General features: G+C 42.3%; 7 protein-coding genes and 1 pseudogene across 9 annotated transcripts; 6 read left to right on the top strand and 2 right to left on the bottom strand.

Moving 5' to 3' along the window:
* The first annotated feature begins 4,283 nt into the window (after window positions 1-4,283).
* Window positions 4,284-6,116, top strand: LOC308283456 (heat shock 70 kDa protein-like; annotated as a pseudogene). Its single transcript has one exon. The product of its transcript is annotated as a heat shock 70 kDa protein-like (transcript).
* A 6,844-nt stretch (window positions 6,117-12,960) lies between these two features.
* arl6ip1 (ARL6 interacting reticulophagy regulator 1) lies at window positions 12,961-26,873 on the top strand. Its single transcript, XM_080724925.1, has 6 exons — window positions 12,961-13,462; window positions 15,079-15,212; window positions 16,507-16,626; window positions 18,988-19,105; window positions 20,342-20,426; window positions 24,318-26,873. The coding sequence occupies exons 1-6, from the start codon at window positions 13,418-13,420 to the stop codon at window positions 24,434-24,436; spliced, it is 621 nt and encodes a 206-aa protein (XP_080581051.1). The 5' UTR covers window positions 12,961-13,417; the 3' UTR covers window positions 24,437-26,873.
* On the bottom strand, window positions 25,456-56,220 carry LOC308284337 (alpha-1-antitrypsin-like protein GS55-MS). 2 transcript variants are annotated; one of them, XM_080724922.1, is made up of 9 exons: window positions 56,144-56,220; window positions 50,681-50,768; window positions 49,547-50,095; window positions 48,194-48,258; window positions 46,938-47,134; window positions 31,127-31,370; window positions 30,409-30,570; window positions 28,581-28,785; window positions 25,456-27,618 (listed from the first exon to the last, which is right to left on the bottom strand). In XM_080724922.1, exons 1-9 carry the CDS (start codon window positions 56,216-56,218, stop codon window positions 27,503-27,505), a joined length of 1,701 nt encoding a protein of 566 aa, XP_080581048.1. In that variant the 5' UTR covers window positions 56,219-56,220; the 3' UTR covers window positions 25,456-27,502. The 2 variants fall into 2 exon arrangements, with proteins under 2 accessions (XP_080581048.1, XP_080581049.1); XM_080724923.1 differs by lacking the exons at window positions 25,456-27,618; window positions 28,581-28,785; window positions 30,409-30,570; window positions 31,127-31,370 and adding exons at window positions 43,644-43,909; window positions 45,110-45,251.
* A 2,838-nt stretch (window positions 56,221-59,058) lies between these two features.
* On the top strand, window positions 59,059-66,312 carry rnf25 (ring finger protein 25). Its single transcript, XM_080723832.1, has 10 exons — window positions 59,059-59,077; window positions 60,064-60,135; window positions 60,550-60,646; window positions 62,204-62,271; window positions 62,539-62,608; window positions 63,080-63,151; window positions 63,705-63,851; window positions 64,524-64,613; window positions 65,128-65,265; window positions 65,370-66,312. Exons 1-10 carry the CDS (start codon window positions 59,061-59,063, stop codon window positions 66,093-66,095), a joined length of 1,497 nt encoding a protein of 498 aa, XP_080579958.1. The 5' UTR covers window positions 59,059-59,060; the 3' UTR covers window positions 66,096-66,312.
* A 1,959-nt stretch (window positions 66,313-68,271) lies between these two features.
* On the bottom strand, window positions 68,272-70,188 carry LOC308284005 (heat shock 70 kDa protein 1; the record flags this gene model as incomplete). Its single annotated transcript, XM_080724527.1, has 1 exon — window positions 68,272-70,188. One exon carries the CDS (start codon window positions 70,186-70,188, stop codon window positions 68,272-68,274), a length of 1,917 nt encoding a protein of 638 aa, XP_080580653.1.
* A 2,449-nt stretch (window positions 70,189-72,637) lies between these two features.
* kat8 (K(lysine) acetyltransferase 8) lies at window positions 72,638-79,797 on the top strand. The gene is made up of 11 exons (XM_080724395.1): window positions 72,638-73,018; window positions 73,414-73,488; window positions 73,735-73,913; window positions 74,815-74,868; window positions 75,373-75,537; window positions 76,044-76,133; window positions 76,614-76,754; window positions 76,918-77,011; window positions 78,265-78,415; window positions 79,035-79,189; window positions 79,341-79,797. Exons 1-11 carry the CDS (start codon window positions 72,742-72,744, stop codon window positions 79,403-79,405), a joined length of 1,446 nt encoding a protein of 481 aa, XP_080580521.1. The 5' UTR covers window positions 72,638-72,741; the 3' UTR covers window positions 79,406-79,797.
* A 1,357-nt stretch (window positions 79,798-81,154) lies between these two features.
* On the top strand, window positions 81,155-89,637 carry LOC308282737 (serine protease 27; the record flags this gene model as incomplete). The annotated part of the gene is made up of 6 exons (XM_080723127.1): window positions 81,155-81,191; window positions 81,978-82,143; window positions 82,475-82,746; window positions 83,774-83,940; window positions 85,428-85,624; window positions 89,568-89,637. The coding sequence occupies 6 exons, from the start codon at window positions 81,155-81,157 to the stop codon at window positions 89,635-89,637; spliced, it is 909 nt and encodes a 302-aa protein (XP_080579253.1).
* Window positions 89,638-89,666: 29 nt separating this feature from the next.
* Window positions 89,667-123,844, top strand: fus (FUS RNA binding protein; the record flags this gene model as incomplete). The annotated part of the gene is made up of 15 exons (XM_080723126.1): window positions 89,667-89,679; window positions 90,407-90,431; window positions 91,011-91,204; window positions 93,606-93,783; window positions 94,360-94,574; window positions 95,888-96,083; window positions 106,433-106,464; window positions 114,911-114,952; window positions 115,922-116,031; window positions 116,907-117,036; window positions 117,476-117,577; window positions 119,345-119,483; window positions 120,340-120,440; window positions 122,860-123,022; window positions 123,421-123,844. The coding sequence occupies 15 exons, from the start codon at window positions 89,667-89,669 to the stop codon at window positions 123,458-123,460; spliced, it is 1,680 nt and encodes a 559-aa protein (XP_080579252.1). The 3' UTR covers window positions 123,461-123,844.
* Window positions 123,845-132,183: the final 8,339 nt, after the last annotated feature.

The raw sequence follows: 132,183 nt of genomic DNA, 5'->3' as shown, positions 1-132,183 counted from the left end.
TTTATGATGTATCTACTATCTATTCTGCATCTAGCATGAGGCTTATCTATTCTGCATCTAGCATGAGGCAACATGTTTAACCAGCTGTGTGTGTGTGTGTGTGTGTGTGTGTGTGTGTGTGTGTGTGTGTGTGTGTGTGTGTGCGTGTGTGTGTGTGTGTGTGTGTGCGTGCGTGCGTGCGTGCGCGTGCGTGCGTGCGCAGGCAGGGGGGTTGTCTGGCCCTGTTACAGATGTTGTCCAAAAATCATGCAGATCGGTACACAGTATCTCTGTAGCCATTAAACGAAACGGGTATTTCTTACATTGATGCTCCTACATATTATCATGTAAGCACCAGTTAAAGTTACTTTCCATCCCTCATATACTGAGTGCACAGTGCACACCCCATAACCCACACACTGCACATCATTTCAGAGCTCATATCTTTGAACGGGTAAGGACTAGTTTCCTAAATGTATAGGCCAGCTTGCTAGCTTAATGTATGTTTTGTAATGATAATCAAAATCTACAAAGTAACTGAAGTGTTCAAATAATTGTAGTGGAGTAAAAGTACAATATTTGCCTCTGAGATGTAGTGGAGTAGGAGTAAAAGTAGGCTATTGGAAATACTCAAGTAAAGTACAAATACCTCAAAATGTTACTTAAGTACAGTAGGCCTATTAAGTAAATGTACTTGGTTACACCCCTTGAGGGTCCTGTCATCATTGGCGTTTCTCTCAAATATTATGAACTGCAACTGCAATACAATAATGCTGACATCAGAATTTGCAGGCTGCCATGATTTAAAACGTTTTAAACTACAAATAAAAGAAGCAAGTGAAATGGGAAATATTTTATAATATGTTATAATATATATAATAGGTTATATTCTATTATACTGGTGTTAATTTATAGTATAACATTTCCTGGATGACAATTGACTTGTAGACCTACTAATGTTCTATTTTAAATTAATAAATGAACTGACCAAATACTGTACATATCTCAAAGGGCCCAAAAATACCCAATTAAACAGATTTAACACATCCATCAGAAGAGTGTACAACCCTGAGTGTAAACTGCACTTTCTTATACTGTAGTAGCCTACAGTATATCTCGCCTATTACATTATATGTTACTTATATTATTATTTCTTATATTACATGCCTACAGTATCTTTCCATAATTGTCTCCTTGGGTGAAGAAGGACTACACATTCAGTAATTTAACCCACTGTCCCATTAAAACTGGGAGAGCATCTTTGTCATTTTAGATTTTTGCGTTTTGCGAAAACATTTTAAAAATACAGTATATATTTTTGAAAAACCTTGAGAGTGCGAGATCCACTGATTTAGAAGGCGTTTGTAGAATCGGCCTCAGGTCTTGGTTAACCTCAGGTAGCTGAAAAAGTTTGGAATGTGGCCCAAGATCCTATGGGCCTACAAAGGCAACACTGCAGAGTCATCTTTATTGTCCCATCACAGGTTTACAGTTGTAAAACAGTGGGTGAATGGGCTACTGTCTACCTTCAACTGCAAAGTGCAGCAGAGGCTGCGTTCAGCTCAGAGTATCAGTGGATGTGAGCTGGTGGCTTCCCACCATCCAGGATATTATAGTCGGTGTGACAGTAAAGCCTGTAGGATTATCAGGAACCTATCACGACTGTTTCTGCTACTGGCTGGCAAGCGGTTCCACAGTTTCAAGGGCTGAACCACTAATAGACTCCTTGACAGCTACTTCGTCCAGACAATCAGGTTTAACAATAATTGACAATAAAGGCTGCCCACCACCACCATCGCCACTACTACTACTACAACTAGGCTACTACTATCACACACACACACACACACACACACACACACACACACACACACACACACACACACACACACACACACACACACACACACACACACACAATGTATATTTTTAGGGATATGTCCATTATTTTCCAAAATAGTGAAGATAGCTAGAACTGCTATTTTGCATTTGTGTGTATGCATCGCAAGTTTTTTGAGTAATGCAATTTATAAAAACTCCCTTATTTTATTCAGTGCAGTGCAAAAGAATAGCTGAGTCATGATTTGAGCAGGGAGAGGCCTTGAACCAGTTCATGGACAATGAACAATGTTTATCTCTATTTGAAATTAGGGAGTATGTCTCCTTTTCCTGTACTAAGTGGGTGCTCGTCCTGGTCCACGTCTCGAGAACGACCCCACCATGGCCCCAGCCCCACAAACCTTCCTCATTCGAGACAAGTAGGTCTACATATGTGCAGATGGCTTGTGTTGTGTAACTTGTGTGTGTGTGTGTGTGTGTAATTGAATTGAAAGAGAGGCTGTGAAAGACCAAAGGATGAAATGGTGAGGTACCATAATGTTACCATGTGTACCTTCTTTTCTCCAGGCGTCCTGCCGTCCCTGAGGTGACACTGCTGGAGACGAGAGCGGCTCTTCCCTCCGGGTTCGTTACTCTGTCCTGTGGAGCTCAGAGCTGTCCCCGACACCATTCCGTGACCACTTCTTGGTCAAGTACTGTGACCCAACTGTTCTCCTGTAAGTTACACACTGGCAACACAGTGAAAAACTGAATGGGCCTAGATGTTGCATAGATGTTTTAAAGGTCTGTAGTGATTCCTGTTCTCCCATGTGCTCACTCCATTCAAAGGTTTGCCCAAAGCGGACACATACGCCACGTGAGTATGCCTATCTATTTTTTTAACTTAATTTTTATTTTGTCACATGTGCATATATTTACAGGGTCAACATTTTACATCATTTTCATCATCATATATCATCATAATAATATAATAATATCATATTACAGTCCATATCAATCCTCCGTGGTGTCATTCTCCCGGGTTGTGAATTCAGTCCATTTCTCCCATCTTTCCTGTATCCTGAGTCTATGTGTAAATCTCTCCATTACATACATTTCCTCCACAATGCACAGCCAAGTTGGGGAGTCACTTCTATACCACAATTTCGTAATTGCTTTTTTGCTGGCTGCTAGTAGCACCTTGACCAGATCCATGTCGTCTCCATGTGTGTTTTCCTGCGTCAAGTTAGGCCTATCTATTTTAACAATGTGCAAATACAAGGATTTGAAACACTGACATCTGAGAAAAACGTTAGAGGGAACTAAAACGTGTTTTCTCGTGCTGGGCTGCTGGGTGTTCAGGGCCCAAAAAAAGAGCTGTAGAGGGGCTGCACTCCTGCCTGCGTGCGTGGTGGAGAGGGACATGATGAAGTCACCACTATCACTAACCAGATGGTCCCAAATGGACAAGAAGAAGACTTTGTAGTGGTGTTTCAGGTGATAGCATCATTACTATGGCAAACTGTTTTATCATTTAATCGATTCACCCTTCTATCTGTACTATATGTTTTAGATATCCAAAATCACGTTTCTAGTCAAAACTCCAATCTCACTAGTCATAATTAAAGCTATCCATAATTAAATCCCTCGTAGTCAAACCCCATTTCTGATATGTTTTAAAATCCTTAAAAATATAAGTGCCCATTTTAACATTTAATAGCTGACTGGATATGTGTAGGCTACTATAATTCAGTTCCTATAAAGTAAATGTAAATTTTGCACACAATCTCCTCTTGTCTTGTATTGTCCCCTCCCGCCCTTTGTACTGTCATGAAACTGTACTTTTTCCTATGCAAACCTCTAATAAATTCTTCTTCAATCATCCTTGGCTGCACCGTTATGTTTGCAGTTTGCACAGTACTTTGTTTTCCACCAGGTGTCAGACTATTTTACACAGACACTTCTAATCCCAGCACAGTAACTACAGCACAGCTATTTCTGACACTTTTACATTATCAGGCTATTGAAGGAATACGGTTGTAATTTTAATTTGAATAATAATAACCTCGAGGCTACAATAGTACATGCATACCGGGAAAGTAATAATTTGATTTAATTTACAGCATTGTGATAAACATATCAGTTCATTTCATATCAGTTATTCATTATGAATGAAATTCCAGGAAGCCATTTATGAGTAATAGAACTTTAGAATGGTAAAATACCAAGTTAGAATCACTTAATTGTACAATCAACTTTAATACTTACGTATATTGAAATGTATATCATTTGATTTAAAATCATAGAGATGATAAGCCTATGTTGTTCTGTACTGTAATATTTTTATATCAATCAATATAAGTTGGTCGGGAGTGGAATATAACTCATGTATTACATAATACATAATAAAGACAATAATGTATACATTGTTTGAATGGTTTCATGTTTCTAATATTCCCTTCGTTCTTTTCTAGGTATTATTCAAAATGTCTGCAAAAGGTGTTGCTATTGGCATTGACCTGGGAACCACCTACTCCTGTGTGGGGGTTTACCAGCATGGCAAAGTAGAAATCATTGCCAATGACCAGGGCAACAGGACCACCCCCAGCTATGTGGCTTTCACAGACACTGAGAGACTCATTGGAGACGCAGTCAAGAACCAGGTGGCTATGAACCCCTCCAACACTGTGTTTGATGCCAAGAGACTGGTTGGCAGAAAGTTTGATGATGCAGTGGTGCAGTCAGACATGAAGCACTGGACATTTAAGGTGGTGAGTGATGGAGGAAAGCCCAAAGTTCAGGTGGAATACAAGGGGGAGAACAAATACTTCAACCCAGAGGAGATCTCCTCCATGGTCCTGAAGATGAAAGAGACTGCTGAGGCCTACCTGGGCCAGAAGGTGAACAATGCTGTCATCACAGTCCCAGCTTACTTCAACGACTCACAGAGGCATGCTACAAAGGATGCTGGAACCATTGCAGGGCTGAATATACTGAGAATAATCAACGAGCCGAATGCAGCCGCCATCGCTTACGGACTAGACAAAGGCAAGTCAGCTGAACACAACGTCCTAATCTTTGACCTGGGTGGGGGCACCTTCGACGTATCCATCCTGGCGATCGAGGACGGCATCTTTGGGGTGAAGGCTACAGCTGGAGACACTCACCTGGGTGGGGAGGACTTTGACAATCGCATGGTCAACCACTTTGTGGAGGAGTTCAAGAGGAAATACAAGAAGGACATCAGCCAAAACAAGAGAGCTCTGAGGAGGTTGCGCACAGCTTGTGAGAGGGCTAAGAGAACCCTGTCCTCCAGCTCTCAGGCTAGCATTGAGATTGACTCTCTTTTTGAGGGCACTGACTTCTACACCTCCATCACCAGGGCTCGCTTTGAGGAGATGTGCTCTGACCTTTTCAGGGGAACATTAGAGCCTGTGGAAAAAGCCCTTAGAGATGCCAAAATGGACAAGGCACAAATTAATGACATTGTCTTGGTTGGAGGCTCCACCAGAATCCCCAAAATCCAGAAACTCATGCAGGATTTCTTCAACGGCAGGGAGCTGAACAAGAGTATCAACCCAGATGAGGCGGTGGCTTATGGAGCTGCCGTCCAGGCTGCCATTCTGTCAGGCGATACATCAGGAAACGTTCAAGACCTGTTGCTGCTGGATGTGGCACCTCTGTCCCTGGGCCTTGAGACAGCTGGAGGAGTCATGACAGCCCTTATTAAACGAAACACCACCATCCCCAGGAAAGAGAGCCATGACCAAGGACAACAATCTTCTGAGCAAGTTTGAGCTGTCAGGAATCCCACCTGCTCCTAGAGGGGTTCCTCAGATCGAGTTCACCTTTTACATCGATGCCAATGCATCTTGAAAGTGTCTGCAGTGGATAAAAGTACAGGCAAAGAGAACAAAATCGCCATTACCAACGATAAGGGCCGGCTCAGCAAAGAAGAGATCGAGAAGATGGTGCAGGATGCTGACAAATACAAAGTTGAAGACGACCTTCAGAGGGAAAAGATTGCTGCTAAGAACTCCCTGGAATCCTACACCTTCAACATGAAGAGCAGTGTGCAGGATGACAACGTGAAGGGGAAGATCAGTGAAGAAGACCAGAAGAAGGTCATTGAGCAGTGTGATCAGGCCATAGCCTGGCTGGAGAACAACCAGTTGGCTGAAAAAGAGGAATACCAGCATCATCAGAAAGAGCTGGAGAAAGTGTGTAGCCCCATCATCAGCAAGTTGTATCAGGGAGGAATGCCAGCAGGCAGCTGCAGACAGCAGTCCCAGGGCCCAACCATTGAGGAGGTTGACTAAAATGGACTTAGAAACAGAAGAAAAGAAAAAAGACGATAATGCTTACTGTACTTACACTCAATATCTGTGACTATAAGTGGTTGCCCATGGTGTATTTGTGTTTTATTGATCATGGACATTCACTGTCTATTAATTATATACACATGTATATGTTTGCCAGACCCATGAAATGGGTAGGCCTACATAAGCAAATGTCGGTCTGTCCGGGTTTTCTATATAAAGGGTATATATGATGATGACATGATGATGACATGCCTACAAAAGGCATGATGTCATAAATGATGATGACAGACAGGGGGTCTGGCACAACCAGGTTGACCTGGTCTAGTTTTATTTACAGTATGCATTGCTGGTCATTGCATTAAAATGTGAAATTGAATATTTCTGGTGGTCTTTTGAATAAAAAAATATATATTTTTATCATTTATAATAATCATTTTGTCACATTTTCATTTAGTTAAAATCACCAGAAAGCTTTAGAACGACAAGAGATGTGAATAAAGCTTTTGTTTTATTAGCTCTAGTTAGAAGATTTTCTTGATATCTATCTGAAACCCAACCAAAGGAGTTCGTAGAGTAACTCAACAATTTCAGTCACCATCTGAAATTGATGAGCACAAGATGAAGAGTGACTCAAACAGACTTGGATCTATCATCAAACATATACTGTACCATAAAAGCTCTGACAGAAACTCTGTTAAAACATAAACATCCTATTCCTTTCAAGAGGAGTCAAATATCCCAATTTATTCACATCAAGCCTCATTTGTATTTCTGATTTCCAAGCTCAGGCTCTGATCTAGATACATGTTATAAACAAACTGATGGAAAACTACAACTGGTTGGCACTCTTACAACAGTGATGCGATATTTCTAGTTCAGAAATGGCACCTACAGGTAGGGAGAGAAAAAGGGACTTATCAATGTTTCACATTAACAACTCAATTTAATGTATTGAATTACACAATGTGTTCGATTCGATCATGCTAGGCTAGGCTGATGTTGACCCACAACAATTAAATTATAATGTACAAGACCCTATACTGTACATACATACCATGTCTTCATTGATTAACAATGATTTAGGAAAACAATCTACAGTACTCGATAACATTACTAAAGTCATTCAGGCCGTGAATAGTTAAAGGTAGCTTTAATAATGAACATAATAATCGTCATCATGATTATACAGACTCTATTTTTATTGTCTTAAGTACCATATCTTATGCCTTAACTTAAAGGCCTGTCCATACTGTCTCCGACATACCGAACATTTGGTCGGAGAGTTCAGACTTTACGACGTGCAGCTTTCCGAACTCTAATTCGGCTTAATGCTTTTCAGAAGATGAGAGTGACCACATATTGTAGTTGAACCGGACCTTTCCGACAAAAGGTTTGTTGGTCAGAGACAGTATGGACAGGCCTTTAAGCTGGTACATAAGACAATCAAAATACAGCCCTCACAGAGTTAAATTGACACAAGGATTTACTTGGTTTGGCAACCTGAGTTTATGTACTGTAAGAGACTAGGGAGACTAAACCGTTTTAATGTGTCCATTTATATATACTCTCAGAGTTAAATGAACTAAGGATTCTCTAGTGAAAGTAGTCATAAATATGATATCACACAAGTGTCAGTTAATGCCACTTGTGTTTCATGTGCCAGTTTCACTAGGTGCATGAAAGGTTAGTCAACCTAACAAACAAGTTACTAGTGATTCAACAGTATAGGCTACATTATTAATATGACAGATACAAAAATTACAAAATTAAACAATGAAAATATAGGAGGGAGGCCATTGGAGACAAAACAACACTGTTAAGTTAACCCATGCATGCCCCTATATGTGGACGGACGTGTTTGAAATCTGTCAGTTCTCTTGCTTTAAGTTTAGACAATATTGTATGCACACAGCAGCACCTAGTGCAGCATTTGCATGTAGCCTACAAAAGGTGTGAAGGCCAACAGCAGGAAGTTATGTAAACTCTTGTAAAGTTTTATGGAACACTGGTATCCAAATAACCCGTAGCACACCCACACTTAGTTTACAGTAGTTAGTTTGAAACAAAAAAAGAACCAACAACCCTGGTCTTAATATTCAAGAAAGAACTGTCTGCAATAATAAAGCACATGTATGTCATGGACCAAATAAATGAAGGGGATAAAGCAAGGGAAATCTCTCACCACCAACAAACACATTCATTGGTCATTGAAATACACACACAGAGGAAGAATTAATTATGTATTATATGTACAGTATAGGACAGCGTAGTAAGCATATTGACCATTAGTTTCACAGCAAATGGTGCATTTTTATCCAAAGCACTTTTCACAGATTGTGCATTACATTCACCCTTTCACACACACAAATATCACCGATGGCGGAGGAAACCATGCAAGGTACGTACCAACCTGTACATCGGGAGCAATTAGGCGTTCAGAGTCTTGCTCAAGGACACTTCGACACTAACTCTGGGCGATCCGGGATCGAACTGGTAACCTTACATTACCCACCAAGCTGCTCTACTGGCCCTGAGCCATTGCCGCCACAGTGTTCAAATATTGAAGTCTGCACACTTGATTATGCACCACAAGAGATTCTGTTATCTTGATGGTACAGTAACTGGTAATCCATTAGCATCATTTAAGGGGCATGATCCAGTACGTGGAATCTTTTAGGCCATCAGCACATGGGATTTTTACAGTTTTGGATCAGCGTACTTTGTTGTATAAACCAAAACTCTATCAGATGCCAATGACTTCTTATGACGTTTTTCTTCGCAAAAGTCCAGTGTGCCAATGATTATTATCAATATCAGTATTATCAATATCAACTCAAGGAGATAACCTCCCTGTGTTTTTACTGAATCAATAAATCTACTGTTGGCAGCAGTGAAACAGGATGAATAGTGAATAAGTACAAATAAAAAATAAAGCTTGTTCCAAAAGAAAGAAGAAGCACAATGTATCTAGTTTCTCTTCACTGGTTGTCAGTTTGTGGAACAATCCTAATCCTCCCGTTCAACGTAAAATCAGTCAAGCCCTGCTCTTCCAATAGAGCTTCAAGCTGAAATGAAGTAAGAAAACACAGACACATGGATTTTATATACAGAATATAGTCTACAGTATGTCCTAGTACATATTCAGTGTGTGTGCGTGCGTGCGTGCGTGTGTGTGTGTGCATGCGTGTGTGTCACTGCCATTCTTTACCTGTTGTAAGACTTGCTGTTGGATGGTAGAATTCAGCAGATCAACATTAGTTAGCAGCTTCATCGTCACCATAGTCCTCTTCTTCTTCTCATCTGCAAAACATTTATAGCTACAGTATGTCTAACAACTTCATACCTTCATGCCATTTCCCCTCAAATGATAGATATCTCTTGTTGATGGATTGATAGATTGGTTGTGGTAGATTGATTGATCGATTGATAATAAAAAAATACTTTGTACTAATTCTATCACACTAAATACCAAAATGTTGAATGTGGAAAGAAACTTTTCAATTGAACCCATTATTTTGGATCGTGAGGTAATAGCCCCCTTCCTCTGTTTTTATTTAATTATTATCATTATTATTATTATAACAAATATATATATCTACAAGTTGTGAGCTTATAGATCTGCTATTTTCAGTATCCCGGGGAGACCACAAATGTCTCTTTCGGGTATCGAGCGAATATGTTTTGGAGCCACTGACTCAGTTATTCTTCACTAGCAAAATTAAGCAGAATGCCCTTTATCTCACCACCATGACAGAAGAAAGGCAGTGTGGTGTCACAAGGCAGGTCCTGCCACTGGCCATTAGTCATAGCACCAACGCAGTTTTGACCGCTGGGCTGCCCTGATCCCCAGAGTCGGAAAGACGAGGAACCTCTTGGGTCGGACCACCTCCATGCGTCCCTGAACATGCCGATCCATAAAGTCTCATGGTTGCCGAAAAACTCCCCCACTGCATGCCATACTGTCGACCCGAACTTTTCCTGCACGACCTTGTTCTGAGCGTCATTCAGCACAATGGCCAGGTCTCTGTAGTCCGCTCTACAGTGTAACTGAGCGCTGCGCCATGACCTAGGACAGAGGTTGTCAAACATTTCAGGCCGTGACCCCCCAAAAGAATCATATTTCACATGGTGTGTGAACCACACCCTGACAAATACTTGGAATTGTACGAGTTGAGGCATTATACATTTCATTTGACTCTAAGGTTTTTCTAAGGTAATAACAAGTCCTTAAATTATAACTTAATAAATGTGCAGATACCCTGTATAGGCCTACACTTAGTTTACTCTATGTTGGTTTGTTTACTGTTGAGTGAAAATACAAGCAAATTATTTGGGGACCCGACCCACAGTTTGGGAACCACTGACCTAGGAGTCTGCACCACGGTGTACCTGAGATCATCATAGCTTTCTCCTGTAAATCAAATCAGTGACAAGAAGATGTGTATAAAATGTCTTCATATGTTCAATATAGTTACATATTTTGTCAAAATGTAATAGGGCAATAGGCACATCATACTGTACTTTTTTCAGCAAAGAGATTTGGTCTAGAGGGAAAAAGGAGGGAGCCAAGTAGACCCCTGGGGGTCACGGTTAATGAAGTTTAATACAGTTTAAGTGTTTAAAGCAAAAAATAATGTATGCATTATACGGTACAATGTATTTTCTGACATATAACAACTTACAAGTACAACCCTCAATACTTAGTAATCTTCACCATTGGCTCTATACTTATTTTGCTCTTTGTTTCCCTCTACAGTAAGCCTCATCACAGAAGTGGTTCATGAAAAATACAATTATATTAATAAAAAATTATCATTTGGGGACGTCAAAGCAGAATAGGGCACCTACCCCTTACACAGACATAGTTATTTTCCTTCCAACAGAGGTCATCGTTCCATGTGCCATCCTTGTTCATTATCACACAGTAATCCGGGCCCAGACTGGGCTCTCCCGCCCGCCAGTTGGTGTAGCCGGTCTGACCCAGTCCAGGATCTGCCAGAGACCAGTGCCACTTCATGGTGCCCCGTCTCTCCAGTCCGATCCAGGCAGTTTGGGTGAACTCTCTAGAGGCAACGATGAGGCTGTCCACCTCGGTCATGTTGTCCACGCTGGCCAGGTCAGTGTGTTTGACTCTGCAGTAGTTCTGGGCCTCAGTCCACGCTCTCCTCAGGTTAATCAAGTGGTACTGGCGGTGAGTGAGTTCTGTTGGTTATAAGGGATATGAAATGGTTCTGCTGAGGTCGAGGACTTAGTTATGTTGGTTATACTGTTCAGAAATACAGCTTGGTAGGAAGCAAATAACCAACACACCAACATAACCAGCGCAAAATGTGGGAAAAAATAATGTGACAATAATTATTCTTACCTTTCTGGTGGGTGACTTGTAGAGTTATTAAAATAGCCCCTATGAATAGAAATTATATAAAAATGAAATAATTACACACAGCTGCATTTATGCACAGCCACACACACAAACACACACATGATTGCATAGGTATGTGCAAAGGTATTGTATAGACATGACATCATAATGCTCACCATAGAAAAGTATGTGTTTTTTCATGCTGTCCATGGTTTCCGATATCCAATGCTAAGAGAGAAAAATATTTGACAAGATCTAATGTCTCAAAATACAGCGGTGTAGCACCAAATTATGGGCCCTGGGACAATGATTCACTGTGGCTGCTGTTCTGCCTGGAATGCTTTTCACTCTTATTTAATTATTATTAATAATATATTATATAATACATCCAGGCTTTTCAAGGCTCCCCCCACCTCCCACTTTCCCCCCCTTGCTATGCCAACTGTAGTTATAGGCTACTACCATACAGACTGGACAAAATGTCATTTTATTACTTAATAAAGTACTGTTTCCATCACTGATTGTTGTTTATTAATAAAACATTTTCAGAATATAGCCTTGTACAGATTAGTCAATAGTGAAATGCAATAAAAAAGAAAGAAAGAAAAAGAAAAGATCTGTACCTGAAAGTTATCTGTTGTCTTATAGTGATGTTTCGCTCTCTCTCAGTCAGTCAGTCAGTCTGTCTGTCTGTCTGTCTTTGGATAACCAGTAAACAAACAACAACCACCACATCTCCTGTAGTTCCTGTGTTTCACTGCTTACTTTGGTTATCCAACAGTCCATGACTCCTGAGTCCAGTGGCGTGCATGTGTGTGTGTGTGTGTGTGTGTGTGTGTGTGTGTGTGTGTGCGCGCGCGCGCGCGTGTGTGTGTGCGCGTGTGCGTGTGCGTGCGTGTGAGTGTGCGTGAATGTGCGTGCGTGTGAAGATGACCTTCAGCGAGACAAGAACTCAGAACTCCCTGGAATCCTACACCTTCAACATGAAAAGCGGAAGATCAGTGAAGAAGACCAGAAGAAAGTCATTGAGCGGCGATCAGCCTGGCTGGAGAACAACCATAAAGAGGAATATCAACATCAGCAGAAAGAGCTGGAGAAAGTGTGTAGCCCCATCATCATGAGCAAGTTATTTTGTATCTCCATTGCTTTAATGAAAACTATTGGATCAGTCACATATTAAAGGAGTAGTTCACCCCCAAAATGACTTTTTTTTTCCCCTATTGATTACTCGTGCCATGGGGAGTAGAGTTCAATAATATGTTTTGGTTTTTGTCAAATTCCTAAGACAAAAATGTGATTCGAGTAAATTTACCCCCATTGATTCCGGATGGGGAGTCTTGGGGACCCGTTTCGAAACGGTTCCCCATCCGGAACGAATGGGGGTACATTTATTGTTATCACATTTTTGTGATCACAGTGTGTCTGTGAATGTGAATATGTGATGTGTAAATGCAGTCCATTTACCAGTGTAAAAAAAAGAGTAATTCTCAGTGCCAACACTAGATGGAGGGATAGATCTGTGAGAAGAGTTCTTGAGCTGTGCTGTGCTGAGCATTTTTGCTGAACTCACATAGGCTACACAATGAACTTGAACTTGAATGAATTAACACCATCTAATTTCAAATACCTTTATGACTCAGCTGTGTGTGTCCTAATCAGTCCTGACTCCTGAGTCCTTATGAATTAAACCAGCTGGTGTGACTGATTAGTTGAGTCACAGAGGGGAACTGGGCCTACACTTCCCAGAATTCCGTCTGGCAGTTTTGACGTAAATTTTGAGATAAAAAAAAACACACCCGACCGTTAGTGACGCCGAAGGAAAGGAAGGAAGAGGGAGGTGTGTGTGGCTGCTGCTGCGGTAGTGTTCTGGGTCGTTTCTTAATTTAAATAATAACAATATTCTGAATAGATACAAGCAACAAACAGCGTTCTAATTATGGCCGAGACAGTTATGGTGGACAACAAAAGCTCCAATCTACTCGTGAGTATATTTATACTTATTTCTCTTGCCGGATAACAGGTGAACTTTAACGTTAGCATGTTAGCTCTCGAGTCTTGTCGACTCCTCGGCCCTAATGAGGATTAAAGCCTCCTTTATATCCAGTAGGCTAGTAGTACGAATCGACGATGTTGCTTTAGAACAGAACGGATCTACAAGCCATGCGACGCGTTGTTGGCTTGTGGATCAGTCTTTTCGGCAAGTGACACCTTTTTTATGCGATCTATTCATACTAGCGCTGGCTATTATGTAGCTGATCGCTCTCAATAGTCTGATCATTGTGGTTAAAACTAACGGACCCTGGGTGAGCAGTGAGCACATTACATTGGCCTACTATATTGGCCTAAGTATTACTGTTAATGTTCTGGGTGTTGCATTTTATTTTATTATTAAGCACAGTAGCAACACTGGTAAAACATTGGTTGGTCAACATAATGACAGGTGTATGCGTGACAATTAGACATAGGTGGTGGGGGGGAAATAACATGGGGTAGAAAAAACGTGCAGGCAGGCATTAAAAGGAAACGCCTCCACGTGAAGGGAGGAAAGAATAGGAAAAATAATTTAAAAATTAAATAAGTAAGTAGAGAGGTCAGCTGCTAACCCTAACCCTGATTTGCTGATCAGATCTTGCAAATAATACAGTCCTGTTGTGTTCTGCAGGTTCACAAGTTATTTCTGTTGTTCTACATCGGTGGATCTCAAACCTTTCCATGTCAGGGACCCCCAAATTCATATTTGAAAACGTTAAGATTTAATTTATCTTTTTTACGTAGCATAGTGAACACTTTGCATCGCAATACGTTGTGGACTTGTAGATCGACTATTCTAAAATAGCAGAAGTATCTAGTGGAAGAGGTTAGTCTCGTTGTGATGCTATATTAACTAATTTTGCTGGGGGACCCACTGCAACCTCCTCTAGGACCCCTGGGAGTCCCTGGGCCCCACTTTGATGACTGGCCTACATAAAGCCATCATACTGCACACCTGAGCTTAACTCTTCATTTAGCTTGAGCCACAATTATTTGCATGAATGACATAGTTTTGTGGCTGCTTATCAGATGTAATCTAACAAGGCTACCATTGTAGTATTGTATAGTACATTATTTTCTTTACGAGGAGTCAAGTGCAGCCCTGTCCACCTGCCTCTCTTATGAGTTTGTCCTGTGTGTTAGGGACGGGGTTGGAACGATAATCGTTATTATCGTTTATCGTGATAAAAAACACTCCCATCATGCACTGACTCACTGGGATCAATTCACCTTTTATTTGCCGAGCTGCATATATCCTGTAGACCGGTACCATATTGAATAATTGGTAAAACTGACCTGGAAATAATGTACTTGATACAGGCTCTTTTTTTCACTCTCTACCAATCTCTTTGCCAAAAAATAGCAGATCTACAAGCTCACAAAGCAACGCATTGCGACTTGTGAGCTTGTCGATCTGCTATTTTTTGGCAACGTTCCGCCCCAGGATAATGGATGTTGGGGTTGGGGATATTTTGATTATCGCGATAATATCATAAATCGCAATTTCTTTATTCACAATAATGGTGTTCATATGGTCCCATCATACTGTGTGTGTCGGGTGTCCAGGCACAGGAAACGGCCCAGCTGGAAGAGCAGCTGCAGGGATGGGGAGAGGTGATCCTGGCTGGGGACCAGGTGTTGCGCTGGGAGAGGCCCTGGTTCCCTGGGGCGTTGATGGGCGCCACCACTCTGCTCTTCATGTGAGTGTCTCTTTTTTATTCTTCTTCCTGTTGTTTATTCTGTCTGTTTTTAAACTTGGATGATGATGATGATGATGGATGGATGCTTTATTTGTTGCCTGGGGACACACTGAGGGGAGGACCCTACATTACAGTGGTGCCAAGTTAACTGTAAATGCAAGGGGACCCATGTTTAGTCTGTCAATGTTTAGTCACATCACTAGTAGGCACATATTTGGCATAGCCCTCATCAGCTGCCATGTGGTCAGGTCTGCATGTAGTGCACTGGACACAGATGATAAAAGTGATTATTATCAAAGTAACTATCTAACTCTATTTCAAAGACTGACAAGAAGTTTAAATGAATCTCCGAATGATTGAAAATATGATGCAATTTTACATTTAAATTGCCAGAGCGTTTACAAGTCCTTGTGGTGTAAAGTATTACAGTGTTAAGTGGAGTGTACCATTTCTGTCATTGATGGTGGGACATTTTCATTTGCAATGTTTTTTATTAATTATTCGTATAGTATTGCTCAGCGCTTTGTCTGGGCCAGGACCAGGGTAGTCATACCCTCTGAGAATTGAGAGGAGTTTCCCACTGGCTTTTCCACTGCATATTAATGGCTCGCCTTGACTCATTTCACTTTTGTATTTTTGAGCGGTGGTCACAACGCTCCTATACGTGGCCGTGTGTGTGGGTCTGTCTGTCTGTCTGTCTGCGTCCGTCCGTGTCTGTAGCCTACAGTACCTTTTTTGACCACACATGTTAAGGGAGGGGCGCTGTTGTTCAGGCCACACACACACACACACACACACACACACACACACACATACTCTTGCTGTTGCGCAGCCTCCACGACCACCGCTCAGTTCACACGGGTGTGATTTTTTTTTCTCCCTTTTGGCAAGTTGATATCCGGTACTTGGTCAGAGAATCCTCACTATTGTCGTGTCACAACTCACTCCAGGATACTGCATGGAAGCTCCCGAATACCGTTGTCACACAGCCATTTCGATGTGAAATGAATCCATAATGAGCAACTGCAATGGTCCGTTTCTGGCCTAAAATTATATCAGAAGCTGTTTTGTTGGACTGTACAGTTGCTATAAAGATTTGTTTCCAGACAAAATTGCATTGTTCTTTAGCGCCCTCCTATGCAGAGGGTTAGCCCACTCCCCAGCGAAATGATTGAGGGTTAGGAACGAAAATATGTTAAATTAACACAGGGGTCCCAGAGATAAAATGTCTGTGGCAAAAAAGGTTGAGAATCACATAGTGGATTGTTAAACTTGTCTCTCTCTGTCCCGACAGGATGATTTACTACCTGGATCCCTCTGTGCTGACTGGCCTCTCCTGCACAGTCATGCTGCTGTGTCTGGCTGACTACCTGGTGCCCACACTTGCCCCACGGGTCTTTGGCGCTAACAAGTGGTGAGAGGCAGTCTCCTAAATAAAGAATGGAATTGCTGTCAAGTCTAGAGTCCAACCCATCGCTTTGTCCGATTTATCGGTCATTATTTGTCCACATCGGTATTGAGAATTGTATAACCATTGTATAACCATTGTATAACCAATGTGTCAGATTCTTTCTTTTTTTTTTAAACACTTTCAACCATCCCTATTTTTGGCATGTCACTATAAGCAAACATTTTCAATAATCTTCAAAAATAGCATGCCGGTATCTACAAGCTCCCAATGTGTCGCGATGAGATGGTATATCAGGATTTGGCACCATTTAGTACCATAGTTATACGGTAATCGTGTCACTGATGGTACAAAATGCAACTATATGCAATTTTTAATGGATTTTTATCAAACATTTGTTAATGGGTATTTCTAAAGATTTGTTTTTTTGGGCCTTTATTTGATAGGATAGTAGACTGACAGGAAATGGGGAATGACATGTGGCAAAGGTCGTCCGGATCGGGAATCGAACCGGCGACGCCAGCAGGCATCACAGTCTGATATGTGGTATGCACCTTGACCACCAGGCCAGCGGGCGCCCCTGTTAATGGATATTTCTGACAATTACTAAAGTCGACACCGCGGGCCAGCCCTACATGTCCAGTCGGTGTACATACTACACACAGCCATAAGGTGTTCCAGGCAGCTCTCGTGTTGCCTCTTGTAGAATGTCTCTTGGGACATGAGGGGCAGGATTGAGTGACAGTCTCCAGGTGCTGCGTGTTGGGTGTCTGGCCCTGACTGACACCTCAGAGCTGACTGTGTAACTTTAACACCAGCAGAGCGTGACTCATCTGCTTTTTCTTTCTTTGTCCTGATCGCAGCACCCTCCATAAGTTTGTCTTCCTCCGCAAGAATACCGTTTTGTGAATTGCAGCGGGAGTGACTTAACAGCAAATGCAGCCGTGTAGTGAAAATAGTTGGTGATGGTCACTCAGGATTTGTATAGATATTGCTGTGTCATGGCATGGGAAGGTGTCGATTCAGTTGTTAAAAATGAAATGGGCTCTGGGTGGATGGACATTGTGGACAAGACAATGTAGTCCTGCCTGTATGTGCCAAGATTGCACAGGGCATTTGAACAGGGCAAGTCTATTCTTAGTTGAGCCAGGAAGGGTGTGGCAGGCTATTGATCCATGCAGTCTGCTCGCAACGCAGATCTGTCCTGCAGAAAGGCCCAGGGCCATATCATGGCTGGCTGGTTACTCGCTTAACCTGGATCCTCACAAGGCCAGCGATGGCAGATGGGAGGAAAGTCAAAGCAGTCCCCACATTGGCCTGTTGTGCTATTTGGGTATCTGGTCTTGATGTCCTTTCAGGGCCGCTAATGGGAACAAGTCCCATGGCCTGAAATAGGGGTGATGGCTAAGCAGAAGAGAACAGCACGTTCTGAAAGAGATTCCCCTACTCCCACCCCCTGCCCCCGCTTCTGAAACGGTTTGCTTTACTCCCCGTCAGCACTGTATAGCACCATTTCAATGTATATGGGTGTTGGGTGTGTATGGTAATCATGAGGCATGGAGGCAAAGGCGCTGTTCAGAATTATTTTCTCTTAAAAGGACAATTTTTTTTTTTTTTTTAATTTTACAAGGGTTCATATTTTAGATTGGAATTGGTGAAAAGAAAATATGAGTGTTAAATGTTTTCATTTACTGCTTTTAATTTTAGCATTTTGATTTCAGTTGGTGGGGGCATGCGTACAAGTGGCTAAATATGTATTTTTAGACACAATAAGCCAGCAATTTCTTTGTTACTATTTACACCAGCCCCCATAAGTCACATCTGCCCATGAAAGAATGCGGTGCATTTTGGGAATGGGCTTATTGTGTTACATATTGAGCCACTTGCATGCATGCTCCCAACCTGAGGGCATGCATGCAAATCAAAATCGTTAAAATCACTAAAACGATAGAAGTAAATGAGAACATTTTAACACTGACATCTCTTCTTTTCTCTGGTGACTTGTTGTAAAAAAACAAAAGTTGTCTTGGACAATGAAATATATAATCTTGGCTCCTGTATCGATGCACAACTGGTTTGCTTATTAATCATGAGTCAGTGGCTTAGTTTGTCTTCACTTGTGGCAGTTTGTCAACACAAAAGATGACTAATACCCATTTCCTGTGGAAAACGTACAGGCGTGAGAGCAGACGGTATACTAACTGTTAAAGGGGCAAAGCACCAATCGGGATTGGTTTGTTTGGGTGCAACATTACAAATCCCTAAAACTTTGTGTGGAGTTTGTTGCTTTCCAGCTTACTTGCTGTTCTCCGTGCTCCTGGTTAAAGCAATCAATGTACCAATTGTTATAATTTTTCTCCCCTCCAGGACCACAGAGCAACAGCAACGCTTCCATGAGATCTGTGGCAACCTCGTGAAGACCCAGCGCCGTGTGCTTGGCTGGTGGACGCGTCTTTTTACCCTCAAGGAGGAGAAACCTAAGATGGTATTCTATTTTTGTGTTTTTTAAATAATTTGTATAGATGACTCGCCCACAAATCATCACCTTTACACCACTGCCAAAAATAAACAATACACACTACTACTTGAGGTCACTGGTAGCGCCAGCGGCCGCTCATTATATCCGTGTCATGAGGAGAGTTGACTGCTTCATTTGCTATTGGTGCCTTTTTATAAATGCAGTCTTTCTCTAGGCTACAGACGCATGTGTCCCCTGTCAGCTGATATGATTCTTCTGCCCCACTTAGTAGGCCATAAACCTGGCTTCGTGCCGCATAACGGCACATGAAGGCCCTTGTAGGCTTGCCTCTAATGATGTTAGACACGCACAGAATCAATTAGCACGCTCAATGAGGGCTTTGTCAGACGTTTGACAAGGACACATGTATGGACTCCTCTCATGTAGGAGTTAAAGCTGCAATCCGGAACTTATTTTAATGACTAAAATCTTTAGTGGTTGCAGGTGGTCTCCTTGATCTTCCATTGAGAGTAGGATATCTACCTACTGGTTGACAAGTAGTCCTGCCTGAAGTTTATAAGCCAAATATCTCAGTGGTAGTTGCTCTTGCATGAGAGGTAACAGTAGACCCCTGTCTGGATGGTCTTGGGTAGGACTTAAAAGTTGCGGACTGCAGCTATAGTTCATGTATCAAGGGGATGTTTTTGCACTTGTGTGTTAATGAGCTTCATACAAAGGCACAATGGGACGATAGAAAATTTCATGTCACGATAATTGCGACCGAAAACGGATTTACGATATTATCGCGTTAATCAAAATATCCCCAACATCCATAATGCTGGGGCGGAACATTTGCCAAAAAATAGCAGATCTACAAGCTCACAACGCGCTTTGTGATATTGTAGATCGGCAATTTTTTGGTAAAGAGATTTGGTCGAGAGTGAGAAAAAAAAAAGTTGTGTTTTACCAATTATAGAGGTTTTAAATGGTACCGGATATGCAGCTCGGCAAATAAAAAGTGAATTCTAGAGTGTGACAGAGGACACTTTAACGATGAATTTAAATCTCCACGATACGATTATCATGAGTGTTTATTTTTTTTTATTTTTTTTTATCGCGATAAACAATAACAATTATCGTCCCATCCCTAGAACATGGCAGGTTTTACTGCAGTGTGTAGTGTGGAACAGTTTGTACTGTGAAGGTCCTTATCAGTGCTGTCTCTTGGGGTCCCTCCCTGTCCTGTCCTGTCCTTTTCTGCAGTACTTTGCCTCAGTGATCAGCAGTCTGCTGGCAGTGGCCTGGATTGGACAGCAGGTCCACAACCTGTTCCTTTTCTACCTGATTGGTGAGTACAACACACACCATTAAGAACTGGAATTATTGTATACTTTAGCAATTGAAAAATGGCAGATAAACAAGCTCACAGCGCGGCACGAGTACTGCGCTGCAAGCTTGTAGATCTGCTATATACAGTCATGTCTTTTAATCGTGATACTTTTTCGAACATTTGCAACTCAATATTTGCTTCTGGGGGGTCCCTGGAACATGTTTTGAGACTGGGGTCAGCGGCCAAATACATATAATTCTAGGGATCCTTGACATGGAAAAAGTGTGTGAACCACTGACACAGAAACGTGTTTTTAAAAAAAACCTTAGAAGGATTTAGAAGACACTTATAGAATCGGGTCAAAATATTCAAAGACTTGTCTTGCACACATTTTCATGATTTTTCAAAAATGGCAGATATACAAGCTCGCAGCACGGTATTCGGTGCCTCGCTGTGAGCTTGTATATCTGCTATTTTTCACTATTTAAAGCATAAAATAATGGTTAAAGTAACAATGCGTAATGATGCGTTCCCGGTCTAAATGGGTTAATTAATCATTAGTGGTACTTGTCTATCCTCTGCTTGTCCCAGGCTATCATAGTGAAGATCAAATTACATGTCTATGATTAACTCATTGAATGCCATTTCAAGATGGCCCCCAAGTACCAGACTGCCACTATCCTAGATTTCTAGTGCACGGATCAATTTTTAGTGCACGGATCGTGCACGCCCATGCACCATTTATGCATCATATGTGTAGTACTTTTTAACAGCTTTCAAACAAAAAAATCCGCTTGGAAATCCGTTCAGGCATTCATGAGATAGAAGCCTTCAAAGTCAGACAAAACAAACACTGCCACCTTCCAAATTTCTAGTGCACGGATCAATTTTTAGTGCACGGATCGTGCACGCCCATGCCTAGATCATGCACCATATGTGTAGTACTTTTTAACAGCTTTCAAACAAAAAAATCCGCTTGGAAATCCGTTCAGGCATTCATGAGATACAAGCCTTCAAAGTCAGACAAAACAGCCATTTTTGACATTTTGAAAGATGTGTTTGTTATGGGGCTAAACATGCAATTGCGCAATTGCGATCATGCCTAATACATTTGAGGCATTTTTAGAATTTTTTTTATAAAAAAAAATTTTGAGAATTTTTTTTTTTTTTTTTTTTTTTTTTTTTTCAAAATGGCTTCCAACTCGGGAAACTCGGGCTGTGGCAGCCTGGGAGTACTGTAATAACTCGTGAAACTCGTGCCTTGGCAGTCAATGAGTTAAGAAGCTAGGAAACAGGAAATGTTGTCTGTTCATCTTAAACGCCAGCTTCCTGTTTAGAAACACGCCTGTTGTGGCCCTAGATCAGGCTGGCCAAATTATCAGCCCCACAGGCTGCATCTGGCCCAGGAGCAACCTTCAAGTGGCCTTGTGATTTAATTTAAATTGCCATTAAGTTACAGGTCCTTTTCAATAAAATACAATGTTATTACGTAGCCGAGCATGGTCTAAAATCTGTAAGCTGGAGCATCTTGTGATTGAGAAACCGATTCTGCCAATCACACTGTACAATCCTCAGTGTTAATTTAACTTGGAGAGTGTGCAGATGAACAAAAAGGACCTTTTACAAGCAGACGTGGTCAGAGTTGAATGGCATGGGGGATTTTGTACACTTAAAGTGAGTTAAATTGGCGCCCAGGATTTCTCTTGGGTGGTGAGGTTCTGACCATGCTGTAAGGCAGCGGTCATTGTCCTCAGTATAGTTGGATCAACATACATGTATTATACTGTATAACTATAAACACAAAAGCTTGATCCACAAGATCAGTTGCCCCCCGTCTCTGATGACAGACATATTTTTCTGTCTTGTGTGTTTCACAGCCAGGTTTGTTTGTTGCATCAGAGCAGAATATAACCGCACCAATCATTTACTATCCGTAGCTCTGTGGCATTCACACGTTACTTCCTGTCTGATTCAGCACTACAGTAGAAGTGATGTGGACCAATAACTGTTTCCTTATAGCAGCAAAGCACGCACACTGGAGCAACACCAAAACTATCTACTGCTGGAGTAAAATAAATGTAAAAGTTGGTGGTATGTAATGTTTTTGTCCTATAAATTGGGCTTGAACAATGAATTGCAGTAGAACCATACATGGACAAAGTGACAAAAATCTTAGACACACACACACACACACACACACACACACACACACACACACACACACACACACACACAGACACAGACAGTATCAGTCCTATAGATGACGTATAATTATCCCTTAGGGAGTGTGTTAGTAATCAGCGTTCTGGGAAGATGACTTGTCAACAGGGAGAGGCTGACATGTATGTTCCCATCCCTCGCGTCACCTCTTCCCCACAGCAATGGATGACGAAACGTATACACTTTGTTCTGATGCATTCAGTGAAATGTGCCTTTTCATGAATTTCTGTTTTGGCCTCCAGGAATGTTATGAAGCGGTCGAGATCAAACCATATTAAGCTAAATTATTTTTAAATGTTTGGTCATCGAATGGATGGTCTCATCTCATCAAATGCTGATCTACAAGCTCACAATGCATTGTATGTGTGTGACGCGTTGAGTTGTAGATCTGCTCTTTTCTGAGAAAAAGTGCCATCGTGTTAGGCTATGGGACGAGTGGTGGAAAGGGACGCTTGATGGTGCTGTTCGCTAGCTTATGGATCACCAATTATTTCCGGTTACTTGGTGATTACCTGACATGATGACGTAATCGGAACAAAACCACCCTTTCACTTTTGTTTTGGAAAGAAGAGGAGCTATGGGACGAGTGGTAGAAACAAGGTGGACGAGGAAACAGATATCTTTTGAATGGATTGTCACAAGTGGGCACTGATTATTATCTTTTCCAAGCAATGTGGAATAAAGTCGGATAACTATGTTGGCATTAAATGAGTACTTAAGCTTAGGTTTACCATTAAATATATTTCCGCCATCATGCACAGTGCAATACTCATTGTTAAGGGAAACATTTCCGTACTCTCCGATGTGAAACGGCGCATCATCGTTTGTTTGGCAATGTAAACATTTAGTGGAAAATGCACAGAACATAAGGTATTTCTTTTGCCATGTGATATTATTGATCTTCTCTTATAAGAACAACAGGATTTGGGTTGGAAAATGCAACCTCTCCCCTTGCTTAATCTATCCATTTGTTACGTATAGGCTAGACATAATTATGTAACCAAAGTCACAGGAACATTTGGTTCTATTTGTAAATTGTCAGGAGTAAATTAACACTTTTGGAACCAGGGGCGTCACAAAGGGGGCGAAAGTGGGATTGAGTTACTAATGCCCAAGGTGGAGGGGCCTTAATTATTGTATACTTTAGCTATTGAAAAATAGCAGATATACCAACTTGTAGATCTGCTATTTTTGAAAAGTCGTAAAAATGTGTGTAACTGTAAATCTTTGAATATGTGTATTTTTTAAGCGAACATTTGTGACTCAAACTTTGCTTCTGGGGGGTCTCTGCAACTACATATTTTGAGATGGGGGTCCGTGGCCAAATATGTTTTGGGGGTCCTTCACATGAAAAAGTTTGAGCACCACTGACATAAAAACGTAGGTTCTTCAACAAAAACGATATTGAAATATTCAGACTTGCACAAATATTAACGAGTTTTCAAAAATAGATCTACAAGCTCGCAGCGCGACACTTGGTGCCATGCTGTGAGCTTGTATATCTGGTATTTTTCAATAGTTAAAGCACAAAATAATGCGTTCCCAGTCTAAATGGGTTAAACCCACTCCCCCTATGAGGAGCATTCATGGGGGCCCGCAGTGAATCCTTGTACGCAGGGCCCAGATTTTGGTGTGACACCCCTGTATGGAACCAACTAATGTCCTGTTTTCTTTTCCTGCCCCCTGCAGTGAGCTTCCTGCTGCTGCTCCCCGGCCTCAACCAGCATGGCATCATCACCAAGTACGCCGGCATGGCCAAGAGGGAGATCAACAAACTGCTGAAACAGAAGGAGAAGAAGAATGAGTAGGCTTGGAAAGCACTACACGGTACAATCCTCAGTGTTAAATTGACTCGGGAGAGCGTGCAACCAAATGGACCCTTACTGGTCCATTTGGTTCCATTGGCGCACTCTCAGAGTTAAATTAACACTGGGGATTTGACTTTGTGGCGAGGGGGAAAATCTCTGAAAGGCGGACTGCGGAACAAAGTCGAAGATGGAAATCCATTTACAAGAGAAGAAACCAGTTGAGGGAACGAGAAGAGAGAGAGATAGAAGAAAAGCTCCCTTAATCTCTCTCTGTCACAGAGCGAAGACCAATTTGTCACACGTGGAAGAACGTGTCACCTCTCCTCCCCTCCCGAACGCCCCTTTTGACATTTCAGGCCCAGTCAAAGGGTGGGATTATTATTATATATATATTTTTTAATGTCTTGTTTGTTATTCATTTCAATCCATGCAGTTACCACATGGATTCTGATTGTTGCTTTTCCTCACCAGGTCATTAAGTCATGTTCATTCAACCCATTCAGGCCGGGAACACATTTTGCTGTTTGGGAGGGGCTTACAGTACATGTACAGTATGTAGCAACATATTTGTTTTGTAGGCTAATTTCTGATTTAGCCCTATTCTATAGGTTAGGCCTAAATGGGTTAACCACTTCTCCAAAAATAGCAGATGTACAGGCTGAGAATAAGTATGGGCGTAAGTGGTTAAACATGTTCTGTGCACTGAAATGTTCATCACTATAATTCACTCATAAACACAAACGCACTCTTGAGATTTCCTATTGTTTCTTAGTTTAACGAAAACAATTAAGATGCCAGTAAAGCTTTTTAAAGCCATTCCCTATTTATTTTTCACAGACTCGGCGACTACGGAGTGGTGGTGTTTTTTTCTCTGGCATTGTAGCACCAATTCTTTCAGCCACACATAGATCGCTCACAGGCAGTATGTCACAGAAGAAGAAATTGTTTACCTTTTTATCGTTTAGTCACTACTTTTTGCTTTAGATGTATTTAAATAAGAGTACTGAATGAAACTGGAGTCATACACAGAAAAATCCCTTTAATTTAACTCTGAGGATCACTTGACACTGGGAGTGTACAAATGGAACCAGATACTTATACTTAATCTGGTTTCTATTTGTACACTCTCTGGGTTAAATTAACACAGGATTTTGACGGTGTACGCTGTGCTGTGTATGTGTGTACACACACGTTTGGAAAGACAACAGAGCCGTCTCTGAGACGCAAGCCCGCTGCTGCTAGGCTGAGCATCGCCGGTCCCCGTAGCTCTCGCTCCTACCCCCACAATACACTTTTTGTTCATGGTCTGGGGTGCCTGTCTGTAAATAGGCCTGTCCCTTATATCTGTCTACTCTGCTGTCTAGCTGTCTCCATCTATGTGATGTCCTTTTATTCTGTCCCCTCTTTAGTCTGCTGTTTGACCCCTGTCATGAATTTCACCTGTTGTTGCCCCCCCCCCCCCTCCCAGATGGAGATCTGTAAAAAGAACAAATAAAAGTCTGATTTAAATTAAATTAAGTTGAACAGCTTTGGGTATTTTTTGTAATACTTTTTTTTATATAAAAGTATATATAATTGTTTGCAAGATTCATATGGTCATGTTATGCCTTTTATAATATTTTGTTAGAGCAACATTCATACTTGGTTACACGGGGGGTGTCGTATCGAAAATAGACGATCCAAGTATGACTGAAGCTATAAATAGTCAGTCTGCAAGCTTGTAGGTTGGCTTTTTTCATTGTGCGATGGCACGCAACTAATTAAATCAGGCAATGCTGAGTCATGAGCCAGCCAACTTGGCAAACTTTGATGTTGTAATTTAGCACCTTAGGGCACATGTTAGCTTTCTGAGCCTTTGTGACTGCTCAGCCATGCTGCACATGTAAAATATAGGAACATTTTGTTTCCCATACTTGGGAGCTCTAGAATCTCTTGCACTCCCTCTGAGGTATGTCAAGTATGAAGCCCATATCTCCAGCACGGTTCATAGCACACATGGCTGACCAACCATTTGCCTGCAGGGTACCTCTCCAGATTTATTTGATGCCGTCAATGAAAGTTGTCTGTAACATACCATGCATTCCCTGTTCTGAGCTGTGACCTGGCAGATGGCTCCACCTTTTAACCATTTCAAACTTGCGGCACTATTCTGAGCATGTCATCAGTTGAACATTTGAAACTTTCTTCTTTTTTTAAATGGGTAGCAGATCAACTTTTTTGCAGTTTTTCATACGACAGAAGTACATGGGGCTTTTATGCCGTTTATGGCAGTGGTTCTCAAAGTGTGGAGAACCCCAGTGGTCCCTGAAGGGATACCAGGGGGTCCCCAGCTAACTGAGTTAATATGGAATAAAAATAGGTTTAACCATGTTAAGGCCCATTCCCACTGGGCCAGATAAAATATATCTGGAGATATTTCTCCATGCAAAGTGGATGGTAGATACAGATAAAAAAATGTTTTGCCACAGATAAAAGTATCTGTGGCAAATATCTGTGGTATATATATTTTTTATCTGTATCTACCATCCACTTTGAATGGAAAAATATCTGGAGAAATATCTCCAGATATCTTTTATCTGGCCCAGTGGGAATGGGCCTTTAACCTTATATACAGTACAGTACATCTACAAGCTCTCACTAGTCACTACATTATTATGATGCGATGCGTTGTGAGCTTTTAGATTTGCGAAGAAAATCTTGAAAAGAATCATTTCAGAACCCCAAGTATATATCAATTTGAGGGTCCTTGAGATGAAAAGGTTTGAGAACCACTGATTGACTGAAGGCTATGTTGTGTACCAGGGGTCATCGCCATATTGGCTTGCGGACATTTTTTGTCATAGAACTTAACTATCTTAGAGTTTTGGTGGTCCTTTCAAATAAAACGTTTGAGAACCACTAGTATTAGTACATCAGTGTCATATCCTGAAGAAAACCTGGAGACTGACATTCAGTAATTGGGTCTAATGATTAAAATAAGATGTGTATAGAACTGAATATCTAAAATTGCCACAGAATCTTTCTTTTCTTCCATGTACGGACATTGATGACCCTGTGTGTTGCTAGCTAGTACAGTCTGAGAGCACAGCATTCAGTCTCCCTGCGTCGTGCGGCCCACAGCACTCTGTCCCCCGACTGCCTCCTTGGATCCTGTGGACCACCTGCATGGGTGTTCTGCTCACCTGTTGCACACAACACACACACACACAAAATTACACACACGAGACTTTGAGGTCTGAGGAAGAGCCGTCAGGCTCGAAACGTTACCACAGCAAAACTTGAAACTGGGAGCAGCATATTTGGTGTGCGGACTATTTTTCTTATTTATTGCATACTGTTTTTAGTCCGGCACCCATCCTACATGGCCTTGGATGTGCATGCCCTTTCTGGCTGTTTCTCAGCCTCTATTTCCACATAAATCATGATATAGGCCTAAATCGTGATATATTTGAGGGACCAAGTCATCCAGTGGGCTTTAGCCCCTATTCAGTGCCTGCAGCTGAGAAATTCTGCCCTGATGCTGAATGTAGGGTTACTCCAGTCCAGACAATATACAGTACAGTCAAATGGTTCAAACATCCAGCCAGGGTCATGCTGGGCCCTTGATTCAGCCCGGGAAAAAGAGTTGGAGAGGCCCTCATTGCGCGCTATAGCGCTGCTACTACTCAAAGATTTGTGACAAAGTGACAAGCCAGTGGGCCAATTAGATGACTTATATTTTGTCGTTGTCGGGTGGAAACCTTGTATGTCCAAAACCGTTTGTTTCGTATTTATCATTTTAAAAATGATTTAAACTAGTGAAAACAGCCGATCTACACGCACACAATGCCTCGCAGAGGCGTTGTGTGCTTGTAGATCTGCTGTTTTCACTACTATTGTACGACGGCCTTGTATGATGAAGCAGAGCTTTGCTTTGCGAAAAATTTTACTAATTTGAAACTTGGAGATACAAGGTTTCTGCCCGACAGTGACGATTTACTTTGTTGGCCGCCCAGCCCCCAAAATGGAACAAAGGCCGACATTTTATTTTTATTTTTTTCCTAATGGCCGGCCTGGACCGGCCGGGAATGAACCGGCCGTTCGGGAGATATCCCGCTTTTCCCAATGGCCAGCACGTCCCTGCATCCAGCTGTATGGGGTCTACCTGTGAGAATGTTGTGCTGGTGCCACTGTGTGGGTCTGCCACTGGGGCAGGGTGCTGCTGAGCAGGCAGCCACCGGTGGTTTGTGCTCTCTCTGATAGGTTGTCCAGCATGGGGTCATTGGGGTGAGCTCCTGCGGGTTCAGGACCTCTTGCAGCGCCTGGCCCCCGCTGTAGCGTTCCCAGTTTTCCCGACTCATGTCAGCTCTCTGGAGAAAATACAGAGATGGAAGAAGAGAGGATGGCTCTTCTTGGCTGCCTCAATCAATGTGTTTTAAACAGTATTTTGAGAGGAGGCTGGTGAGAACTGGTGCTTTTTGAACCATAGTGTCTGATTCCTCTGAAAATGGAGCTACAGTGCCATCTATTGTGGATATAGAGTACTGTAGACAGCTGGGAAAGCTACAGAGCTTTCCAAAATCCAAATTCATGTGTACCCTTGTCTTTTTATTTGTGGTAACACTGTCTATGAAGCCCATGTATATAATACATGATACACATACTTATGTGTTTTGCTTATTTAACTGTATTATTATAGTTAAGCAATCAGACACAATCAATGTATTTTCCCAAATGTCTAGAATGCATTATAAGCATACTTACAATTAATAATACGTGTATAACACTATATCCTACTAATAAAGGAGCAAACTCACGCTCTAACGCTCACGCTTATCTACGTTTATCTATTCACTCGCTTCAGCAACTGATCCCAAAGTTCACATGGTATTGGCCATTAGCATTATACCAACGGTGACGGAGCCCGAATTTCATTTCTCCCAAATTAAAGCTGTTTATTAGCGTTTTCTTAACCACTTCTGTTGAACTCTGCTGTCTGTTGCCAGGGTTACTGTCCGTTCCTCCAGGCCATGGGATCTGTAGCCCCACACACACACACACACCCCTTTCTCTCACAGTTAGGAATGTTTCTCTCTCTCTCTCTCTCTCTCACACACTTTCACCGGGTGCGTTTGACATATTTTGGAGCACATATCTTCGAACGGGTAAGGTCTAGTCATTATAAATGGTAAATGGTGCATTACATTTATACAGCCTAGTCCCTTTATCTAAGGCCGCTTTACAGAGATTATGCATTACATTCACCCATTCACACACACACACCGGCGGAGGAAACAATCCAAGCCATCGTGAGCGTTTAGGGGTTCAGTGTTCAGTGTCTTGCTCAAGGACAATTCGACAGGAACTCTGGGGGAGCTCGGGATCGAACTGGAAATCTTCCGTTGCCATGCGGCCTCTACCTACCCCTGAGCCACTGCCGCTTCCAATAATCATACAATTCCAAAGTATTTTATTATAACATATAAGGTTATCATATCATAATACTTAATAATAGCTGATCAAGACTTTTTCTATTGGCCAGGATCATAGTACATGATAATACATTAGTAGTAGTATAATCACTGATATAATGGATCATAGTGTGATAGTGAAGTGATAAACGTCTTTAAAAGAGGGGAAAACATTACATCTGTGAAAGAATAACATAAAAGGTTTGTGCCTTACACCTCCAGGAATATCCTTATTTTGCTTAAATTACCAAATCACCCACTGTATTGAATTGTAATCACACTATAATTAATTATAACAGTGATTATAAGGCATTATTACATTATTATAATGCATTACAAATATGAGAATGCACTATGATCTTGACCAAAAGGATAAGTCTGTGAGACCAGCAATTATGGGGTATTATGATACTTGACCTCAAGTCATTATAAAATCCACTATGGAGATGGAGTGTGCTCACAATACAATGCTAGAACTATCTCATCACATTCTAGACATGGATCAAGGTTGCGTTGACTTACTGGGGTGATATCTTTGGGGCCGTGCACCTCTTTGGTGTGTGACTGGAACAGGCAAGGTGCACCATTACTCAGATCCAACTGGCTGAGATGCTGGGACTGGAAACTGAGATTTGGGAGGTGAAACATGAGCGGCTGTCCATTGGCCAGCCTGTCGGAATAACTCTGCAATGCATTGATAGGGAGAAGAGGATAACCAGTAAGACAATCGTAGCCAATCAGGAGGGAATATGGGAAATGGGACAGATCCATGTTGATGACATGACTTTAGAGATACTGGGTACCGCTTTGTGTGATTTTAGGCCAAAATCTGTAGGAGCAATGTCCAAAAATGTGTTTTGCAAAAATCTGCCTGATGGTGGCGCTTAGAAGAGGGCCATGTGAAAAATCTGAGGTTGTGATTTGCCATCCAAGGAGTGTGTGTGCAAAGTTCGGCATCAATAGGGGCAACGGTGGCAGAGATAAGAGTATAGGACAAAAGTGTGACTTGACGTGGCGTGATGTGACAGACAGACAAACAGACAGACAGACAGACAGACAGATTGAGGGACAGCTGGTGGAGCTTTTCATAGTAACTTGCGACCTGACGGTCGCAATGAAGGGACGGTTGAAAAAGAGAGCACCATGTAATGCCTTATTTATACTCAGATGCATGCTGGTGTCACACATCCCAAATAGCAGATCTACAGTACAAGCTCACAATGCGTATAATAAGGCCAACCTGGGTGTGCGTGGTTCTGTAGCAGTCCATGGAGCTCTGATCCCCGAGGGTCAGCGTACTCCGGTGCATTGGACGTACCGGCCTTGAAGCCTGGGGCTTGCCTTGTCCTTGCTGCCCACACTGGTCCTCTCTGGTCTGGACACTTCTGCTGCCACTGGCTACTGACCTACTGCTCATCTGGCTAGCAGGCTCCAAGGTCAAAGGTTCTCCAACAGGCAGCATGGTTGTGTCTATAGCCATGCACCTAGTCACAAACAACAAAGAAACAATATAATTCAATAGGTTTGTCAAATAAATGTAAGTCTAAAGGGCCATTCCCACCGGGCACGATCGATAACTATAAAGATAACTAGAACTATATCGTTCCAGTGTTAATTTCTTCGACTAAAACCATGACGAAAAATGTTCGTCGACTTATTTTTTCCCAGACGAAACAAAATGAAGTCGAAATAAAAGCAAAGCTATGATGACTAAAAATAAGACTAAATATATTGACAATTTCATCAACAAATCAAAACTAGTTTGAAAATAGCAGCTCTACAAGCTCACACAACATGTCACGTGTCGACACGTTCTGAGCTTGTAGATCGGCTATTTTCAGCCCCAACCCTACCCTCCCCTGCCCCTTCTTTGTATATACTGTTTGTTTAAGAATTACTGTCTTTGTTTTGTTTTGTTTTTCTTTACATATCTACTGCATAGTACTGTGTTCTATCTGTCTGTCATTCAATGTTATATGAGATACTTAAATGGTTTCCAGTGGAAATAAGCTTAGTCTTTTCATGGATCTCCTTTTAGTAGACCTTGTACCAGTGAACTGTACCGTCATGAAACTGTACCTTTTCCTATGCAAACTTCTAATAAAGTCTTCAATCAATCAATCAATGTAACCAAGTGTAAAATCACACATTACGAGCTACGACACCATCAAGTTACAAGTTGAAATAATCGACTGTAGATTTAGTCAACTAAAATCGTATTATATTTAGTTAACTAAAACTAGACTAAAACGAGATTTCACATCACACAATATGACACAATATGACTAAACCCAAAGGGAATTTTATTCAAAAGAATTTGCTGTCAAAATCAACACTGTATCATTCACCATTGTATTTTTTGTTGTCGGTGCGAACACGATTTTTAAAACTATAGCCTACTTAATAAAACCTCACTGTTGTGTTTCACGTTCACAGAATATTTACAACTTGACATTGTGTAAATAAATGATGTGTAAATATAATATAAAGCATAAAAGGGATTTAAACAAGGTGTTCATGTAAAAATGGTAGCCAGACATAATAAGCTTCAGCCTAAACCTGTTCGGTCGTGATTCATTTAATTATTTATTTTATGTGTTATTTCTTTTCGAGTGTATTCTGAGTTGTACATATTGAACAAAAGAAACAGAAGAACAGAAGGAAGACCTACACTAAACTAAACTAAAAACGAATTTAAATAAGTTGCAAGTATACCAGACAGTCAAAGCTGTAGTGTAACTACTTACCCAAGCTAAAGCCAGACATGAAAGACAGAGTGCAGTCTAATCCATTGCTGAGCACGTGTTGTTATGGTAACAAGCAAACAATCACAGTTGTACAGGATAATGTAGAATTACAAAATGTATATTGTAAGGAGCTGTCTCAGCAAAACTATAAATCAGTCACATAAAATCAGTATAATTATGTATACCATGAAATACAATACAAATGCTTAGAGATCATTAACTTTTAGGGTTTTAGACAAAAATGTGATAACAATGTACCCCCATTCGTTCCGGATGGGGACCCAAATCCATTCGGGTCCCCATCCGGAATCAATAGGGGTAAATTTACTCTAATCAAATTTGTGTCTTAGGAATGCAACAAAAACCCAAAAATATTATTGAACTCAAGTCTCCATGACATGACTAATCAATAGAAAAAAAGTCATTTTGGGGGTGATCAACTACTCCTTTAAGGTAAGAAAATCAAATGTAAAAGTTTGGGGGAAATGAATGGAATTCTATATGGAGAACATGTTGCTTTTGGAACCAGAACAGCGCAACTAGCGGACAATCATAGGAACTTTTAGTTCTGCGTTTGCTTCATTTTAAATCCAGACAACTGTACCCCTGTTTTGACTGATGCTATCTGGTTCTGTGGGTTGTATTGCCGGACACCCTGGAATATCGGCCTGTCTAATTGGACAATATAATGTCCAATCAGAGTGGAGTGACATCACAATATTTAATATAATATAAATGTCAAGAGAGAATTAATAAAGAACAGAACTTTCTAGTATTAATAAACCATTAGTTACAATCACATTATGTAATATGAATGGCAAAGAACAGGGCCTATCCACAAGTTTCCGCGGGAGTTTACTGGAGACTATCGGGACCAAACTTCCGGGTTTAACAGCAGACATACAAGCTCACGTCGCGTCGCAGATGCAACCTGTTGTGAGCTTGTAAATCGGCGTCGGAAGCTCGGTGCAGACGTCTGCGCAATGCACTATGGGGCGTTGGAAACTCGTGGATAGCAACCACCGAATACAATGGTGTGTTGCCTATAGTATAGGCAACACACTATTGTATTTGGTCTGAGAGTGATGTTATCCGGGTTGTAAGGCTGAAAAGCACAGACTTTGTAATGTCCAATGTCATGTCCAGTCATACACGATTGGTCATGCTTTGCTTCACAATATATCATTTGTTGTAAAACGTTTTCTGATCTCTGAATAGACAACGTGTCCAATTACACAAGAGCGATATCACAATAGGCAATATAAATACAAGACAGAATTCAAGACGGGAGCTTTCTATTAAACCCAAACCCAATGATGACCAGTGTGCAAATGGAGAGTATAATGTGCTTGGACCTCCTGAGAAGCGCTCTCGAGGAACCTACATGTTTGCATCAGAAGAATCTCTCTGAAGAAGCAAGTAAAACTAAAGCACTTTTTCAGGAAGACATAAAAAATGGACCAACTTGTTTATGCACAACCTGTCATCGAGCTAGAGACAGGGACCCGGATGCCATTTCCCTTTTCTGATTGGATAATACAATGGATTTGAGGATTGGTAAAGCTACACATGACATGACATCACGTATAGTAGCCTATGAATTGGTAACCACACTTGCAATATCCCAGAATTGCACCTTTCTAGTTGTTCAGGCAACATTCAGGCTTCAAGAAAGTGTCAGTGTCACATGTTCTACAAACAAGATATAATACAACTAGAAATTTGCGGCCGCTGACGCGGCCGCTCATATCTAGAAATCGCGCCCTAGCGGGCGCTCACATTTGATCATAGTCATTGAAGACACAGAACTGTTTTAAAGAAGCAGTGTCTCTGGCAATATCAGCAAAAAGACAAACGAACAGACAGACAGACAGAGGAAATGTAATAGTGTGTTGTTACTTTGCTCTCTCTCTCTCTCTCTCTCTCCTCCCCCCTCCCTCTCGCTGTGTTTTCTGAAGGAGGTGTAATTGGAGTGTCTCTCTCTCTCTCTCTCTTGCGCTGTTTGTTAACCCCCCCCCCCCCCCCTCCTCCCTGTCTGTCTCTCTCTCTCTCTCTCTCTCTCTCTCTGTACACGCGCGCAGAGGATGTGCCTGGGGGAGTGTTGGAATGTTGCTGCAGGCCCCATAGCCTGGGGGGGATGTTTGTTAACGCCCCCCCCCCCCTCCCTGTCTCTCTCTCTCTCTCTCTCTCTCTGTACACGCGCGCAGAGGATGTGCCTGGGGGAGTGTTGGAATGTTGCTGCAGGCCCCATAGCCTGGGGGGATGGGTGAACGAGCCAATGAAGGGCGGTCACCATGGCGACGGCTCGCGAATCAGCGGACGGCATAGGGTTATGGGCGGTATTAGAGTTCTACCGACATACATCTGATCTAGCTATACATCTGATCTAGCTAGAGTTGAAGTCGATGTGAAGTGGGCGTGAATGGGCTTGGAAGTGGGATGCGGCTCTAGGAGGAATGTAATAATAGATAGATAGATGGCCAATGGGTAATACAAGTAAAAACCTAGCAGCAGCAATAATAGAGCAATAAAGTGGAGTGTATCAAGTATGTAAAGTGAGTAAGGAATGTAAAATACTGTTATGCCAAAACAAAAATATCATTTTTGTGGGAACGCCTACTGAGTGTCAAAAAATGACTTTCTGGCCTTGACAGCCCAGACATCCAAACAGAAAAGTCCTACTGTATCTGATTGCATTAAACAACATTAAACTCACTTTGCCACTCGATGTGCCATTCACTTCATGCATTCGCACAACCTCTATAGGAACCAGAATAGAATGTGTGGAAGTCTAACATCTTAAACACTAGACCAAAGGGACATCCCTATGGATCAGAGGAGATACTAGACTTTTGAGGCCATCAGGCTGAGGCAGTGAGTCACTTTGCTACACTCACCCCCCTTTTGACCTCCTCCCATGGGGAAACCCGATCCGGATCACGGCACCATTGTAACGCCGGGATTCTAACCCAGGTCTCCCACGTGGAAGTCTAACATCTTAACCACTAGATAGACTATACTGTACCACATGAATATGTCCAGAGGTATAAAAAAAATGTTATTATAGTTGAAGATTAAACTTGACCTGGCAGTCATTGTTCAGGGCTTTGATAGCCTGAGGTAAAAAAAAAGCGCTCCTTGTGGCTCTGTTGAGACTTGACATCACAGGCGTTTGCATAACCTTAGCAGCACAAACAGTCCATTGCTGGAAGGGTGAGATTATGTAATTCCTTTAGCCAACTGAAATACTGCAGTCCTGCAGGAAAGGGGGGTCCCCATGCATGCATGGTATGTTTGGCTGAGTGCACCATCCTCTGCAAGCGTTCATTGTTGGCGATAGCCCGTCAAAATCTGAATAGCTGAGCAGTAGGAGTCCAGGACCTTCCGTGAGGTATTTGAAACTGCTGACCCCTCCACTGGTGTCTACACTGGGTGGGTGGGGGGACGAAAATGTGTTGAAAAATAAAATCGGTGGATGGTTAGTGTAGCGACCTAATGGTCTTAACGTCTCCTGTTTGATTCAAGCTGTTTAACATGTCTTAAACTCTCTGTCCTCAGTTTCCTCTAGCTAAACTCTCCTGTGTCCAAATAAAGAAAAACTACTGTGGACATCTGGGTGGTGATGAGGTAAAGCAGTCACAAACCACTAGAGTTCCAACTGGAAAAGTGTAGTTCGGTAGAGTGCAATTGAATGGGATTTCTGGTCCTTGATTGGTGGTTGAAATTGCATAGAACAGTGACCACTTGAAGCAGACTTAAGTAGGTCACCAATTTGTCATAACTAGCAAAACAGCAACCTTAACTGACTACTTAGGTCTGGAGTCACAGACCTGAGTAGATAACCTATTTCAGTGAAACTAGCAACCAATACAACACTGGAAATTGGTTGCATACGTGTAACAGAGTAGGCCTAGACACTATGAACTAACAACTTCAATTGAGACTAAATTGGATAACAGAAAACCAACAAAAACCCCAACAAAAACCCGTAAAAATACTAGGCTATCACATCTTCATGTTGATTGCAACCTTCTGGCTCCCATGTGGTCCTCAGACTTCATGTAGCCTGTGATTTCAGTCACATACAGTATGAATCAAAATCTGAACAAGGTTTAGCTCGATCCGGCCCGCTGACTTCTATATTATAAAATTAAAGTAAAATATTTAAAAAAACGTGTGAAAAACAGTCATTCTTTGGTCTTCGTAGCATGTGCACTAGATGGCTTATGCTGATTGGACCAGCAGTTTCAGATTATTTCTGGACAGACACACACACAGACCAGTAGATGGCAAGCCTCCGTAAAAAAACACTGGTCTTGGTCATCTTCATGCAGTTTTCATCCATAGTACCTAGCCTAAAATCAGCTAAAATGCTGCAATCAAAGAAGCATTCAAACCATGCTGCTTTCTTTGCAGCATTGACGATAACAATGGCAGCCGATTCTTTCGATTTCCTTTTCCCCATTGACTCTTCTCATATGTCTTGCCTGAGGCTCCAGCAGTGTCTGCATTGGATTCTGATGCATATTTCAGTTCCATGGCTGCAGCCTTAATGCCTGGTCTCCGCCGAGCGGTATCTGGGACTGGCCTCTCTATATCTGTCTTTTACTGTCTTTCTGATAAGGCGCTCCTCAAGATTTTTCCTCTCCTTGGCCCAAATACGCTCTTGCTCTCTCCATTCTCTCTTGTGGCCATCGAGCTGTTTGTGGAGGTCATGAATCTGGTATAGTAGGTTTTTGTTCTGGTATTGGAGGTCTTTGATCTCAGTGAACTGCTCCACTCTCTGTCTCAAGAAGTTTTCAATCATGTTCATCTGCTCTCTCAAGTCTTTCTCTCCTTCAGACGTCACAGCCTTAGCCCTCGGTAGATAGAGGAGACTCTGTCTGAAGCCGTCATTTTTGAATCTCATTTGTGGCTTTATCTTTTCCTCCATGTCTATAATCTTATGCTGTGCAGACTGGAGCTTTCCGTTCAAAGCCTCCTTTTCTTCAAGAAGTTTGTTCATCTTTTTTCTGTCCTCTTCCACGGTCTCCTCCAGTCTCCGGGTCCACACCTGCTCTAGCAAATCCATCTTCTCTTTCCAGGCATTCTCTCTCTCGTTCATAAACTTCTCCACGCATTCTGCCTCATGGAAGATTCTTTCTCGCAGTGCAGTGTGTGCCTCTGCTTTATATCCTTTCTCTTCCAGCAGCCGTTCTGTAAGGAAATTCACTTCATTCATATAATTACGGACCTTGGCCTTTAACCTCTCAATCTCCTGCTTGTTCATGTTCATCGTGGGTTCCATTTGCTGGAGATATAAGGAGGTATGGTGATCCTTGTGGCTGAGTTTGTTGTTCTCCACTCTCAGGCTGGCCTTCTCAGCCTCTAATTGCGTTACTGTCAGAAAGACCTGTCTCAGACCTGTGCTTAACTGCTCCATGTCTGTGAACTTCTGCTGGTCAACGACCTGCTTGAGCCTGGAGACTAACTCTTCCTCTGTCTCTGGTCCTTCGCGAATATCGCGTCCTTCGCTGTCCTTCGCTTTCCTGCTAAAGACACCCCTTCTATTTCTGTTGCTGAGGCGCTCCTCCAAAGCATACCTCTCTTTGGCCCAAAGAATTTCTTTGTTGGTCCAAATAGCCACTTGGTCTTTCCATTCTCTGTTGATGCGTTTCAGCTTGAGTTGGAGGTCACTATTCTGGAATTGGAGATCTTTCACTTGATCCTCCAATAACTCTCGTCTGCTACCTTCTTCATACATGGTTTAGTTGACCTTGTACCAGTAGAAACTTCTAATAAAGTCTTCAATCAATCAATCAAAATTCAAATTTTCTTAACTCCAGTGGGCTAACACAGGTTTATATAGGCACATTTGTACGTCATAGCTGCGTGTCATAGCTGCCCACTGATTGGACAGTATTTTGACATTATCACGGTTGCTATTGTAAGAAGGATGAGGGAGGTACGTACCAGTATGTTGTTAGAATGTTAATGATGTATAAGTAAATCCACAGGGCTGGGCAACATTGGCACTATACTAGAACAAATAGAATCACTCATATAGGAATAGCAATCTAAAATACTGGTTCTTTATGTTGGGTTTGGAGACCACCAAAGGTCCCTGAACAAATGGAACCAAAATGTGTTTTCTTTATTTGATGGGCCCCCCAGTTTAATATACAGTACGGTACATTAGGCCACAGACCCCCATTTGACCCTGATCTACATTACACTGTAAATCCACAATGTTAATTTAACTCAAAGTGTGTTCAAATGGAAACCTCACAAGTCCATTTGTATACTCTCCGAGTTACAGATCCGTAAGGGTCCGTTTTGGCCACTGGTGGTCCCCCAGATCCAAAGGAACGTATAATCTAATAATGCATCCTTCTTACCAACAACTATTTCCCACAATAATGTTTTAATTCCTGTTTTATTTTGTAGAGTAATTTGTCTTTAGTTCTTATACCTGTCTTGTCGTTTCAGTTCTCTCATGCTTTATGCTTTATGCTTTATGATTATATTCTCATTGCATTTAGTAGCCCTGCATGTCTAAGTCCAACACAATGCAGAAGTTCCAGCTAAAGATAATTCTAACCATGCAAGCGATGACTCACCCAGCCATGCTGCAGGCAGTGACCATGATGATATAGCATCAGAATTTCCCATCAATGACCACTTTGACAAGTTGTAACAAACCCTGCTGATGGTAGTGAACTGTCAAAAGGATCTGAATGTACACAGATCCAAAAGGACCTGTTGAAGATGGAATATCAACATAATGTGCTGCTGGAGCAAGACAACATAAGCTGCTTGGAAAAAGCATTCTCCAGCGTTAAGAAAACAATGGAATCTTTGTATCCATTCTTTCATCCTCAGTAAGTGCAACAACTTTAAGGTCAGAGTTGGTGACCATGTAGGTATGTGATCACAGTATAAAGAGGTAACCTATTTGGGTTGTATTTTGGATAACAAACGTTCTGATGAAAAAAATTGCAAAAGCGATTATGAAAGTCAACCAAATATCAAGATTATTGGGCAGGATCAGAGGATCAGTGCCCGGTCACACTTCTACAAACCTCTAACTTCTAGAGTGAGCCTTTGGGCATAACACCAGAAGGAGATCAACTGACCTCGTTTCCCCAGAAATTCAGCTCAAACTAGGGGGGAATAATGTGGAACTACCAAAACCTTGATTGACTCCCTACCCCAACTCAAAACTAAACTAAAAGATGGCTGACCTCAAAATACCCCTCTCTTCTTTGTAAATCATACCTGTTGATGCTAGATACAGACTGACAGGAAATTCACAATACTGAGAAAGGGATTAAAATATTGAATTTAAATATTTCAGACAGCGCAAGGTGACTGAGCATATTGGCCAACTGACCACCGGCCAACAAAACAGTGGAGGTTAACAACTACTGTACAAAGACTACAGTACAAAATTGATGAACTGACATTAATTCAACTGAGACTAAATGGAAAATAACAAAAACTCCAACAAAAGCAAACAAAAAAACAATAGACTAGGTCAGCTTCATGCAGATTGCAAAATCTTACTTGCGCAATCATAGACATGGACATCCGGTACGATTGCCACCTGTCAACTGCTGCACCTGCAATCTGCTGTTGTGATTTACAGCTTATACGGTACATTTCAGGAAATATGTGTGTATCTTTTCTGTCTGTCTGTCTGTCTGTCTGTCTGGCTGCGACTCTAGCAGGATGTCCACGTCCATGGTGGAGGATTTAAGCCAGAAGGTTGCAATCTGCAACATTCTGCAACCAATCTGAAACCTTCTCTGCCTCTGTCTAGGGTTTATTTATGTATCTGTTTATCTCTCAGGGCCCGTGTATATTAATAAACATTACTGTAAAAAAATACCAGACGTAGCTCATATCTGAAGTTCCTGGCCAGGTAGGAATCAGGCAGCCTAAAATCTGCCAACACCTATAAGAAATCCAAAAGTCCAAACACAGCAAGCAACTCAACACAAATAGCAATTGGTAAATTATTTCTTTCCAAGTACTTTCCATCTCAAATTATATTTCCAGAAGGTAGTAATCAGCTCCTCCTTTGGCTCGCACAAGGGTGCATGTCTGCTTCTAATTCCAATTCCAATTCCAGAGACATGATTCTTGCCTCAATGCCCTTATCTCCTAATGCGTTCCCTGGTATTGGAGATCTTCATTCTGGTATTTGAGGTCTTTAATCTCCATGAACTGCTCCATTCTCTATATCATGTTCATCTGCTCTCTCCAGTATTCTCTCTTCCTCAGAATACATCCCTCTTGTGATTGGAAGAGTGTCTCTTTCTTCTTTTTTGTCTTCATCCTTTTCTTCATGTCTGTGAGCTTTTCACCCAAATCCTTCTTTCTTCAACTCCTATGTCCTTTTCCACTGCTCTAGTCTCTTATTACTAATATGTAGGAGGTCAGGCTTTCTCTCGGACACGAACCGCTCTGTGTTTTCTGACTCAAGGCAGATTATCTCTCAGGATGGTGTTTATCTGCATGTCTTCTCTTTCTGCAGCCTTTCTTGGAAGAAAAGCAGGCTCTTTTGGGTTTGGGTTCAAGTGCCTGGGGGAGTTGATGCGATCCTTGTTGGTAAGTTTGGCGCCTCTTCCCTCTGAGCATTCTTCTCAGCATCTACCTGCGCTGCTATCAGACAGACCTTGTCTCAGATCTATGCCGTTGAGCTTAGGTCTGAGACATATAGGTATTTGTTGGTCTCTTGCTCTCTCCAGTCTCTTGCTTTCTCATGCTAGGGATTATTCATTCCTTTGTTTATTTCTGTAAAATATGCTGGATTTGGCCTGATGGCTAGTTTTCATCTGATATCCCGGGCAGGTGTAAAGCTGGCAGCCAAAAAACAGCCAAAATCTTAAAATACTCCAAACAACAAACCGAGCAAACCAACACAAACAGCAATGGCAGTAGATTCTTTCCATCTCGCCAACCATGCTTTCCCGACACAACTCTTCACCTTCTCCCATAACGCCAACTTCTGACTTTCCTCCTGCATGGCCTAACAAACTAAACTACACTTTACAGTGCGGACAGAATTTATATCCCCAAACTCAATGTGTACACGTCACAACTGCATGTTGACTATTTATTAGTGCGGTTGCTGTAAGCAACACATTATAGTTCTAGCCCAGCTTACTTAATGTTCTGGATAACACTTAGCCAATCAGGACGCAGCATTAATGTTCTGGATAACACTTAGCCAATCAGGAAGCAACATTCTCGGTGCTAGCTTGAGGATTGGTCGAGCTTCACATGACTGATAGCTTGCTGCAGAATATAGTCATGGCAACCACACTTGCAATTTCCAATTGCATCTTTCTAGTTTATATTTTTATGACGTCAGAATTAGTACTTGTCAGTCTTTATTCATCCATCTTCCCCATCCTAGATAAACGTTTTTTGTTTTGTTGGCACGCACTTGGACCATAATTATGTCAAATTGACCGGCTTCATCGGGAATCAATTCCTTGCATTTTGCTGTTACATAGTTTAATTTATATAAATCTATGTGTGAATTAATTGCACCATTTTGACTTTAATTGTGGGCTCGCTGAAAGCGAGCACACGTATGTTATCTTCATTATTTGTCTATCAGTCAAGTTCTCCTCAAAATGACGTAATCTATCAGTCAAGTTCTCCTCAAAATGACGTAAGACACTGCTTTTGTACCGACAGTACAAAGGCAGGGCCTTTGAGGTGCAGCCAAAGAGTAGATCTTTGTGCCCATACATACATGGTGTTACATGCGAGCCCACACTGTTTCGTAGGAACAGTATTTCTAGTTTAAAATTAAACCTTTTCCAAATATGGAGATAACTATATAGATGTATTGTATGACATCATAGACCACATGAGACTGACACAATATGTCCATATATGGGCATTCCAAGATATGGGCTTAATATTGATGACATCAGGGATCTCCATTATGGGCATAAAAGGGACAAGAAGGACGGATTGATTAGCACCGCTCAAATAGGGACACGGATTGACAGATTCAGAGATATTTGCAAGTCCGACTCATGTCACGGCAACCACACTTGCAAGTTCCACTTGCATCTTTCTAGTTATAATAATTATAATAATTGTAAGACGGAATTCAGTTCCCAGTGGATTCCACAAGGCCACTAAACTGCTCCACAAGGCCCCAAGCGCGAGCTACTATATGAGGTTTTGCACATAGTCGGGGGATATCTTAAAAAGTCCTGGAATAAATTCCTTACCAAAAACTTTATTCACCAATTTGTTTGTAAAGGTCTCTAGTAACACATTTCACAAAGACTGAAATTCAGTTTCCCTAGGAGAATCCGTTACAGCTGATGAAAGTTGGGGTCCCATTAACTTAACTATACAGGAAAAAACACACCAAAATAAATATGCTTTAAGTAGCATGTGATTGTGAGGGCTCAAACTAGGGTTTTTTCATGATTCTGAATCCATTGCAAGCATTTGTTTTGCACGAAAAACATTCCTTGGGGTAAAGGCGGCTCGCACAAAACTGCATGTGAAAAGTGATGACTCATCACTAACCCATAGTTTTGTCGGGCCGTTTTTTGGCCAAGAAATGTTTTTTTGTGAAAAACAAATGCTTGCAATGGATTCAGAATCATGAAGAACCCCTAGTTTGACCCCTCACATGCTACTTAAAGCATATTTATTTTGTTGTGTTTTTTCCTGTATAGTTAATTTAATGGGACCCCAGCTTTCATCAGCTGTCAAGGATTCTCCTAGGGAAGAGATGTGTTACTAGACACCTTTACAAACACATTGGTGAATAATTATTTTGGTAAGGAATTTATTTCAGGATATGACACTATTTCTGAAGATATCCCCCGACTGATAGAAAGTGTCTTTGAAGCGGGTGGTCGAGGCACGGATTGATCTGGTATGGAGAAGGGCTTTCATCGCTTAAAAACGTACAAATTTGAAACACAGAGATACCGGTACACGGTTTCTCCCTTGTACCGTACCACTCATACAAGAGACCAGGAGAAGCAGGTTTTGAGAGGATTTAATGTGTTGACAGGTCATCATCTGTATTTGAATGCTTGAAGGTGAGCAGACCCTCGTCCTCAGAGGTTGGGGTTGAGGATCTTCCCCATGAACAGGATGTTATCAGAGTCGGCGATGAGGACCATGAAGGGCCGGTTGAACGTGATCTCGGGGACGATGCGGAGAGAAATCGCTACGATGCCCACGCCCGTGGCTCCGGTGGCGGTGGCTCCGCTCTCGTCGATGTCCAGTGTGGATTGATGGACCACCTGAAGATGAACCCAGCAGGGAGGATTAGAAGATCAGTGATCATCACACTTCTTCATTTGGAGGACAGTTTACAGTTTACAGTTTAGGCATTTAGCAGACGCTTTTAATCCATTTACAATAAGCAGATAATCACAATAATAAGCAAGATAATATGTCAGTACATTAACAATACAACAAATCCATAAGAATATCAATCTATTTAAAAAAGAAACATAAAAATGCTAACTAGCTTCATGTATGGTCATTGAGTGTTACAGTAGTGCTATGGGTTTAGGTGGAGTCTGAAGAATAGGTGAGTCTTCAGTCCACGGTGGAAGCTAGGGAGTGAGTCTGTAGTTCTAATGGAAGCTAGGGAGTGAGTCTGTAGTTCTAAGTGCGACAGGGAGTTTATTCCACAGTTTGGGGGCCAGGAGGGCAAATTGTCTAGGACGAGTGGAGGACCCCCAGGTTCTTGGTATGCATGATCTAGACCACGGACCCCCATAACTATCATTTAGCTTGGGACCCCTGGAAACCCCTCAAGAACAGAGTTTGAGAACCACTGGATTAGATAAGATATTCTTTAATGATACGCATGGGGAAATGCAGGGGACATAGCATATTTAGCTATTTATTTATAGCTAACTTCTAGACCAATCTTACCTTTGGGGTCCCTGGCACAAAACCTTTTCAAATGGGGGTCCAGTTCACAGCCAAATACATCATCAATTTGGGGGTCCCTGACATGAAGATGTTTGAGAATCAGTGCTGTAGTGCAGTGCACATCCCAGTGGTCCATGTGTGAATGTGTCAGAGTGAAACATGAGTCAGTAATCCAAGAATAGAACACAACATATGAGGGTCAGGCTTGGTTGAGGAGCCTGATATGATACTGTATACTGATATGTGTACGTATTTTGGTAAAGCAAAGCCCTGCTTCATCAAACAAGACTGTCGCACAAAACTAGTGAAAACAGCTGATCTACAAGCACACAACGCCTCGCAACGCGAGGTGTACATTTTATAGATGATAAATACAAAACTAACGGTTTTGGACATACAAGGTTTCAACGATATGCTATAAATATAAGGTGCTGGGAGTGAAAATTATAATGTAGGGGTGCCTCGGATTAAAAGAATATTCATGTGCCCAGAGACAAAAATGTTTGGGAACCCCTGAAATAGACAGTCAGACCCTCATCCTCTGTGACGGCTCTTACCTCTGACACGGCCACGTTCTCTGCAATGCCACTGAGATCGGCGGCAGCACCAAACATGTCCGTTATCCCCATCTGACCCAGCACATCTTTCAGGTTCATCTCGGTCTTGATGGAAAACTTGGGAACAAATACATTGTACTCCCTGAAAGGGAAATACTAACTTTAAAATGTGAAAGTAATGTAAAAGTCATAACTTGGCACAGAAAGTAATATTATAACATACAGTACCATACCAAAGTGCCATTGGTAACCTTGAACAATGTTACAGTATATAGTGCAATATAGTGTTATATTATTAATTAGCTTCAATTTAAAGTAACATGTAATGTACAAAGTTTCTTATTAACTTAAAAAAAACACAACCGCTTAACCTGACGTTCCTATTTTGCGCATGTCACGTTTTCTTGACAAAATAGCCACTAATCTACAAGTTCACAACACACGCTAGGGGTGGGCGATATGGTGATAAATATCGTTGAGAGAGACGATACAATGTTTCCACGATATGACTTTTCAGAGATAACGTGTATATATATATATCGTGATATAATGAGGGAGCATTATAAAAAATCCTGTTGAATTGTTAATACAGAGATTCATTTAAACCTGCATTTTGGTCTAAATCAGTAGTTCTCAAACTTTAAAATGTCAAGGTCTCCCTTTAACTCTAAAATTTAGACCTCCCTAAAGGAACCCATAGAGTCCCTGGACCCCACTTTGAGGACCACTGGTCTAAATGATCTGTTACTCCTTTTTCTTTTAGTTTTTGTTACCTTGTAAGTGGTTGTACTGTTAAGTAACTATACAATTACCATAAAAACCAACATGAAAAAGAATCGTGATAATATTGTGTATCGTGATACAGCTTGGGAAAATATTGTTGCGACCGTCAGGTCGCATTTACTACCAAAACCTCCACCGGCTGTCCGGCTGTCTGTCAGTCAGTCAGTCTGTCAGTCTGTCCGTCGTGTCACACTTTTCCCCAACTCATATCTCCGCCACCGTTGCCCCAATCCATGCCAAACTTTGCACACACACTCCTTGCCTGCCAATCCACAACCTCCACCCCACCAGGGACCCCCGGAGCTCCAGGGACCCCCAGGGGGTCTTCTGCCACCACCAAAAAGTGCAAAAATGACCAAATGACCACCCAAACGGGGCTGTTCACGTGGAATTCCCAGGGACCACCGACTCCTGGTGCTCCATGGAGGACCCCCGCCACTGCAGCGCACATAAAATGCTGTAACTTGGGCTAGGAGCGACCGGGAGAGCCGGGGCCGGTACCCACGCGTCCGCCTCGGCGGCGCCAAGAGAGCCGTCAACATGAATCTGTCCCATATAGCGCCACCATCAGGCCCATTTTTTCAAACACATCTTTGGACACTGCTCCTACACATTTTGCCCTAAAATCACGCAAATCGGTACACAGTATGTCTACACTCATGTCATCAACATGGATCTGTCCCATATAGCGCCACCATCAGGCCGATTTTTTCAAAAACATTTTTGGACACTGCTCCTACAGATTATGCCCTAAAATCATGCAAATCGGTACACAGTATGTCTACACTCATGTCATCAACATGGATCTGTCCCATATAGCGCCACCATCTGGCCAATTTTTTCAAAGACATTTTTGGACACTGCTCCTACACATTTTGCCCTAAAATCACGCTGCGACCTGACGGTCGCTTATCTCCCGATTAGGGAGTCTTACTGGTGATATTGTATTTTTCCATATCGCCCACCCCTACAACACGCCACGACATGAGCTTGCAGATAGGCAATTTTCGAAAACCTTCTTTGCAACAATGTCATCATCTCAAACCTTTTCTTCATCCACTTGAGCCACTTGGCGACGTGCATGGGGCAGATGTGCTCCTCCAGCTCGGTCAGACCTGCGTCAGGGAGCATCAGCAGCATGGAGTAGGAGTTGTTGAAGGGCAGACGGAGGATAGTGGTGGAGATCGTCTGGTCAATGTAGACGTCGAAATCGGCCTCCACGTTCATCATCTGGACTGGAACCTGCAACAACCAGGGCCGTCACAATGGGGGGGGGGGACAGCAAATTTTGATTTAGTTTTAGTTATAGTCTTTTGAATAAAATGTCATTTAGTTTTAGTCATAATTTAGTCACCTGTGAAGTTTTAGTCAAATTTTAGTCGACTAAATATCATAGGATTTTAGGCGACTAAATCTACTGTTGATTTAGTCAACTAGCATGGTAATGACAGATTTTACACTTGGTTGTGTGCTAAAAATAGCGGATCTACAAGCTCACAACGCGTTGCAGTGTCACGTGTTGTGAGCTTGTAGATGTGCTATTTTCAACAGGCAACACCTGAGAGCAACCAAACATAAAATGAGTCTTTTCCTCTAGTCCCTCATAAAGTTTTAGTCTAGTTCTTATTTTGTTGACGAAATTGTCAATATATTTAGTCTTAGTTTTAGTCATCACATCTTACTTTTTATTTCGTTTTTATTTCGTTTTCGTCAGTGGAAAAAACGCAGTCGACGAACATTTTTCGTCATAGTTTTGGTCGACGAAATCAACACTGACTATAGGGCCCAAGGTGGAGGGCCCTTAATTATTTTATACTTTAGCTATTGAAAAATAGCAGATATAAAAGCTCTGTGGTTATTATCTTATACTTGAAAAAGACCTCAAGGTTCAAAACATTGTATCTGCTGCCATTTGCTGTATAAAACAAAACAAAAAAAAACAATTCTGTTTTTTGCAGTTGCAGCACCAAGAAACCCAGGATGTACGTTATTTCTTCTTTGAATATTATCTTCATGAACAGTGAAAATCAAAGCATAACTATAGTAAAATATAAGGTACTGTACAATACAAATAGGTGCCAGAGGTGTCAATTGGGTATGACAAGGTATGGCAGCTGCCATACCTTGGCTACAGGGGAAACAAATAAAATGTAAAACTAAATTCATCATGCCTGTTGCTAAGGTATGGCAACATGACTGATGTCTTGCACGCACGCCTTCACTGAACTGACACCACTGAAATGTTGGTGCAATCAGTGGTCACCAAACAAACACATAAAAGACGGTGGTGTGTGCTGGTACCTGTGTTTGCTCATCCACATGGAACACATCCTCCCTGGTGACTTCAAACGGAGTCTGCCATTTCCCTGAAAACAACAGAATGTATGACAATGTAGACACAACAATGGAAATATTGAGACGTCATTGAAATGAGAGAAGAAGAATAAAGAAGAAAAGGACATTAAATGGGTTCTAGACTTATGTTATCAAATGGGGATTAAACTATTAAAGTTGAATAACTGAACTAATGAGCGTCACGATTGGTAGCCATTCTTGGCAATGCTTTAAGATGCTATGAATCATCGCCAAACTAAAATAAATATATTGCTCATTTTATATCAACAATACATTTTATCCATTCATGAGCTGTCCTGACTCAAAAGTGATCAAATGGAGGTCCATGGCCTAATCTAATGTATATATTACATGGGGTCTTTGAAAAAGGTTGAGAATCACTGACCCTAACCATGGTAAGGTTAATAACTATTTGCAACCGTACTACTGTATGAAAACCGGCACATCCTGTCTGTCCCTTCCATAACGCCTCAATGTCTATAGCTGACCTGTTGTGACATCACATTGTTGTTACATCACATTGTTGACCATTATTTGGGAATGCCCATATATGGATGCTCCCAGATGATGCCCTGTTAGGGGAACCACACTAACAGAATCTATTTTATGCCCATATATGGAGATCCCTGATGTCATCAATATTAAGCCCATATCTGGAAATGCCCGTATATATATTTACATTATTGTGTCAGTTTAACCACACTTGCAAATGAATTCCGTCCTTGACCATTGTATTTGCCTGGCTCCAGCCCATAGACCCGCCCACTCTCTGATCGGACTGGTTCTCTTGGTCTGGTGTTGTCATATGACCCTTAAGGTATCTTGGCGTACCAGCCAATGAAATCAATGCAAGACGGAGGAGGGGGTGGGTCTAACTTTTGAAAATCAACAGAAAGAGTGGAGGGAGGGGGAGCTCAGCCAAAGCTCTTAATTGCTCCCTTTGAACTTCAAAGGGGGGTTGTGCACACCTCGTTAGCATCAAAGACAACGACCTGTTTGATGCCTGTCATAGGGGGGAGGGGGTAATGATTTTGTGTACACACAAGTCAAAAATAACCCCTCCCACCAGATCTCTTGTGATTGGGAATTTCAAATTTCAAATCCCCTCCCCTTTGAAATCTCTTGAACATATTTTATCCACATTTTGTGGATAAAACAACCAACCGCAACTCGAATCACACTGAATTCCTTCCTGCTTTTCGCACATAGGGCGTCTTACTGGCTGTAGTTATTTTAATGTATTTCTGGCGTATGAAAATGATATTAAAAAAATGCAGACAATAGACAGACATCTCTTACCTTTGTAGTAAATGTAACTAATGAGATACATGACTGTAGCAGGATCCAGGTCTTCCACCAGTTTGTCTATCTTGCCGTGGGTCTTCTCGCCCACATACTTGTTGATGGTAGCAGCGCTCTCCGTGGGATTGGTAAAGTCCACACTCTTCCCGTCCGCCTGGTAGGACTGGCTCAGGGCCTGCAGGAACTCCGGCTGTGGCTTGAACTTATTGTCCACAAACACGGCGGTTCCTGCGTTAATGTCCTTGGACAACGTCTTGCTGGCTGCGGTCAGAAGTCCATGGAAGGCCTGGTCTACGTCAGCCTGGGTCAGCAAGGAGCTGTTGAAGCCCAGACCACTGAAGAGCTGCTGGTGGGTTTGGCCCCGGGCCCCTACAGACAAAGCTGCCAGGGCCAGGCTGACACTGGAGGGTGAGAAGAAGATGTTCTTGCCCTGGTTGGCCGTCTGAGCTGCCAGTTTCCTGTACAGGCTGAAGGCGAAACCTTTGTTTGCCGACTTCACCGCGGAGAGGCTGGCTGCGGCGCGGTCTGCGCTGTTATCTGCATGATCTGAAGGTGATGAGATAGATTTGTTAAACACTTAAACACTTTACTTCTCCCTCGTACAAATAGCAAACATACGGCTGACATTGGGTGGCATTTCTTCCTCTGCCTATAGTGGGAATGTGCGTGCAAAGTTTCACAGCAATGTGTTCAGGATTTGGGGCATTTTGTTCAAAGTGAAACACCCCTGGTTCGCTGGTTCCCTTGCCAATTTTAGCCAATCAGGATGGAATATGAGAAATCGAACAGAACCGTCTTGATCTTGTGTCCATGTGTTTAGACAAAATATGTACGAGTAATATAAAAACAAAACGCTGTGAAAGGCCCATGTGAAAAAAGAGAGGTTTTTCCATGGCCTCTCTGGAGTATGCGTGCAAAGTTTGATGCAGATCGGTCCAATTATGGGTAAGCAGGAACTAAATATCTTTTAGATGGGTATTTTGGGGGTCCTTCACATGAAAAGGTTTGATCATCACAAACATAGAACCTTCAAAAAACCTTAGATTTGAAATATTCAAAGACTTTTCACGATTTTTCAAAAATAGCAGATCTACAAGCTTGTATATGATGATGACCTGAACCCAGACATACCTTCATGTCCTGCATGATGATGTGCTGAACCCAGACACACCAGCACTGATAGAACCAACACCCCCACGGCTCCTTGCATCATGGGGACCTGAGGTTCAAAAGTTTCCATCGGTCAAACAGACCTTTCACTCTAGGCTAGCGCTTCTCAACATGTGGCCCGGGGTCCACTTGTGGGCCTGGAGGATATTGCAAGTACACCACCAAATAAATTTAACAAAACACTACGATTTTAAAGGTTGGGTCAAGTGATGTTTTTTTTTAATTAAGAGCTTAAAGTTCTAATAGCACTCTATAGTGTTTGTTCAGCAAGAGGGGTCTCCTCAGCGTGGTCTACCTATGTTTTTGTTTTTCTAGATTGATATTCCTATGCATTTGTTGTATTGCTGTTATTCTATAGCAATGAGTACTATCACAATATAGAGCTATTTATTTAACAAAAAAACAACAACAAAAAACACTTACCCTTCATTTAATGATAAAATAACATTAATATTTTAAACAAACAAAATAAATGTCATAGTTTTTCTTTCTTTAAAACCTTGTAAAGACAACTCCATTGTGATATGGATAAATATGAAGCCGCGACGGCCAGTTGATAGCTGCTGTCTTAAGTGGCAACCAGGCACCGCGGGTGCCGGGTGATGACTGGCACACTGGCATTAGGTGTGAGAGAGAGGATTTTTCTCTTAAAATCTAAATATTCAAAAAGGTTTTGGTCAGTTAAATTAAGTCACCTCACATCTATATACGAATTACATCCTGCACATAATTCTTCATTCATTCATTCTCCTAACTCTGACTGATGAGGGATCAGCTCAGATCAGCCAACACAGGGATGCAGACAGAACCCTTGCTAAAAAAAACAGGACAATAATCCACTCGTCCTCCTGGCCCCACCACACATGAAGCTATTAGTACGGAGGATTGAGGTCAGATTTGAGGTGAATCGTTCACTTTTTCATAAAAGCATGAAATTTGGTACACTTGTACAGTTTGGGCCCCTGAACATTTTCAGATATGGAGCCATCGCAAAAACGCCCCCTGGTGGCCATGGTGGCCATTTTAATTTCCACCATTACCATTGAATGTATTTTTCATCATAACTCCTGAACCGAACAAGATAATACAGAATATGTGACGTCTACACCTATGTTTTGATGGTCAAGGATTCCATTGATATCATGTATAACATCATAACATGTTCAGGTGAATAGTTAATAGTCAATTCAATGATGTTGTGAGGTAGTCCCGTGGTTTTGTCCAATTCTTTTTCACTTTTTTATAAAATTATGAAACTTGGTACACTTGAACAGTTTGGGGCCCTGAACATTTTCAGATATGGAGCCATTGCAAAAACGCCCCCTGGTGGCCATGGCAGCCATTTTAATTTCCGCCATTGCTAATTAATGTATTTTGCATCACAACTCCTGAACCAAGCATGATAATACAGAATATGTGATGTCTACACCTATGTTTTGATGGTCAAGGATTTCATTGATATCATGTAAAATGTCATAAACTGTTCAGGTGAATAATTATATTGTCAATTCAGTGAGGTTGTGAGGTAGTCCCGGGGTTTTCTCCAAACATTTTTAACTTTTTCATAAAAGCGTGAAATTTGGTACACTTGTACAGTTTGGGGCCCTGAACATTTTCAGATATAGAGCCATCGCAAAAACGCCCCCTGGTGGCCAATTGGGCCATTTTAATTTCCACCATTACCAATTAACGTATTTTGCATCATAACTCCTGAACCTAACATGATAATACAGAATAGGTAATGTCTACACCTATGTTTTGATGGCCAAGGATTCCATTGAAAATGTGTACAACATCATAAACTATTCATTTGAATAGTTAATAGTCAATTCAGTGAGGATTGCATGAAATAGATGAGATTATTTGGAATGAAATTTCAAGCATATTTCATGCCATCCCGCTAGCTGGGGCCTAATTTACTGTTATGTTACTTATTAGTGTCCACTTTTTTCTTTTTCTTCTTTCTTTTGGTTGAAGCTTTCAGAAAGGACTCTGTAACTCGCTATTTTCGCTTGGACCATGGCTTCCATCCAACCACTACCTTCTAGCCCGTCCCCCAGTATCTTGAGAGCCACCATCTCAATATGCAGTCCTCCTAAGACAATCACAAAATGATCTTCCCCTTCTCCATGTGAAAGGGGCCAATTCCACTGTATTTGTTTGGCTAAATTGTGCAGAGGTCCAAAGTCACAACAGGTACTGTACTTGTCCTGGATGTACCCTCTGCTTGATTGATGCCATTCATTGCATGATGAATCATGGCCACTGATTTTGAGTCATCAGGGAATAGGGGAAGGAGAGCTGAGATGGCAGGGGTGAGTTCTTTTGGTTGCAGCTTAGGAGATGTGTTCTGCCAGTTCTGCTGGTTGATTTTCCAGGACAGGTAGTCACTGACCATAACCCTAACCCTATTCTTTAAATGTGTGGAGTTAACCCTTGATGTCTGTTCCTCAGGCACGTGCACACATAGACATCAAAGGGGGCTTGAGCCCCTGCCGTTTTGTTTGTCTGTAAAAAGTGCCCTCTCCAGACCAGGAATGCAGTTTTTACTATGGAGAAATGCAAAATTAATGCCCTCTTTCCATGCCATACCTGAAGGCAGCATTCAAGAGAATTGTCTTGTCCAAACTCTCCTGAACTTGAATGCAGCATCTTAATGTTGAAAGAATTTCCCTCTCTGTGTAGAAATCTATGCCGTTACACCACTATTGACTTGATTAGTTCAGTGTGGTATCAAGCACCGAAAATAGCCGAGCGGTATGTCGGCTATTTTCAATATTTCCACCAAAAGGGCCATTTCAGCCCCTGCCTCTCTAACATTCTCTGCACATCCCTGCTGTTCCTGGCTCAGTTGATCTAGGTAGCAGGAGAATAGTTTATTTAAAACTAAAGACAGACTTCATTTCTTCTTTTGCACAGACATTCTCAATATAGTAAACCAGCTCAGCAAAGGCTATGCTATGTGTGTACCAGGTGCACCATCATGGTAACATGCATTTTTTGTGCAGTTTGGCAGGAAAGTACTTGCTTCATGAAGGGGTTCAGCAGATGACAGATCTTCACAAAAAAGCACTGAGATGAGTCAACCAAAAATAAATACTTAATTTGGACACCATCGTAACAGTAAATCAGGATGTCGGATGACATGAATTATGCTTGAAATTTAATTCTCTCATCTATTTCATTGCAATCCTCACTATATCACTGAATTGACTAATAAATAACCATTCACCTGAACAGTTTATGATGTTGTACACGTTATCAATGGAATACTTGACCAACACAACATAGGTGTAGACATCACATATTCTGTATTATCATGTATGGTTTAGGAAATTAGACGCAAAATACATTATTTAGTTATATTTTAAAATTTTTGCAACCCATCTTTTCACCCTGTGCCAATTGCCTAAGCTGTAATCCTGGGCTCTGCTCTCCCTCTGCCACGCCTGGGGAGAGCCCCAAACTGAGCTCATGCTTCCTTCAGTGCATGAGGAGTGAACAGGCCGCTTCTTTTCAGCTGACAGGGGGGACGTAGCGCATGGGAGGAACACGTTATTCCAACCAGTTCCTTTTCCCCTCCATCAGGCTGGTCAGGGGGAGGCATTATAGATACCAGGATTACTGCATGTTTTTGTGAGGGTATCTACCGTAGGAGAGACAGGGAGAACATGCAAACTGCACACAGAAAGGCCCTTTTGCCAAACCGACTGTGCCACCATGCCCCCATTATTTGGTTATGGCGGATATTAAAATAGCCGCCATTGCGGATATTAGAATGGCCACCATGGCCACCAGTGGGCGATTTATGGGCTCCATATCTGCCAATGTTCAGTGTCCCAAACTGTACAAGTGTACCAAATTTCATACTTTTATGAAAAAGTGAAAATAAATTGGACAAAACCATATCGGACTACCTTACAACATCACTGAATTGGCAATTAACTATTCACCTGGACATGATATCAATGGAATCCTTGACCATCAAAACATAGGTGTAGACATCACATATTCTGTATTATCATGCTTGGTTCAGGAGTTATGATGCAAAATACATTAATTAGCAATGGCGGAAATTAAAATGGTTGCCATGGCCACCAGGGGGCGTTTTTGCAATGGCTCCATATCTGAAAATGTTCAGGGCCCCAAACTGTTCAAGTGTACCAAGTTTCATAATTTTATAAAAAAGTGAAAAAGAATTGGACAAAACCATGGGACTACCTCACAACATCATTGAATTGACTATTAACTATTCACCTGAACATGTTATGATGTTATACATGATATCAATGGAATCCTTGACCATCAAAACATAGGTGTAGACGTCACATATTCTGTATTATCTTGTTCGGTTCAGGAGTTATGATGAAAAATACATTCAATGGTAATGGTGGAAATTAAAATGGCCACCATGGCCACCAGGGGGCGTTTTTGTGATGGCTCCATATCTGAAAATGTTCAGGGGCCCAAACTGTACAAGTGTACCAAATTTCATGCTTTTATGAAAAAGTGAACGATTCACCTCAAATCTGACCTCAATCCTCCGTACTATATAGCATTTTTAGGTTTTAGAAACGTTTTTTACTGCTTAGGTGTGTGGTCTACCTATTGTTTTTGCTAGATTGATATTCGTGTGCATTTGTGGTATTGTTGTTGATGTACTGACATATTATCTAGCTTATTATATTGATGTATTACCTGCTTATTGTAAATTGCTTTGGATTAAAAACGTCTGCTAAATGCCTAAATTGTAAATTGTAGGGAGTCTGGGAGATACTGTAGGTGATGTTATTGCTGAATGATTTTAATGATCAATACATCCTGATGTGAAAGAAAAGATTTCTAAAGAATACAAAATATATAGAGAAATCAAGGTTGTTGTATACCTATGGACAATCAAAATGAAAAAATACATTTTGATTTGGTGTCATACTTTAACTTAATTTTAATATGGCAACACTGACTATCAAGAAAATGACCATGTGAAAAAGGTTGTCTCTGGATTAGAGATTTTCAAGCGGGCCCTGATATGGAAAAGGTTGAGAACCACTGTTGTAGTCCATTCCCAAGTCAAATATGAAGTAAAGAGCCTGCATATAAAATTGTGTTTTCATTGGGCCATTTCACTTTCCCATTTTAAATGGACAGAAGCGCTCTACGATTCTCTAATATTCAGAAGAGAAACTTGAAATGAAAATAGCAACGTCAATGCTGGCAAGACCTCAATAACCAAGTATCATAAAAGGCAAAGCTGAAACAGGTACTAAATGATAATGTTGGCAGGGTAACTCAAAGAAAATGCATTATTTTTCAAGTGAATGTGATTTAATAAAGAAGAAGATACAGTATATATTTCTTTCGGTAAGCAATACATTATAAATTAGCTCAAAGACATCATTGGAAGTACAGCAGTACATTACTCACCTTCCTAATGTGCAGACACCTCACCAGGCACAGGCTGCTGAGAGACAGACAGAGACATCCACTGCACTTTGACATGTTTGTTTGACAGTATGTCCTTCTCCTATTTGCTCTGCATGGCCTCTGTATTTATTCTGTGTAATGATTACTGTTAAGCAATCGCAATCAAGCATGGAATCATGTCTGAAAATACAACAGGAATAGTCAGGTAGCCATAGTCATCGGCTTAGGAGGCTATTGTAAGTTCTAAACATTATAAATACTAGTCCTTACCCGTTCAAAGATATGAGCTCTGAAATGATGTGCAGTGTGTGGGTTATGGGATGTGCACTGTGCACACAGTATATGAGGGATGGAAAGTAACTTTAACTGGTGCTTGCATGATAATATGTAGGAGCATCAATGTAAAAAATACCCGTTTCGTTTAATGGCTACAGAGATACTGTGTACCGATCTGCATGATTTTTGGACAAAATCTGTAACAGGGCCAGACGACAGACTTGGATTTATATCAATTTCAGATCAACCACTTGTCTTGAACCGTCAATACTTGATAAACTTGACCTTTCACTCTGTACTTAGTCTGCTCTTTTTCCCCTCTACACCAAACCTCTTTGCCGAAAATAGCCGATCTACAAGCTCACAAGCGCGAGGCGTTGTGAGCTTGTAGATCTGCAGTTTTTGGCTAAAGTTCTCGAAATATGGAGGCCAGGGTTCAAGTGGTTGATATAAAAAAAAGAGAGAAAAAAATGTTTCTATCACAGCACACAAAGATTTGGAGGACCCCCTGTAGTAACTCTGAGGACCCCCAAGGGGTCCCTGTCCCTGACTCCCTGTTGAAGACCCCTGCTCTAGGAGGCTATTCTAAACATTATAACATAGCCTTTTCAATTTAACCTGGATGAAGACAGCTGGTTGTAACCGAGAGACAGGGGGAAAAAAATAAACTTTCTAAAACCCTCCACCCTGTTTATTTACATGCATGATGCATCTGAGCTGACTACCATATTAATAAAATCAGGGTTAGGCCTCCGACTAAACAGCTCATTCATAGTTAGCAAATCACAAACATGTGTGATGCACAGAAAATTCATGAATCTCACTAATGTGCTTGGCAGAGACCAAAGCAAGAATGCAGTTTTTAAGGACATTAAAAGAACTTTAGCTCTACCTGCTTCATATAGGCTCAAAATGGCAGGCAGGAAAGAACATCAAATACCAAAGCAAGGTCCCATGCCATGAGGGAGACAAGCATTTGCAAACTGGCAGCTTGCACCATGCCCCTTGCATAAACCAGTGCCATCAAAGGATGCTGGCCTATTGTTTTTCTCAAACGAGCTCACAAACTGATCTTGTTGATCGACATGATCTAATGTTTGCCTATAATGACATTCCCAAAATAGGGATGGTTAATTGGATGCCAGCTTGAAAGTGGTGGTTGCAGTGGAAATCAGATTAATCTGGGATGAAATAATATGTCTCACTATTCCTGCAATAGCAGGATCTGTGCAGACTCTCAGTCTCAGACCAGCTGGAGCAGCTCCTGACTTACTTACATGAGCACAGGATGTGTGGGTCATTTAAAATATGAAACCATTTCACACTTAATATTATACATACAATGTATATGAATTTAAAAAAGAATAATACAGTATTAGATGCTCTTGCCCAACTAGTCGGGGAAGCCAGGCATATTTTGGTTCAGATTCTCGCAAATTCGCCAAATTTGGCACAGATGTTGTCCATAACATACTTAATCATTTTAAGATGGGTGCCAAGATGGGCACCCCATGGTACTGCCGTATTGCGCAATCCAATTGGGCTCCCATTGACTTTCTATACAGGAGGAAAATACCCAGAAAAATATTTTTTTTCTGGGTATTTAAGGAGGATCTGAGGGGTCTAACTAGGGGTTTGTCATGATGCTGAATCCATTGCAGGCATTTGTTTTGCACAAAAAACATTCCGTGGGCTAGAAATGGTCTCAGAAAACAATACACGTATGGGTGAGTATTCATGTTAGTCGGAGGCCTTAGGGTTTTTTTTTCTCGTGCTAATCAGTCTAAAAGTTCAAAATTTTGCACAGATGTAGCTCAGGGCATGCTCTAATGATTTAGCTAGGGCGCCCGAGTCTGCGACATTCGGGGTCGCCACAGCGGCCAAATCAAGTTGGGCTCCCATCGACTTTAGTGATGAAAAGTGATGAGTCATCACTTTTCAGAGTTTTTTGGGTAACCCCGAGTGTCGCAGACTGGGGCGCTTTTTCTGGGTATTTTCCTCCTGTATAGAAAGTCAATGGGAGCCCAATTGGATTGCGCAATACGGCAGTACCATGGGGTGCCCATCTTGGCACCCATCTTAAAATGATTAAGTATGTTATCTGTGCCAAATTTGGCGAATTTGCGAGAATCTGAACCAAACGGTCCTTGTATTGCCCTGGGGGCCCATTCGTGCTGAAAGGAGTAGTTCACCCCCAAACACGCCATATTGTTGCATTCCTAAAACAAAATTTTATTCCAATAAATTTACCCCCATTGATTTCGGAGTAAATTTACTATAATCCAATTTTTGTCTTAGGAATGTGACAAAAAACTCAAAATATTACACACACACACACACACACACGCACACACGCACGGACACACGCACGCGCGCACACACACACACACACACACACACACACACACACACACACACACACAGCACACACACACACACACACACACACACACACACACAGCAGAGCAATGGAATAATAATACTAATACATTTAATAATAATAGGTCCAAAATTTAATAATAATAAAATAATAGTAAATACCCTATGCCTTTACGCCCATTCACGCTGTGTCTGGCTATGTCTGTGTCAGTGTTTAGGGGTTAAAAAGTACCCTATGTACCTCAGTGCTGTGTTGGACATCATGGCTGCGGAGTGCGAGTGAGTTTGTTGACAGCGTGTGAAATCATTGAAATGTTGGGATTTTCTATACATCTCTGAATGACACGTCTCACCCATTTGTTGTACAGCTTTACACAAACGGTGGCTATGTTGTTTTGAGCAGATCATACTGATCAATGCTTTGGTTTGCGTATAGCAATAACAGCTCTCTGCTAAGCTAACGGTTGCTAACACCGATAGTCAGATGGCTGAGATGTGTGATTTTTTTCTGATCTAAAGGGTGTCATATTGTGAGCTTGTATATCGACTGTTTTCGGTAGGACACCAATGCACTAAGGATCATACTGAGTACAGTATTGTAATAGCGGACAAATATGAATCACATTTAATTCAAGGTTGGCTGCTTGTATCTATAATTGGCCTTCAGTGGTGTAATTTACTCAAGTACTGTTAGTAGCATACTAACAACTGAGGAAATCCAGTACTTCTACTCCACTACATCTCAGAGGCCAATATTGTACTTTTACTCCACTACAATAATTTAAAAACTTTAGTTTTCACTTCAGCCCTATACATTTCGGCCATTTAAAATATCCGATCATCTGCTTTTTTCCCCCAAATATATTTTATATGAAAACCTGTGAAATGGGACATTCTGCATATAATGAGTACTCTACTTTTGTACTTTTGAGTACAGATTGATACAAATACTTGTACTTTTACTCAAGTACATTTTGAATTCCAGACTGTTGTAACAGAGAATTTCTTTTCTGCCTTGCAGTTTTGATACTTTTACTTAAGTAAAACAAAATGTAGTACTTTTCCCACCACTGCTGGCCTTACTTGTACAGTACGTTGTCACTGTCTTGACTGTCTGACCCCACTCATCAATGACGTCAGTATAATTATGTGTCAGGCATCTCCATATTTGTTCAAAAAAGCGATGACTGGCACAGTCAGATTCCGGATGGATGGTTAAGTTGAATGAGCACATGGCACCTTTCTATTTCTACCCCTCTCTGCAGTGTGATGTGTGAAATTGAGGTGCTCCAGTCCATCTACCTGGATGAGCTGCATGTCACCAGGACAGGTGACAGGTAAGAGACCACCGTGAAGCCATAATTGAACTCCCAAGAGTGTAAAAGGTTCCTATTTGTACACTCTTGGAAGTCGATAGCTTTAGACTAAAGGTTGTCTGTTTGCAAAAAAATATCAGTATACAAATGTGTCATGAAATAATGTTTCAATAGGTTTTCGATTCTTTCCAGCGATTCCGACAGTCTTGGAGACTTCCCCAATTAGTTTTTGGAATTCCGTGCTCAATGCCCTTATTTCTCCATACATGTACAAATTCAAAATATAAAGTGCCTAAAGCCACGGATGTTACCCGGCCAATACCAGCTCTTTGTCTTCCGTTATATTCTGCATTGTTGTTGCATTGCAATTTCATTATATTGCAAAATCACAAAGAATTGATATGATAGATCAGTTTGTGTTTTACCTCTCTCCAGGGGCTGGGAGGTGAGCCTGGTGCTGTATCCCTCTACGGCGGAGGACTCCGTCTCCCAGTTTGTCCGACTTACCCTGACGATGACCCTTGACCTGGAGGTAGGCCCACTCAGGCTGGATTTAGACTGCAGTCAAATCTAGCCAAATCTGATTTATTTCCCAAATATGATCTTTTGGCCCGACTGTTCACACTGCATTGCCAAGTGACCAGATCTGATCTGTGTGTTCAAACTGATTTTAACAATGTCAACCCAAAGCTGCCCTGCGTTGAAATATCTGCGTTGGTTACCATGGTAACACCGTAGGCATTATGACTTTTCTTTGTTTTTTCAATTTTAAAAATGTCATCTGATGTTGCAGATAGGACCTTGTGTCTTCATATATTGCCATAATTGTTCCTTTACATTTTTCATGTACTGAGGCATCCCACCAAAGTGCTAGGATACGTTACATATCTCCCTCTGTCCACTGAATACTGCTCTGTATTTCTTCTGCAGGGTAAAACTTATCCTGAACTACTGTTTTAACCACATCAGTGGTGCTCGGGTTAAGCTGAAAGTGACATTTTGGACAGTTTCATGTGTGACTTGGCTTGTTATATCAGGTTACTGCGTTCAGACTGTGACACATCTTTAGAAATCAGATTTGAAACCACCTCTGGATATGTCTGGTAAAAATCAGATTTCATGTGACCTGCATGTGACCTGTCTGCATTTAGACTAATTTAAGCAAATCAGATTCCAATCTTGATGTGACACAGATCTGATTCAGGCTGGATTTGGCTGGCAGTGTAAATCCAGCCTCAGTGTCTTATCCTACTGTACAGTATCTGCTGTTGGTCTGTAGTAAAACTCAGTCCATAGGTTTCTTGTCATCATACACGGCCGGAATTTGAACTCTGGTCCCCACATGGGACACCAATCTTCTACCATTCTTCCGACGTCGGAATAACTGCATGGGGAAATATTGTGCATAATGCGTATGCACAGCTTCAGACTCTATTACTTGATGTCAACCTGTGCTCTACCTGATACAAGGGTCTAAAATAAAAGTTTAAATGGAAGAGCAGGGAGACCACCTGCAACCACTGCACGATTTGCTAGGTCTACTCAAGTCTCAAACTCTACCATGAAGATTGTGTAAAAAATATTTTATAATTCCATAAGTTCCATATTGCAGCTTTAAAGTGTCACAGGTTAAAGCTAGCCTAACCGCAGCCTCATGCAAGTCAAATTATGGGTGTTGTCGCTCCTGGGCAAAGCTTTTATTTCACTGCAGAATACAATAATTTGGCAGTGACTGCCAAGTCTCAATGGTATTACTATCTTGTATTTTTTTTTGTGTAATATTTGATAAATTACTGTAGAGGGCCTCAATATGAATATAGAGGGCTCTCACTAAGATAAGTTGAATAGGTAATGACTTTACTCAAGTGATGCAAAACTAGGGGTGCAACAGTTAATCAAACTAATACATCTAATCAATTATATAAAAACTAAATTGTAGCAAAACAAAATAAGTTTTCAAAAGTAGCAGATCAATTGCAGCGTGTTGTGAGCTTGTAGATATAGGTAACGTTTGAGTGGCACCAGTGTATGACAACGTTTAACTGGGGCTGGTGCAAGGAGTAATAATGTTTCTCTGTCCCTCTCACAGTACCCATTCTCTCCTCCCACCATCTCTATTCATAACCCCAGAGGACTTTCTGATGATAAGCTCAACAGGTGAGGAGTTTGAGTCCTTGTTGTTGGACCCATTTGTCTTAGTTTAAGCACTTGAGCCCTATTTAAAAAATAAAAATAAAAAAAATAGACGTTTTAAGTTTGAAGGGATGACAACTTGTTATATAATGCGGGGGGTGTCGGGTGTCAGTATAAATGTCTCATAACCTGATACTGCTGTTTTCAGTTTCCACTGTACACTTACTACTTTGAATTTCAAACATAATTATAGTCCAAATGAGGTCTCTCTTTCTCTCTGCTCTCATCAAGTGTTAAGAGGTGTCTGCAAACCGAGGCAGAGGCCAGTCTTGGTTCACCAGTCTTATATCAGCTCATCGAGGTCTGTTATCACTCCAGCATAATACTGATCTTCTTTTAATACACAATTGTGTACGATGTGTAATAGTTTTGCTATCCGATTATTTGGTGCCTCCTCTTTAAAGCTGCACTCATGGCCTTTCTGGGATTTGAAGTTGACCTGAGTCCCCCATGGAATTAAATGCTGTCATTTTTTACCACTGAGCCAATAGAGCACGCCTGTTTGATTAGGAGAGAGTTTTCTTTTTTTTTTCTTTTTTTTTTCTTTTTTCATTTTGACCTTCAGGCAGTACCACTTGTCAACCAGTAGTGGTCAGACCCTACCTACCACAGGATCTAGATGTCTTAAGAGAAGAGCATGCAGACCAATACAGCCCCTTCAGTTGTGTTTGTTGCATTGTATTACTTTACATGCAAAATGTATTCAAGTTACATAGTGTAGCTTTAAACTTCTACTCCTCTGTCTCACTTTTCACTGTGTCTCCTTCCTCAGAAAGCCAAAGAGATGCTGACAGAGAGCAATATTCCCCATGGGAACTGTGTTATTTGCCTTTATGACTTTAAGGTTGGTTTTGCTGTCTTTTATGTTGATGAAAATGCTTATGACTTCATTTGTGGACCCAAAGATTCTACTGACGATAATTATGAATTCTTACAGCTGTCACACTAGAGGTCATTGTTTGTCCACCCTCTTTGCTTGACACTCTTGACACAGTATGTGCTTGGGCTGATGCTGGCCACGGTTCCACTGCCCAGTTCTTAGACTTAAGGCTGATTCTTAAGGCTGATTCTTAAAAAGGTCTTCTAAATCCTAACAGTTTTCTGAAAAATGTTATGTTTCTATATCAGTGGTGCTCAAACCACCATCTGAAAATACTTTATTCCAGGGACCCCCAGAAGCAAAATTTTAGTTACGAATGTCTGCTTTAAAAATATATATATTCAAAGGTTTGCACAAACTTTCATGATTTAAAATAAATGGGAGATCTACAAGCTCCTAGCGTGGCACTCTGTGCCGCACTATGAGCTATATATTTTTTAATAGCTAAAGTATAAAATAATGGCTAAAGTGGTTCAAATCTAAATGGGTTAACAACCTTCTCTATCCCTCTCCTCAGGAGGATGAAGTATTCACCAAAACGAGCTGCTATCACTACTTTCACTCCCACTGCCTGGGCCGCTACGTCACCCATTCAGAGAGGGAGCTGAGGGAGAGAGAAAGGGAACTGGAGGAGGACAAGACCAGGGAGAGGACGGAAGAGGAGGTCAGAGAAGTCCTCCTCTTCTGTCCGCAGAATGGGACGGGATGGGACGATAATCATTGTTATCTTTTATCGTGATGAAAAATACTCAATAATCATATCGTGAAATCGTCCTCCATCATGCATTGGGATGAATTCACCTTTTATTTGCAGAGCTGCAATTCCTTTGCTGCTATTTTTTATTTATTTATACCACGATGCCTTGTTGTGTACATCGCCTTTAATAGTCTTTTTTCACGCTCTACCAAATCTCTTTGCCAGATCGGCTATTTTTTAGCAAATGTTCCCCAGGATAATGGATGTTGGGGATATTTTGATTATCTTGATAATATTGTAAATAGCAATTTCTTTGCTCACAATAATCGTGATATGAAATTTTCATATCATCCCATCCCTAGTCCGCACACTTGACATAAATGCACCTCAGATGGAAGGGGTATATTGTCGCTGTCTGGCAGAAACCTTGTATACAATCTTAACTAAGCACGTTTTTAAAAGTCCCTAGTGTGGGGACAGCAAATGTGAGTCGCACGTTCTTACTTTGCTCGACCGTGGATGTTTTCCTAACTTTATTTTAATATCGGTGAGGTGGTCAAGTGCCTACCTAGTCTACGAATTAGTTTGGGTGACCAGTTTTGGTACATGGCAGCTTGAAATGTTTTTTGTTTTTTGTAGGAGCTGACTGTTGTGTGTCCGGTGTGCAGAGAACCTCTGATGTATGATGTTGAACAGCTCATGTCTTCTCCTGCTCCCTGCTTTCCTGAGGTAAAATCAACATGGTCCTGCATTCTACATTCAAATACAACATATTATCACTATTATTAACTGTACTTTATTGACTTGGCATACTATGTTTCTGGATTTAATTATATCTTAATTGGTTGATTTCAAGTCTGGAAATTAAAACTAGTTGTTTAGGTCAATCAATGCAATTTGAAATGTGAATTCGCTGCCCCACACAGTCCTTAGTTTGGGGGAGGGGGGACCAGCGGGGGAGTGATTAATGCATCACGCAGCAGCAGGATTTATTATTTTGTCCATTAAAAATACATCAGTTAAAAGGGAAACTTGTGTTTTGCCACATCGTTGCTGTGAATGCTGCAAACTGCTCTCCTTCACTTCATCTCCTAGTACTATTCCCAAACTTGTGATCTAGCTTTACTGAAAATAATATCCTATGAAGTACATTTAATTCTTGCACCATGACTTGTCTCTGGAGCAACGGAAGCCATGTTAGTTTGAAGAAAGGGTAATGAACCTGGTTGTTTGTGTTACCCAGATGCAAGGAGTAGAGATTGGGGCAGACTTCAGACTGAAGTGGCGTGAACTCCAGGACGTTTTAGAACGACAGAAGGCCAAAGGAGGACTCATTGACCCTGAAGTGGAATCAAATCGTTTCCTAATACATATCAATGAGGTGAGCAACAATAAACGACCCTACAACAAAGTTGAGTAGCAAATCTATTTTGTTTCATACATCACATGAAAATGTTTAAGCCTAATACATGTCAACTTTTGCAGACACCCGCTGACGGTGAAAATATGAACCTCGATGTAGATGCCTCTACTACCCAATCAGTGCCCTCCGCTTTTCCGGTGTCCTCCAATGATGTTCGTGTCCAGGGGGATCAGTTGCACACTGGCCAGTCATATCGCAGAGGCTGGCATGGTCACAGAAGGCTTATCCAATCAAAGCACACAAGAAGAGGGGGCAGGGGAAGGCCACACCACGGAAGACCCACGCCACCTTCAGAGCAGTTGGTCAAACTCAGTCTGTCTTCAGCCAGCACGAATTGCCAAGCTTCTGAATCCAGACTTCAGAAAGTAGGAAATGCCGAGCTAAATCAAACCAAGTTGACAGAGGATGAGTGCTCTACAGTCCAAAACCTTCAAGAGCTTCTGGTTTCTGACAAACAGCCAATTTGCCAGCCAAATTTGGATGGACTGAAATCCGACTGCCCAAAGGATGTCGGGGAATCTGTCCACGGCCACACAAATCGAGGAAGGAGAAGGGGCCCTTGTGGATCTGGACAACACCCTAGTCACTGGCAGGAGAGGCACGTCAGAGGACCGGACCAATGGGACCCTCCAGGATCTGCCCACCATAACTGGGATGGGCGAGGTCCGAGAAGCAGGGTAGGGTCCTCTAATCCCTGTAGCAGAGGAGGTGGGCCTCGACGGGGTCATGGGAGAGGATTCCACCAAAAGGTGGTAGAGAGGGAAGTGGGTAAGGAGGGGGTGCTATGACAAAGGGCCATGCGAGGGCAAAAGAACAAATGTATGTGTGGCTCCATTATCAACATGTATAACACAAAGCCCTGCACCAGAACTGAAGTCCTGTATAGCATCTTACCATCCTTTGCATTGGTGTTGTCCTGGTCTTTGATATGCACATTCATGCAGGCTTGTATCCGATGCAGATGGTTATTGTTGGTCTGTGTTGTGCTGCCATATGAATTGAAAGAGCAAAAAATTAAAGGAATCTTGAGGTATCTGAAATGACTTGCAGTTCTCTCATGTAGCATGTTTCTCCAGTCCGCATGTATACCCATACTAGGTCAGTTGTGACTGTGAGGCAAGGGAAAGTATACAGTAGGCAGAGAATGCCATCTTTTGCTTATAAGATTTTCCAAAACGTCTAAGAAACATTGCCTGAAATACCCATTAGCAATTTGAATCAAGATTTTGGTGCTCATTATTCTGGCATTGTAGCAATTTGTAGGTTGAACCAAGTTGAACTAAACATTTGTTTAATCACAATGCATCTACGACCATTCATCGTAGCTGTGGGACCTAAAGCAGAAAATGGCAGCTTTACAAAAGCACAATGCCTGGCGGACAGGACACGTTATGAGCCTTAAGAGCTGACGCGCAACACTGTAGTCCAGTGGTTCCCAAACCTTTCCACTCGTGACCCAAAGATTGATTAGATGCTTGCCCGGGACCCAAACCAGTGAAAATAGCTGATCTACACGCTTGTAGATCGCCTACTTTCACTACTTAAAAATGTGTTTCTAATTTATGGTATTTCTTTGATTTCCTCATGAAATTAGAAGAAAAGAAAATGACATATGGCCCATGTGTGGCGCAAAAACTGGGAGGAGTAATTTGCCAAACTTTTGGTTACCCTAGAAAAAGAATAAGGTTTCCCCAGGACTATATAGTGTGTTGTCCTGTTGGGCAACCACACTAATGAGGAGAACATAGATACGTGTGCTCACCTTCAGCGAGCCCACAATAACTAGAAAGATGCGATTGGAAATTGCAAGTGTGGTTGCCTATTTATTGTCTGGATAGCTTGACCAATCCTCAAGCTCGCACCACTCCCCCATTCACGAGAATGTTGCTCCCTGATTGGTTAAAAGTTTATCCAGAATATTAAGAAGTAAGCTGGGCTGGAACTATAGTGTGTTGCCTATAGCAACCACACTAATAATAAATAATTGCCAAGTTATTGCCCCTACACAATGGTCATATTAACATTAATGTAAATGTGATCAGCTTGATCCAATAGTTTTCATTGACGCAATGGAGATACATTTATCACAGTGTTTTTTTTAGGTAGAAAGGTGATTGTGCTGTGTGCTACTGCAAAGAAAGGAATGGGAAACTGCCTTGATAGGTTTTATCAATTTTCAGTGAAGGTATGTTTTACGCTTAAATTATGCAAGCAATGTAACACTTTTGCTTCAGATCTGTTGTAGACTTCAGATCTGTTGTAGACTAATTGAATGGTTTCCTGTTGAAATAAGCTTAGTCTTTTCATGGATCTCCTTTTAGTAGACCTTGTACCAGTGAACTGTACCGTCATGAATCTGTACATTTTCCTATGCAAACTTCTAATAAAGCCTTCAATCAATCAATCAAAAGTGGTGGTTCTGGCAAGCCAAAAAAACAGAATATCTTGGTACTGTGGTCCCCTCATGTTTACTCAACCGAAATGAGTTGTGAGAAACAACCCTATCTTTCAGATAAAGATTGGTCTTCACTGACATGAGGTCTGTTACTCAGGGCCTTTGGTCAGCACTTTTAATGTTGAGGGACTGAAGTTGGGTTTCAGTTTTCCAAACAAAGAAAATGTCTTCAATGTACCTAGCTCCAATGTATGATTAAGTTAAAATATTACAGTGAAATCATGCATCAAAAGCTTCATTGTCATCTCTTATTGTTCTAATGTGAATAACTCAGGACATCATTATAATATAATTATTTTTATTTAAAAGATAAAAAGCACCAGAAATATTACATTTTACAGTTTACTATACTCTACTACTATATACATACATACATACAAAATAATCGACAGTGAATGTTCATGTTCAACAACATACAATATGGGCAACCAACCACCCATTGTCAGAAAAGTGGAGGTACAGTAGGCATTCCATTTTATTTTTTTTACATTTTTTCATGATGACTAATTTTAGTCAACCTCCTCAATGGTTGGGCCCATGGAGTTGCCTTGTGCCTGCTGTCTGCAGCTGCCTGTTGGCATTTCTCCCTGATACAACTTGCTGATGATGGGACCACACACTTTCTCCAGCTCTTTCTGCTGATGCTGGTATTCCTCTTTATCAGCCAACTGGTTGTTCTCCAGCCAGGCTATGGCCTGATCACACTGCTCAATGACCTTCTTCTGGTCCTCTTCACTGATCTTCCCCTTCACGTTGTCATCCTGCACACTGCTCTTCATGTTGAAGGCATAGGATTCCAGGGAGTTCTTGGCAGCGATCTTTTCCCTCTGAAGGTCGTCTTCAACTTTGTATTTGTCAGCATCCTGCACCATCTTCTCGATCTCTTCTTTGCTGAGCCGGCCCTTATCGTTGGTAATGGTGATTTTGTTCTCTTTGCCTGTGCTTTTATCCACTGCAGACACTTTCAAGATGCCATTGGCATCGATGTCAAAGGTGACCTCGATCTGAGGAACCCCTCTAGGAGCAGGTGGGATTCCTGACAGCTCAAACTTGCCCAGCAGATTGTTGTCCTTGGTCATAGCTCTCTCTCCTTCATACACCTGGATGAGGACCCCTGGCTGGTTGTCAGAGTAAGTGCTGAAGGTCTGAGTTTGTTTAGTGGGGATGGTGGTGTTCCGTTTAATAAGGGCTGTCATGACTCCTCCAGCTGTCTCAAGGCCCAGGGACAGAGGTGCCACATCCAGCAGCAACAGGTCTTGAACGTTTCCTGATGTATCGCCTGACAGAATGGCAGCCTGGACGGCAGCTCCATAAGCCACCGCCTCATCTGGGTTGATACTCTTGTTCAGCTCCCTGCCGTTGAAGAAATCCTGCAGGAGTTTCTGGATTTTGGGGATTCTGGTGGAGCCTCCAACCAAGACAATGTCATTAATATGCGCCTTGTCCATTTTGGCATCTCTAAGGGCTTTTTCCACAGGCTCTAATGTTCCCCTGAAGAGGTCAGAGCACATCTCCTCAAAGCGAGCCCTGGTGATGGAGGTGTAGAAGTCAGTGCCCTCAAAAAGAGAGTCAATCTCAATGCTAGCCTGAGAGCTGGAGGACAGGGTTCTCTTAGCCCTCTCACAAGCTGTGCGCAACCTCCTCAGAGCTCTCTTGTTTTGGCTGATGTCCTTCTTGTATTTCCTCTTGAACTCCTCCACAAAGTGGTTGACCATGCGATTGTCAAAGTCCTCCCCACCCAGGTGAGTGTCTCCAGCTGTAGCCTTCACCTCAAAGATGCCGTCCTCAATCGTCAGGATGGACACGTCGAAGGTGCCCCCACCCAGGTCAAAGATTAGGACGTTGCGTTCTGCTGACTTGCCTTTGTCTAGTCCGTAGGCGATGGCGGCTGCAGTCGGCTCGTTGATTATTCTCAGTATATTCAGCCCTGCAATGGTGCCAGCATCCTTTGTAGCCTGCCTCTGTGAGTCGTTGAAGTAAGCTGGGACTGTGATGACAGCATTGTTCACCTTCTGGCCCAGGTAGGCCTCAGCAATCTCTTTCATCTTTACCAGGACCATGGAGGAGATCTCCTCTGGGTTGAAGCATTTGTTCTCCCCCTTGTATTCCACCTGAACTTTGGGCTTTCCTCCATCACTCACCACCTTAAAGGGCCAGTGCTTCATGTCTGACTGCACCACATCATCATCAAACTTTCGGCCAATCAGTCTCTTGGCATCAAACACGGTGTTGGAGGGGTTCATAGCCACCTGGTTCTTGGCTGGGTCTCCAATGAGTCTCTCAGTATCTGTGAAAGCCACATAGCTGGGGGTGGTCCTGTTGCCCTGGTCATTGGCAATGATTTCTACTTTGCCATGCTGGTAAACCCCCACACAGGAGTAGGTGGTTCCCAGGTCAATGCCGATAGCAACACCTTTTGCAGACATTTTGAATACCGTAATACCTAGAAACAAATGAAGGGAATATTAGAAACATGAAACAATTCAAACAATGTATACATTATTGTTTTTATTATGTATATCTAATACATGAGTTATATTCCACTCCCGACCTACTTACATTGATTATATAAAAATATTACAGTAGAGAACAACATAGGCTTAATCATTATCTCTATGATTTTAATCAAATTATACACATTTTAATACATATTATAGTTCATTGTACAATTAAGTGATTCTAATTGGGTATTTTACCATTTTAATGTTTCAAATTAAGTCTTGCAACAGTTAGACCTATATTACAATCCTCCTGGCTTCCTGGAATTTAATTCACGATGAATAACCGATGCATAGTTTCTCTATGGATATATTTATACAATGCTGAAAATTTAATGAAATTACTATTGTAGCCTTGAGGTTATTATTATTCAAATTCAAATTACAACCCTATTCCTTCAATAGCCTGATATTGTAAAAGTGTCAGAAACAGGCTGCTGGTGCTGGTATATGTAGACTACTTACTGTGTCTGTGCTGAGAAGTGTCTGTGTAAAATAGTTGCTCCTCGCTGTTCACTTGTTAAGCGTACGATGCTGTGTCCCTTCCTCGGATCTTGTCAAGATGCTGTGACTGTCTGTGTGTCTGATAAACTGCTCTTATATATATTTGTGAAGCTTTCTGGATATTTCCACAACTCTCTGGATGTTTCTCTACGTTTCAGACAGCATTGGCCAATGAGAGCATTGAGCGTACATTTAGCTTCCGGCATGATGACGTAACCTACATGCTCTTATTATAACTCTATGCCTACATGACGCTCCGCTCTTTCTCTAAACTTCCAGAAACATGGAGAACAGTGCTGAAGAAGGGGATTCTTCTTAATCTGCACGATGGACTTTATCTTTATTATGTATAACTCATTATGGCTTGTATTATCTTATAAGCTTTATTGTTATAGTTGATCTTGCATCTGTGAATCCCTGACATCAAATGTAGGCCTAAATAGACTATAACAACAGTATACATAAAAGATTATTGAGCATATGTATTCTATGTGGCCTAAAATTGCACCATCAAAATAAATGAATTGGTCACAGTCACAATTATCCACTTTGAAATTGTGTTTTTAGTTATTAGCCTACTTTTAATTATAAGCATATCATTATTTATATGATTCCTATCCAGGGATATTTTAAGAAGAAAACAAGCACAATTCTACTGTTTAATCAACTCGGTCTCGATGTAAATGTCAAGGAGCAGAAAACATCTTTGTTTTATAGGAGGCATACAAGACTGGGTCTCGCTGTATTGCTCAGGCTGCACTGCAGCGTCTATTCCCAGGCGAGAAACACAACACTTCTAGGGGTTTTGGCTTAGAGAAAAATTACGTAATTGGTAATACTGCAGTCTTTACCACCATCTAGCGGTGAAAATGGAAATTGCCTGTGTGGAACGTTCGTTTTTATGTCAGTCACACTCACTGGTATAACGTTTGTTGTTAGTTTGATTGACTGATTGAATAATTTATTAGAAGTTTGCAATAGAAAAAAGTACAGTTTCATGACAGTACAAATCACTGGTACAAGGTCAACTAAAAGGAGATCCTAGAAAGCCGAGGCTTATTTCCACAGCACTTTAAGTATCTCATATAACATTGAAAGACAGACGGATAGAACATACTTTATCTAGGATAATATCAGTTTCAAAAGCATAACATCGATCAAATACAAAGGCAGAAAAGAAAGAAAAAAAGGGGGGGGGGGCATGGGGGCTTAGTCTATTTACACGGGTAGCAGCTGTCTGAAGGTGACTTTTCATAACAATTTTGAAGGAGGCTAGGGATTTGCTTTACAAATCAGCAGCGCCGTGGTACTGTATGTACTGTATGGCAGCAGCGTGCTCAAATGCACAAATACATTTCGTTGTACTGTATTGTTACAATGACAAATAAACTCTAATCTAAAATCATTATGGTATTAAACAGTCTAACAGAGTGATCCATGCATTATTCACAAAACCTGCAAGCTGCAACAGTGCAACACACAACAATGTAACAGTGTAAATAAGCCGCAAAGCTTACTATGGTCTCCTCTCCTTTTAGTTGACCTGTGTATGTGTACCATTTGTACTGTGTCATGAAACTCTTCAATAAACAGCCTAACCAAAGTCGCTGTAGTATGCAGCGACGGACGGGTGAGGTTCTATATGGGGCTAAATGACTGATCACTCTTTTTTCTTTTCATTTGGACCACCAGGATATAGTTGTAATACATGATATAATTTTAGATTGTTATAACCACGTAGGAAACAAAAACAAAGGGGCCCATAATAATCTGTCTGCGACCCACAAATGGTTCCCGACCCAGTGTTTGGAGAATCATCTTGTGGGCGGGGCTAAAAACACTGCAACACACAACGACCATTGCGGTTGCGGCGGGTTTGTTTTCAGATTCAGAAACATAACGGCGTGTGATGTACGACACGTACGTTTCATTTCACGTTAGCTTTGTTAGCCGATCAATCGTACAAAAGGCATAAACATGGACATGATGGTGGACATGGAGTCACGACACGGCTTAGCGGACCGGACGGGTCTGGACGGCGGCGGGACGCAGATCCAGATCCAGGCCGCCTGCTCCTCGAACGGCAGTGGCGGGGAGGACGACGAGTCGGAGGCCCTGGAGCGCTCTCGAGAGTCCGGGGACTCGAGTTGCCTGCACGCCGGGGACGGGGAGGAGTTGAGCGGCTGTAGGGAGCAGGAGGTGACGGTGGACATTGGGGAGACGTACTTGTGTCAGCGAGCCGATAAAACATGGCGTGAGTGTTATTTGTTTTGTTGTACCGTAATTGTGGCTTTTTTTTGCGGGGGTTACACCACTCTTCATTTGATTTGTTTATGTTTATGTTTATGTTATATTGCTTCATCGGCCGCGTTACACTGAAACTTGTGCATTTTGCTGATCCGGTCTAGATGTACCGTTACATGAATAATATCTATGAATGTTTTGGGGATTTTCTGCACCATTAGAATATGTCACGACTCATATCCTATGGCTCAATAGCTGTAGCTAGAATGAATAATGTAGGTCGTTCTTCTTTGCACTGACCCCTGTAGTCACAAAGGTCTAAATTTGACAGGTCACAGAAAAGACAATGTAACAACCATTGTTTTTGTTGAGGTTGTTAACTATTCTCCTTTTCCCCCTTTTCAGATTCAGCTGAGGTGATCCAGACCCGGTTGAATGAGCAAGAGGGCAGAGAGGAGTTTTATGTCCACTATGTGGGATGTGAGTTCCATTTCAATAGCTAATGTAAAATACACTGCTGTGATCATGCTTTTCAAGATATAGCACCTCAGGTTCATAGGGTTTATCTATTTGTTTCACACACGTGACACATTTCGCCTCGTAAAATAATATCCATACAACGCATTGTTGGTATTTTAAATGGGATGGCAGTAAATATTTTGTTTAGTCTGTCGGTAGCAAAGTCTCAGTATTTTACCATCATCCATTGCTTTTTGGCGCATGCAGTCAACAGGCGCCTGGACGAGTGGGTGGGCAAGGCCCGCTTGGCACTCACCAAGACAGTAAAGGATGCAGTGAGGAAGAGTGCAGAGATTGGCGGCATCGGCGAGCTAGGGGAGCAGCCGGAGAGGAAAATCACCCGAAACCAGAAGAGGAAGCATGATGAGATCAACCATGTGCAGAAGGTGTGTCATCTTGTCCAGGTTGTATAAAGCAGTTGGAGCCAGAACTAGAGATCTTTTTCTGTGACTTTGTTAACAACCAGGATTTCTGTCATAACTTGTGAGCCTTGTTTTGCCGGAGTGCAGTCAACGTTCTGTTTTGCAGACCAAGGCTTGCCTTGAGCTGCTTATGATTTCCCCCAATTACACTGTTGAGGTCAGTTTTATAGACTAGGGTATGCATCCAATGTCACTCAGGATCATCACCATGAACAGACTCAGTGCCAAAACATAAAACAGCATGAAGCAGTTTGGAAGCGCTTCTCCTCACTCCTCTTCATGGCTCCTACTGACTCTGTTTCATTCATGCAAAACTTCCGGCTGTCATGCGCATACCCTCTATAGTTTGCTTGTATTATTGGCATTGCCTAGGTCTGTCTAGTTTATTCAAGCTTTCTTCCAGGCTTGCAAGGTTGTCTTCACATTGTCTATACACTTGTAATTTGGTTAGATTAGGCTATTTGATGATGATACAATACGTTATAATTGTGCTACATTGATGGAGTCATAGAAGTAATGCTCTCAATGTCGGAACGTATTGAGCAAAAGTGTTTCCATCCCTCATTTGTGCATTTTCGATAAAGCTAGCAAGATCCAACTACTTCAAACGAAAAAATGTTTTCGCTAAATATCAAGATTTGGGGGTATTTTCTGTGTTTCCATATATCCACAAAATTAAAAATGGCGTGTGCATAAAAAAATGGTCGATGGAAACCCAGTTGAGACCTGAGAAGCATTTTACTTGGGGTCAGGGTGCAATGTAAATACCCCAACAACAAAAATAGGAAACAAGGCATCTCGCCACCTGTGGCAGTTTGTTGGTTTATGATTCTGACAGGATTCATCCATCTCTCCCTCTCTCTAGACTTATGCAGAGATGGACCCCACAACAGCAGCCTTGGAGAAGGAGCATGAAGCGGTAAGGAATGTGTGGAGTTGTGTATATGATAATGTGTGTTGGAGACAAATGCTCACATACAGTATTTGTGCTCACCATGTACTCAACTGTATGTGAGCAACAGAAAACATGACGGGGTGACGCAAAGCTGTCTGACGCAAAGTGGAGGTCTTACTTTCGGGGGAGAGGTCCTACTTCACCCCCGAAAATGTATAACTAACTAATATTTTCCAAGCTTCCACTTCTAACAATTCAAATAGAGGCAGAACAGTGCTCTACTATTTAGAAATAACAGGCTGCAGAATGATCAGAATACCGTTACTGACAAATCAGAATCGAGTAAGCCGTATTTTTAAGCCTAGATAGCAGCAGCCTATTACAACCCTGTACTGAAATCCACATCAAGCATTTTGTCATTTTGCAGAACACCTGTTAGCTCTACATCACTGAAAAAACTGCATTCACAGGATGTACGTTTCCAGCACAGACAAAAATAACAATCTTTCTCGTGTCTTCTTCCCCCAGATCACCAAAGTGAAATATGTGGACAAGATCCAGATAGGGAACTTTGAGATCGATGCCTGGTACTTCTCGCCATTTCCAGAAGACTACGGCAAGCAGCCCAAGCTGTGGATCTGCGAGTACTGCCTCAAGTACATGAAGTACGAGAAGACCTTCCGATATCACTTGGTCAGTTCAACTCCCTGGATGTAGGCTGCTAAAAGGGATACACTTGTTCTGTTTTCAAGCTAAAATATAGTCACTGTCAGGTAAAAACCTAAAAAAAACATACACACAAGCTCACAATGCGATGTGTTGTGAGCTTGTAGATCAGTTATTTGAATAACTTTTGTGACACTCTGTTTGACGAAGTAGGGCATTCATTTACATAAACTGAAGATGGTTTCTGCCCCACAGCAGTGATATGGTATGGGGATAACCCACAGAAAAGTGTTAAATCTACTCAGAACACAGGGTAAATCTCTGCTTATTTGTCACCCACCCTATTTAAAGCAGAATTAGGATGAGATTTATGTTCCGTAATGAACATAAATCCCATTCTTCTCATCGTAGTGTGGCAAAAAGAAATCCCTATGTCTTCTGTGTACTTGCTTGGTGGTTTAGAATGTGTATGATTATTGCATCTGTGGAACTTAAACGTCAGGAGGATTAACTGTTTACTTCCATGTCTCTAGTCCCACTGTCAATGGAAGCAACCGCAGGGTAAAGAGATCTACAGAAGGAGCAACATCTCAGTGTACGAGGTGGATGGGCGAGATCACAAGGTAAGCAGAGCTGGGAAGGTCAAATACACTGTAATTCCTGAGTATTCATTTTCCAAAGTAACTCTCTGAGTTAAATGAACACAGAAGAAATTACTTTGTTTAAAATGCTTTCAACTTGTGCTCCTGGATGGTGTGTCCTTTTCAGCTTTGTTGTCAGAAAGTGGGATTGGATCATGAAAATGATTGTTTCAAGTTTTGATTCATCGAGAAGCGTTTTTTTTTAGGATACGAAAAAATAAGAATATATTTTTTATAAATTATAATCAACTAAATCGATAAGTCTGATTAAAAACGTGTGCCCTGTTTTATACTTGGTCAGTCAATGGTTCCACCGCAAAATACAGAAAAGAGTGGCTCTACAAGCTCACAACTTGTCACTTCGCAACATGTTGTGAGCTTGTAGATCTTCATTTTAACGGTTGCACCCTTAGTTCATACTCCTCTCAATTATCACGGTTGTTTGCTGGTCTCTGTGGTCAGATCTATTGTCAGAACCTGTGTCTACTCGCCAAGCTCTTCCTGGACCACAAGACGCTCTACTTTGACGTGGAGCCTTTCATCTTCTACATTCTCACTGAAGTCAACAGACACGGCGCACACATAGTCGGTTACTTCTCTAAAGTAAGTTCTGCAGTCCTTGTCTGTCCTTGATTGCCGTCCCAACTTTGGGAATATTATAATAGGATACATTTTTTCTTTTCTTTTTTTTCTTCCTAGAAAGGTTTTTTTGTGGTTAACCGGGTTAGAGGTTAATGAAAAAGATCTTGTGATTTTGTTTTTACAGGAGAAAGAGTCTCCTGATGGGAATAATGTGGCGTGCATCCTCACACTGCCCCCCTACCAACGGAGAGGCTATGGAAAGTTCCTCATAGCATTCAGTGAGTAGGAGATAAGGCACACATTAAAGGTTGGGCAAGTTATATTTATTGGTTAAAACAAAGTTTTTTGAAAAAGGTTAAAGCACTATTTTCTGATAGTAATCATTGCTATAGAGTGTTTGTTCAGTAACGGCAGTCTTCCCATCTCTACAGATATTTATTTAATAAACAGAAAATAGATTTTCAGGTCAGTTGCAAAATATCGGCCAATCAGGAGAGAGTACCCATTTGTCAGCTTGATGTTTTGTGTTCCAGTTCAATTTTTGTCTGCTCATTTCTTTGTCATCTCTTCCCATTTCACTTGTTTAATCTGTATCCTGTCTGAGACCTCCTGATTGGATAAAATTGGTATCCCTACCTGAAAATCATTTTCAGTTTAATAAAGAGCTGGAGAGAGACGAGGCTCCTGTTAACACATGGGCGGCCAAGGTTTATAACATTTATAGCTGTTGCTGGTGCCACCATTGACTTACGTTATGTTTTGATGAGCCCCGCAAGCTTCGTGCGTGTGCACGTGCGTGTCCAGAGAAGATTGAGGAGGTACTCCATTTGTTTACAAACGCTCGCGAAACTCGCGGTAAAAAAATCGCGGTAAATTCGCGGTAAAGTGTCGCCGTGAAAACAATCAGCTCTCTGCCTCCATGGGGCTGTTTTTACCTCATTCTCAGATAAAGCCGTTCTTATGTTTCAAAGTAGAATCTAAAGCCATGTAAAATCCTTCCGTGTGGGGAGAGACAGGGGGCTTCCTGCCCTGGCTGGGTGACGTAATGGATTCAGGGCATGCAAAGGGAAGCTGCGGTCTCGAAAAGTTAACTATTTGTTGACTCGTCCCTCGACGATATAACTTCCTGTGGCAGGGTGACATCTAGTGGCCATAACTCGTCCCTGAACGCGTTTGGCTCCCCAAGTGTTAATGAACAGACACTATTGCGATGAATTCTATCAGAATATAGAACCATTTAACACTTATTATAACCAAAGAAAATCACTTACCCTACCGTACCGTAGACACTTAATGAACTAAAAGTATACTGTGTTAGTTCACTGATCCAAGCCGAAACACAAAATAAACATGCTTTCAAAAGGCATGCAGCCCACCCATCGGACCACTTAACACGACAGATGGCTGTTGTGTCAAGTGGTCAGATGGTCAGACTTTCGAGATTTTCTCTTGATCCAGGAAAGGTTGAGAACTGCTGGTCTAGAGTCCAGTTAACACTGAATTAGATTGTTGAAACTTTGTGTGTCTAAAGGTTACGAGCTGTCCAAGCTGGAGAGTGCGGTGGGCTCCCCAGAGAAGCCGCTGTCGGACCTTGGCAAGTTGAGTTACCGCAGTTACTGGTCCTGGGTGCTCCTGGAGATCCTGAGAGACTTCAGGGGTACACTCTCCATCAAGGACCTCAGGTATAGGGCTGTCACAATTATCGCAATTATTTTGTCACAATCGTCATAATCGTGAATGTTGAAAAATGTCAGAAATATTGGAAATTGCAGATCCACAAGCTCACAACGCGTTGTGAGCTTGTAGATCGGCTATTTCCACTATCAATGTTATTTTTTAAGTAGTAAGTTGTCAAATATGTCAGTAATGTATTTGTATATTTAGGTTATGTGTCATATCTACCATATGCAACTTCAAAGCCTAAAAGCCAAACAGAAATGTAATTATCAACGACAAATACACAATTAAATCGTTAATAGCCAATTATTTGAGTGACAATTAATCGTCATGTAAAATGTCATATCGTGACAGCCCTACTCGGGTATACTAAAAAACGCTCGCTTGCACGCACACATAGAGTTAGTCAAGATACCCCCAAAGACATATTTGTGATTTCATATTAATAAAATTAGTTGGTTACTTTAAGTAGGTGAATTCATTTGGTGAATGTTTTTCTTTTTCTTTTTTTTTTTCTTGTCTTTTTACAAATCTGTGTAGTAGATTATGTTGATACAATAAAACTGCTGTAGATGTTCTACTTCTATAAACCCTGTGTCAAACCTTCTACTTCACCCCTCACAGCCAAATGACCAGCATCACCCAGAGTGACATCATCAGCACGCTGCAGTCCCTCAACATGGTCAAGTACTGGAAAGGCCAGCATGTCATCTGTGTCACACCTAAACTGGTGGAGGAACACCTCAAGAGCGCACAGTACAAGAAGCCACCAATCACAGGTATACACCCAGTTCATTCATGCTGTGTTCGGACTGGCAGCCCAATGCAGAAGGTCACATTTCAAGTTTTGAAAATAGCAGATGTACAAGAGTGACTCTTCTCTCTCTCTCCCCCCCCCCCCCCCCCCCCCCCCCCCCCCCCCCCTCACAGTGGACAACATGTGTCTGAAGTGGGCGCCGCCCAAACACAAGCAGGTCAAGATGTCTAAGAAATGAGAGGCGGAGCGAAGCCTCTCCGTCGACCATTCACCAAGTTCCCCCTCCTTACCACAAATCTGTCTCGATTGTGGAGCTCCATTCTTAACCACATGAACCCGATAACGTCCCAGTGAGGTGCAAACCTTGTGTGTCCAAAAACTGTTAATTTCTTCTTTTTTGTATTATTGTTGTATTACAAAAAAGTCAATTGTGAAAATGGCTGATCTACAAGCTCACAGCACGTCGCACCGCGACCCGCTGTGAGCATGTAGATCTGCATGTATGATACAGTATGCCCAGAATAGGGACGCTACGGTTCATGAGGTTAAGAAGAACCAATGTACATTACTAGGATGTTAATATTTTGTTCATTTCTTTCCTTTTTTTAAGTAAAACTAATTTTGAATTCAGATGAGTGTTTTGTCTGTGTATTTAATTATGTGATGTTATGCTTTGCATTCATGACAAAGTTGTGTGTGTGGTTTTATATCTCTGTTGTCGGGCAGAAACCATGTCCAAAATATGTACTTTTCAGGAAATAGAAGTTTTTAGAACAACACAATACTCCCTCATCAAAGTTGGTATGGTGACTTTATAAATTGTCAGATACTTGAACGTGTCCTTATATTATCATAACTTTACCCAAATACAGCTCAAGTGGAGTTAGGAGGTTTCTGACCATTCATTTGGAGATTCGTTCTGACTTTGTCGTTCTAATCAATGATGGGAAAAAAACAACTATCCCCATGGAGTTAGGTGGTTAGTGGTTTGACCGACAGTTTTGAGGATCCAATGAGTTAGGAGGTTTAGTCATAAGCATGTTTTAATACTGTTCAATATTTGTGAAACCCACACACAGACGTAAAGGGTATTCAATAGCACTGATTTATAATTTAAAAAAATAACTGAATAATAGTTTTAAAGCAGTGTATTTTATAGGAGAATCTAAATGAACGAGGTTCTGGTCACAAACCAACATGAAATAAACATGTTATTTATTAAATGCAATGCATAGTTACTCCAGAATGATCAGATTGTGTTTTAAAGCCTGGTAAATTAACAATGGGCTTTTATATATGGTTAGGTGCAACAGAAGAAGCAAGTAGTTTCACTGGAATGATAAGATCCTCAACAAAAGGCACCATTTACAACAACAAAGAGTGTTTATAATTATTGTAATTGTACGGCAATCAATCAGCCTATCCAGGTCCTATTTCAATGCTTCAACAGCGCTAATTACACTCCTAATAGTTGTCAAACTGGTTTTGAAGCAAATCATTTGACAAAGGAACCCCACATCTGTGCAGTAAAACCCTCGTGGTATGTAACAAAAATAATGGTTCCATTTGTACAGCACATTCAGTTAAATGAACACTTGGGTCTTAGCATTTTGTCGTGTGGTGGGAGGTTTTGTTGAAGGCAAGCTCTCAGGTGTAACATAGCCTCCAGGTAAATCTGTGCTCCTCCCACTTTGTGTTCCAACCACTGCAGTATCTTTGAAGTGGATTATTTGCGACTAGCGGATTGACCGGGACATTTTCATTTATGTTTGTCGAGCTGTCTTTACATTAATGAAATACCATTTCTTTTTAAGAATCTTATTTGGTGTGGATACCGGGATCCACTTTGTTTCTTGCACAATGCAACGTTAAATAGCCATATCTTTTTGAGACACGTATAGTCGGTGTGCGTGCATCTAACCAAGGATGTGAAAGCTTTAACATTTCAGAAACCCAAGCTAATTTTTGTGTTCTGCAAGTTTTAAATATGCTGAACCTGGTCGCACTTATCATTGCAGCTTCAAGTAAGTCACCTTTTATATTGGCTCAAATGATGACATCTGTTGAGGCTTTTAGTTTTTAATATTAATGAATAATAAGCTATTCTACTTAGATATGCATATTGTATATTTTTGGTTTAACTGACTTAATTCTCCTTTGTGCTCGACAGGTTTGAGTGTATGCAAAGCTCAAGGTAATTGAAAAATGTGCAAGTGCAAATAATTAAAACTATTCTGTATTATCTTTTCATATAGGCCTAATGCCCTGCAGGCAGTAAAGGTTTAGGAACAGGTGGCGACCATGGCGTCAATTTTCAGTCCTTGCAATTTGTGAGAACCTTAGGCTATTATTGTATTCTAGGGCCATTCTATTATTCCTGTATGTACAGTATGTTTGTGTGCGTGTGTGTGTGTCTGCCTGAAGGTTGGGGTATAATTCAACAGTGAATACAGGGTTGGCAGAGTTGTTTGTGTGGCTCTATGCCACTCCATCTTACATATTGTCACTGCCGGGCAGAAACATTGTATCTCCAAGTTTCAAATTTGTATGTTTTTTTGTAAAGTAAAGCCATGCTTCATCACACAAGACTGCCTCACAAGACTAGTGAAAATAGCAGATCTACAAGCACACAACGCCTCGCACCGCGAGGCGTTGTGTGCTTGTAGATCGGCTATTTTCACTATTTTAAATGTTTTTTAAAAATGATAAATACAAAACCAACGGTTTTGGACATACAAGGTTTCCACCCGACAAAGACGATGTGCTTGTACTTCGCCACCACACCCATATACATCTTAATGTTCCTTCAGCCTGTGGCCGAGTTCCTGTGGAGAACCGCGTGGTGGGAGGGAACGCAGCCCGGCAAGGGGCTTGGCCCTGGCAGGTGCAGATCCAGTTGGATTCCAGTGGACATGTGTGTGGGGGCTCCCTCATCGCCAGGGACTGGGTGCTTTCTGCTGCCCATTGCTTTCCAAAGTAAAAAGAATTGTGTTTAAAAACATATGGCTATATTTTGCTGCATGTTGCTTGGATGGGTCATGTCACCGTTCCACAAATATTGCCCGGCTATTTTATACTGTATCATACGATGGTGTAATAGCCGAACTACACACTTACATTGCATTGTGACATTGGTTGTACAGTAGATTGGCCATTTTGAGACTATTTGAAAAGGTCTTAGGTTGAAAATGGTTAATGGAAACATTTGTGGATCTTTTGTCTACTCACTAACCCATGGCAACATTGTGATTGCTGCAGTATCTGCTCTGATCAATAACGTCCATTCTCTCTCCTCCATGCCTTCCAGCCCGTCAGACGTTTCCTCCTACAGTCTGTACATCGGCCGTCACCAGATCAACAACTACAACCAATACGAGAGCCATCGGCGTGTGCTGCGGGTGCTGGTGCCTGCCGACTACCAGGACCCCCAGAGAGGCAGTGATGTGGCTCTGGTACAGCTGACGCAGCCGGTGGCCTGGAGCGAGTATGTTCAGCCTGTCTGCCTGCCTCAAGCCAGCGTCGCTTTCGCCGGTGGCACCCTGTGCTATGTCACTGGCTGGGGACACACACAGCAGGGGGGTGAGTGGAGAGAATACATTGAAATGCTTTCAGTATTTGCTTTGAAATAATTCAAAACTAAATGTAGGAAACTAAACATAAAGGGGTTTTTACTCACAACCCTTAAAAATTGGTGCCTAGGCTTTAATCCCTAAGCACAGCCCTGGTCATTATTGGCTAAGGTTTATGAACATGCGTAAAAATAGCCAATCTACAAGCTCACAACCTTTAGATCAGCAATGTTTGGACTTTTCTGACAAGGGCATATTAAAATTTAAGTAAATTTATGTGGTCGAAGATACTCCAAAACGGTATCAGCGTAATTTTTAGTGCTTTTAACAGATTTTCACTAAGTTAAACTGTCAAGTCGCTGTGAGTCTGGCAGTTAAGAATGTTATTCTAGGTGGCTAACCCCTTCTGTGCCACGTGGTGAAAAGGAATGTAATTTTGCCCCTATCTTAATTCTAGTAATTGTTGATGTGTTCCATTGTGCCTTGTGTTCCATGGCATATCAATCTTCAAATGTGTAACTTAGAAAACATCTTCCTTTAACTTAGAAATGAATACCGCAGAACAGGGCTCAATCAGCTTGGGGTAAATCAATGTTTTTGATATCCTCCATCTGGACGTTCATTTTTATCAACGGTATGGATGTTTTATTCCTACCTCTAGTCAGACTGAATTAAATACATGCCTTTCCTCCTTTTGGGAATGTAGACTGTCTGATGTATTTTATATTTTTGTTTGAAAATGTCACAATTTAAAACGTTAATTTAAAATGTATGTTAAACCACAACCTCAAAGATTTTAATTTAAAAAAAGAAAATTGCCCATCTGCAAGCTCACAATATGTAGAGCTTGTAGATGGGGCTTGTGGATGTAACATTTAACTGTGTGGGCTACTGTTTCTTTCCTCTGTATATGTCGATGGGTCTCAACTCAACCATGAGCCTTTATTTGCACCTATAGTAGCTTACACACTTTGATTTAAAATCCTGACACTGTCATTGATCTACTTCTCCAACACCCAATTCACCTTTGAACGCAGTGCCTCTGTCTGGGGCGGGAACTCTGCAGGAGGTTGAGGTACCAATCATTGAGCAGACGTCTTGTCGCAGGATGTACGAGACCCGGTCTTACAAGTCTGAGGAGGTGGACATCCTTTCTGACATGATCTGTGCAGGCTTCCCAGAGGGGGGCAAGGACTCATGTCAGGTGGGTTCTGGTTCGCGCGCACACACACACACACACACACACACACACACACACACACACACACACACACACACACACACACACACACACACACACACACACACACACACACACACACACACACACACACACACACACACACACACACACACACACACACACACACACACACACACACACACACAGAGTATGTAACGTCGTTATCCAGAGCCCGTTCATAAACTTTAAGGCAAAGATAACCTTATGTTGTAGTCTTCTTGACCAGCAAAAAGTAAGTCCCAACATGGGATAGTCTACCATACCATTCTATTATCAGGATATTTGGCTCTTGGAAAGGCAAAAACCAACAAACGGGCACACCCAGAAACTGAATTAAGCAAAGCCTGGGTTGAGTCAATATTGACGTTATTGGCCTAATTCCATTAACATAAGTTGTTACAGCTTGTTGGGTCGGACTCATAACTGAAAGTCATAACCATTATGACTTCAGTATCGATAAACGGTACAATACGACTTTGTCACTTTACTCTCAAATTAATTTTGCATCTTTAGGCAGTTCTATTCAATAGGTTTATACACAGATGAAAGTTAAACATACAATTGCACATACCGGTATGACACTTTACATAGATGTACAGATTGTACACATCAAAATAGCCATGGCAATTCTACTTATCAAAATTGTATCCTGGATTCAGATCTGTTATCAGCACATGGATCTTGTTTTAGCAGCAAGTTAAACTGATGCATAAAGGAATTCTTCAGCCAGTTGCATTAAAATAAATCGACTCTTTAGCATGTGACAAACTTGTTGTGTCTGCTGAGGTTAAATCCCTGACTTGTATTACAGTACATCTGACATACAGTACTGTTCGGCCCAATTTATACTCTGTCGCGAGTCACGACACATTGTTGTGAGCTTGTAGATACTGTAGGGTATTTTCGCAGCTCGATTTAAGTCATACCTTGGGTTTTTGAAGTGATTTTGGCAACAACTCTGGTAGCTACGTGTTACAGCATGTGTTCATAGCACGTTCAGTGCTAGTAATAGTAGATTTCCAGAAAAAGAAATATATTTCTGGTTCCAAAGCACTTCCTGTGAGTACAGGTACCTGCGTCATGTTGGTGGGAGTGTAGGGGGCAGACACCATTTATAGAAGTGGTTTGATTGATTGATTGATTGATTGATTGATTGAAGAATTTATTAGAAGTTTGCAATAGAAAAAAGTACAGTTTCATGACAGTACAAATAACTGGTACAAGGTCAACTAAAAGGAGATCCTAGAAAGCCGAGGCTTATTTCAACAGGAACCACACTTTAAGTATCTCATATAACATTGAAAGACAGACGGATAGAACATAGTACTTTATCTAGGATAATATCAGTTTCAAATACATTTATGAGAAATGGTTATTGTGAAAATTGTGCCAGTTACACAGCATTACTATTCATCTGAATCTGTCTACTTATCTAATCATTGAACCAGGGGGATTCCGGAGGACCGCTGGTCTGCCCCGTAGGCAACCGGACATGGATCCAGGCTGGTGTGGTGAGCTTTGGACAGGGCTGTGCCCAACGCAACAGGCCTGGAGTTTACGCCAGGGTGTCAGCCTTCGCCACTTTCATCAGATCTAGAGTGCCAGAGGCTCAGTTCATCAGTGGGGCCTCGTCTAGCAGGCCAACGTGGGGTCTACTACTAATATTTACTCTGACTCCACTGCTAATGACAAGTTAAGGACACACATCCATGCTGGGATGTTTCATTTTGATTGTAAAAAAAATGTTGTGATTGAAACTGCCACAGTTTGTCGTGTAAGGAAAATTGTACTTATGTTTACAGTTCATAGGAGTTTACAGTTTACATAAATGTTGTAAAAGGGGACGTAGTGATAGTTGATGCTCATACAGGGCAATAATAATAATACAATACAGGGCAACACCGACTAGCCTACCTGAAGCTACCTGTAGAGCAGGGTTTATCAAAGTGGGTGCCGTGACGCAAGTCCAGGGGTGCTTTAATGATATTTGGACATCACTTCAGCAACCACTTACACCCTCTAGACTTGTGAAATGGACAAAGTTGTACTGTATTTGGCGCAATCTTTTTTAGTCTACACCAAGTCTTCACCAAAAATAGCAGATGTAGAAGCTCACAACACGTGAGCTTGTTGGTCAAACACCAAATATAAAAGTTATGTTCAATCTGTCCTAATGGTTATTCTCTCAAGTTACTGTATATACTGTATCTTATGGGGAAAGATTGACATAGTTTACATACACGTAAGCTGTAAAGTGCTGTAAAGTAACGGTGTAATTCAGGGGGTTACATGCCATTCAGACATCCACCCATTCAGACACTAACCTTATACCTAACCCTAACCTCTGTGGAAGGTTTGCCACTCAGACAATTAGAAGTCAGTGTCTGAATGGCAGCATGTCTGAATGGAGAGCGCCCCCCATTCAGGTGTGACGTGGATTAAAAGGTTATTTACAGGGGTGCCCTGAGCCAAAACAGTTTGAGAACCTCTGTAACTACAGACAGTGCCTGTGACACGTTTGAGTGCTGCTGCACATTGTTAATAAAAATAGAGTTATTGAACAAAACAGTTTCTTCATTACAAGAAAGAAACATTACACACGCCTCCATTGGAAGTCATGTTCAACATGTCACCAGTGGCTATTCTGCAAACCTGTTGAGGGAAATGGTGCCATTGAAAAACTCCTCAAGTGCTTTGTTTGTATGGGCTGAGATGAGTGCAAATTGTAAACAGTCCAGTCAAAGAAAGATCTGCAGCTGCCATTGTTGTTGTACCTGATAGTTTATAGTGTTAGAGTGTGAGTGATTCATGGATTCCCTCACCACATTTCCAATGCTTCCTTGCCTATTTCCTAGTTTAAAGGAGCAGTTCACCCCAAAATGACTTTTTTTCTATTGATTGACGCCATGGAGACTAGAGTTCAATAATATTTTTTGTTTTTTGTCACATTCCTAAGACAAAAATTTGATTCGAGTAAATTTACCCCCATTCATTCCGGATGGTGACCCGTTTCGAAACGGGTCACCATCCGGAATGAATGGGGGTAAATGTATTGTTATCACATTTTTGTCTTAGGAATGCGACAAAAACCCAAAAATATTATTGAACTCTATTCTCCATGGCATGACTAATCAATAGAAAAAAAGTCATTTTGGGGGTGAACTACTCCTTTAAATTGGTGAATCATGACCACCATAAAAACACCATTAAAAATGTTTGAATTATTTATAATACCATATTTAATAAATAGTGAATACCCTTTATTGTCAAATATTGTGTGACACAGAATTATATGCTTTATGGTCATGATTCACCAGGAGCCTGGATGGCTTGGTTCCAGGCTTAAAATAATGTATATTTTCAGTCAAATGTAATATGTCTGGTTGATATATATTTTAAACTAAACATATAATAAGGTCTTTTATAATAATTTGAGTTATTCATATTAGTTAAAATCCTCAGAAATTGCACATTAAGTGAAGTGTCATGTGGTGCAGAGTCAGACAGTAGGCCTAAGTGTCTGCAAAATAATGTAATTCAAAGAGATTTTTGACTTCTGAAAGGTGTTTGTCTTTGAATATAATCAAAGTGGGTGCCGTGACGCAAGTCCAGGGGTGCTTTAATGATATTTGGACATCACTTCAGCAACCACTTACACCCTCTAGACTTGTGAAATGGACAAAGTTGTACTGTATTTGGCGCAATCTTTTTTAGTCTACACCAAGTCTTCACCAAAAATAGCAGATGTAGAAGCTCACAACACGTGAGCTTGTTGGTCAAACACCAAATATAAAAGTTATGTTCAATCTGTCCTAATGGTTATTCTCTCAAGTTACTGTATATACTGTATCTTATGGGGAAAGATTGACATAGTTTACATACACGTAAGCTGTAAAGTGCTGTAAAGTAACGGTGTAATTCAGGAGGTTACATGCCATTCAGACACTAACCTTATACCTAACCCTAACCTCTGTGGAAGGTTTGCCACTCAGACAATTAGAAGTCAGTGTCTGAATGGCAGCATGTCTGAATGGAGAGCGCCCCCCATTCAGGTGTGACGTGGATTAAAAGGTTATTTACAGGGGTGCCCTGAGCCAAAACAGTTTGAGAACCTCTGTAACTACAGACAGTGCCTGTGACACGTTTGAGTGCTGCTGCACATTGTTAATAAAAATAGAGTTATTGAACAAAACAGTTTCTTCATTACAAGAAAGAAACATTACACACACCTTCATTGGAAGTCATGTTCCACCTGTCACCAGTGGCTATTCTGCAAACCTGTTGAGGGAAATGGTGCCATTGAAAAACTCCTCAATTGCTTTGTTTGTATGGGCTGAGATGAGAGCAAATTGTAAACAGTCCAGTCAAAGAAAGATCTGCAGCTGCCATCGTTGTTGTACCTGACAGTTTATAGTGTTAGAATGATTCATGGATTCCCTCACCACATTTCCAATGGTTCCCCTATTTCCTAGTTTAAATTGGTGAATCATGACCACCATAAAAACACAATTGAAAAGGTTTGAATTATTTATAATACCATATTTAATAAATAGTGAACACCCTTTATTTTCAAATATTGTGTGACACAGAATCATATGCTTTATGGTCATGGTTCACCAGGAGCCTGGATGGCTTGGTTCCAGGCTTAAAATAATGTATATTTTCAGTTAAATGTAATATGTCTGGTTGATATATATTTTAAATTAAACATATAAGGTATTTTATAATAATTTGAGTTATTCATATTAGTTAAAATCAAATCCTCAGAAATTGCACATTAAGTGAAGTGTCATGTGGTGCAGAGTCAGACAGTAGGCCTAAGTGTCTGCAAAATAATGTAATTCAAAGAGATTTTTGACTTCTGAAAGGTGTTTGTCTTTGAATATAAATTAGAAAAGAGCTAGTTAATGTTATATTTATTTGACCAGTGGAGGGCAGCAATGCACTTAGACATGGACATAATGTTAAAAGGTAAGGGGGAATATTGTGTACAGGCAGTGGTGTAAAGTAACAGTACTTTTAAGGAATAATTAAGTAGGCTACTGAAGTACAAAATTGAGGTATTTGCACTTTAATTGAGTATTTCCAATTTTCTGTACTTTTACTTCTACTCCACTACATCTCAGAGGCAAGTAGGCCTATTATAACCACTTCAGCCCTTTGGCCATTTGAAAATAGCAGATCTAAAAGCTCACAATGCGTAGCGATGAAGATTTTTATACATTTGAAAACCTAGTTTAAATGAAATGGAACAGTTTGCATAATCATAATGAGTAGGCTCCATTTACATTTTTGATACCAATACTTTTGTACTTTTACTCAAGTAATTCTTTTAATGACATACTTTTACTTGTAGCAGAATATTTCTACATTGCAGTATTGATGCTTTTACTCAAGTAAAACATGCGAGTACATTTTCCACCACTGTGTACAGCCAGCGTCACCAAGCTTTTTCGGCAGTAGCTGTGGAAAGCTTGGCTTCTATTTACTGTTCAATTCTGACATCCGGTCTACGTTCCGCCTTCTGTATCCGGCGGTTTCCTCACACATACATGCACTCACACAAACCGTTTCCGTATCCGTTCTAGACCGGATATTCAACCTATTTGTCCCAGGCTGAACTGTCCAGCCAGCGCTTGTTTCCCCGTCGGCAGCTGACGCTCGCAGGCTGTATTTGGTTTGCAGGAATGGCATCTAACGGTAAGGATCATATTACACTCTTATCCTGTGACGTGTGACTGGATTTCATAATATATGATCGTATAATAACGTTTGGTAGAGGCAAAATGCATTAATTTCAGCTGAGTTTAAACGCATCGCTAGCTATCTTTTAGATACGAACGCAAACGTAGGTTAAGCGCATCTAGGACAGTATTTTTTTTTATCTTGCTATAAACGATAAATGGTCACAGTGATGCAAAGCATCTATCAGCATATATCAACTTGAGACAATCGTCGCCATGGTCTTAATTTAATACCTTCTAATATACCACCTATCATATCAATATCTGTTGACGCCAATGGCTGAAACAGTATACCTACTGTGTGATGTGGGTCAGTCTCACTCACCATAGGCCTGTGTAATAGGCTACTACTGCAGAAAACATACAGTTGACAGGGCGCATAATGGTAATGGATCATGCAGACATGCACTGTAAAAACCTTAAATAACCCTAGTGTGCCAAGTGAACCACATGTCAATTTGGTTCCATGTGTAAGTCTATACACTCTCGAGTTACAGACCCAAAGGGTCTATATTTGGTTCCATTCGTGTAACAAATAATAAGATGGTATTGCTCATTGAATAAAAGATAGAATCCTTTTCATTTATTTTTGTATTTGTATTCATTGTGATTCCAAAGTGACATTACAATAATTTATATCGTCTGACTAAAACAATTAATATGCTCTTATGATTCTATTCTAGATTATTCTCAAACACCTGCCCAAGGGTAAGTCCGAAATTCTTATTATTAGCCATCACTGTCCTGTAGGCCTATACCTAAAGGGGGAATAATTATTTTCGTCATTGCTACATTCACTAAATATGTCCAATTAAGTAAAATGTTTTGTTACCCACATTGTCATCTAGAACAGTGGTTCCCATTCCCAAACCTTTTAGCTCAATACACAAAAGAGAAATGAGACGTTTACCCCAGTACCCAAAATAGTGAAAATAGCAGATCTACAAGCTCACAAGATCAGCTATTTTCACTACTTCTTAAACATTTGTTTTCTAGTTTATGTAATTTATTTTTCTTTTATTTCATTTTCTTCATGAAATTACTGAAACTCATTGAATTCTTTTTATTTATTTTTTATTTATAATTAATTAAAAACTTTTTTGGGATTGTGTTTTAAAAATGTTATAAAATAATAATAATAATTAAAAACAAAATGTAGGTAAACAAAAAAGTAAGGGACCTATAAAAATGGGTCCCGACCTATACTGTTTGGGATCCAGTGATGTAGAACTTTTAATATCTCTCGTGTGACCGCTGCGCTGTGTGTGGGGTTCATTTGGTGTGCAGCTATGGGTCCTATGGTGGTGGTGGTGGTGGTGGTGGTGGTGCTGGTGGAGGTGCCCAGAACCAGAGCTACGGGCAGGCCTCTGGTCAGAGCTATGGCCAGCAAGGCTATGGAGGCTACAGCCAGAACACGGACAGCAGCCCTCCCTCCTACAACCAAGGAGGCTATGGGAGCTATGGCAGCCAACCACAGTCAGGTAAGGAGGACACACATTCATTAGCTCTGTTAGGAGAACTTGCTTTTTGTTAACCTTTGCACAACAGAAAAGTGAACAGGGTTCCCACGGTCATGAAATTCCTGGAAATATTTTGAAATTAGAAAGATATTTTTCCAGTACTGGAAAAGTTTTGGAATTGATCAAGGGTCCTGGAAGGTCCTGGAAAAAATAGCTATATGCATTGTCTTTGGTTATTGATTTTGTTAATACCTCTGAAATGACAAATTAAACATTGGCCAAATTGTCAAATATTAGAGGTAGAAATTGTGAAAATAGCTGATCTACATGCTCACAACGCTCACAACATGCTTAATTGGTAAAGATGTGTGGGAACCCTGAGTGAAGCTTTTGGTCATGCTTCACGCCACAATATATATATTATAATATAAATGTTAAGACGGAATTCAGTTCACACAACTCGTGTCAGTGCAACCACACTTGCAATTTCCCAGAATTGCGTCTTTCTAGTTCTTCTTATTTTGCATTGTCAAATCCAATGTTGTATGACTTGTATTTTCTGTATACAGAGCCATTTCATGTCAGCAGCTGTCCTTTAGCCTGTGGTTGAGGTTGATCAGTGGAGCTGATATGTCATGGCATAGTATGGGTAGATTGAGTGTAGTCTAATAATAGACCCACATATAGACAAAATAAGCATGAAGAAATGAAAGTGCACCGGGTCGCTGCCATGGCGGTCCGGGCCACTTTCATTTCGTGTCCGGGCTTTGCGGGTTCGTGTCCCGTTCCCGACGAACTTTGCTGCATGTCTTCCCCCATCTCTCTCTCCCTGTTCTCTCTCCCTGTTTCCTCTCTGTCTCAACTGTGAAACTATATATAAAAGCCGGGAAAAAAGAAGGGGGGGGGGGATAAAAGTAATCAAAGTGTAAAAAAAGTAATTGTTTTATTTACGATATCTATACTATAATTTTGCGAATGTCTGAGTGAGTGAGTGAGTGTCTGTCTGTCTGTCTGAGTGAGTGAGTGAGTGTCTGTCTGTCTGTCTGTCTGTCTGTCTGAAACAGCGTTTCTCCTCAGTGGCTGGAGCAATTGATCTGAAATCGCATCACCATCAGCATATGAACACACCTGACATAACTGTGAAGCCCGTTTGTCACTTTCACAAATCGTATGCTGTATAATAGCATTTTTATGGTGTATCTATATCTATTTCGCCTACAGTACCTTTTGTGACCACACATGTTAAGGGAGGGGCGCTGTTGTTCAGGCCATGCACAATCACACACAAACCCACCCACACACACACACACACACACGGGGGGGGGGGGGGGGGGGGGGGAGTGTGTGTGTGTGCAGGCGGGCAGGCGGGCGGGCGGGGGGGGGGGGGGGGGGTCTGGCCCTGTTACAGATGTTGTCCAAAATCATGCAGATCGGTACACAGTATCTCTGTAGCTGTTAAATGGAACGGGTATTTCTTACATTGATGCTCCTACATATTAGCATGCAAGCACCAGTTAAAGTTACTTTCCATCCCTCATATACTGTGTGCACAGTGCACATCCCATAATCCACACACTGCACATCATTTCGGAGCTCATATCTTTGAACGGGTAAGGGCTAGTCTATACTATAATTTTGCGAATGTCTGAGTGAGTGAGTGAGTGTCTGTCTGTCTGTCTGAGTGAGTGAGTGAGTGTCTGTCTGTCTGTCTGTCTGTCTGTCTGAAACAGCGTTTCTCCTCAGTGGCTGGAGCAATTGATCTGAAATCGCATCACCATTAGCATATGAACACACCTAACATAACTGTGAAGCCCGTTTGTCACTTTCACAAATCATATACTGTATATTCGCATTTTTATGGTGTATCTATATCTATTTAGCCTACAGTACCTTTTGTGACCACACATGTTAAGGGAGGGGCGCTGTTGTTCAGGCCATGCACAATCACACACAAACACACACACACACACACACACACACGGGGGGTGGGGTGGGGGGGGGGGTGTGTGTGTGTGTGTGTGCAGGCGGGCGGGCGGGCGGGCGGGGGGGGGGGGGGGTTCTGGCCCTGTTACAGATGTTGTCCAAAAATCATGCAGATCGGTACACAGTATCTCTGTAGCTGTTAAATGGAACGGGTATTTCTTACATTGATGCTCCTACATATTAGCATGCAAGCACCAGTTAAAGTTACTTTCCATCCCTCATATACTGTGTGCACAGTGCACATCCCATAACCCACACACTGCACATCATTTCGGAGCTCATATCTTTGAACGGGTAAGGGCTAGTCAGTTATAATTTAATGTTCTAATAATTAGGTACATTTATAACCAAGCGTCTGTGAATTTGGTTCATGATGCATCGCAAATTGTAGATCTGCAAGTAAGTATAAACCAGGCTTAAACATACGGTCTCCACTCAGGAGGATACGGTTCTGCGCCCCCTAACCAGGGTGGAGGTGGCTACAGCCAGTCCAGTCAGTCCTACAGCTCTGGGGGCTACAACAGCAGTAGCCAGCCTCCCCCTAGCAGCTACAACCAGCAGTCATCCTCTTACTCCAGCTATGGCCAGCAGCAGCCCTCTTCATCTCCCCCCTCAGGGTAAGACCCCGTCTGTGTGCTCATGCTAGAAAGGCTAACGATGAGCAAAAATCAGGTATGCCACATTTTTATGAAATGACCTTGCTGATGTGTGCAACGTTCCCAACACACCACCTTAGAGCGCCACACAGAATGTTGATGCTTTTTAAAGGACTTCCTCTTTAACAAAGCATTTTCCTATTGCTGACCTCAGGCTCTATGCCTTTGTGTGTTTTTATTTTTAATTCATTCTTCTGGTAGTTGTGTACAGTTGTGTTGTTTTCATGCCAATGATTTTACACCTAAGATTTGATTTAATGTAAAGTGCAAATCAAAATGTATTATTATTATTAAATCTGACATCCCTATTTCAACATAGGTGAAAATGTTTCAGAGAAAATGTTCACATTTGTTTTAGAAATACTACAGAAATAACAAGAAGCTCACAACGTATGATTGTATATGAGCCATTTTCTCTATTTGACATAGAGCTTATAGGAGTTCATCCTTATTTTCTATTCAATTCAAATCAATTACACACCCCATGAAGCCACCCGGTTGAAGGAGTTAACCCTTCCCTTGATTCACCCTCGACAGTTACAGCGGTAACTCCCAGGCATCTGGTTATGGGCAGCAGCAGAGTGGAGGAGGTTACGGGAGCAGTGGGGGTCAGACTGCTGGCTATGGAGGCAGTGGGAATCACCAACAGCCCTCTCCACTCGGGGGCGCTCCTCCCTACAGCCAATCGTCTGGCTATAACAGCCCCCCTTCGCAGAGCTACGGCCAGCAGAGCCAGTATGGCCAGAGTACTGGTAAGAAAAGTGGCATATGAGTACATACACAAGATGCTTATTACTTAAAAATGCAGTGCCGTGATTTTTTTTCTCCCCTAAAACATGATGATCAGGTATTATGATTATTCTAGGAGGAAGATCTTTTTAAAGGAAAGTGTACAGAAAGAGTTAAAATTGTGTTTTTATGTGGCCACACCCCACCAGTTCATGAGGTATGCCTGGTGACCCAGCTGAAGTTAGCCACGCCCACAGTGTTGGGTGAATGGTAAAAGCGGTAGTTTAATCTGTTTTCGACTGGGCCTTTTGATTAAGAGGCACATTATAACCCCACCAGGTGGCCTATTAATGTTAACTTCATAGACACATACAAAACAGAAAAAGTACAAAACTATGGCACCACTTGCCTGGTTAATAAACCAGACTCTATCACACACCCACTACCACCAGGGGGTGGTGTTGAGTGCAGTCTGGTTTTAACCAAGCAATGGCACCACCTCTTTAAAGCAGCGTTGAACTTTGGTAAAACCTTTTTCTTGGACACTGCTCCTACAGATTTTGCCCTTAAATCACGCAAAGCGGTACACAGTATCTCTAAAGCCTAGTTACTGGTGTATATTGTACGTATCTGCGAATGATATTACAGTCAAAGGATTGTCCACCATTTGTATCTGTTGCTTCTGTGCTCTGCGAGTCACGAAACATAGGTAGTTATTCCATTCAGTCTCCATTATGGAGAAACAGGTCTCAAAATCACAATTTATAGAACATAAACAAACAAAAAGCTGATTCTGTCAGTATACTGTATATACAACAAAATAAACGTGTTTTTATGTACTTTTGGGAAAGTGAAATGGCTGAATTCACGTTACATTAACCTTGATCGAAGTTATCTATCTCAGTGGTTCTCAAAGTGGATTCCAGGGACTCTGTGGGTTCCTTTAGGGGGGGTCTAAATTGACCCATACAAGTATGTAACTCTGACAGTGTACAAATGGAACCAAATGAACCCTAACGGGTCCATTTGGTTCCATTTGTACACTGTCAGAGTTAAGTGGAGACCATGAAATTTGGAAGTTTTCAGAAACACTGATCTATCTAATGCTACAAAAGTCGAGGACACCAATACTGGTAAAAAGCGCCCGCTGAACCGCCCAAATAAATTAGATAGATAGATAGATACCTTTATTATCCCAAGGGGGAAAATGAGTTGCCCAGAGGCAGCACAGCAGTATAAGGTTATTTACAAAGTTACAGAGAAGTATGAAAAAGATAAAAAGAAAAAAACAAGAACAGACTCAGAAATTGAGTTCCAGGACTTCCTATCTCCTCAGGATACGGACAGGACAGCCCCCCGCTGAGTGGAGGAGGAGGAGGAGGATACGGGGACGAGGAGGGAGGCTACGGTGGCCAGGACGGGCGTGGCGGGAGGGGCAGAGGAGGTGGATTCGGGGGCCGCGGCGCAGGCGGTTACGACCGTGGGTTTGACCGCGGTGCCAGAGGAGGACCGCGAGGCAGAGGCAGCATGGGGTGAGTGTCCTCTACTTCCTTCCTGCACATGGGTCTTGCATCCCATTCCGCCTCTCTGATGACGGCAGACACACTCTGTACAGAGATGCGTAGGCTATACGTTATTCTAGGAACATTCGTCACTTGTGGAACGCAAACATTTTAAAAGGGAAAAAAAGTGCAGTGTTATCGCATACAATCGTTGTGATGTGCTTTCATTTCGTGACTTGAGCTGCCCTGCTGCTTTTCTAGGGAAGTGAGCCCTAGAAGTACAAAGTACCTCATTTTGGCAGTTGTTCGCAGCAGTTATTGTCATTTGTTATTATACAATGACTAAAATGACCTACAAATAGCTCAAATATGTTGCTTATATTTCTAACAAAGATGAAGATGATGATGGACCAGGTACACTGATGAAATCAGGAATAATAGGTCCAATCCATGTAAAAGTTGTTTGCACACAAACCACTAAAATGAAGAAACCGTTTTTCATGGAAGTGTTTAAATGAGCGGAAAGCAAATGCTTACCAAAACTAGTTCCTTTGTGCCTGTTGGTGTGGTCATAGATATATGGCCACTGTGGTTTCAATGATCTTAGGAAGCTTAAGTTATGATTCTAATCAGACAACAAATATCTAGGACTCAGTTTGATGTTTTCCATCTACAATTAAAGGATAATTTTATGGTAGCTGATGGTGCTCTCAACAAAATCTTACTGACCAATACCACCTCCAACAATGTTATGACCCATGAAAGGGCTGCGTTCACCTACTGCAAAGGTACTTGCAATGCAGTAGCTGAATTTAAATACAAAATCGACCCTTGATACCAACTGGAATAATGCCCTAAAAGAGTTGAAAGTATCCTCATTACTGTGAAAAGTAAACAAAACAGGAGAAGTAGATAAAAAATACAAAAGCAAGAAGATTCCTTGCTTGATGTCGAACAGCTGCTATGGTTAGTTTCATAAAGCACGATGAAGACCCAATATTATTATTAGATTGTAAGTGTTGCTTTCCCAAATCTGTCAAAGGGTAACTGCAAATTATTGTTTACTTGTTACTGTATATCTTCTCATTCATGAAAGTCTAGAAAGTGTAGGTTTGAAGTGGAAGATTACTTTTTGGGGAAACTAATGTGAAAACATTTAAGCACCTCTAAAGGCCCTTTTCCACCAGCAGCGATAACGATGACGATAGCCATAAAATATCACAGCGATAATTATGCCTTCACATTGATGTCCGATAAAGTTATCGGACATCAATGTGAAGAGGCGCCAATTAACAGCCGCTCGCTCGGAGCGCACCTCGAGCTGTTTGTCAGAGACCCAGTTCCATATCACTGTGATCTTAACCACATCGTTGTTGATCCTAACGATGTAGTTGTCGGCTATCGTTGTCTTTATCGGTGTTGGGTGGATGCTGCCGATCCACTTCAATTGAAAACCCACTTTTTTAAGTCGTTATCGTCATCGTTATCGCTGCCGGTGGAAAAGAGCCTTTAGAGTTACAAAATGTCTACTTTTTCCACTTGAGTTACTTTCCACTGTGTCTTAAATAAAGTGGGTTAGCAGCAACAGAACAACTTAGAAAGCCCAGGCGACAAATCCTTTCTGCCAGTCCACCCCCACCAGATTGATACAATGTTTTAATGCTGTGTAGAACAGAGGCAAACACACTTTTCTATGAAAATGATGAACAGCGATGATTTTAAATGTTTTTTTAGATTAATGATTGTCTTATGGACAAATGCCAGTGGGAAACGCCACCTTCCGCCAATTGGTCTCTTGACGTATAGATTTTCTAAATTCTATTTATTGTAATATACCAAATAAATATAGTGACAGTGGCAACATTATGACAAAATAGACCTACTTGTGTGGTCTGGACATTAGGTTGTGAACCGATAACATTTGTTTATTGTCAAACCTCCAGACAGGGTCCCCCTAAGGGGATAACAGCGCCATCTGATGGCGCAACAGAGTAAAACTCATAAGCTCCCGAACGTCAAATACAAAATGTCGGGAGGGCTGTCAATCACAAACGAGGGCACCGCCCCCCGAGTGTATAAAAGCCCCCTGGGCCAGCATAGCTTCCTCTTTCCGCACCTCTGCTTACCGCAACTAGAGTACTGCGAACTCAGCCATTATTATTTTAAAGTTTAAGCTTAAAGCGACGGCTAGGAAGTCGGCCACAGGCCTCTTTAGAATATTCTCCCACTTTAACGTCTAATTTCTTCAGTTATTCTCCTTGTTTTCACTTGTTTCCTCTGTTTCTCCTTCACGCTTCTTCTCTCGACGGTCATTTGTGCGTTAGCCTTGCTTAGCTTAGCTTAGCTTAAGCTAGCTCGCTAGCATGTCTGCGCCACGACCCAGAGGACCGAGCCCTAGCCACTTGCTGGCTATGGTGCCCAAGAAGTGTGGGAACCCTGCTTGCAGAGGACTCATCGCAAGGGAGGACACTCACCCTTTTTGCATCGTCTGCGAGGGGGTAGGACATGCCCTGGCTGCTCTGTCTCCACCAGCTCCAGCCTTGGGGGTGAACTGCGTGGACTGCCTCCGCTACAACGAGGTAGCCCTCCGGGCCCGGTACGAGATCGCTTCCGCTGGCTTCGGCCTAGCCACCGCTCTCGTCGCTGGACCTTCCCCCTCTACCCCTCCTAGTGTGCCGGTCAGCGCTGTACGCCACAGCGCTGCTACTCGCCACGAGGTTGGGCCTCCGGCGGATGCGGCCCTTTCTAGCACCGGTAGCCCCGGCGCTAGCGGACCTGTTTCCACTCCCGCTCCACCGGAGGTCCCTTCCACTGTTGCTCATGTCTCTCCTGGCACTGGGGCCGTGCCCAAGAAGAGGACATGCAAGGCCGCCTTCGGAGTGGTTTCACCGCCAGTTCCCGCCACGAAGGCCGCCTTCCAGGAGTTCCACCCCGGTGCTTCTGGCCACTTCACCGTCGGTGATTTTCCTCAGTCATTCTCCGTCCCCCAGCAGCGCGCCATGCAGTCCTCCTGGCACGACAGCGATGGAGATGAGGCGGAGGACGACTACGACCCTGGAATGTCGGAGGAAGGGTCCGAGGGTGAGTATGAGGAGGAAGACCCTCAGCTCCCCTCCGGACAGGGCGGAGACGCAGCCAAGGAGGTCCCTCATGCCGAGGTTCCTTCCTCCGCTGTGCTCTCCCCGGCCCATACTGCTCCCATCCCCCCTACTACGCCAGTAGGGGGGAGCGGAGCAACAGCACCCGACCCAGACTCGATCCCGCTGGACGAGCTGTCGGTGTTGGAGCGCGCCGCCATCAGATGTGACTTGGAGCTGCCGCTCGAAGCCCCAGCGCTTGGACCCCGGGACAGAGTCCCCATCCTAGGCCAGGACGTGGAGCCTTCCCCACCGCCACGCATGGCGAAGATCCCTGTGGTGCCTGGGTTTGCGGAGGCCCTGCATTCCACCTGGTCCACTCACAAGGACCCCCCGAAGCTCCCTTTCCTTGTTGACTGCCTCAACGCGGAGAGCATAGGGATCCCCCTGTGTCCCCCCATGGATAAGCTGCTCGCTCAGTCCTTTGCGGGGAACATCAAGCCAGAGCACGAGCGGACGGGACCGGGCGGTCGCTGTCCATTCAAGCTGGCTGTCGGGAACAAGGCGCCTGGATTCGCCATTGATTTTGACGACAAACAGTCTGCCTTGGTGAGGAACTGTTACAGATCCTCTGCGCTGGCCGCCAGAGGACTGAACGTTACACAGCTGTTGCTCACCTCTACCAGGCGCCTCCTCGGTGAGCTAGAGGGGGTCCCTGAAGACACAGCAGCCGAGTTGGACAAGACCCTCCGCATGCTGGTGGACCTGAATGTCCATGCCATCGAATGGCTTGGACATGGCATGGACTATTCGATGCAGGCGGAGAGGCAAAGGTGGCTCAACAAAGTCAAGCTACCTGGTTCCTCGGGGGTGGAGACCGCGAAGGTCATGCAGGACCTACCCGGACACCCTACCACCTTGATGGGCGGTGGACTGGATCTCCTCCGCCAGGAGGTGGAGGCCAAGAGGATCACCCTGGAGCTCCTGGAGGCTACCACCGAGCCCAAACAGGAGCCTAAACCTGACAGGCAGGGACGAGGGAAGGCCCAAGGTCAGGCTGACAGAGGGCGCTCTTCCTCCAGCAGGGGAAAACCCCATCCCCCCAGGACCCCCTCCTCCTCTGCGGGGCCCACCCGCGGAGAGGTGAGGGCTCCTGCCCGCTCACAGCCTCGCCCCCCTCACAGGGGCGGGAAACCGAGCGGCTCCTACAGGGCCCGTGGGAAGCCGTCGCGGAAGTGACATTGGACCTTGGCGGGGCCCCCTTGAATTTTCAGGGGACCCCCCCTATCAAACGCAGGCGGGTGGACAATATAATTATTTCTCATGCCAAGAAAATAATATGTGCGCCTCCTCCTCTGTGTCCAGTGCCAATAAAAATAAAGAGTATGTTGATGAAACAATGCCTGTTTATTTCGACTCCTCCTGCATTAGCACAGACGACTCCATTTTGCATGAATACAGCCAGTATAGAGAAGTCCAGGTTGGATTTTCTATCAGCTCAGAAAGCACCGCTTTATCCAGTCAGGCAGACGGGGTACAAGCCAGGGGTTTCTCTTTGCAAAATGCTTCCTCTTACGTTAGATCCTATTCACAGCATTTCAACTCCTCTTCTATGCAATACTCCTCTGTCTCCACTGAGCGGCACTGCAGTGCCGGGTTTAGTACAGGACAGGGGTTTGGTGCTAACGTTAGGGAAGAAGTCAGCTTTTCACAACAACCAGGGTCGGCCTCGTCTTCCCGTAAGGAAGAAAATAAAGGCCTTAGAAAAGGTATTAAACGTAAACACACTTCCCCAAGCCGGGGATTGTGTTTCTTATGTAATAAAACCTGTCCCCCGGGTTCCTCGTTGTGTTCCCCCTGCATCTTTAACGAGCGGGGCCAGGAGGGCGTTACGTTTCTGGTCTCTACCGGATACGGAAACGAACCTACCGGATACGGGGGTCACGCGCCTTCCGGTGCGATGGCAACCGGATACGGAAATGAAAGTGCCGGACACGGAGACCCCTCGCTGCGCAGCGAGGTGGCCACCGGATACGGAAACTTCTCTTCTGGGAACGGAACCTCTTCCTCGCGACCCTTTAGTCACGCGGACTCTGTACAACCCCAAGGCTTCTCCTTTGCTCAACAACACGCTGGCTCGGTGTGCGGAGCATTGGAAATGTTGCAATCCGAATCAATGGGTGTTTCGGACGGTGACACGGGGGTACAGGCTACAGTTCGCGGAAGTACCCTTTCTCTCCAGCAAGGTTATTTACACTCGAGCCCGTGGCTTGAAGGCAGAGGCCTTGAGAGAGGAGATAAGCTCGCTATTGCGCAAGGGCGCTATAGTGGAGCTATCTCGGGATCAGAGCCGTCTAGGTTTCTGGAGCCGTTATTTTCTGGTCCCCAAAAAAGGGGGGGGGCTACGTCCGATTATGGATTTACGTGCTCTGAACAAGCACTTGAAAAAATTCAAATTCAGGATGTTGACGTCAGAGGCTCTGATGAGATCAATGAGGCAGGGGGATTTCCACTGTTCAGTGGATCTAAAGGACGCTTATCAGCACGTCCTTATTTATCCCCCCCACAGGAAGTTCCTGCGGTTTGCCTTCGAGGGGCGCCTGTACGAATACACGGTCCTCCCTTTCGGCCTTTCCCTGAGCCCGCGGGTTTTCGTGAAAGTGACCGAAGCGGCCATAGCTCCACTGAGGCGACAGGGGGTCAGACTCGCAAACTACATAGACGATTGGATGATTTCAGCCGCCTCCTGCTCAGAAGCGGCGCGTCATACCAATCTGGTGTTATCACACCTGAAGTCTCTGGGTTTCAACGTCAATTTTGGCAAAAGCATGTTGACACCCTGTCAGCAGATTTCCTTCATAGGGATATCTCTGGACTCGGTGGAGATGTCTGCCCGCCTCTCACCAGAGAGGGTGGACAGATTTCTGGTTTGTCTCCGCTCCTTTCAGCTGAACCAGGTGGTCAGATACAAGGAGTGTATGAAGTTAGCAGGGCTGATGGCCTCAGCGGTGCAACTTCTGCGCTTGGGCAGGTTTCATATGAGACCTTTCCAGCGGTGGACACTGGCACTCAGGATTTCCTCCCGGCAGGGCTACAGGAAAGTGGTTGTCAGCCAGGTCTGCTTGGACGCTCTGGTTCCTTGGAGGGATCAGGCGTTGTTGACAACTGGAGTCTCCATGGGCGAGGTGGTGTCACGCAAGGTGATTACCACGGACGCCAGCCGCTCGGGGTGGGGTGCCACCCACGAGGGGCGTTCAGCCAGGGGTCTGTGGACTCCGGCTATGTTGGAGTTTCACATCAATTATCTGGAATTGATGGCGATCTACTTGGCGCTCAAGTACTTCGAACCGTTTCTCCAGGGTTGCCATGTCCTAGTCAGGACGGACAACACGGCGGCCATGTATTATCTCAACAAACAGGGCGGCCTATCCTCGCGCACGCTGGATCAGCTGGCTCGGGAGATGGCTCTATGGTGCGTGCCGCGTCTCAGGTCCATCAGGGCTTCCCATGTTCCGGGACTTCAGAACGGCGGCGCCGATCTGTTGTCCAGGGGGGAGCCTCGCTACGAGGAGTGGTCACTCCATCCGGCAGTAGTGAGGCAGATCTTCTCCAGGTTCGGGCAGCCTCGGATCGATCTCTTTGCCTCCCAGGAGAACTCGAAGTGTCCCCTTTACTTCTCAGTAAGGGGGCCTTCTCCCTTGGGGACGGATGCGTTCGCTTTCGAGTGGCCGGTGGGCCTTCTCTACGCGTTTCCGCCCCTGCAGCTGATCCTTCCCACGTTGGAGAGGATCAGGTGTGCCAACCTGGAGGTTCTTCTGGTGGCACCATCCTGGGGAGTGTGGAGGTCCTTGATCACCCCACTGCTCTATCGGTCCCCTTGGCAGCTCCCATTGCACAGGGATCTGCTACGCCAGGCAGGGGACGAGATCTTCCATCCAGACCCGCGGGTCCTAGACCTGTGGGTTTGGCCCGTGAGAGGGAGAATCTGTTGGCAGCAGGCTTCTCACCAGCGGTTGTAGCTACTATTCAGAGTGCTAGAACCTCCTCTACTAGGGCTTTGTATGATGGGAAATGGAATGCCTTCTTGGACTGGTGTGAGCTTCAGGATCCTCCTGTGGTGGCTCACTTGGCTCCAGCCCAGAGGGTGTTGGATTTCTTGCAGAACCGCCTGGACCTGGGTCTGGCGTTTTCTACCTTGAGGGGTTATTTAGCGGCCTTGGATGCCTGTCACCTGGGGGTGGCAGGCAAAGGCTTGTCTAAAATCCCTGAGGTGGTCCAGTTCATGCATGGTGTCGACCATTTGAGACCTGTGACTAGAGTGTTGTTCCCTTCTTGGGATCTACAGGTGGTTCTGGTGGGCCTATGCAAGGCACCGTTTGAACCTATTGAGAGTTCCTCCTTGAAGCATTTGAGTTTCAAGACGGCTCTTTTGCTGGCTTTGTCTACGGCAAAGCGAGTGAGCGACCTTCATGCGCTCTCAGTGAGTCATGATTGTATGAGGTTTCTCAATAATGACTCTAGGGTTCTTCTTAAACCTCATTTGGGGTTTGTTCCGAAGAACCGGGTGGTCCCGAAGGACCCTGTTGTTCTGACGGCTTTTCATCCTCCTCCGTTTGCTTCGGAGGAGGATAGGCGTCTTCATTGTCTATGTCCTGTTAGGGCCTTGAAGGCCTATTGTGACAGGACGGCGGACAGCAGGTCTACTTCTCAGCTTTTTGTTGTTCTGAATGCTCGGCAACGAAAAGCGGTGTCCACACCAACTTTGTCAAGTTGGATTGTGGACGCTATTAAGTTGGCTTACGCCCGTGCGGGGTCTGAAGTGCCGGTGGCATTTAAGGCCCATAGCACTAGGGGTGTGGTGACCTCTTGGGCTTTGTCCAAGGGGGTCTCCATTAATGAGATTTGTGCTGCGGCGAATTGGTCTTCGCCCTCCACATTTGCGACCTACTATCACTTGGACCTTGCGCTTTCTGCTTTGGCGCATTCGGTCCTGGGTGCTGCTGCCCCATCTACTGTGTAGTGGGACGGCTCTCTTCTCTCCCTTTCCTGGGACAGCGTGCCGCTGTTCCTGGGTGGCTTGGGGGGGACCCTGACTGTTTCCTTATCTTACTGTAGTATTATAAGGCAGACCTATGTCTGCTATTAGTGCATAAGGCAGATCTCGGTCTGTCAGGGTCTTTTTACTGTCTGGACACGCCCAGGCCCTGTGGGTCTGGGTCGGCCGGTTCCTGGGAGGGGTCACGTCGGTTGACGGTGACTCTTTCAGGTTGTGGTCTGGGTTCACGACAGTTCTGTCGGTGCATGGCTTCTCGGGGTGTTTATGAGTCCCTTAGGGGGACCCTGTCTGGAGGTTTGACAATAAACTATTAGGTTCCGAACGGAACCCTGTTTATTTAAAACCGGAGGACAGGGTCCCCCGATTTAAGCCCCTCGGTTCGCTTGTTGCGGGCAGAGGTGCGGCTTTAGAGGAAGCTATGCTGGCCCAGGGGGCTTTTATACACTCGGGGGGCGGTGCCCTCGTTTGTGATTGACAGCCCTCCCGACATTTTGTATTTGACGTTCGGGAGCTTATGAGTTTTACTCTGTTGCGCCATCAGATGGCGCTGTTATCCCCTTAGGGGGACCCTGTCCTCCGGTTTTAAATAAACAGGGTTCCGTTCGGAACCTAATAGATTTGAAAACAATATAATTCACAATAAATGAATGAAACAGAAGCATGATATAGCAATGCACAAATAACCAATTGCACAGCGGAGAGATGAAGGAAAACCAGGTACATATGATTTATGTGAACTGCAGAGTGCAGACCTGTCATGAGGCAGTGAAATAAGTGCAGTTAATTTGATATTTGGAAGTTAGTACATTTTATAAGGCTCAGCTAAAAACTAAAAGCTAACTATAAATGGTTAACAAATGGCACATCCAGTACTAGATAAACTTGTAATCTGGTATGGTAAATTGTTACCAGTGTGATGGACTGTAATTCTGTTATCTCACAATGTTGAACTCAGCCTTTTGAACTCACATAAGCAGAACATTTTGCCATTTCATAGTATGCACTCTCATCCATGAAAGGTATTATGAATTATGGACACACACCCTTTTCTCCCATTATAATGTTTGGTGCTCGATCCCCTGAACGCCCTAACAACATTAACAACTAGTAGGTGATATAACATAATTTAGCACATCTGACAGTCATATAATGGCAGAACAGAAGCTGTTCACAAAAAGGCCCAATCTCTTGTCCAATTCTTGTATTTATTTACCTAAAGACTTAAATTGTTCTCTTATTGGATACACTGAAGGTATACGAAGGCCTACACATGTCACTATAGGTGCCAATCTCTCATTTTAAGCCTTTTAAAACTGTTACAGGCAAGTGAGTGAGGTCCTTCCTTACCGTAACAGCTTGTCCCTCAATCAGTTACACTGATGATGATACTGTGTGTCTTGTAATGTTCGTGTGGCTATTCAAGTCAGAGCTGTTTATGGAAACATCTATTGGATTCAGTATGATCCTCACACAGACATCACCATCCCCCTGCCTCCTTCACCTTTCCCCACCACCTTCCACTACGTTCCGCCAGGTCCAATGTATAATATTATGCTTTAATCAATGTTTGAATCTTCCCCTATAGGCTTCTTACTCTCTCTCCAGGGTGCCTTTCTGCATATAGGTCATCAATAAGGGAAATAACAGAAGGAGGAAAGATCATACGCAGTTCGTAGGAGACGTAGGGGGCGGTGAACCAAAGTGTTCCTTCGTGCTATTGGAGATCTGGGTTCATTCTCGGTCTCACAGAAAATACCTAGCTTGGGATTTGCTTCACATTCCATGTGAAAAAAGAAACTGTCGTGGAATACCTAAAAAAATAATAATAATAACAATGTCCTGGACACAAAGACTTATGGTTTGGGTTGGTTGATGGAAGCAGAAAACAACGTTAATATGAGTTTACAAACAAGTCACCGAAAAGGAGATTTTTAACTTGTGGGTTACAAAAACTGAAAATTTCAGCTGCCTGCGAAACAAATTCAGCAAACATACAAGGCCTTTAAACTGGCCTCTTTGACCACATCCTCACCACAACGAGGCTCAAAACAATAGAGGAGGTAAAGGGCTTTATTCGTGAGGAGATGACCAGAAAAGGGGTTAGGGGTTGAACAGAGCAAGTGTCGTCAAAGGGACAAACTGGCTAGTCTGTTAAGGAGAGACTAACAAGAGTGAAGGTTAACCCTCCCCTGCACTGTCTGCACCAGTCTTCAATGCGTGTCGCCTTTTCTCTCCCTCTTCATCAGAATCGACCGCGGAGGCTTCAATAAGTTTGGTGGTAAGTGACAAAACCAACTTCCCACAAGAGGTTTGAGGGGTTTGAGGAGTCAAAGCTAATGGGAGGGTTGAGCAAAAAAGGTGAAGGAATCAGGACATGCCTATTTTGGGCATATTGTTATAGGCGGAAATTGACAAAAATAATACAAAAAAAAAAATACATCACAATTTCGTAAAATGGTAAAAATAGCAGATGTACAAGCTTACAACGTGTTGCGATGCAACGTGTTGTGAGCCTGTAGATCAGCCATTTTCACTATTGCACGAAAGAGGAATTCACATTTGGGAAAAAGTACCTTAATGGTAAACCATGGAGCAGCAAATATAAATTGTCACACATTGTTTGTGTCTAAATCTTATACTATTAGAATGACAATGTCTCAGTATTTAGAGCATCAGCAGGGGCCGTATGTATCAATGTTTGCACAGATTCAAATTGGTGTGTACACTGTTCTGCATTTCTCTGCATGGAAGGTTTTGTCAAGAGACACATAGCCTACACCTTATTTTGTTAATAAAACATGTCCGCGCCCGCTGTTCTACTGGTCCAGGCACATACCACTTAGGCATTGCCACATAGGTATGGATGCCTGGCGGCGTTGCCGGTTCGATTCCCGATCCGGACGACCTTTGCCGCATGTCACTTCCCATTTCTCCCCCCATTTCCTGTCAGTCTACTGTCCTATCAATAAAGGCATAAAAGCCCAAAAACAAATCTTTAATAAATCATGGCCAAATCAGTGTGGAACTGGGACCACACATTAACTTCCATTTTACCACTAAATGGCCAGAAAAACTCCTGCAATTAACCTTGTGGAAAACAAGGAGCAATATTATTTGGTGGTGTAGTAGCCTTAGATTAAAAGTCTCGTAGATGTATTTTATCGATGCCGAATGCAAATGTTCCCCCCATGAGTGTAATTCCAGTTTTCCGGAATTGGCCGCAGACAGGATTAAAACAATTATTTTTTGATAAAATATGGACCAATACATTGCACAAAGACTCCCGACCGCTAGTTAACATTTGGGGCACGCGAGTAATCACCTTATATTTTGCATTTGTACATGTTCGGAGAGGTACGTGGACATTGCAGCTCAAATGAGGGACGCTAAGATTCTCGTAGATTGAAAATGTCAACATCGGTAAAATACATCTACGAGATTCTAAGGCCAGTGTAGCAGTGGCACATCAAAGGAAAATGTATTGACGGAGCAAAATTGGTTTGTGCAGTAAATATATGGACTCTATAGCGTTTGTCCAGAGCAACACAAAAGTTGGTCAGTGCCCACAAGCCAAGAGTGATCTATTGGAGGAGGAGAGGGGACAGGTAAAAGCAACAAATCATAATAAGAATACGTGTATGGATTATGAGCTGTCTGGTGTTCATACTGCTCTTTCCACTGGAGCAGTACATGGCTGCCACTTAACGCAGAAACGTTAATATAGCAATCTTTATTGGACTAACACTAATGGTTCCTGTATTATCTCAACACTACTCACTGCCTGAAAATGTGTCGAGTATGTGTGGACACTGGACAGGTACTGTATGCACATTCTCATGTCAAGTTTCCCTTTCATACATCCTAATATCTTTGCATGGATTCTTGCTCAGAATAGTTTTTATGCATACACATTACACACCCTTGATACATATGGCCCCTGGTACACACAAGAACTTGTTAAGCCCATGTATGGTTCTTTAGAGGTTCTCTACTGGTTCTTAGTTTAGGCACCTCCTAATGGTTCTAATTGCATCATCTGACAAATGGTGCTATCTAGCAAGCTCCCAAAAAGTGGTTCCCTTATGATCAAGAGCCAACAAACAACTTTTAGTGCTATTTAGCACCATTTTTGTTTAGTGTGTATGTGATCTGAGGCTGAAATGTGACGTGCATATGTAGCACTAGTGGCTCAGAGCCTCTCCTAGATGACCAAAAGCCCAATATCGGCCCTGGCCAAGGGAGAATAACTCTTTAGGCTAGTGTTTAAGAAGTTGGCTCTCCTCACAGGGGACCCGGGTTCGTTACATATACAGTAGCATACTTTGACGGTCAAATGTGTTGTGTGGTATGTGGACGAGGGGTGTCCCGCTAGCTGACGGGACATAATTGCAGCATCCCTGGGTTGATTTCAACTGGTGTCCTGTTTTGCATGTTGTCCCCTTCTGCCCTCAGGTGCCTGTCTCACTGTACTACAGTATAGCAAACCTATAAAAGGTCTAAAAACATAATTGTTAAATGATAGCCTACTGTTAAAAGAGCCCAAGGCTTGCCATACCAATAATATTTTGAGCTACAATTATTGCAAAGATTGGTCAATTCCAGAGTAATTCCCTGGCCGAAAACATTAAATGGACCTGGACCTGTTGCATAGCCAAAGCTTGCATGAGTTCTGTTTACAATTTTTGGAGTGACAGTATCATAGCTGAGGCTTTCTATCTACCGTATTTCAGGCTTCATTTAGTAAATGTTTAATTAAATACAGTCAGTACAATGCAAACATAATGTGAAAATACTTAATGATGTGATTTCCACTCAAGATAACGTTAATTAACTGTGTTGTGAGCCATATTTAGTCTTACTAGAGTTCACCTACTTCATGCCACCGATCCGACCATTATGCCGATATATGGAGATCTCTATTTCTGTCAGTCCGTGTCCCTTTTATACCCATATATGGGCATCCCCCTTTTGTGCCCATATATGGAGCTGACTGATTTGTTTGCGCATGATGCCACAATGACACATTGAGGTTAGACAACACACTCCAGTTTTGGGCATAGCTGCATTGGTAACTCCTTTAGCCAATTTAAAGGATGCTGTAGTGGGGTCACCAGATTAATATTCACAAGGAACACAACAACTAAAGCATGTAAACATGCCTGCAGATGTGTTCTATTTACCACATGAGCCCCTAGTGTCCCTATTCTGGAAATGTCATGGTAGGCAAATAGTAAGTGAAAATAGGTAAAGATTCAGCCAAAATAGATCTACAAGCTCGTAGAAACAGTGAGCTTGTAGATCTTTTACTCCATGCTATTTTTTTTGTACAACAAAGTGGTTAAACTTTACAAACATGACTAGTAGTTGACTAATACAAAGGAGAAAACATTTGTATTCTCATTCTGTGATGTCAGTATACTTGAAATTGGAGCCCACAATAGCCACTTGTGGAATAAAAGGCATTAGTCAGCAAGTTTCCCCAGCATGAATGTTGTGGAGGTAACTGGTTTGGTTGCTTTGTTATGCAACGACATTCCTCCATGATTTGACACTTGTCAAGATTGATGCATCAGAATGTACTACAGCAGAAGTGCATGTGGGTGTGTGTTAAGCCAAGTACCAGGAACAGACTAATAATGATTATACAACAGGTAGTCGGGCTCTCAATGGAAAACAGGCTCTCCAACCGTGCATATAACGAGCACAGATGCACAGTCTCTCATCAAGTAAAGAAATCAGCTGCGTTGGTCACGAAAGACCGCAAGCGCTCCTCTCTCCAGTGATGCTCCAGTGATGCTCGGCGGAACTCGCCTACGGCTCGTTCCTGACCGCATCACTGTCGTGCAAATAATTCAGTTATCCCACACCCTCTCGTGTAATATTGCTTAATTAATCACTTGTGATGGTTGTGATGGTTGTTGTCATTTATTTGAATGTGTTGGATTTCACATATTTTGGTTGATCATTTCTCAGTCTCTTTATGCTTGCATGTTATGCAAGCTTAAGTATTGTCGTGTCTGGAAACGGCTCATATAGAGTGATCATCCATTGTGATGTGATTATATGTCTTTCCAGAGGATCCAGAATATGAAGGTTAAACCTTGCCAGAGGCACAGGGGTTGTTGCACTTGTTACGATCACAAATGATCATAAACTATGGTTATATTTCCCAAATGCAACAGGTTCTAATTGTTGAATCAATGATGTTTGGGCTAAATTCAGTGTGGTTGACAAGCAATATCATGCTCTACAATAATCTGTTGAATGTTGCTGAAATCAAATTGAATTACAGCCAGTAAGAATCTTAGCTACACTCAACCTGGAATAAAGTGGTTTTAACCAAGTGACACTGCCATTCTTGGAGTCTTGAGGGCACAGGTTATATTATCATATATATTCACTGAAGGATCAACATATATTGTAAACAACACTAAAAGCTTTGAAAGTGAAATAAAATAAAGTATGGTAATAAAGAAGGCTACATGCCTTTTGGCACTGGAGGAAAGGGTCACCAAAATCAGGGTTCAACTTCATTCTTCAGGTAGCATGAATGACCATGGCAAGTTTCCTGGCAACCTTCACAAACACACTTTGAGGTATCTTGTGTGCAAGGGAAAATTGTAGCCTAGGAAAGGCCATTGGGTCCCCATGGTGTATTGGTAGGAGCCATCATTTGGAGAGCATGAAAGAACACAGCACGTCCCATGGCAATCCAGCCAGTCCTTTTCAATCTTATTTGGGAGTAAAATGTGAGCGAGTGTATCTGGCTTAAGGGTGGCGTAGTGAGGACCGTCATCTTGGGCTCATGAAGGTGCACAATAGTGCATCAATGTTTGGACAGACATAGACAGCCGCTTGTGGGGATTAAAATGTAAGACTTTATATCAAACCATACATTTTGGACTGTGATAATCAAGGGTAAGAAAATACCCATTGACATTATTATCTATTATCTAAAATTGTGTACCTTCTGCCAACCGGTCTAGCTCTAGTTAGAGCAGGGGTTCTCAAACCTTTTTAGGCCGTAGCCCCCAAAATAAACATATTTGCACTGGGGATTATCAGCGCCCACACCCTATGTATACTACTAGGTGAGGTTGGCGAACAGGCCTTTCTGTGGGGAGTTTGCATGTTCTTCCCGTGTCTCCTAGGGTAGATACCCTGAAACATGCAGTAATCCTGGTCTCTATAATGCCTCCCCCTGACCAGCCGGGGTGCCTGATGGAGGGAAAAGGAACTGGTTGGAATAACGTGTTCCTTCCACGTGCTACGTCCAAACTGGGGAAATCCCCCGTCAGGTGAAAAGAAGCCTACTCATGCATAGAAGGAAGCATGAGTGTCTCCCCAGGCGCGGCAGAGGGAGAGAGCCCAGGATTACAGCTTAGGCAATTGGCACTGGGTGAAAAAATGGTTTACTTGGGATAAAAAATAAAGATAAAAAAATACTGTTTAAATATACACAACAGCCACCACACCAGACAAAGTGTCTCATCTCTGAATGAGGCCACTTTATGGCACACGTTAGGCAAACCCAACAAGTTCCCCTCCCAGCATGCCTACAAATACTCTGCATTCACAAGTACTATCCCACATACTGTACCTTACTATATACCTGCATGCATGTTTAAAGCTATAACAGGACTTGATTAAGAGACTTCCAGATACAATCTAATCAAGTTGATTTTATTGTTACTGGTAGCCTCTTCCTCTCTACCATTCACAGAACCAGTAATGATAAAATCAAGTTGATTTTATATGTATTGGACGTCTCTCCCTCTCTACCACTGTATACAGATAGATAGGTATTTTTCACAGAACATGTCTTAAAGCTGCACTATGAAACTTTCCTCTTCTACCCCGGGTTTTAACCTGGGTTTCCTGCGCCAATGCTGACATTTCTACCATTAAGCTAATAGAGACTGCCTGCTTGCTAGGGGGATGTCTAGGTGAGACGTGACCTTTGGCACAATCTAAGAGCAGTGAGACAAAATACAACCACCCAAATTATATATTGTATAGGTTATATTAACACACTCTACCATACAGATTGGACAAGATTATATTTAATTCATTCAAAAAGTGACATAGTGCTGCTTTAATTCTACATGGCACAATGTATGTGGGCCTTCCCATGTGAGCCCCTAACAGCATAAAAAAAATCTTCACATACCTTGGCCTGTTACCTTGCAAGATCTTGTATGGAACGTTTGAAGCTAAGTATTTTGCTCCCCGGTGAGAGTTTGGGAAGGGGGTCTTGGTTGGAAGCACAAAGTAATTGTGAATCTGGCCCCCTGTGTTTACCGTGCTGCGTCTCTGTTGCATGGAATGGTAAGGTTGTGGTTGTCGTTCCCAAAAGGCATACGCGCTGTTTCTAAAATGGACAATTTGTCTTGAGGTGAGTGTTTGGTTCCACATTTGAGAACTTCAGATTACAATCGTTAAATGAACTTGTCAGGGGGATTATTTAGTCTAAAGTCCCTGAGGTGTTCTGATCTTACACGCTCATACTGCTACATATCAATCGATTTGAAACGGTACTAAATGGATTTTGAAAGGTGACACACAAAAGAAGGTGTTGCAAACTATGAATCTTGAACCATATCACTAAATGGTTGACCTTGGCTTTCAATGGGTATTGATGGCTACGATCTCTGGTATGGTCAAATGCTCTATTCCACCATGAACTAACTGACGGAACTGACGTGTTAGGAAACGACAAAGTGACAGCTTGTTGATATTTATTGGGAAGCGTTCAATAAAACTTCACAAATGGTGTGCAATGTCAAGACTGTGAAACGAAGTGGAAAGGAATTCCACACATGCATATGCACAGCACTGCCACAGCAATGCCAGTAGATGAAGCTGTTGGCATTTAAACCGGCATCTGTGTAATTGTAGATTTGAGCAGATATACGAGAGCTTGTACATTTGCTATTTTTTTTTTTCTGGGGGGAAAGTGTGAGAACTCCTGGTTCAGAAGGCATTTGTAGAATCGGCCTCAGGTCTTAATGGGTTCAAGCAGGGACGTTCAGAGAATGTTAGAGAGGCAGGGTCTGAAATTTCTAAAAGGGCCTTTTGGTGAAAATATCAAAAATAGCAGAACTCCAAGCTCTCAACACTTCGCACAGCGACGTGTTGTGAGCTTGGAGGTCGGCTATTTTCGATGCTTGATTTCTGCAGAGAGGGCAATTCTTTCAACATAAGATGCTGCATTCAGGTTCAGGAGAGTTTGGACAAGGCAATTCTCTTGAATGCTGCCTTCAGGTATGAGATGGAAAGAGAGCATTTGCATTTCTTTCACCATAGAAAAACTGCATTCATGGTCTGGAGAGGGCACCTTACAGATAGGTAAAAGGGCAGGGGCCCAAGCCACCTTTGATGTCTATGTGTGCAAGTGCCTGGGTTCAAGTAACACATGGGAATTGAGCAATCATTTCAAGCAGTGTAAAGGAGAGCATTTAAAAACAAAAAATGACTTTGGCGTGGCGAGTGTTTTCACCTCAGTCACAAGAACAAAAGTGTGTGGCTGATTGGTTATAGGACAACTTACTTGATCACATTATTTTGGTCCCATGGAAGACACATGGAAATGTGTGCCTGGTTTATCGTTTTTAAACCACGAAGAGAAGAAAGAAAAATACTGATGAATCTTAGTAGTTGATCCTGCTGTTATTTTGTGTTGTGATAGACACACGGAACACGGATGTCAGCACTTCAAATAACATGGGTTATTGTTCAAGTTGCCCTCAAACTGCTTAAGGGTTATTTCAGTCCAGTGTGTATACGGTTCCATTGGAAACTGTTCCTTTGTGTGACGCGACGTGTCGTGTAGGGCGTAAATGCTCCACAGTGGTATGGCATGGGATCATGTCATGGGTGAAAAATGAGGAGTGTTCAGTATTTATGGGCTGTCATGGTAATCAACTGAAGCATGACTGTACGCTACAGGTCGTTTCAGTTTGTAGTGTACTAGAGGTGCAACAGTTAATCAAACAAAGACATTTATTTGAATAAAATAATGAATGTTGCAGAAACGTTTGTTCTCAATTTATTTTTTTAATCGATAGGGCTGCAACAGTTATGCACTATCCCTATTTTGGGCCTGTCATTATAGGCAAGGCGATGAGTTGTGAGCTTGTAGATCAAGATGTTTGGGGGTATTGATTTGCATGACATCGGTGTACAGCGAAGTATAAATAAGGGAGGAGTAGTTCACCCCCAAAATGACTTTTTCTATTGTTTACTCTCACCATGAAGACTTGAGTTCAATAATATGTTGGGTTTTTTGTTGCATTCCTAAGACAATAATTTGATTACAATAAAACCGTTTTGTCTTAGGAATGCGACAAAACACAATAAATATTATTGAACTCAAGTCTCCATGGCGTGAGTAATCAATAGAAAAAAAGTCATTTTGGGGGTGAACTACTCCTTTAAGTGGTTAATCAGACTAATCCATTTGCAGTAGTCAATTACAAAAATAAATCTATTCGATTCGGCTTTGTGTTGATTCGTTGAAGTACGCTTCTCAATTATTCAATTGATAAAAAAGAAAACAAATCCATAGAATAATAATCACTAAGAAAGCAATGCATAGTTGCAGCCCTAGTTTGTGCTGGCACGGTCCGAAACAGGACATTAGTGAGAATAATGGCGTGATGTGTGAGTGTGTACATCATCCATAGGGCTCCTTAACTAATATCTGTCTGTCTCACCCCATCAAGGACCCATGGAGCAGGGTCATGGACATGGTGGACACAGCTCCAGTAAGTATCCTCTCATAATTTGCATTTTAGAGCAGGGGTTCTCAACCTGTGGGTCAGGACCCCCAGGGGGGTCCCCAAATTATTTTGGGAGGTCCCCAGACGATTAACTTAATGTGCAACATTGTGTTCTCCCTCAACAGTAAACAAACCAAAATAAAGTTTAAGTGTATAGAGGGTATCTGCACATTTCTAAAGTGACAATGTAAGTACTTTTTGAACATTGTCCAAATTGACACATATTAGAGGCAGAATGCTCACAGCATGTGAGCATGTAGATCTGCTATTTTCACAAGAGAACCGTGTTATACAAAATGTAATGCCTCAACTCCAGTTAAATATCATTATTTTGGGGGTCGTGGCCTGAAAAGGTTGAGAACCACTGTTTTAGAGCAGGGCTTTTTCAGCCCAAGGACCCCTTAGCTGAGAGAGAGAGATGAAGAAGGGAGGAACCCCCCCCCCCTCCCCACTACATTTTGTATAATATTGGGTTGAACCTAACCTTTATCATAGATTTCACATATAGTTGGATTGATGCCCGAAAATAGCCAATCTACAAGCTCGCAACGCCTCGCAGCGGGCTAATGTTTTCTAACACACAAAGATTTGGTGGACCCCCTGTTGAAGACCCCTGTTTTAGAGGATCCTATATGAAAATATTATGTTTTGTTGTTGTTGGTTAGAACCCGTTACATACTGGCTATTTTTGCCACTATTGCGGGAGTCGGGACATTGTCACACGACAAAGTATAAAATATGACAATACATTTGTGGAAAAGAAAACATAAAAAATATGAAATATGCAGGTACAAGGTTTCTGCCCAACAGTGATGATGAGCACTGAATTACAAAATCTTGCTTCTGATCAAAGTGTTTACAACACTGACAATTGGGGTTAGGTGAACGATCATGACATTCTCAAAGACCACATAATGCACTTCCATAAAACATGCACGGTTTCTTTTCCAACAGTGCAAGACCAGGATAACTCTGACAATAACACCATCTTTGTGCAAGGCCTGGGAGATGACTACACTGTCGAAGAGGTCGCCACCTTCTTTAAGCAGATTGGCATCATCAAGGTACCTCTCACACGCTATTATTATGTCACGCATTTTGGGCTGCATTTTATGTATGAAAGGTGATATGCAAAGTTAATATTATGGTTACTATACCATCAGTTCATTTCTCATCTTCCACTGTTGACAACTGGTCCTGATTGAGAGGATATTAAATTAACACCTCTGTTGCCAACCCTGAGTTTCCCGAGTTTGTATAGGTACCCCCCCCCCCCCCTGTGCCAACCCAGAGTTTCCCGAGTTTGTATAGGTACCCCCCCTGTGCCAACCCAGAGTTTCCAGAGTTTGTATAGGTACCCCCCCTGTGCCAACCCAGAGTTTCCCGAGTTTGGGCCTTTTTTTTTCTTCTTCAAAATTTGTTTTTTTTCCAAAAATGTCTTTTGGACCTCAAAAAATGTATTAGGCATGATTGCGATCGCGAAATTGCATGTTTAACCCCCATACCAACCCATTCTTTCAAACATGGCAGCCATGTTTGTTTACATCTGAAGAAAACATAATGGCTGCTATATCATGAATGCCTGAACGGATTTCCAAGCGGATTTTTTTGTTTGAAAGCTGTGAACAGCGTGCACACACGTGGTGCATGATCTAGGCATGGGCGTGCACGATCCGTGCACTATGAATTACATGGAAGTCTATGGAGACCATGGCATCTTGGACCTTCAAAGACATTTAATTGATTGCAACTTTGAAGAGTTTTCAGTATTTGAATTAAAGAACAAATGATAATGTACATTTTTTTAAATACAACAATTACAACAATTTCTTCTTTTATGGAGGCACAAAATCTTTTCAGATGGGGGTCAAAGGCCAAATGCAGGGGCCCTTGACATGAAAAGGTTTGGTTTGCCTTAATGTTTCCCTCATCTTTTCAGGTCAATAAGAAGACAGGTCTGCCCATGATCAACCTGTACACAGACAGAGAGACAGGGAAGCTGAAGGGAGAAGCCACAGTCTCCTTCGACGACCCCCCATCAGCTAAGGCTGCCATCGACTGGTTTGACGGTAAGACTTTTGACTTTTTGGCTCTTCATTCCAAGACCAGTGCTAAAACTGGTACCTGTCATTATATGTTTGACAAGGTGAGAATAAAAAGAAAGTCACAGTCCTGAAATGCATTAACTCGCACCGAAACCCACCAAAAAGGGTGACCGCACACACGCTTTATTGTGCGTGCAGATTTGCGCCAATTTCACCAATCCCGGCCAAACTGGCACGTCTAGTCATCCTGTATACAAAGTATTACAAAGAGAATATTTGTGCGGATAAGAAAGAAAATCTTCCGGCTACATTCATTAACATGGAACAGAAGAAAAGCAGCGCCTGTGCACTGTCACGTCCTCCGAGTTTCATGCGATAGACAGTCTTTGTTGCCATGCCAAACTCCTACTAGATGGGACTAAAGCTGTTGACTGAAGTTCTATGTGTGACCTTCTTTTGACAGGGAAGGAATTCTGTGGAAACCCCATCAAGGTGTCCTTTGCTACTCGCAGGGCAGACTTTGGAGGCAGGGGAGGCATGAGGGGAGGCCGAGGGCCGAGGGGAGGTGAGTCATGTGTGTGTCGTATGTATGGGCATAAGGGTGTTCAGGTGGCACAGGTAAAGTACCTGCCCATCCTCCTGGTGGGGACTCCTCACTGGCAGTTGAGGCAGTAGGAGTAGGCTATAAGACCAGTGACAAGACAACACAGAAATGTGTGGGGAGGAATTAATTACTAAATTGGGAGGGAAAAAATGGCTGCTAATTAATGGTTATACTCTAAATAAAATACCATTTTAAAACTATTTACCATTGTGTTGCTTTTTCGGACATTCTACAATGAATGTGATTAGAGGACCACTCACAACCGATAGTCACTTTATTATTACGTTGATATTTAACAAGTCCCTGGTTCGTTTCCAGCCGCGCAGATGATACATAGTAGTGATGCGCGGATAGGCTTTTGAAGTCATCCGAATCCATCCGCGCAAATTAATTATCCGCCCATTATCCAACCGCATTAATTATATCATCCAATTTATAAATCCGCATCCATCCTCATCCGCAACTTCAAAAGTATTATTATTAATATTACCCTTATTATTAGGCTAATATTATTTTCTGGTAGGCTATTCCCTGTTAGTTTTCTTAGTTGTGCGATCACAGAAATGCATTGATCTAGCCTACGGAATGTCTCCGTTCGTCTTTTTTCTTTCTTTTTTTTTTTTAGTCGGTGCTGAGTCGATGCAGACAGACATGCAGGCAGACAGACAGAGTCAGACACAAGAGAGAGAGAGAGAGCGAGGGAGAGAGCGAAAGAGAGAGGAACAAACACAACTTAGTGGGAAGTTTAACTTACCTACTGTACAGTACTTTACAATATGGACTATGGAGCTGAGAGAGATTCACTTTTTAGCGCAGCGCGACCAGAGGTAATGAGTGCGACGATGCATGCCGTGATGCCGTAGCCTTTAAGTGGACACAGCTGTTTAGTTTTATCGTGGACTGCACATTGCCTCATGAAAAATGATGGTTACTTTACAAATTATACAAAATAACACACACTAACACAGACACAAGCATACCTAGATTTAGCTTTTTATTGATAGATATATTAGGCCATAATTTATTTCCTGCATTATTTCATCCGCGGATATCCGAAATCAATTAATAATTATATTTGATTGATCCAAATCCGACTGCACCGCGGATCACCGCGGCTAAAACCGCTATCCGCGCATCTCTAATACATAGTAAAATCGTCTCTGTTGGGTGTAAACCTGCCCAATTCACCCTTTGTCAAGTCCTGCCCATTGTCCTGCCCCTCTCCACACCCATTGGTTGCTGTGTCTTGGTGGGACATTCAGTGGGACATTCCATCCACTGCCATGTTAATTCAGTTGCTTCATATTGTTATTCTGTGTGCTCAATTCTAATTTCAAACTTTGTTTCAGTCAATTGGAGCTGCTCAGTGGCAGTATAGTGAATCAGCATGTTTTTAAATGTTTTTATTTCTCCAAAAATTATGTTTTAGCTAATTCAACATAAAAAAGGCGGAACCAGGGCGGGACAAGGCAGATAGAGCCTGCTGGTTGGTCAGTCAGGGACCAACCAGGAGGCTAACAAAGGGTGAATTGTTTGATGGAGTAGGGCATTAATTTACAGAAAAATACAAAAAGTTTAAATATGGAGTTTAGAGCATTCTGCCTGACAGCAACGAATCCAGCTGTAACCTGCTGTTGAGGTTGTGTTGAGTTGAACTACCAGGTACTGTAGCTGGTCAGCCTCATTCATGGTTTAGCTCTCGGCTCATGGCGTGCTCTACCTCTGCAGGGCCAATGGGACGCGGTGGTTTCGGAGGGGGCCGCGGCGGAGGCTTCCCAGGAGGCAACGGGGGTGGAGAAAGAGGTGGTGCAGCAGGAGGTGGAGGTGGAGGGCAGCAAAGAGCCGGAGACTGGAAGTGCTCAAATCCGTGAGTGAAGATTTGCGTGTGGAGCTGAAACTAGCCATTATTTCCCAGTGTAATAATGCAGTGGTTCTCAACCTTTTCAGGACGTGACCCCAACATAATCAGTTTGAGCTGGGGACCCCCCACCATGACAAGCACTTGGAATGTACTTGGAAAATTCGGTTCCACAGAGAAATATTGTGAAAATATATTTTTGCCTGTTTCTTCTATTTTTGACAAGTTAGCCAAGGTTTTATAGTTTCTTGATTACTTTTAATACAGTAATGGTCTTTTCTTTCTTTTTGCGGTATTAAAAAGGTCTTAAAAGTCCTTGGCCCCTGGGGGGCCCGACCCACAGGTTGAGAACCACTGTAATAATGGACTGTCCCCATTGTGCACAAAGTTGACGGGCAACTGATTTTGTCCCTGTTTTGTCAGAAGCCCTATGACAGTCAGGGATGTTGACTAAAACAATGTTTGTTGTGTTTATATAATACGCTTACATTTCATATCACACACATAATCCTTTAGCTGTCACCGGCAAAAAAAAAAGAAAAGAAATAAAAGCATTTCAATATATATTTTACGCCATGGCTCATATTTGAGCCATGGCGTAGTCATATCATTGAGTCACATGAAGTCGCAGATCCATATTGAAGCCATGAGTCAATTTGTTTTGTTTCAGCAAATCGAAAACAATTCTAAACAAATGAATTCTAAACTGATTAAATAAATCCATTTAATTAACTGTGGGAGTCCTAGGTGCCGTTACCGTGTCGTGTGCGTAAAATAAAAGCCTTGGTTTCCTAGGCTACCGTGTGCATGACTGCAGCATATTTTCAGAGGGTTCTCCATCAACACCCTTTCTGTCTCTACTTAGTGACTGTGGCAACCTGAACTTCTCTTGGCGTAATGAGTGTAACCAGTGCAAAGGTGCTAAACCTGAGGGTGCTGGTGGTGGCATGCCCCCTATGGAGAGAGGTAAGAACACAATGACCTTCTTTTGGTCCTCGAGCCTATCAGTATGTGTGGGTGAGGTACTGGTTATTTGTTACCAGGGGCGTCACAGAGGGGGGGATGTGGTACTGAGTTACTAGGGCCCAAGGTGGAGGGGCCCTAGTAACTTTAGCTATTGAAAAATAGCAGATATACAAGCTCACAGCGCGGCACCGAGTGCCGCGCTGCGAGCTTGTAGATCTGCTATTTTTGAAAAGTCGTGAAAATGTGTGCAACTCTTTGAATATATATATATGTTACAGTATGTTTGGGTAACTCAGGACGTTCATTGTAAGAGCGCTTGTTTCGTTCACCACACACTAATCACCACCAGATGGCGACGACAGCCCATAGACAGCCATTCACTAGTGCAGGCGCTGACGTCACTCATTTGCGACTCCCTTTCTTTATTTACTAGCCTAGCTGGGCGGTGTTTAGCCATTAGCTTAGCCATTAGCTTAGCCATTAGCTTACTATGAGCGTTTATCTTGGGCTTGCCCAGGCCTTACGGCCTGGGCATAAATATAACGATTGCATTCACCACGGCTTCGTAACTCGCGCGGCGCTCCGCCGGCCGCGCGGCCCTCCGCCGGCCGCGCGGCCCTGGCCCGCTCTTCGCGGCCACTCGCGCCTGCGGCGCTCGGGGGCGAAGAGCAGGACCAAGGTCCGCTGGCCTTCGCGCCGCTTGCAATGTCGTGGACAATCGATGGGCTCCGCCTGGAGGACGTTGTTGTGGGCGACCGCTTGTTCCGCCCCGTGCGGCACCGCGAGTGCTCCGTTTCTCGGCCGTCCTGTTTCTCTAACAAACCGTGACATATATATATATATATATATTTTTTTTTAAGATTTGTTTTTGGGCTTTTTGCCTTTATTGGATAGGACAGTAGACTGACAGGAAATGGGGGAGAGACAAGGAGTGACATGCGGCAAAGGTCTCCCGGGTCGGGAATCGAACCGGCGACGCTGACAGGCATTGATGCCGAAATGGCAATGCCTATATGGTATGCGCCTGGTCCACTAGGCCTGGGGGGGGTCCCTGGAACTAGATATTTTGAGATGGGGGTCCGTGGCCAAATACATATCATCTTGGGGGTCCTTGACATGAAAGTTTGAGCAACACTGACATGGAAACATAGGTTTATTGCACACATCTTCACAATTTTTCAAAAATAGCAGATCTACAAGCTCGCAGCACGGCACTCGGTGCCACGCTGTGAGCTTGTATATCTGCTGTTTTTCAATAGTTAACATTCTTGGGGGGCCCGGAGTGAATCCTTGTACCCAGGGCCCAGAATTTGGTGTGACGCCCCTGTTTGTTACTATGACATCTTGCGATGCAGCAGTTATTATTTGGCACTTTGACCTCACTTGGGCAGCGGTGGGGAAAGTACTCAATCCTCAAGTAAAAGCCTGGAATTCAAAATGAGTAAAAGTACAAAAGTATTGGCATGAAAATGCACTTGTCCCATTTCACAACCTTTCAAATGTATTTATGGTATTTTGCGCAACACCACTTTTCGACAAAGTATAATTATGAATGGCTTAAAGGAAAAAGCTTGGCCTAGAAGGTTATTTTACCTTTAATTAAGCAAATAATCGATAGCCACCAATGCCCACCATCCTATTGTAGTTACATCAATCGTTTTAGCACTTTGCCATAGACATTTCTTTGATGCTACATCATTGTTAGTTGTGGCGTTATTCCAGTGACCTGCTGTAAACAATCACCACCTGTGCAGACAGGTAGAACCACTCTCTTGTGGCAGACACTATTCACAGCTTCAGACACGGCAGACACAGGCCAACACTATGTAATAATACACCACCACAAAGCTGGGATTACTACCAAGGTAGTAGCAGCTACAAAAATACTACCACGTGGGCCCGTTTATTTTGGCACCATTCTGTCTAAGTAATTAGTAAAAGTATTTAAAGTGTTTAGGCTGGATTTGTACTCGCAGCTAGTGGGAAAACTATGATCTCTTTAGTGATTATTTATGACCAATGTGGTTCTAAGAGATCTACTGTTATCTTAGCTTCATTATAATAACCACAAGCATATCGTCTCTGTCGTGTGGAAACCCCCAAACTGTTACTTTTGATTCAAATTCAACTATAGCAGATCTACAAGCTCAAAACACTTTGCTTCGTGGCGAGTTGCTTCGCGACGCGTTGCTTGGCGGCGCATTGCTTCGCACCACGTTTCGCGCTGCGTTTTGAACTCACAGATATACTATTTTTTATGCTTTTGTGCAACGCTGTAGTATGATCAAGTAGGCCGTGGATTTCATTTTATGGGGAAAAGAATACATAAAAAGGTTCAAATACGATATTAGAGATTCATTCTCCATCTCCGTCTTACACTCCACCAAACTCTGTTGTAATGTTTTTGTTCTTCTTCCAGGCGGTTATGGAGGTGAGCGTGGCCGCGGGGGATTCGAGCGGGGCGGCTACAGAGGGGGCCGAGGCGGGGATAGAGGTGGCTTCAGAGGCGGGGATAGAGGTGGCTTCAGAGGCGGCCGCGGCGGGGATAGGGGAGGATTCGGCCCTGGCAAGATGGATGGAAGGTGAGGGAACTCCTCTGTGTCACATTAGCATTCCTATTTTTTTGGAAGGTTTTGAATAAATAACTTATGTCAGACAGTCTATTCTCTCTGAAAGATAGCCAAGATAAATATAATGTCTTAATGGGTGAATACAAGTTTAATGACTTGGCCAAAACTGTTCGTTTTGTATTTATCATTTTAAAAGTATTTAAACTAGTGAAAATAGCAGATCTACAAGCAGGTAGATCTGCTATTTTCACTAGTTTTGTGCGACAGTCTTGTATGATGAAATAGGGCTTTACTTTACGAAAAAACATACAAATTTGAAACTTGGAGATACGAGGTTTCTGCCCGACAGTGACGATATAATGTAACTACTAGGCCAAAAGATTAATCGGAGAAACACGGCTCTGTTTCAGGGGGGATCACAGGCAGGAGAGGAGAGACAGGCCCTACTGAGCCCTCCGTGCCGTCCTGTTCAACCACACCAGGACCAGTCACTCTGTCACCGTCCGCTCTGACCCCAAACCACGCCTTGCTCCAGGATGCTGTTACATATCTGGCGACATTGTTTGTCATCAGACATGTCACCCGACACTATGTGACTGTTCTACGTTTGTTTTGTTCCATTGCGTCTTGCTTTCTTTGTATATGTTGTTTGAAATACGTCGTCTACGTTCACATGACACACATCCGCATTCCCCTGTAGTGTCTGTGTCCTCGTCTCGGAGGCCATGGTGTGTATTGTAGCTCCAACTGATTTGAGCTTTTTGTTTTGATTCAGCACTTGCTGTCGTATTTATTGCGTAGAGTCATTTTGTATCGTGTTCCCGTTTGTTATTAAATTAAAGTGTTCCTAAAATGAACCGACAGTTGTAATCTTTTATGTAATAATATGTAACTAACAGGCTGACTGGCAGAGCAATAGTTCCTTGTTTTTCCTCATTCTTTGAATGCTTGACTGCCTACTACCTAGCGGTAAGGCACCTCTGCAGCCAATTAGTCTCTGGAGACAGACTGTTACAGTAGCTCACACAATTTTCAAATGCTTCCGCCTGAAGTAGTGTTGATTTTGACAGCATTTTGATTTAGTTTTATTCATATCCTTTTGAATAAAGTTCAGATTAGTTTTAGTCATATTTTAGTAATCTGAAATGTTTTAGTTTTAGTCTAGTTTTGGTCGACTGACTATAATAAGATTATAGTTGACTAAATCTACAGTTGATTTTGTCAACCAAAAAACATTTGGCGGGCCTTGATGGCGTCGTAATGGCAAATTTTACACTTGGTTGCATGCTGAAAATAGCTGATCTGAGTGCAACACCTGAGCGCAAACAAACAAAATGACGGGATCTCTTCTCCACTAGTACCACCCTAACATTTTGTTTTTATTTATTGGTGAAATAGTCAGTTAGTCAGTTAGGCTCAAATGTAGTCTGACAGCGCATCGCGGGTTTGAGTCCCGTTCCCGACGATCTTTGCTGCATGTCTCTCCCCGTCTCTGTCCCTGTTACCAGTCGATCTCCACTGTACGCTATCAATTAAAGGTCCAGTAGCCTACAATACAGTAGCCTTCCAGTGAGAAGTCAGTGTTTTCACAGATGTCAATTCACTAGATGAGTTTTATGCCCAGATTGCCCACTGCCCATGCATTTGAATCATTCTCTTCACCGTTCTGAAAATGCAAAGTAATGTGATATTAGAACTTGTTAACAATTGAAAACTGTATTTTGTAGAACTCCCCCTGCAAGTATAACGCACAGACAGATGCAAGGTTTTTCAACTACACCTGTCCAGAGGTTTCATGTGCTGATATGTGGAATAAAAAACATATGTGAAAATATAATGCACAGGTCAATGCTCAAAATGTTGTTACTTTAACTGAAAAATGTACAGAAAATGTTTTATTGTGTAGACAGAATGACAATTCCAGGTGCTGGTCTTTCCTCACCTTCACTTTAACCACTTAACAACTATATCAAAAACAGCAAGGACGACAGCCAATCACACAAGCTCAAAATGCATCGTGACACCTCTGTATAAACCCAGCTTAAACGTGGAAAAGATCTTTCATTGTCCTTACGTACTGCACTCATTCTCTCATTTGGGAGAACACTAAACATATTTTTATACTAATATATAAAGTGCAAAAGTAGGAGGGTTGTCTTTAATCCAATTAATTAAAATACATTTTCAGGTGAGGAGTAGGAGCTTATCAACTAACTTATCAGGTAACAAATGAAGTGCAAGCTCTTGTGATGGGAGGCCCAAGATAAAGGCTCACAGATCCTGCTTTATGTTGACCTACATAAAATGTCCTGAGAGATAGCGTGCCACAGAGCACCAGAACATGGATAATAGGTGCCAAGATCAGTATGGCATTTAGTACACAGAGGCGATATTGTGTGATCCATGAGCAGTCGGTGAAGAATTTTAAACTGTTTCCCTGAATCTGTTACAGGTGTTAATGTTCTTAACAGAGTCTATGGCCTACGTACTGCCAGTTGCATGTCATCAATCACCCGGCTGTGAGCTTTCTAAATGCTACAGTAAAAATGATATCCCCTAAACATTGTGTTAGCCACTTAACTTTTAATCATCTTAACCCTGTTGTCCCTATTTTTGGCCTGTCATCATTTCTGTGACCATTGTGACCATCAGAAACAAACGAAAAAGAATTTCAACTCAATTTCAATGAAATTTTATTAAAGTGTCAAGTTGTCTCAAGACACTTTTGTGAGCTTGTATATTGGCACGCAAAACTGCCTTATGAATCAAGCTTCTCTTCCATTCGCTGGTGCCAGACCAACCCCAGGAAGTGTCAACGGAAAATGGAATGACAAAGTTATCCATTTCCTGCGTTTCCTCTGACTGAGAACAGTAAATCTGGAATAGAATACATCTTACTTTATCTCATCCCCATGTGGCTGATGCTTGGTAGAATAGGAGCCCTCAATGTTTTATTCATCAGTTAAAGGAGTAGTTCACCCCCAAAATGCCTTTTTTCCTATCGATTATTCACCCCATGGAGACATGAGTTTAAAAAAAGTTTTTGTCGCATTGCTAAGTCAATAATTTGAGGAGAAGCTTTGTAGGCCCATTGATTCCGGATGGAGACCCGAAAGCATTTGGGTCTCCATCGAGAATCAATGGGGGTACATTTATTATAATCAAATTGGCTTAGGAATTTCGACAAAAACTAAATAATATCATTGAACTCAAGTCTCCATGGGGTGTGTAATCGACCATTTTGGGGGTAAACTACTCCTTTAATCAGCATCATAGCTACGACAAACCAGTCTGTATTAGAATGTGTCAGCGTGACACAGCATGACACAGCACTCCACTGACATTACAGTATTGTACAGTTATTTTCAATCCGACATCCTTGTTCCAGTGTCTCATTAAACAGTTGTGAAAGTATGCAAAAACAAACTGATACATCCAGTTGGCCCACAACACTATAACAATACATTCTGTCTGCAACAGCACAACAATGCATTCTATCCAGAAGTCTATCTTTAGAAAGCGTCACATTGGACACATTTTTTTCAATGGTTATTGTTGTTCCCATATAGCTCAGCTAAAAGTGCGTCTGGCTTTCGCCGCGGCGGCCGGCCGGGCCTCGGCGCTTTCGGTTGGCCGCGCTGTTCAATCATGGCTTCAAATCAGAGCTTCTCTTATAGACCAGTGGTCTTCAACGTTTTCAGGCCAAGGACCCCTTAGCTGAGAGAGAGATGAAGCAGGGACCCCCAGATTCCATATAGTTTCATCGTTTGACATCACAATCATCAGTGTATTTTGGATTCATGTCAATTTGTGTTTTCAGATATTTAACTACTTGAAACATTAATACTTAATAAAGTTGACCTTTCACTCTGTACTTGGTCTGCTCTTTTTCCGCTCTACAAAACCTATAAATAGCTCACAACGCCTCGCAGCACGAGGCGGTGTAAGCTTGTAGATCTGCTATTTTTGGCTAAAGTTCTCAGAATATGGACGCTAGGGTTCAAGTTGTTAATATAACTAGACCAGGTCACCTGGTTGTGCCAGACCCGCAATGAAAACTAGTATGGCACTGAACTAACACATGAACACACAGGATTTTATAGTCTCAGCAACAAAGCGTAGTGAGCTTGTAGATCGGCTGTTTTCACTAGTATGGCACTGAACTAACACATGAACACACAGGATTTTATAGTCTCAGCAACAAAGCGTAGTGAGCTTGTAGATCGGCTGTTTTGACTAGTATGGCACTGAACTAACACATGAACACACAGGATTTTATAGGCTGAGCAGCTGGAAATGTTTGTGAGCTTGTAGATGGGCTGTTTTCACTAGTATGGCTGTGGGGCAAATGTTTTGCAGCACTGAACTAACACATGAACACACAGGAATTTATAGTCTCAGCAGCTCGTCAGCCAACTCAACTCAGCTGGTCCCGTACAGGTGACGGCACTCAAGGCAATCAGCCGAGCAAGGGAAGGGAGGGGCAGATGAGCAGTCAGAGGCAAACACAGGCACACTGAGGAAAAGAGGGACCGACCGACCGACAGACCGACAAAGCCTTATGTAGGCCGACCCCCTGGGTCTGGCAAAAAGGATTGGAAGATTTGGAGGACCCTCTGTAGTAACTCTTGAGGACCCCCTAGGGGTCCCGGACCCCCTGTTGAAGACCCCTGTTATAGACAATACAAGTACTTTTAATTACCTAGATGCTGACAGATTTATATGGTTGAGTGTTTATGGCTAAGCATCCACATCTGTCTGTTTCCATTGTGGTGGCTGGTGTCATGTGAGTGCTTAGGGCGCATGCAATACCACATGGGCGCAGTGCTCTGATCAGCCAGTCACAGGTGCGATTCCCGGCCAGTCAGCTGGACTCGTCCCCCTGCTCCCTATCCACATTTCCTGTATCTATCCACCTCTTTCCGCGGGAGTTTGCTGGAGGCGACTGGAGATTATTTGGACCACACTTCCGGTTTAACAGCAGACATACAAGCTCACGTCGCGTTGCAGATGCAGCCTGTTGTGAGCTTGTAAATCACACTTGGCTGCGGCGCCGGAAGCTCGGTACAGCGTCTGCGCAATGCACTATGGGGCGTTGGAAACTCGTGGAGACATTGCCAAAATATCTAAAACAAGACCGGTTAGCTGGTCTATGCCTATGGTCAGCCTCAAAGTGCAGATTACTTCAGGCCAGGAATGTCCTTAAGCCACTTAAACCCTGCAGTACTTCTTGATTGCCTGGGGTTTGCCCAGGTGATCCCTCCGCTTTTGTCTCGGCTTTTTAAGATTGGCCTGTTATAGTGCCACCAGGGGACTGATTTGTGCAAGTTTGTTATATTACTCCTACAGATCTTGTCCAAATATCACGCAAATCGATACACAGTATCTCTATATTCATGTGATCAAGACGGATCTGTACGATTTTTCACATTCCATCCTGATTGGCGAATTTCGAACATTGCTGACCTACAATAACCTACCTGACCTGGCGGAGAGACCTGCTCTCACATTCCATCCTGATTGGCGAATTTCGAACATTGCTGACCTACAATAACCTACCTGACCTGGCGGAGAGACCTGCTCTCCGAGGTGGACTTTTTCTAGTTTCCCTTCTCTCACCAAATCTCTTCACCGAAAATAGCAAATCTACAAGCTTCAAGCTGTATTTTCAGCTATTGTTCGTCTATTTTCACAGAGCGTTTGCCTATTATGTCAGTATGGATTCAGGACATTGTGCTATCAAGATTCAAGAGGGTTTTATTGTAAAGCTCATACAGGTACATTGGTACAAGCAGTGAAGTGTTGGTGTGGCGTGCTCAACAGTGATGCATGTGATTAAGGAAATAAGATTAGAAAGGGCATGAGATAAGAGAACAACAACCAATCAATCATGACTCAAATCTTTCCAATGAAGCTTGACCTCCCACATTTGATCTATTGTATGCGACACTTGTGTGGCACACTTCTTTCCCCGAAGCCTACAAGGAAAAAGATCATGTAACCATTGTGCAAATTATGAATACTTTAATTATTCATAATTAATTATGAATACTAACCTTTGTGTTATAGTCAGCTATTTTCACTAATTTAAACAATTATAACAAAGGAGAGGTTTTGGTTTCCACCCGACTGATTTATTTATTTATTTATAACTTGGAGACTAGGGGAGGTCATAGGGTCACAGGGCCCTGGTACCAACATGTTCAATAACCATTAGTAACATAATGGTTTTCACTACTCTTGTATAATGATTCACAAAGTCATTAATTTACCAAAAAACAATAGGTGTAAATAGGGAGATACCAGTATGTATGTCTGTGAGACATTTTCAACTTGTCGATCGTCTATTTTTGTCGAGATTTGGTAGCGGAAAAAGAGCACAGAGTCAAAGCTAAAGTTTACAAAATAATAAATAGTAAACAAACAAATACATCGGGGATGAATAAAACAGATGCTAACGATAAATTATAATAACAATAATTATGAAGTAATCTCTAATGTGAGATGTGGACAGCAGGTATAGACTTCTTGGAGGAGGAAACAATGAAGACCAAAACTATAGGGTTGTACACAATTAGTTGTGCACAATTAGACAGGAATGCTGCAGAGTGAAATTTATTAGCACTTTAATCCAGTTCCACTCGCATTCTAAGTGCGACGACCACATGAGGAATGACAAGCACAGTTATTTAGTAAGGTGACAAGGAAATACGTTTGTTTAAGAAATGGTTCATTGACCCAATTGTGCCTGGGGTGGACATTGGACGACCACCTTTTTTGATCTACCAGGGTGATATGAGAACACAGAGGAGACTTACTCCTGCCCTCTGATATGGATGTGTTTTTGGATTATGGATCATGATGTGTGTATACTCTTATCATATTATCTATTCTGCAAAACAGTCTTGTTTGCTGCTGCAGTGGTGGAAAGTAACTAAGTACATTTACTCAAGCACTGTACTGTAAGTACAATTCTTAGGTATTTTTAGAATGTCCAATTTTCAGTACTTTTACTTTACTCCACTTTATTTCGGATGCAAATGTTGTACTTTTACCCCATTAAAGTTACTAGTTACTTACTTAACCACTTCAGCCCTATATGTCAGCCATTTGAAAATAGCCAATCTACAAGCTCACAATGATGCGACGCATTGTGAGCTTGTAGATCTGCTATTTATTATAGATCTAAGATTGTTTATATATTTATATTTTGAAAACTTGTGAAATGGGACGTTCTGTATGATGAGTACTTTCTACTTTTGGTGCTTTAAATACATGATAACAGTTCTTTTGTTCTTTTACTCAAGTTAATTTAGAATTCCGTACTTTCACTATGTAACTTCTACAGTATTGATACTTTTACTTATTTATTGGTACTTTTTTTCCACCACTACTGCTGCTTGACTACCTCATCTTAGGTCAAAAGGGTTTGACTCTGTCTCCTTTGGTTTAGAGAAGCAGTGAACCGGTGCAGGGAGGGACCGACAGACAGGCAGGGCGAGGCGAGGCGAGGCAGGTGAGGCGACACCTCCTGCAGGTGTGTTTGGCAGCAGAGGGAGGAGTAAATAAGCTGATTTAAACAAGTATGACTTCAGTGACAGACTCACATACACACACATACATACTCATGATGGCTGTCTGCCAACTACTTCGTGTAGTAACACTGCTGACACTACTGATGAGAGGTGAGTAGAATCTCTGTTGCCTTACCAGTGGTGGACAATAACTAACTCCGTTTACTTGAGCGCTGTACTGTATGTACAGTTTTTGAGTATTTTCTTTTTAATTTGTTTCTGCAAGCTGATTACTTTAATTTTAAACACAAATGTTGTACTTTTGACTCCAAGCTGCATTTCTAGAAAGGAACTCTTAATTGGGACACAAACGTACAAAGTTATATTATGAATGAACTACTTCAAATATAATGAACGTAATGATCTACATTTCAATACAGAAATGCATTGATATTTAAAAGAAAATGTACATAATAATTTGTGCCATTGAATACAGTATTTATAATATTTACTTGCCCTTTGCCTTCAGTATTTATAAGTTTAGCTTAAACATTGTGTGGTGTTCATACCGGTTTGTAGATCCTTATGCACACAGCCATCCATCAGTGAGACACAATACGTTGTTTGGTGTTACATAGGTTGCTCTGGACACCAAAAGTGGACTATTGTCCCTCGATCTGCAGGGCAAAATCCTCAGTGACCATTAAATTAGTCAAATGTACCTGAATCAACACAGAGGATGTTCAATTGTTGCCTTCAGTTTGCATTAGACGTTAAACAAAGTGACCATTATTTCATGGACGGTGACTACTGACTCTCGTACAAGAGTCTCTCTAGTTTAATGCCACAAATCATTTGTTCTAGATCTCATGTTTTATTACGTAGAGGATCTTACTATTAGTTTTTATCTAGTGCTACTTAAATTAACATGTTAGCCCCTGCTTGAAGGTATACTCATTCGTACAGGGTGGGTGTTTTGCATGGGAGTCAAACCTTTGTGCCAAAATATGATTACACTGTAATCACACTTTTCATATTTTATTAATTCACTCATTTTAGATGAGTTCCATAGAATATATAGATCTTATTCATAACTGAATTTACAGGTAATAGTTTGGGAGTTTGGGGCTTGTTGTGTCATTGTAGTAGTGTGCACAGCATTCTTTGGTGTTTTGTTTAACAAGTTCAGCCCATTTCAGATTTTAAATAGCTATTGGTTCCATTAAGACCAATGCAACTCCCATCCTGATGACTTGAGCTGGTAAAGTGATTAAACACATGATTAGATGTACAGTACATTCATTAGCCGTCACTGTCCCTAAAGTGAAGTGGAATGAAGTAAAGCAAAGTAATGTATTTAGTTCCTTTTCACAACAAACAATTTTTTCTCCTGTGAACCACATGAACCATAGCATCCATATCCTGGCATGTCATAATAGGTGAACATTCAAGAAAAATAGACGAACATGGCAGGACATTTTATCAAAAATAGCAGATCTGCAACCTCACACTGCATATATTTTGCCACTGATTACATATTTATCTGCCAAGGCGCTCTACAATGATTGTGCATTATCCACACATTCATACACCGATGGCGGAGGAAACCATGCAAGGCACCAACCTGCTCATCGGGAGCAATTAGGGGTTCAGTGTCTT

The sequence above is a fragment of the Nannobrachium achirus genome (assembly GCF_963921795.1).
Source record: "Nannobrachium achirus genome assembly, chromosome: 4".
In the NCBI taxonomy this organism is placed as follows: domain Eukaryota; kingdom Metazoa; phylum Chordata; class Actinopteri; order Myctophiformes; family Myctophidae; genus Nannobrachium; species Nannobrachium achirus.
Note: the sequence above shows the minus strand (reverse complement) of the source record. Positions and strands in the feature narration are given on the sequence as shown.

Excerpts from the sequence above, each read along its gene's own strand:
- arl6ip1 (XM_080724925.1), top strand. The coding sequence starts at position 13,418 with ATGGCCGAGACAGTTATGGTGGACAACAAAAGCTCCAATCTACTC. Across the intron at positions 15,213-16,506 it reads GCCACCACTCTGCTCTTCAT|GATGATTTACTACCTGGATC; the intron begins GTGAGTGTCTCT and ends CTGTCCCGACAG. Across the intron at positions 20,427-24,317 it reads GTTCCTTTTCTACCTGATTG|TGAGCTTCCTGCTGCTGCTC; the intron begins GTGAGTACAACA and ends TGCCCCCTGCAG.
- LOC308284337 (XM_080724922.1), bottom strand. The coding sequence starts at position 56,218 with ATGTCAAAGTGCAGTGGATGTCTCTGTCTGTCTCTCAGCAGCCTGTGC. Across the intron at positions 50,096-50,680 it reads TCATCATGCAGGACATGAAG|ATCATGCAGATAACAGCGCA; the intron begins GTATGTCTGGGT and ends CATCACCTTCAG. Across the intron at positions 31,371-46,937 it reads CTCAAGTGGATGAAGAAAAG|GTGCATGGCTATAGACACAA; the intron begins GTTTGAGATGAT and ends GTTTGTGACTAG.
- rnf25 (XM_080723832.1), top strand. Across the intron at positions 60,136-60,549 it reads GTCACCAGGACAGGTGACAG|GGGCTGGGAGGTGAGCCTGG; the intron begins GTAAGAGACCAC and ends ACCTCTCTCCAG. Across the intron at positions 62,609-63,079 it reads TCTTATATCAGCTCATCGAG|AAAGCCAAAGAGATGCTGAC; the intron begins GTCTGTTATCAC and ends CTCCTTCCTCAG.
- kat8 (XM_080724395.1), top strand. The coding sequence starts at position 72,742 with ATGGACATGATGGTGGACATGGAGTCACGACACGGCTTAGCGGACCGG. Across the intron at positions 75,538-76,043 it reads AGACCTTCCGATATCACTTG|TCCCACTGTCAATGGAAGCA; the intron begins GTCAGTTCAACT and ends CCATGTCTCTAG. Across the intron at positions 78,416-79,034 it reads CTCTCCATCAAGGACCTCAG|CCAAATGACCAGCATCACCC; the intron begins GTATAGGGCTGT and ends CACCCCTCACAG.